General features: G+C 44.9%; 1 pseudogene; it reads right to left on the reverse strand.

The window, feature by feature from the left end:
• Window positions 1–229: 229 nt before the first annotated feature.
• Window positions 230–55,306, reverse strand: LOC106839001 (heparan sulfate glucosamine 3-O-sulfotransferase 4-like; annotated as a pseudogene).
• Between the last annotated feature and the right edge of the window lie 88,873 nt (window positions 55,307–144,179).

Below are 144,179 nucleotides of genomic sequence, written 5' to 3' on the forward strand. Positions count from 1 at the left end.
TAAACATATAACAAGCCCTGGTGTTTTCTAATGACAGAATCCGCGACCCTTCAGCCATGGAACATTCTGCAGACATGTGCCACCTTCCTTTATGGGAGGGCAAGAGGCAGGCAACAGTTGCTCACCCTGCAGACACAGGCCAGCAACACTTATTGTCCAGATTCATTCTCTAGAACCCTCAGTACTGATGTCCCTCCCGCTGCAGGCCCTTAGGAAACCAACCTCCGGCACATCACACAGACAGTGTGGCAGGGGACCTCCCAGAAAAACAGAATGAGGTGCGCTTCTGCTCCTGGAACTCTTGATGGATCAACCTGCCAGTTCGCAAACTACACATAAACGTGGTGGGTTCCACAGCAGCTCAGTCACCAAGGCCCCTGCAGAAATAGCATCCTGTTTAGTCAGTGCTACAAGAGAAATCCCTGCGATGCACAATCGTGCAGAAGAAAAATAATAACATCACCAGATTTTAAGCTACGAGCTGGGGCAAGATGCGTCAAAGGTCCCCATATCCCTGGAAATTCAGTGCTGTCCGAGAAAGGGACAGTGGGTGAAGAGTATGCTGCGCTATGCCCACCAAGATTCATGCAAAACGATGCAACAGACCAAGTAGGCGCCTTGTATGGAAGAGGTGGTCCTACGTAATAATGACAAACACTTGTGCAGTGCCTGCTATATGTCAGACACCGTTTTGGGCATGTTATACATAGGACATCATTTGATCATCACAGTGAGGTAGGAACTATTATTATCCGCACTTGATTTTCCCAGCTGCGAAATGGAAACATTGCTAGTGCCTCTCTCAGAAGGTCTTGAACTCACTGAGCGCCCAGCACATGGCGGGCAGCCAGCAGACGTTTGCTAAATCCCAGGTTGAGAAGCCACCCGAAGGGCTCTCGCCGTGGCTGCTTACTCTTATTCAAGTGCTCACACTTCCTAAACATTAACCACTTCCCACAAAATGCCTGGTTTGACCCATTTGCCCTGCCCTCCAGTCACCGTGGACTGAACCTCCGCCTGACCCACCTGCGTGGACGGTTCTCAGGGTCAATGCTGCAGATCCTGGAGTGTTTCTTGAGCGGTGGCTCCGCTCCCTGCTGCTCCCGCAGGAAAACCCCGCAGGACCGACATCTGGAACGACAGTGCGCCCCATGATGCAGCCAATCACCGCAGGCCTCTGGGCGATGTCGTTCTGTCACCAAGATGCGCTGAGACTCGCCGAGGGCCTAGCGGGGCTGGTTTAAAAGGACGGGCCACTCAACTTCAAAGTCAACACAAAACCATTTTTTCTGGACAGCCAGCGTTTCAAGACATTTTCAGTTTGTCAGCTTGAAAATATCTCCAAATTTAAAAATAGTTTCCTGTTTTCAAAGTCAGCAATATTTATCAAGCCTCTAATAAGTACCTGCCACCATGCCAGGTACTGGAGCTAAAAGGATCAATAAGATGTGACCTCTGTCCTCAAGGAGCTTTTAATCTATTAGAGAGAGAGGCACGACGAAGGTCCATTCCGTGTTATAAGTGGTCTGAGGGCTTATGAACAGAATGCCTTGGGACTGGACAGGAAGGAGCGTTTTGGTCTGCCTGAGGAGGAGTCCAGTCATGGTAGGCCCCACGTGCAGGCAATAGGACAGAAACATCGCCAAAGCTCAATGGTAAAAACACGAAGACACTGGCTGTAAGGAGCACAGAAGTCAGCCTGGACCAAGGAGAGGCATTTCTGAACGCTTGCGGAGATCCCGTCTGGGAACAGAATGCGAAGTGTGGGCAGACGCGGAGCCAGACAGTTCTCTGTGACATTTAGGTGCCCTACACCATACGCAAGGAGCTGTGGGACATAGATACTTATGATGTGTGGCACGTACAGATAGATACAGGGGTCTCATCCAACTTCTTTTTCCCAATAGAGCATCCCAAGATTTACTCCTCCTGGTCCCAGAATGTTCGTAAGAGTCCCTTTGATAACCTTGTAGGCATCCAATCAACCTCCTTGCAGAGCTGAACAGGCCATCTCTGCCTTTGGTCTGCAACCTCCGTTCCCCGTCCCCTGACGTCACAGCCACCTCTGATTCCCAAGCTTGCATTAGACTTGTAACATTCAGGTGTGAAAATGAAATGTCAAATTCTTCTCACTCCGTCTCAAAGAGAATGGTGAGACAGTTAGAAAGGACAAATTCCTCAGACTTAAATGTCTCTCACTTTTCAAAGACTCTTTCTAGAATTTCAAATACACTGGGCCTCCCTGGGCTCTAGTGGCTTTTACAGTTTACATTTCCATGTTGCAGCTGAAAGGTTGGGATTTGCGGTAAAAGCCTGCAAGAAGACAAAGTAACTAATATTTGCTCAATCCCTATTATGTGCCTGAAACAGGCTAAATATTTGCAGCCCATTAAAATGCTGCAAGGTAAGGATGGTGATCTAAGTATCACAGATGGGAAAAGTGAGGATCAGAGGGGTTCAGTAACTTACCCAGGATCACACAGCTTAAATGCAGAATTCAAACCAGAATAGTTGACTCCAAAGCATAGGTCCTTTCCACGACAACCTACGAGACCCCTTTAATGATACCTAAATGGGCCAACAGTGAGGCACTCGGAGTGATGCTATGCATGACACTGAACACACAATCCTTTCTTCAAGGCCCAGTTTAAGACTATGGCTTGGGCAACTAAGCTAATCTTGACTGTGATAAGAGCAGCCCAATTATCATCTTCCAGTATTTGTCACGACAAGAATCTCCTAGAACACAGGTCAGCAAGCGACAGCCGGTGTGCCACATCTGCCGGCTGCCATGTTTGCAAACAAAGTTTGATTTCACACCACAATGGCAGAAGTGAGTAGTTGACAGAGCCCACACAGCTTGAAAAACCTAAAATACTTGCTCTCTGTCCCTTTACAGGAAGAGGTCAGCCAACCTCTGGGCGAGAAAAATGATTCCATCGTCTACTAAACGCTGTTTGAAGCCAGAAGGTAACAAAGAGGTGGGGAGGGGAGTCAGAATGATACAAAACCATCAATAAAACCATACTGAGAACGGTGATGGGTAATCTTGTCCACTGGACAGGGCTGGGGAAGGGATGCCCAGATACCTGTAGAACACTATTTTGGGTGTGTCCGCGAGGTGTTTCTGGAAGGGACTAAAGCAGCCGACGGAGTAAAGAAGATCCGCTGTCAGCACAGCGGCTGGGCAACTCCACTCGGTCAAGGGCCCAAACAGGAAAAAGGGGAGGGAGGGTGAATTCCGTCTGTCTCTCAGAGCTGGCACGTCCATCGTCCCCTGCCCTCGGACATCCGAACTCCTGGTTCTTGGGCCTTCAGACTCAGACTGAATTCCACCACCTGGTTTCTGGGTCTCCAGCTCGCAGGTGGCAGAGCACGGGACTTCTCAGCCTCCATGGCCACGTGAGCCAATTCCCATGACAAATGTCCCCTTAAATATGTCTCTATATATCCTCTTGGCTCTGTTTCTCCGGAGAGCCCTGACTAATACAAGCACTGTCATATGCACTCAGTATGTCTGTTCCTGTGCTCCAGGCTAGGCACCAGCGAGACAGGGACTCATCATTGGTGCCTGGGCACCTATGACTACCCGCCACTGGAGTAAGTTCTGGGAGAGTGACAAACCACACAGTCGGGTGAGATGCATCCTTCATAATCTCCACTTCAAAGGATTTACAACTCCATGGGGTATACAAATTATGACAACACAGTGTAAGGAGGGCAGTAAGAGAGTCTAAAGACAGCAGGGTTCCAGGGGAGGAGGCAGAGAGAAGCCACTAGCTCTTTCCATGGAAGATGCCGAAAGTTTCCCAGGGTGACACCTGAACGGGGTGCTAAAGCATGGTTTGCTGAGGGGAGAAGAGGAGAAAAGGTGTGCCAAGCAGAGAGCTGAGGTTGTGCAAAGGTCCTGAGGTAGGAAATCATTTAGCATGTTAAACCAACAGCACTGAGCCATCCTGTGGCTGGAGCAAACCAGACACTGAAGAGAGAACAGCAGAGGATGAAATTGCAACATGGTAAATTAAAGGGTGGGTTCACTTCTAACTGCATCAATCCTGGTTCAAATCCTGGAGGTAGGATCGTGGTCAGTGACTTCCATACCCACGTTTCAGAGTCAGTATGAGAGCCCCAAGTGAAAATGCATTTAAAGCACTTAGCACAGTCCCTGCCATGTCATAAACACTGACTATTCACTTTTATGATGAGTAATGTCCTGCACACTAACCGCTCTTCACGAATTGCAACATTCGGCCTCCACAGACTCTGTAAATGGCAGAGAGAAAAGTATCAGGAAACACGCAGCCGGATGAAATGTATCAACATAGGCTGCAGTGCAGAGTGTGTTCCACTTAAAAGAATGGGCTGAGCTCAAACCCAGGTACCACCCCTCCCCCGCTGTGTGGCCTGAGAGAGGTTACCTAACCTCTCTGTGCCTTTGTCTCCTGATCTGTAAACTGGAGATGACAACAAGAGCAGCCTCCTAAGCTGGTTGTGAGGACAAGATGATCATGTGACGCACTCAGCCCAAAGCCTGGTGTCTAAGGAGTGGTCAATAAATGCTGGCTATTCACTTCTCCTCAAGGCCATCATGACTGGAGTGAAAGGAGAATATGTTTTCTTTCTCACACTCTAGGAAGGCCCGATGGAGGAGGAAAGGCTTTTATTCATCTCTTGGCAAAGGCACTTTAGATTCTAGACATCTCTAGTAAAAGCAGAGAAGACTATTCACCCGGAGGGAGGCATCTACGAATCTGGAAACTTCTAAGTTCCAATCCAATTTTAAACACTCTGTCCATCATCTTTCCTGGAAACCACTGGGTTAGCAATGCAACAGTACTTCCTAGTCTGCATTTTGTTCTAGAAATGCAGCAAAAAAACCTTGGCATGACCACCAAAACCACGGCAATCAACTAGAAGGGAGAGGAAGCGGCAGGACAAGAGTCCACGGGGGAAGGACCGAGGAGAGGAGAAAGCACTCGCCTGTGCCCGCGTTCGCTGACCTCTCCCCACTCCCCGCTGTTGTCAACAACCTGTGAATATCAGGTCTGTCCCCAGGCTGGGGGGAGGCCCCTTTCATCAGCTAGGAGAGGCATCAATTAGAATACTGTTTGCTTGTTGGAAGACTATAATCCGGGCTGCTTTTCAAGCACCAACAGCTAAATAGGTGCTTATTTAAAAATCAATCTAAAAGTCAAGGTTTCCTTTTCAAATCCTTTCCATGAAGGAGCAATGGTGGCAGAATAGAGGGATAAAGCTTTGAGTGGTCTCAGCTGCTGAACACGCGTATCTCAAGGAGACTGCCACGGATTTCAGAGCATCGCAGATAGAAACGGGTTGTGAGAGGCGAACAACACATAAAACAGCAAGATCGCCAGCCACTCAGAGGGGCCCACCACGAGAGTGAGGATGCCTGGTCCTCCCGGCACCAATGAGCAAGAGGTTGCTCCCCAAGCCTGAGAGCCAGAGCTGAAGACAGCAGAGATAACTGCTTGGTAAACGGGAAGATGGAGGGAAACGGGAGAAAGATCAAACCTCCATGCCCTGCACGCACAAGTGCACACACAGGATGGATGCAGGTGTGCGCACAGGCACACACACACACAGATCTTCCCCCAGGCACAGATAAAAAGTAAAAGGGTCTATGAAGATCCAGCAGGACTGATTTTGCTCCTGGGAGCGATCTTCTGCTTGGGGAGAACTAGCACGCTGATTTTCACCGTCAACCCACACTGATGTCAGGTGAGTTGGAATGCCCCTTTCACGTTCTGATCAAACACAGATTTGAACCTGTGAGCACAAACTCCAATGCCTACAGGCATCAGGGAGATCACATTAGTAAGTGCAGTGGGCCAGAAGTCAACAATAGATGGGGACTGTGGCAAACTAGGCAGCCCCTGTCTAAAGGAAGTGCCACACTCAGCACCAGGAGTCTGTGACTGGGTAACACTGGACTCAGTGTTGTTCCATCTTTTGATTTTTGTTTTCTAAAGAAGCCAGAAACCTAGATCTTTGGGTGAAATATCCCACTTTTAAAATATTAGCCATTAACTCAAAATGGGTCTCAAAACTCTCCGGGCCAAACAAATCAAATCTGATCTCTGATGTAAACACATCCCTTCTCTCCACTGAGAAGTGTCCCATGACAGCAGGTTGTAACCCAGCCTATGACCCAAAATACTCTGGCCCGCGGGCATGCTTGGTTTGGCCCACACTATGGGTTTTATTTTGTTTTGTTGAAACTGAACTAAAATTTAAATTGAAGATATTGTGCATGAAATCTTAACTTGTGTTTCTCCCAAAGGACGAGCACTGGCAACACGGTGCACCCTCAACACCCGTGGGGACTGGATGGCGTTGAGTCACGGCCACCCCCAGAGGACACACGCTCACTCTCAAGGTCACCAGTATTCCCACCAGGCCCCCTTCACGCACTGTCACACCTGCCCGGCCCCACTGGGCATCTGCCTTGCAGCCCCTGACAAATCCTCAAAGAGAGGAGAGGAACGGTCAAGAATGCTAGCCTAGGGGGCTGGCCCCGTGGCCAAGTGGTTAAGTGTGCGTGCTCCACTTCTGCAGCCCAGGGTTCGCAGGTTCAGATCCCAGGCGCAGACCTAGCACCGCTCATCAAGCCACACTGTGGTGGCGTCCCACCTAAAGTAGAGGAAGATTGGCAACAGATGTTAGCTCAGGGCCAATCTTCCTCACCAAAAAACAAACAAAAACAAGAATGCTGGCCTAGTGTAAAATTCCAGAGGGAGGGAAGACGTTTTAGAATAAGGCCGTGAAGACGACTATGGCATTGCTTTATCCATAAGGATAAATATTTGCCTGGCAATGCGAGAAGCTAAAGTCCCCTGCACCGCTCACAGAAAGTGTGCTATGGGAATTTAAAACCAGAAGGGAAAATAAAGGTAACCGAGTGAGCTATTTTTTACCCCTTGCAACTCATGGAACTTCTTAAGGTTGATTTACAAACTCTTATTTTGAAAACCTTCTCTTTTTTCCCGTCAGTTCATATTTCTTCCTTTTCCAAGGAAGTTACATTATGGGGAAGTCAAAAGAATGCAGGATGCCGAGTCAGGCAGCTCTGCCCCAGGCAGGCTGTGTCCACCTGGTGAAATCGAGGCACCCCCCGCTCCCCGAGTCTGACTTTTTTTGTCTTTAAAATGGGATGATGAGACCCTCTTCCATCACAGAGGTACTGCGAGGATAAGATGAAGCAGTGCACACGGAAGCACATTAGACTGTCACCGTCTGCCATGAGTTAGTTTTCATGTATCATCTTTTGCACCCCACGCCTCAAATGCAGGCTCTATGAAGTCATGGGTTTGTTTTCTTCATCACTGTACCCCCCGTGCCTGGCAGATACTAGGCATTCAAGAAATAATTCTTAATTAAAAAATGAGGTGTGTGTACATAGATGACTGATAGATGGAACAAAAAGTAGATGAGAGAGAGAGAGAAGTGACAGATGAGTGAGTGAGTGAGCAGGAAAGACAGACAGACAAAATTATCACCACTAACACTCTCTATATCTCTCCTCTCCGGACACTGACCTAGAAAGTTTGGCCACCGTCTGCCAAACTCTTCTGGCTGCAATAACTAAAATCTTTATGTAACTTATATCCCACTCTCTTGCCCCTGGGTGGACACACTCCTTCCGCAAGTGACCCTATGCTGAAAGGTCCCTGGTATTTCTCTGAAGGAGACGAAGGCATTACGTGCCTTCCGGGTACCAGATGCTAGGGGAGGTACCTTCCTCACCTCATCCTCACAACCCTGGGAGGGGGCATTGTTGTTGGTCCAGCTCACAGCACGAGAGGTGAGGCTCCGATTGGTTAATCAAGCTTCCGAAGACCAAGCAGCTCTTAAGTGGTGGTGTCTGGTTTTCAACCTCGCCCTCTGACCCAAATCCAGAGAGATTCCCACATCCCTGACAGAATAGACTAGACGAGCCCGGGAAGGTCTTTGCATCATTCTGGGATTTTGGACTTGCTACTCAACACACCTGCTCTTCCTGGGCCCACTCTCTAACACAGCGGCCGATTAACACACCAGCCGTTAACCAGTCTGGTAACTTAGCTTTGAGCCAAGCCCTTGCCCCGACAATAGATACTGGGAGTGTGCAAGTCGGCCACGGTCCAGCCATTTCAAACTCCCCCTCCCAGCACTGCCCACTTGGCAAAGTAACATGGCTTTGTCTGAGTTGGCCACTGACTGGACTGGAACACAGCATCTGACTCAAAGAAGATACCTCCATAGGTTGGCCAACGATTACCATGAGGCTTCGTACAGAGGGCTCTGCCCACTAGGGGGCGATGGTACTTGGTTAAGCCAACAGGATGCTCTCTCTGCACTAGTCCAAGTAAATTCACTGAGAGACGCAGAGAAGACAACGGCCCACGCAGGGCTAAAAGGGACAAGAAGATGGCCACAACCTTGAGCTGAGGATGCGTTCCAGTCCCGAGTCCTACTCACAGAGGGTGGAATTAACACCCAGGGAATCTCTCTGGTCAAAGCACTGACAACCCCTCTTGCTTCGATCTGATTTAGAATCTGGCTCATGTGCTCTCACCCCAGCTCTAAGCCCGGTCTGAGCTGGCCTCTATTTTAGGGACATTCAGGGAATCAGCATTTTCAGCCCCAGTCCAGGTCGAACAATGGCAAGCAGCAATCAGCTGCTCAGAACTGGGTCTTGACAAGCCGGACCCCTTAGGACAGCTTCTCAGCAGCGTCTATGGTTTTTCATAACGTCTTGGCCCACCGAACAGGAACATCTTTCCGAATGAATTCAGTGGAACGGAATCTCATGCCAGGATTTGTTTCCTTTTCACACGCACACACAAACAGGGTCTGCTTCCACGGAGCAAAACAAAACTTTTAATAAGCTTACGGCCTCCGAAGCCCAGGGGCTATGGCCTTGCTCTCTGCTATTTCACAAGACATTTCACGCAGACTCCACTCTGCCATGCTCCAACAGCCCAGAGTGTTCACAAGTATGGCTGTGCTGCCCATCTCGGCTATTTATTTCTTCCCCTCTCTTCCATCCTTCCCCTTAAGCTATTTCTCTTCTTTTACGGCTAAGCTTTTTTCCAGGTAAAGGAGACAGCTGGCAGGATCAGAAGGTGGCCTCTCACAAGGTTACTCTGACCTCAAATAATACCGCGGCGAGTTCATGCACACGCAGCACTGAGCAGAACTATCTTCTGATCTCTCGTTCTTCAGCAGAGAAGCGATTTCACCAAGATCTACGCTCATGGCCACGGAAACTGCCCATATGGCAGGGTGCAAAAGAGGAACCCTCTGAATCTAGCATTCACCACGCATGGCTACATTATGCTCCCTCCATTTGCCTGTCCACCAAGCTAATGCCAATTTGAATCCCCAGCTCCAGTATCAATGTGCCGTCCCTATTCTAGGGGCATTCAATGCTAGATGTCCCACAGAATTAAGCCAATGCTATGCACCAAGTTGGCAAAGGCAACTGTGATATTTTCAAACACTGGCTGGCACAGGCATGAGTAATGACAGGACTGCCTACTGGGGAAAACACACACGTGCACGTGTGCACACACGCACACACACACAAACACACAAAGGGTGTGGTTCAAATCTCAGCTTGGGTACGAAGCCCTGAATGGTCCTCAGCCTCTCTGCGCCTCCGCCTCCTCGTCCGTGGAGGCACTCCCGTTCTGCAGCAGGCACTGATAAGCCCTTCGCACCCTCGCTGCCTTGCAGCTCTGCAAATCACCTCCAGCCCAGGTCGACTGCTGAGCTCCAGGCCGCCGAGTCCAGCTGCCAGTGGGCACCTCCCTTTCATGTCCCAACATGTCCTCAACAGAATTCACCATCTTCCCCCACAGACCTGCTCATCCTTCTGTGTCTCCTGCATCACTAACTGGGACCTCCTTCTACCCAGTCGCCTGAGCCAGAAGTCAGCCTGGAAGCTGCGCTCTCCTTCACCGAGTGCTTAGAATCATCCTCATTTCTTGACCCCTCCCCTTCTTTCCATCCCGGCTTCTGCGTCTCTAATTCAATCCAGGCCATCACCTGTGCTAGTTTTCAAACTGTTCTTCCTGAATCTTTTCTTGCCCCCAACTAATCCATTCTCCAGCCCCACACAGCTAGAGTAATTTTTATAAACATTCCAATCTGAGCAAGTCGCACCCCTGCTTAGAATCTTCAGCGGCTCAGTACTGCCGTCAACCTAAGAGACCATCTGTTTATGTACTGCGGCTTAGGAAACCCTTCATCGTCTGATCTTCCTCATCCCCCTGCAGCCTCACTTCTTACTCCTCCTCCTTGCTTTTAAGATCCAGGCACAATGAATGTCTTTCTGTCTCCTGAATGCACCCTTCAGAGCCCACATTCCTTCTCTCTGCCTGCATACTCCATGTCTCTCCCCCAGCCACATGCCCTCATCTGGCTAACTTCTCTGCGTCCTTCTGGTAATTGCCTCGGACAGTGCTGTCCTGTCCATGCCCGTACCCCAGGACCCACCACAGTGCCCGGCGCTCAAGAAATATTTGGTAAATGCATGAATAACTCGGCACTCAAAGGTCTGACCAGAGGTGGCAGGAAAATGTCTGCTCTGGACCCCGAGGGCCTTGGTTGGGTTTAAACTTCCCAAGATTATCCTCACAATCCGCTTGAAGCATGCTGGGAGGAGACTGGAGAGCTGGCCATCAGGTGGCATTTCCTATTGCCTGGGCTGTCTTCCATCCTGGAGAAGCAGCTGAGCAGAAAGCAAAACAGCTGTAGAAATCACAAGTTGTTGCAACTTCCCCAAAGGCCAGTTTTTCCTCTAAACCTGCTGTTTCCTCTCCTAACTTCCAGGTCTCAGATGACCTTGCCGGAGGTCAAGGTCGGAGCAGCCTTCTTATCAGGCAGCTGCTACCCCGAGCGTGCTGCTGCTCTCAGATGCATGTGATGCAGAGGCCAGAGGGGCAGCGTGCAGGAAGTGGGCACAGCAGGTGGAGGAGATAAGCCCTTCCACTCCCACGCTCCCTCCTGGGCACCCAGCTGCCTGTCCCTGTCCCAATATGCATTTCACGACCCAACAGACTAGCCCTTCCCTGTGTCCAGACGACCTGCCCCTTTGGTTCACCATTTTTCACAGTCAGCTTCCTCCCTGGCTTTTGCTTGAGTTAAGTCTCTCAGCAGATGCCTGTGGATGCCTCGCCCTCAGCGTCCTCCTCACACAAGCTGGCCTTGCAAGTGACAGCATCTCCAAAAGTCAACAAGATGTGCTCCCTGGCCCACTCCCCTCACCTGCACCCCTCTCCAATGAGATCTTCCAAAAGAGAACAGACACTACCAGTGTGGACTCTGGAGTCAGAGGGACCTGGCTTCAAATCCGGCCTCTTCCAATTGCTGAAGCGGTCACTCAAAATCTCTGAATCCCACTTTCCTCTGTTGTGAAGTGGGAAAGATAGTATCTACCACAGAGGATGGCTCTGAGGATTAAATTAATAACAGAAAGAGTGTGTGGCTGGCACATGGCAACCACGCACTAAACAGTATACTTGGGGACTGACTACTGCCCCAGTGGAGCCCCGCAGTGACGTGAGGTCAGAGGCACAGAGGAGGCGCTTCAGAAACATTTGCTGAACGAGTGAGCCCTGCCTTCTCTTTAGAATGAGAAATGGGAGGGCAGCTCACAAGAGCTGGCTCCCTCCCACCCCTAGCTGGGTCTCCGCGTCCAGCAGACGTGGACAAACTGCTCTAGCTGACAAGTGCACCTCTCAGAGGGGCTCCCCATCCCCGCACCCTGCTCCTGGAGATCCCAAACCCCTCCTGGCTGATCTAGCAATCAGTATGATTGCAGCTGCACTGTCAAGGATGAGGCTATCCAATGTGGTGGCCACGTGTGACATTTTAAATTTAAAAGTAAACTTTCTAAAATTAAATAAAAGTAAAAGCTCTCAGCCACATGCACTAGACACACTGCAAGCGCTCAACAGTCGCCTGTGACTAGCGGCCATCATCTTGGAGGGCACAGAGAACATCTCCATCATCACAGACAGTTGTATTGAGTGGGGGGTGCGGGGCATCTGAGTTGATGGTAGCTACAGAATGACGCACAATGATTACCTGCTTGTAATTAAGAGCAAGATGTGGCTGCAGGAAATCCACCCAAGCGGGTTCTGACCAGACTCTGGTTTCCCCAGGATCTGTGCCTCGCCCCAGGCTGGCCCCGGCTCTGACCTGGCTCTTTCCGACTCTGGTGTCTGACGGGGAGATCAGTGCACATGCATTCACTCCACTGGCAAGGCGCGGTCACCCTCCCCGGCCTGGCTCAGCCTCTGCGTTTTGTGCACTCCTGCTCGGAGCCCCGCCTCAGGGCGGCGCTGCAATTCTTCCCCCTCGTCTCCGACTCAGCACCCCCGGGCTGCCCCCACCCGCCTCCTCAGACTCTACCAAGCCCTCTTTTTGGGAAGGTCAGTGCCGGGGGCTGAATGTGTCCCCTAAATTCATATGCTGGAGCCCTAGCACCCTGTAATCAGAATGTGACTGTCTTAGGACACAGAGCTTCTAAAGAAGTAATTCAGCTTATGGGGTCCTTAGGGTGGGTTCTAATCCAATACGACTGGTGTCCTTATAGGAGGAGATTAAGACACAGAGAGACACACCCCAGAGACGCACAAGCACAGAGGAAAGGCCACGGTGAGGACACAGCAAGAAGATGGCCGGTCGCAAGCCAATGGAGAAAGCAGCCCTGCCGGCACCTTGATGTCAGGCTTCCAGCCTCCAGAGCCGTGAGACAAGGAGTTCCCGCTGTTTCCGCCCCTAGTCTGTGGTACTTTGTTACGGCAGCTGGAGCAAACTCATACAGTCTGCCATCTACTGCGTCGCCTCAGGCAGATTTCTGAATCTGGATTAGCCTCAGTTTTCCTATTTACAAACAATGGAAACACCTACTTCCTATCTCCCAGGGCTTCGGACGTGCATACTCTCCACTCCTGCTCTTGCTCCATGGCTGGCCCTTCGCTAGGAGGTCCTTCCCTCCACTCTCCAGCCACCAAAGCCTGCTGTCCCTCGGACCTCCACCTGCCCAGCCTGTCCAGCCTCCAGAAAGGGCCTGTTGCAAGCATGCGGCCCCTCTACCCGCACAGGCGGCCCCACAGCCTCTCTTCCCAACACCTGTCACCGCATGTGGTTATTTCACTGCTACCGGTTTGCACCACGGGACTGTGAGCTCCACAGGGCAGGGCTGTGCTCTCTTTTGTTCATCTCAGCATCCTCAGTGACCAGCACTGTGCCTACAACACAACAGAAGCTGCAAAGAGAGAAAGGAAAGGGCTGCAGGGAAGATTCCATCAGACAGTCCCTAAAAGCACGAACACACTGGCCGGGGCAGAGGGAGCTCTTGCCGAACACCAGCTGTTGGGGTCTTTAGTGAGGCGCCTTAATCAATGGTGCTCTGATCATGTACTGGGCACCTGAGTGACTGCGGTTAGCCTCTCACTTCCTGTTCCCAAGGAGGCTGTCTCTGAGCCATGGTGACCCTTTTCAGTACCTTTCTTTACACCAAAGTCCCCTCTTCCTCTCTGGCTACGACCATCTGGAGCCTGCAGGCAACTGTGAGCGCCCAATCGCCATTCTTCCACCTGCCTTCACAGGGCAAAGAAGGAGCTGCCCAGGTGGCTGAGTGCTCAGAGCCGAGGTGGTCGTTATGCCCTTGGAGGGGACGGGGGATCAGCAAACGGATTATCCATTCTGAAGTTCGGAGAAGTGAGAAAGCCCAGGCCCCTGGATGGTCTCAACCCTCCTGAGGACTCTGGCAGTGACAGCCACATGGAAAGAAGGACTCAAAGAGAAGCAGTCTTGGCCCAATGGCAACATAAGAGACAATGAGTTTGGGTGCCCTCAAAGAATCCTGACAGTGGGTTAAATCTACAAGGCAACGGCTATCTGAGCACAGGTATTGACAGCAGATACAATCTGTTATGCAGAGACCGTGATTAATGTCTGTAACCAATTAGAAATAACTGAAAAGAGGATCAATGATATAATCACTACTGGTATCGGATTGGAATGATACAGTGACTAGAGCAAAGACATTGTTCAAATAAGTAAGAAAGAAGCAGGAAGTACCTGCTCTATTCAGAACTCCATCTTCCTCCCTCACATTTAGGTTGGGGAGAACTGGAGGAAATGGGTAAAGGGGGTACCCAAGGAGGAAGGCGTCTCCACTATCCCACCTTGGGTACCAGAAGAATCTTTTTGTAACATACTGGAAAGCCTTCAATTACTCTAGGGGCTCAGGTCAGAGGCAGGGGAGAGAAAGTATGCAGGAACTCCATGCCCCTTGGAAGATAACATTGCCCTACAGGACAAAAGTTATCTTCCATTCAATGACCCAACCCGGGGGCATATATGTTAAACATTTATTGGGATCCTTCAACATTCCAGACACCAGAGGGGCTGGGAACTCAACAGTCAACAAGACAGGCTCAGTCCTTGACCTCCAGAGGTTTTGCTTCTCTAGCAGCTCCCAGCTGAGCAGACGCCTGCACCAGACAGGCTCTACTGTAGTGTCCAGGAAGAAAGGCTGTGGAGTCTGAGAGTCCCTTACATTTGGCACCTGAGGAGAAGAAAAGGAAGGGACACAGGAATTCCACAACATGTGACCAGGATGTAATGGGTGGACATATTTTTTACTTTTATAGAGAGTATAAAAATAAATTATAAAGATGTTCCACATAATGTGTCATCAGAAAAATGCAAAGTAAAACAGCAGTAAGATAGCACTATGCAACTTCTAGAACGGCCAAAATCTGGAACACTGACAACACCAAATGTTGGCCATGGTGTGGAGCAACAGGAGCTCTCATTCATTGCTGGCGGGAATGCAAAATGCTACAGCTACTCTGGAAGGCAGTTTGGCAGTTTCTTACAAAACTAAATATACTCTTATCTGATCCAGCAACCATGCTTCTTGGCATCTACCCAAAGGAGTTGAAACTCACGTCCACATGAGAGCCTGCAGACGGATGTTTACGGCAGCTTTATTCACAATTGCCACAACTTGGAAGCAACCAAGATGTCATTCAGTAGGTGAAGGGTAAATGAACTGTGTTTATTTCAGATGATGGAACGTCATTCAGGGCCGAAAAGAAATGAGCTACCAAGCCATGAGAAGACGTGGGGGAACTTTAAACACACATTATCTGAGTGAGAGGAGGCATTCTGAAAAGGCTACATGCTATGCAATTCCAACTACGTCACATTCTTGAAGAGACAAAACTATGCAAACAGTAAACAGATCCGCGGTTTCCAGGGATGGGGAGTCGGGCGAGGATGAAGGGGGAGAGAACAGAGGGTTTTCAGAGCAGTGAAATCACTCTGCGTGGGACCATAACGGTGGATAGAAGTCATTATAAATTGTCCAAAACCACAGAACGGATGGTCCAAGACTGAACCCTAACATAAACCAGGGACTCTGGGTGATAATGACGTGTCGATGTAGATTCATCGATTGTAACAAAGGCACCGCTCTGGCGGGGGAGGTTGAAAATGGGGGAGGCTGTGCATGCGTCGGGGCAGAGGGTATACAGGTAATCTCTGTGCCTTCTGCTCAATTTTGCTGTGAAACTAATCTGGCTCTAAAAAAATAGTCTATTAAAAAGGGAGGCATAAAAATGGTAATAAACTATAAAGTGTAAAAAGGTGACAGAATAAACACGAATTAAAACAAAATTTAAAAGTACAAAAATAAACTTATTTTTATATAGTACCCACCTAACAAAGAAAAACCTTCCACTCTCCTCTTCAATTGCTTGATCTGCTGTTCCCTCATTCTAGTCTGTTCAAAACCAAACCAGCAAGGCTCATGTAGCAGTCATTCAACTAACAGACGACCTACTGTGTGCTCAGGCCCTGGGACTGTTCCTGGTCCGTGCAGATTTAAAATAATAATCTTTACGGAGCAGTTATTGTACACCAGACACTGCACCAAGTGCACATCATAGTAGGAGTTGGCATTTATCGAAGACCTACTGTGTGCAGTGTTCTGTTCTAAGCACTTTGCACATGTTAACTCATTTAATCCTCACAGCAATTCCATGGGATGTGTGCTATTATTATCCCCAGTTTATGGATTATAAAGGAAGGCAGAGACAGTTTAAGTGAATTTTCTGAAAGTCGCTCAGCCAGGAGGTGGCAGAAAGAGATGCTCAAGCCTTGGTGGTCTGGCTCCAGAGCCTAGGATGTAACTGGACCTGGCTTAAAGCTAAGGAACAGGGGCCGGCTCTGTGGCTGAGTCGTTAAGTTCATGTGCTGCGCTGCGGCGGCCTAAGGTTCGGATCTTGGGCGCGGACATGGCACCACTCGTCAGGCTACGTTGAGGTGGCATCCCACACCCCACAACTAGAAGGACCTGCAACTAACATATACAACTGTGTACAGGGGGGGTTTGGGGAGATAAAGCAGAGAAAAACAAAAAAAAACAAAAGAAACAAAAATCACTGGCAACGGTTGTTAGCCCAGGCGCCAATCCTAAAAAAAAAGGTAAGGAACATAAGGCTCGAGGGAGTTGAATAACTGGCCTGAGGTCACATAGCCTATAAGTGTTAGAGCTGAGATCTGAACCCAAGTTTTAAAAAGTCATACTAGAATAAGCTAGATGACTCACATTCCCCGATTTCAGATGTACTGCAAAGCTACAGTAATCAAAATAGTGTGATAACTGGAGTTAATTCAGTCTAATAGGGCCAGTAAGTACAGCTGCACAGGTTGAACAGTGCATAAATCTAGAGAGCACCATCCATATTGAGATCTATGTGAATAGTGTCCTGCTAGACTTGTGCAGTGCACAACCTGCTCAATCTTATATGACAGTCTTGAATCTATGGGAAACTGATTTTATTAAACTAAAAACACAAGTAACAGGTAATTAAAATAATACAGGAAACATGGCTAGATCCCTGCCTTCAGCGTGTTCTTGATCTTACTAAATATATAAGACATACTCACAGGATGAGAGCTGAAGGGAGCTACTGTAACACATTTTGCTTGGATGCTTTCAATGAAGTAGAAAGTTTCACAGGCTTTTACCATCAGGTGCAGGAAAGATTTGCAGCTTCAAAACAGTTTTGCTCCTTTGCCATGCTATGCTGTTAGGTTTTTTTGTTTTTTTTTTAACAGTGTTTTCAACTCCATTGTAATTCGTTATCTTTCCTCATCTTTCTGCACCAGCACCAGTGACATCTGTTTCACACCGGGAGCATTTTTACCAACAGAGCCGTTTCACCATGAGGATACGCTGTAGGTTTCCAGGGGCTGCAGACGCTCTTCTTCCACGGGAAGGTTTATGGTCAATATTGAATCTGAAGACCTGTCTTCGTCTTTGGGGCGAGATGAGAGCCGAGGAAGGGGTACAAATGGCTGTCGTACGAGTTATCACTTTCACGTCCTGTCTAAACCTCCACTCTTGCCCTTGCTCTCGACTCCTCCTGCCACTGTCCTATTTTCATGCAGACTGACACCCTTCCTCAACTGCATAATGGTCACAGCTTTTCTATTTGTGGGTTTGCCCAGTCCCCTCACCTCCCACTGCAAAACCATCATCATCATCCGCGTTCCCACTGTCACCAGAGTGGTCTTACTCAATCACTGATCAAACACCACCTATGTCACGCCTCTGCTTAAAATCCTTCCAGACTCCCTGAGGCCGGCAGTAAGTCTTATAGGTTCCAAAGTGTTTCAGGGCCAAACAGGCCACATGAAGGAAAGAGGCAGGCGCGTGCGTGTGCATGTGCGTGTGTGTGTTTCTATAATGCCACCTAGGGTTGCTTCCTTCCCACACTGACATACTTTGCATATTAAAGATGAAGGAATAGTCTTCACTTCTACAAAGAAATATGTTTTCTCTCTCACTTTCTTGAAACAGACAGACCTCTCAGTCTACCTTTTGTTTGCCTTCTTTTAATAGAGACGGAAGGAAAAGAAGTATTTTACTTTCCTCTTTACTCTAAGACAAACAACAACGCAAGTGGGATGACAAAGGAAAACTGATACTCAGCTGCAGTGTCAGGGGGAGAAACGGGGAGGGCAGGCCTAGGCCCCCGGGGAACAGACGCCCCAACAGAAGAGGGCAGCCTTGACTGGACGGCCAGCCCACTGTCACCCTGCAGGAAGGTGGGTCCAGTGTTGCCAAATTTTTCCAAGACAAGCTGGAAATCTGGAATTTTGTGTGCGAGCTCTCCAAATTAAAAACTGAGAAATGGATTTACTTTTTAAAACCTTTGTTCAGTCCAGGCTGAACAACACAGACTTGCAAGCCCAATGTAACCTGTGGCTTCCATTTCCTGACCTCTGGCCTAGAATACAGAGGTCATCCTCCCCTCCCAGCACTGCCCGGTCTCACTCCATTCCCCCTTAGATGCCCTGCATGCATGCTTCGGGTTACCCTCCTCTGGGCCTTTGGCCATGCCGTTTCCTCTTCCTCCTTTTCTACCTGGAAAAGCTCCTTCCCAAAACATGCCTCGAATGTCACCTCCTCAGTGAAGCCTTCCCTGACTCCCGACAGAGCTCATCACTGCCTCTCTCAGCAACTTTAGTACTCTCAACATTACATTTGAACCCACGTTTTACATTATTTGTATTAATTTCTGTCTCTCTTAATAGTATTTGAAATTCTTAAAGGCAAGAATCATGTCTTATTCATCTCTGGGGCTCCAATGTCAAGCAATGGGACTTAAGGAGCAGCCTTGCATGAATATTTGTTGGATGGATGGATGGATGGATGGATGGACAGTTTCTATATGGATAACGGAATGTATGAATATATGAATGCTAGGTGGATGGTTGGATGGATGGTTTTGCCATGCATAAATGGATGTATGATGGATGGATTATGGACACTGGATATATGGATGGACAGAAGCAGGGATGGGTGGACTGTGTGACTGGAGGTTCCTCACCAGGGCCTTAGGTATAGTTGCCAAGGATTGGTCCAGACACCCTGGCTTTACTTAAGTTCCTACACACAACAAGCTCATTCCTTTACCAGGGATTTTGAACTTGTTCTCTCCCCAGCTCTTTCTAAGACTAGCTCCTTCTCGTGATTCAGGCTTCAACTCAGGTGAAATATCCTTAGAAAAGCCTTTCTCAACCATCTCAATCATAAGAGTGACAATCAAGTCAGTAATTATTGCATTACTGTGCTTGTTAGTAATTCTCACTGTCTGAAATTGCTTTGTCTAGATTTCTGTTTTCCTGTCGATTTTATGCATCCCACTCACCTCCACCTGAAAGCTTCATGAAGGCATTCCTATACACCCATGCCTACCACTGTGTCTGACACATTGCAGATGCTGAATAAATATGGAAAAATTTAATACATTGATTACTGCAGGAGGAAATATGAATTAAATGAATGAGTGGAATTCACTTGTTTGGTGCTTTTATTGGCCTTTGAGGCATCAAAAAAAAATACTAGGCATAAGAAATCTCTTGTCCTTATTAAGATTTCCTCTAGAAGCCTGGGGTTTAGAGCCAGACAGACCTGGGCTTGAGACTAGGACTTGTCATGCATCATCGCTAAGTGATCTTTGATAAAACACTTAACTTGCTAAGCCACAGTGTCCTCATCTGTCAAACAGAAATAATAAGAAGAGTGTAAACTCATAAAGTGCTTGTGAGGATTAAATAAGATCATCGTGCATGAAAAGCACAAAACACAAAGTCTGCCAGAAACTAAACACCCAAAGGAAATGCACCCTCACTGGGGAGCTGGGAGGCCATTCCGCCCATTGGCCACTTATGTTAGGAGACCTGGTCTGTGAAACAAAGATATCAGCACACCTGCCTCCTTCCCAAAGCACTTTACCTATCCAGGCTTTGCAGACCAGCAGCCCTGTGAAAGCCTGCGGAGCTGGACAGATGTCATGAGTGAAGCGTCATGAGGGAAGCATCACACACTGCACTTTCACTCAGCTCTGAAGAAGGAGTCAGGGTTTTCCCCCAGCAACAGAGCGGGGAGGAACCACTGGTCCACACCCAGTGCCAGTCTGATCAGAGGCAACCCATGCCAGGAGAGCACTGGTTTACAGACCGCCTTACCCTCGGCAGCGTCATTTTCCCCGGGGAACTTCTGCTGAGCACATTTCCCTTGGAGATCAGGCCGCCATATAACTGAATCTTCTGTGTGGGCCTAGCATATGTCAACATGGTATTTTGCTAAGAAAACTCATAAAGGGGATTGCCAGCTGCAATACAACACTCACTTTATAATACTGTCAGTCGAATTGTTTTCAGAAGCAAACAATTAAACAGTTTATGAGAAAAACTCTATCTGTAACTGTGGGGCCCCCGCACAGCTGCTTCCTAAGTCAGGCAGTTGGAGACGAGCTGGTGCAGATATTAAAGCACAGTAAGTATTTAGCGATATGGCACCTAAATGCATCACAGCAGACCTACTGGGGAAATAAACAACATTCAAGTGTATTTCTGGAGGACAAATACTCGGTACTTCATTTAATGTATGGTTTGCAGTTTAGTGGTTAATCTAAGACGATGAAGAGACAGCCCTGTTTCACATGGCTATTGAGGAAATGCAAAATTGATTGTGAGAATGATTGAGGACTTTTAAAGAGCCCAATTCCCAAACCAGCAGTGCCCTTTGTTGCTTTTTGTCCTCCTTCTTTTGAATTTGCCTATAATCCATTCAGACAAACCCTTTCAGCACGGTGATTTCCTCTCCTCATTATGACCTATGTGATTAACGACTAAACTTTCCCCTCATTCTTGCACAACTCTAAGATCTCATTTTTCATGTGCAGGATAGTCTCTCTTATCCGAGCACGCATGTCTGCACCCCCGAAAGCACCTCCATTTTATGTCTCCAGGTTATTAACGATAGCTTTCCATTGGCCCAGTCAGCCAGCATTGGCAGTTGTGAACTTGACTATCTAGAGTGAGCTGGGCAATGCTGGGGAAGAGCCCGACACCTTGATTTGATAATTAGTTGGCAGAATTAGTGACTGCGACCCCAAAAGTCTTCCATGAAATTCCTCTTTTTGCGACATATTTATTCAGAGAGTAAATGGAACTGGCAAGGCTCATCCTATCCAATCTCTACCTGTCTTCCCAAATCTGGTCTGAATCATTCTCTGGTTTGGAAGCTTTCAAACAGGCCCAGATTTAATCTTAGAATGAAAAAAGAAAAGTAAATGGAAGCCGTGGAGTAGATTTAAAACTTCTACTCACAGAAACACAGTGGGAAAGCCATTTTTTTTTTAACCATCTAATGCATAATGACTTTGAGACTTCCTTCCATCCATCTTCGGCTGAGATCACTGCCGACGGCAGCAGAACCAGCCCTTTCTCACTCTGCCTTCCAGCAAACGGTCTAATCCTCATTGCCCACCAATACTACCACTGTGTGTGAGCCAAACAGCAGAGGAAAACAGGAAAGACAATTAGATTGAAATCTAGTCCTGCTTACTCCCCACCAGTCCTTTTTTCTTTTTTTCACCGAGATGCTCTTCAGTCTAGTAACAAACATGATTCCTGTTTAGCACAGTGTGAAGCAGGAATGTAATGCAGGTCTGTTAGCATTATTCAGTTACCTGATGACATTTCAAACTCCTGAAAGGGGACTCTAAACACAGATTACTAACAAAAACCCTGAGTGCTTTGTAATTATTCGTATGTCATTCCTACATAATCAATGTCACTCTGGCACTCACAGAGCTTAATTCCTTGGTTTGTGTAACATTCTCTGACATTCTGTGAGTCAAATTATAAGGATCCTCAGCTCAGTCTCTGCCACCTACTGCATTTTCCCAGTGATGACCACAATGAAAGAGCATTTCCATAATTGGAGAGTATGGAGGAAAACTGAATGAGGCCACACACATATACACGTGAGCACACAGACATGTAGTCGCATCTGCACACACATTTTCAGGGGAAATATCTCTTCTGAAATGGACAAGAGGAGTTGTGCCAATAGGCCATTTCAAACTGGGCTTGGCCAGGACCTACACAGCACCCCCTCCTGTAAGGTCATGAGTCCCAGCATGAGCAGACACTGGGGTTGTGCGGTTTTCAGCATCCCTCATCAATTCTTTACGTATCCATGAGTACATCAAGTGGCAGCTTCTTGGCTCCTCTTGGCAGCACTCCCACCACACAACAGGGACTCCCTGCAAATTAACATTCCTTTCCTCCCGCCTGCCCTGTCCTCAAGTTTTCAAACACCACAACAATCTAAATGAAATAATGAGAGAGACTCATTCTAATGCTGTGGAGGGAACTGTTTTATTGCTAAGGCAGCAAAGAGAAGTAATTGAATCCACTGGAAAGAAGTAGAAGGGAAAAGGAGGGTGAAGTAACATGATGGAATAACGAAAACAGGAGAGGCTGATACTGTACTTGCGTGCACGCGCGCACACACACATCCCACATGGGGGCAGGGCGAGTGAGTGGGAACCTGAATATACACAGGAGAGGAATTGTGTAAGTGTGAATGCAAATAGCTTTCAAGATGGCAGTACCACCAAGGGCTGAGCTCATCAATACTCAGAAAGTTCCTCAAGCAGTTCACACTCTGAGCTTTTCAAGAGCTACAACGTATCGCATGGAGTGAGTAATGGCGGTCCATCCCGAGACACAAAGGTAGCATCAAGTCTCAACAGTAGCGTGGTGGCCATGAAACACAGCTCCAAGTCTCTGACGCTTCTTCCATGGAAAATGGACGTCTGTGTTCCCTTCCCTTGAACCTAGGCAGGCTCACCATGTTTGACCCCTAGTTTAGGAAGTGATGCTATGTGACTCCCAAGGCTAGGCCATTAAAGACCATGTGCCTTCTACCCTTGTCACTAGAACACTCACCCTTGGAGCCCTGAGCCGCAGTGTGACTACCCCGGGTCACCATGCTATGAGGAAGCCCAAGCCATACGGAGGGGCCACATGAGGCATTCTAATCAACCATCCCAGCTGAACCCGGCCTTCACATCATACCGGCCAGGCCCGAGAAACATGAATAAGAAGCAGCCAGAGGATTCCAGCACCCAGCCATTTGGGTTCTCCCACCTGAGGCCCCAGAAGCTGTAGAGCAGAGACAAGCCAACGTTGCTGTGCCCGTCCTATTCCTTCTCGACAGAATACACGAGCCGAAGAAAACAGTGCTTGTTCTATGGTACAAAATTTTTTGAGTTTGTTACACCACAAAGGCAAACCAGAAAAGTATGTGTTTTTCCTGCTTCTTCAGGAAATGATCAATTTCTACATTACTAACCTTAATTTCAGCATCTGGAAAATGGGACTAAGATTAATAATATCTACCTCACAGAGGTCTTTGAAAAGCCACCAAAATATAATGACGATAATAATAATATAATAACAACAACCAACATCTATCTAGAGCTTCTTATGTTTCAGGATCCATTTTGCATCTCTGACATAATTTAATTCTGTTAACAGGCTCATGAGGTAATACAGTTGTTATTATCCCTTTTAAAAGTGGGAAACTGAGGCAAAGAGAGAACAGGAGCTTGCCAAAACTCATGTGAGAGGCAGAAGATGAATTTGAAACCAAGGCAGTCTTGCTCCAGCTTTTTAACAACTCTAAAAATCTGCCTATAAACAGACAAGCATATGAGACAGTGCCTGACACACACTTAAGCTTAAGAATGTTTCATTGTTATTATTGTTGTTGTTGCTTCAGAATCTGACGATTAACAGACATAGACTTTGGGAATACCAAAATGGGTTTTTCCCACTTCTGCAGTTTCAGCATCTACAGGTGAACTTGGGAGTGGTTTTTCCGCTCTTCCTAACCCCCTCAGCTATCAGAAAATGGGAAGAATATTCATATTGTATATTTCATACGCCAAAAAGATTTCAATTTCATGCTGTACTGAATCTCAGAAATGCCCCCTTTTAATCCTGTTTTTATTCTAAACCAGTATAAAAAAACTTTAATATTTCCTAATGGAGTGTACATATATTCATTCCTACCAATCTAGTGGCAATTTATGAGAAGTCAGGCAATAGCCAGTAAGATAAGCTTTGGTTCCAAAAGTTCAATCAGTTAACCTAGGACAGCAATCACTTCTCCAGAATGAATAATGATTTGGAAGAATATTTGGATGGAGATAAACCCTTTTTGCATAGAAAATTGCATTATCATGTGCAGTATCTCAGCTGGCTATGTAAGTTTACCAATAAGAACATTACTTCATGCATTTTTATCATGGAGCTTTTTGATTCTGAGATTTCCAGAAGATTCTGCATTGAGGGAGGAAGCTTTAATGTCTGTATAACGTGTGATGCTCTCTGAGCTGTAGATGTGAAGGTGGGAAGGCAGGAGCTGGGCTCCACAGCTTCCAAACAGCTGCCACCACACTTTCCCAGGGGTTCTTCATTCTGCTTAGCAAGGGGGGAAAGCTAGCAATGCACAGTGAGACTGAGTTCTTTAAAGAAATGGCATTGAAAATAACCATCATGTCAATTTCAGCTAATGGGGCACAGGGTGGGCTCATTTTAAAGTGAGGAGGAGTGGCATGCAACCATTAAGAAAGAAATGCTTATGCCATATGTGAGCATGCTCATCCAAGCACAGCCAGGAACCAGCGACTCTGGGGAGAGCTCAACACATCTCTCCCACAGACTTGGAGATGGAGCTCCCACCGACCAACTCCCAGACAACCATTAGGGAAGTATAATTATAAATTAAATTAGTGAGAAAGTAGCTGAGGGTTTTTTTCTACCGGCGCTTCAAAGACTTTTATTTGTGTGAGAGAGAGAGAGACAATTCCTGGATGCTACTAACTTCCCTTTCACAGGTGCAACTGCTAGAACGTTTCAGATGCACACACCTGCTTGCCAGCTGACATGTTATCTGAGCGTGCCCTTTCAAACTCACGAGGGAGCGAGCTAGGAAAAGCCTCTCTCTTCCCATCATTCCCAGTATTACTGAGCTGGCCCTAGCCAGATTCCAACTATAAATTACCTGTAATGCTGGTTCTCTGCAGAGGACGTATCCGTGCTCGAGCATCTGAAGGAGGCTGAAGGCTTCCACAAGAGTCTGTTAGTGCCCGCTGGAAGACAAGTGTAGCGGCTAAGAGTGCAGATATTGGTGTCAGGAAGACCCAGGCTTGAGTCCTGAATCTGCCACTCATCTCATCTCTCTATACCTCATTTCCCTCCTCTAAAAGAAAAGCCAAAATGACATCTGCCCGAGAAGAGCTGTGAGCATTAGATGAGGAAACGCAAAGGCTATGCCTACCCTTGTGCCAGTAAGAGTATTTGTTATTTTTTGGTTCTGAAGAATTGGTACTCTGCCACCACAGGTTGAGAGGCCTGTCCCGCATGGAGACAAACCAAAAGTCTTGGGCTGTAGAAGGCAGCAACAGCTCAGGGATGCAACAGGTGCTGTCCACAACCCATGGTGCTGAAAATGAACCATGTCTCTGCCTTCGGAAATAGCTCTCTCGGCTACGTGACCGTCATGTCCGCAGCCTCTACTGGCCAGAAATCTATGGAAAGAGGAGTAATGCTAGTATCAAGGCATAATGCAGAGAGTATTTTTCCACACCAGCCATCAATTTCTATCACTGTGTTCTGATTAATGGTGATGGTTAACATGAACTTTTGACTGACAGCTTGATCCCCTCCTTGCTTGCTACACGACACATGCTCTGATCACTGGCAACTCTTCCTTCCTCCTCACCTAACTTCTATGCACTCATATCTCCACGTTTTTGTGCACAATGATTGCTTTATTCAAGATGCTCTAATCCCATTCTTTGCCTAGCAAATTTCCTTCAAGGTCCAGAAGACAACCTCCACAAGTCCTTCTCTGAATTTCCTCAGCCGCATTCTTTTGCTGCCCTATAGCACTTTTACATCATATTATAACAATTGTAACAACATTCTGTGTTCAAGTCACTTGAAAATACTTTTTCTCTGACCAAACCAGATATTGTCAGAGGCACTGGGGATTCGATAAGGAGCAAAGAATAGGCAGTGGCCTTACGAAGCACACAGACTAATGGAATAGACATGGAGTAAGCTTAGAGTCAAAAGGTAGGTCCATTGAACAATGTAGCCTATGTAATAAGCAACTCATGCATGATAAGAGGAACGAAGAAATGACTTAATCAGAGGAAAATGCAGGGGAAAGGCTGTATGCAGTGGATAATTTATATTTCAATATTTGCCAAATACAACATCTGACAAATTGTCCCATGATATTACAGAAACCAGATGAAGAAATTAAAACCAAACGAAACAATGGTTAAGAGAAGTCAGAGCTTATTTTTATCAAAAACATGTAGATTAAGGGCTGCCCTGGTGGCATAGCAGTTAAGTTCATGTGCTCTGCTTCCGGTGACCCAGGGTTTGCTGGTTCAGATCCCAGGCGTGGACATATGCACTGCTTATCAAGCCATGGTGTGGCAGGGGTCCCACATAAAAGATAGGAAGATGGGCACAGATGTTAGCTCAGGAGCAACGTTTCTCAGCAAAAAGAGGAGCGTTGGTGGTGGATGTTAGCTCAGGGCTAATAGTCCTCAAAAAAAATGCAGATCAGTGAATCTCAAGTTTTAATGGCATACAAAAGACTACATATTATATGACTCTTTTTATATAAAATTCTACACAAGGCAAAAATAAACTGACATAAAGTGTATTTCTTGGGGCCACAGTGACGGAGGGGACTGTAAGGGGCACAAAAGAACCTTCTTGGATGATGGACATGTGCTGGACATCTGGATGGTGCACTTGACTATACATTCATCTAAACTCATCAATGTCACACTTAAATTTTGTGCATTTTATTGAATGTAAATTATGCTTCGATAAAATCCATTTTAAAGGGAGTAATCAAATATTTAATGTGTATAAAAATATAGGACATGGCCCAGGATTCTGCATCCTCAAGAAGCATCTCTAGCAAATCGGATACAGATGGTCTGAGGACAAACATTTCAGAAATGCTGATGGACTGATCATCTACTCAGAGCCATACTCAGGAAGACCTCTAGCTGTGCAATGCATGAGCCAATGCCTGATCCTGTTCAAAATGTTATCACCAACACATGTGTGGCCAAGACTGACAATGCCCAACTCACCTTCGTCTTTAGTAACAGAACCCTTATTTTTATCTGGGTGCATAGTTCCTCAGCCAAAAGACTGTATTTCCCAGCCTCTTTTGCAACTAGACATGGCCATGTGATTAAATCCTGGTCAATGAGAAGCATTTTTCAAGATTTCAAGGAAAACTCCTTTAAAAGGAAGGAATGTGCCTTTCTTTGGCTCTTCTCTATTCCTTCAATTAGAATATGGATGCAATGGCTGGAATACCAGAAGCCATCTTGAACCCTGAGGCAACATATTAAAGAGGGAAAAACACCTGCTAAAAGGAGCCTGAGTCCCTAATGGCATGGAGAAATTACGGACTACGTTAGACCAAGCCTAACTCTGGATTTCTTTTATTGAAAAGAAAAATAAACTTCTGTCCTATTTTAAGTCACTGTTCTTTGGAACGTTTCTGTTATATATACAGCAGCTGAACTTAATCCTAACTCATATCTGCAGCTTATCAATCGTGCACTTCACATCAAGCTGGTTGCTTATCCAGTGTGCTGGGTGGCAGAACCAAACTTCAGGCAAATGTCTAGACCCACTGAAAAATGCAACCATAAAAGACATTTGGTCAAAATCTCAACAAATGAAAAAGTATGTCTCCTAGGGGTCTTAACTCACCACAGAACTCAATATCGGTCAACTGTGTGATGTAGCTGACTTAAGAAAGGCAATTCAAAGTCAGATTACATTAATGGAGGTAGATTATAAACAACAGAGAAGATGAGCCTTCTAATAGGCTTTGCAGACAATAGATAGAATATTGAATTCATTTCTGCACACTTCATTTGAAGAAGAATGCTGGCAAAATTGAAGGGATCCAGGATGGAACAGAGAGAGTGGGCAAGTGCCTAGAAAACGTCAACCAAAGAATTTAGACTACCTAACCTGAAGAAGGGAACACTGAGATGGGATGATACAGGTGACGGGAAATATTCGCAAAGCCATCACGTTCTAGAACAATAAGACATTCTGCATAGCTACAGAAGAAGAAAGTGGAGCAGGATGTGAGAGTCAGAGGGAGTCAGTAGTACAAGAAGACCCATCAAACCAAAGAATGAGCTGTCTTACAGGATATCAACTTCCCTGATACACTGATTGATTAATTGATTTACACCTCATCTTGCTCCCAAAATAAATATCTAACATTTTTAAAGGGATTATGTGATAACACTATTCTGAGTGCTTTAGATGTATAATTCATTTGATTCACACAACACTCTTAAGTAGTTACTAATATTACCCCTATTTTTATGGATGAGCTAATTGAGACAGAAAGGTTAAATAACTTGCCTGAGGTCACACAGATGAGAGGATGAGTGCAAAGCCAAGATTCAAAGACAAGAGTTCTGGTGCTCGGAGCCCATGCATTCACCACCAGAAAGCTACACTGTCTCTTTCACGCTGAAACATGCAAGCTTCCCATGATTGCCCCGTTATTGGAGCAGATCTTAAGAGTTAACTGTCTAGAATGTTGAGCTGGCAACTGGGAACTGTGGACCTCTCTGGTACCTTCAATGACCTGGGGCTTTGGGGAAGCTCACTGGGATTCCAGTTTTGTGGAACAGCTGATATCCTGGGTTTGTGACATGTAAACTTTGATGTGAATGTAGCACAACTGGAAGGTGGTTCAAGAGAAGCGTTAGATTTCAGAGGCACATCTTTGTCAGGAAGGTCAAGGCTAGAGATGAAGAATTCGAAACCACCCTTCGCATATGTGACAACTGAAGCCATGAAGCATTCCCATTTGAGAAGGTAGAAGCAGAGACAAAGGAAGGCAGATGCTAAGGCTCAAACCATGAACCACACACTGTACACAGAGAGCAGAAAGAGAACCCAGTGGCTGATAAACATGGAAACAGCATAATGCTACAGAAGATAGTACATGAGCCTTTCAAAAGGCTGAATGACTTAGAAGCATGACAGACCTCTGTTCCTTTTACTTGCCCAGGTTCCATTCCCCCTTATTCTTCTAACAGCACCCTACTTTCCTCTGGGAGCCACCCTGCTCTGTCATGTTTTCCTGGTGTGGTTGACCCTATTCCCCAGAACCCAAGGTTACCCACGTTTCAGACCTGGCCAATAAGCATAGCCTATTCTCCTGATCACCATGGTTGGCTTAGGGTGAACATAAGACCCAACTGGGTCCAATCCAAATCAACGCTGAAACTTTTTGTAGAATTATTAGGAAAGATGCTTCCTCTTCACCACCCAGGGTCCCTAAGCCAGTAAGATGAATGCATAGAGCTGCTGGAAACATCTTTGCCACTATGAGAGAACTTGTCCACAAATGAAGCAACATGAAGGAAAGAAGAGCCAAGGGACTGACTGGGGGGCAGGGGGAGCATCTGAACACTCAGACGCAGCTATTTGAATATTTACACAAACCTCCTGATTTTCCAGTTATGTAGGCAAATAAATTCTCCTTTTAGTTGGTTTCTGTCACTTGCCACTGAGAGTGATGGCCAATATATCACCACCATGCTTCAGAGACACCTCTATCAGAACACGCACTTCTTTATGTATCCACGCCTCTCTAGAACAACACAAATTCCTTGAGAGCAAGAAACGTGCTTCCCCCACATGGCAATACCTAGTACAGGGCCAGACACATTCACAGTAGAAACGAACCTCACTGAACGAAGCTGAATCAACGAAATGAAATAATACAGGCAAGAGGACGTTAGAAGCTGCAGAGCATATTTTACTATGATTTCACACAAAGATGATATAATAGCCTCTTTTATTTTTAAAACTTGATTGAGTCTGAAGTTCACTCAAGTTCACTGAGAAGAGCTCTTTATGACTGAGGACTTTATTTGGCTACATAGAGTCCTACCAATCTGGACCCATTGCTTTTTTTTTCCTCTTCTTTCTTGAATGCATCCTTTAAGGAAATGCAGTGCTGGTACTTAAAATCAAATCTCGGCAAGGTAAATGCTTTCCTTAACATAGAAATAAAACAAAACAAAACAAAAAAGACTGAGGAGTACATCATTTAAAGTAATGGGAAAAAAACCAATTTATGATAGATCTCTGATGTTCAAATGCAAAATGGAACGGAAAAATGTCTGTGTACAATGAATTTTGCAACATTTGCTAAAGTCCTGCATGGGAAGGAAAGAAGACAAATGATTCAAAAATAGAAATCTCTTCAATTCAAACACCTTTTGCAAAAGTAAAGTGTGTACACACACAAACCGTATAGTATAATCAAAAATGCAATAGTGACAGATTCGAGACAGAAACTAAAAATCTAGTAATAAGAAACTCTCACCATATCTTTCAACTATATTTACTCATACATTCTTTCTTTCCATGGATCTTGGTAAACAGAGAGATTAAAAAGTAAATAATGTTGGGAGGGGGAACCCCACCCACTATAGCAATTAAGAATGTAGGTTTGGAAGGGCAGGGAATATGTGAGTCCCTGGTTCTGCCACTGTGTGACCTTGGGCAAGTCATTCCCCCTCTCTGAGCCTCAGTTTCCTCATCTACATAAGGGGTAACATAGTAGTGTCCTCATAGGTTGCTACGATGGAGGGAGAAAACGGCATGGAAAGTGCTTACCACAAAGGAGTGATCATTGTTTTAACCATCCTTTCATTTTGCATGGTTTGAATCAGCCACCACAAAATCAACAAGACTCTTCTACATGAAAGGAGCCACAACCAGAATACCTGGTTGCTAATCGTGGCTCTGCTTCTAACTACTTGTCCCACCTTGACCAAGTTCATTCACCATCCGTCAAAGGAGTCACCTGGAACCTAAGGCTCATTCCATCTTTGAGGCTCATTCCATCTAAGAGACTGGACCTGTTCAGAGCAGGCAAATATTTATATTAAGGGAACAGACAGAAACATGTCCTATGCTTAGAGGGAGCCCTGAGCACTGGCTAAACAGCCTCTCCTGAGTCTTATCTCTATCTTTTCAGAGGAAGCTTTGAAGAGATACCATTACTTTAATCACTTCAACTACAGAAAGATGCCAAAGCTGGAATACATTGTTCCCCTGTAATCTAAAGGTCTGTGAACCTGCACTGGCATTCTCAGAGAAAGCTTAAGTGGAAAGGACATCTCTCAATAACCAACATCATAATCTCCCCCATGTATTGCCATCCCAAAGAGACAGACATGTCCAGGGAGTCTTGCTTCTTTTCAGGAAACAATCAGCTTAAGACATCACCCAGCCAATTCACTTTGACAATGATGAGCAATGTCAACAGTTCCTTGGAAAACAAGAACAGGAATCGCAGTCACTATGACAGCCAACTATTGGTGAGTCTTTTGAGTTGCTTGCTCCGTATTTTTTTTAAGCATGTCACTCACTAAAGAGGAGACAGGGAAAGTGGGCAGATGCAAATAGCTGCTGTCTAATTGGAGGCTTCAGATAACTAGCAGACAATTCTAAGTCTTCATTTGTTCATTCATTTATTCAATAAATATTTATCAAGTGCAAGGTTCTTTCCTGGATGCTGAGGATACAGCAGTAGACAAAACAGGCAAGATCCTTGCTCTCTGGTAGTATATGCACTAGTGGAAGGACACAAACAAACGATAATGAAGTAAGCAGATAAACAAGGTGACTTCAGGCAGTGGCAAGTGTACAACAGTAATAAACGAAGTGGCATGATAGAAAGTGACCAGGGCTGCAGCCTGTGGATGCAGGCTGTGCTCTGAACACTTCCAGAGGAGACCATTCATGCTGTGAGTGAGTGAGAAGAGGGAGACAGCCAGGCAAAGCTAAGGGCAAGAGCCACGGAGGTGCAGGTTTTCTTGAAGGGGGTCTATTGGCGTATGGAGTGGGGTTTTTTTCTTATGTGGGTCTGTGCTGAGCGTTGCAGGACATTCGGTATCTCTTGACCCCACCCACCTATCTCTATGGAAGCTCCCCTCTGTAGTCACTGGGGCAGCTGAAAATGCTCCCACTCACTTCCCAAGAGGAAGGGCCATAACTGTCCCTGTTGAGAACCACTGATGAAGGAGAGAACAAAGACAATGACCCTGAGTTAGAACGGAGCGTGGGCTTTTCAATTAACAGAGAGAGACAGCCAGTGTGTCTGGCACACAATGAGTGATGGGGAAAGAGGGAGAGCTGAGTTGACAGTCATAAAGGCTTAGCTGTTGTACACTGACTTTGCTTGCTGCCCGCCGGGAAGACTTTCTGGAGGAGACACAATGCGCAGAGGACAGAAGCACAGTTACCCACACACTTTCTGCACATATCAGGAAAGGGCATACAATTCAGTGAGCAATATAAGGTGTGCTGCCCTGGTGCTGCTATTAGTAAAGATGGGAGAGCAGAGAAAAGTGAGCAAGATACCATATTTCATCAATCTCAAATGAATATTTTTATTCACATTTCAACCTGTCTGAAATAAAAATGTGTCTCATAGTCGTCATGACATATTGTTACTGCCTGGGCCTGTGCACCAAGACCAGTAACAGCCTGGAAGAAAATCCCGGGGACCATAATGAGCACTCTGCAAAAAATGCTGCAAGAGCAATGGCCTTGATGGAACTATGAACAGTACTATGAAGAGCATGCCAGGGAAGGACACTGCAACCTGGGGGTGACTTAGAGAGTCGAACGCCGAAAAGGAAATTTGAGGAATACATGAACCAACTAATTGCATTTACTTTTTCCAATACATGAATCACAAGAGTGATAGAAGATAATGTCCAAGCATAGGAAGGCTCTTTCAGTAAATGCAAAATGTGAAAATTCTAAATGCAAAAGGATTGTTATGGTTTAATTGGCAATGCTTTATTCCTAGGGATCACACAAACAAGAGTGCACTGTCTAGATTCGAGGCAATCTGAGAACACTTACTGAGTATCCAGTGAGTGCTAGGAATCTCATATGTGCAGTACAGCAAGTAATCTCACAGCAACATCCTCAAAATTCATATGATGAATTCTACCTCATACATGTTAATAGGCGACTTCATATAGCGCAGTTTCTTTTCTCCCTTCAAATGAATCATACGCAACATTTAAAGAGCCAAGGTCATTCTGTAAGGACATTATGACCAAGAGTGGTCACATCCTCAACGACATGCTCTTCTAACACTGTTCTGGACCACCGCTCCAGTTAGCTCCCTTACTATGCCTTTGCGATGGTTAATTTTAGGGGTCAACTCGACTGGGCTAAGGGATGCCCAGATAGCTGGTACAACAGTGCTGGGTGAGTCTGTGATGGTGTTTCCAGAAGAGAAGAGCATTTGAATCAGTAGAGTGAGTAGAGAAGATCTGCCCTCACCAGTGTGGGTGGGCGTCATCCAATCTGTTGAAGGCTTGAATAGAACAAAAAGATGGAGGAAGGGCAAATTTACTCTCTCTGCTTGAGCTGGGACATCCATCTTCTCCTGCCCTCGGACCGCAGCACTCCCGGTTCTTGGGCCTTCAAGCTCAGAATGAACTACACCATCAGCTTTCCTGGTTCTTCAGCTTGCAGATGGCAGCCTGTGGGACTTCCTGGCCTCCATAATCACATGAGCCAATTCTTTATAATCAGTCATTAGCTTTCTCTCTCTGTCTCCTATTGTTTCTGTTTCTCTGGAGAACTGTGACCATGACAGCCTTGGAAAATATCTTGTGACTTCTGCTCAGACACCATGAGGAGGCCTATTTGGAGACAACTCTGAGGCACGAAGGGATGAAAGCCTAGACTAGGAGAGACGGAGGGGCCTTTGTGAGAAGCACTGCGAAGTTGAACTTAGTGACTAAGGAAATTAAACTGGTCCAAGATCTTAGGCAGAGACTTTGACCCATCAGAGCCTCTCTGCCTAACTTTTATTCTTCCATGTTGTAGTAATCAGTACCCCAGTTTTCCTTTGGGGACATCCCTCCCTCTTCTTAGTCTGTGTTGTTTGGGGCAGTCCACCTTCACGCTAGCTCCAGGGGCGGCAGGAGACCCAGGTCTGTGGGATGCAGCCCAACTGGGGCCGATGAGAATCAGTCTTGGAACGTCCACTGAGTCTACTGAGAAAGAAGCATTCCCTTTCCTCTGCTGTGAGCAGGCCATTTCGAAGTAAGCCTGGAACTATTGGCAGCCACACGTAAGGGACACCTGCCTGTGAATGAAGCCAACAGAGAGCACAGCAAAGAACTGGAGAGAGACGGAACACTGATGGTTTTGAGGCTCTGGGTGCAGCTTGGCGTGAAACCTCTGGACAATGTTGGTTTTTCACTTAGTTGAGGAAATAAATTCCTTTCTGGGTAAAGGGGATGTCACTTGCAACAGACAGAGTCCTGACTTAATCTAAACACTATAGACTACTATGCCCTATAATGCTGATGGCCTAAATGTTGGGGCAGGTGGAGCATGCTGGCTTCTTATCTAGGCTTGGAATGAGACTTCTTCTGCAAGAGCTCAAGGGGCTGGTGGCCAAGTTCTTCAGTGCACGGACATCGGGAGTGCACTCATTGCAATACTCTGCTGAGGGTTTTCTAAACCAACGGCTCGTTCAGAATCCGCAAAGCACACTGCATTGTAGACAGGCTCTTGGTAGGGTCAGCCCTCCATAGCCTGGCGTGGGTGTCCCAGGGGCAATGATGTAAGATGCACAAGAAAATTCCACTGGGCCAAAGTAGCCATTGGCCCCCTCACCCGCCCATAACAAAGCCTGAAATCCCCACCATCAGGTGACCCCTTCAGCTTCTAGCACTCTCTCTCTCTCTCTCAAAGACTTCTGTTGGTATACATCTGTGTCACACGGGAAAGGCCACCTCAACTCACTACCTCACCTGTCCTGATCACGCAGGTCTGCTCGTGACACTCGCTGCGGCCTCCTAGGGAAACCAGAAAGGCCTGGGATGGTTCACTTGCTTCTGGCTGAGTGCTCCACCATACTGTAAATTCCTTCAGAGGGCAGAGTTGTGTCTTTCCTGGGCCCCGCTGTACCCTGGTACCTCATACAGTGCCGGGAACAGAAGCACACAATCCGCATGTGTTGAGTAAATGGTTGTATGGCAAGCAGCCCTGGGGTTGGGAGTTAGGGGCCTGGTTTCCAGTCCTCGCTCTCCCCCAAGCCAACACACTCACAGTCATGCTGTGCCCCTCTGAGGGCCTGGGTCCTCATTCAAACAAACGAGGAGGAAGGCCTCTGAGACCTGGCTGGGAATCCTGCACAGATGGGTTTCTTTGGCCTATCCTCTGATTTTATACATTTGTAACAATCTAAAAAACGGGGAGGGGACCACTTCCGGGGCACAGTGATTAAAGTTCCACACACTCCACTTCAGTGGCCCAGGTTCACAGGTTTGGATCCTGGGCACGGACCTACACCAATCATCAGCCATGCTGAGGCAGCGAATCACATACAAAATAGAGGAGGACTGGCACAGCTGGTAGCTCAGGGCTAATCTTCTGCACCAAAAAAAAAAAAAAAAGACCTGGGAGATTTCATAGAAAAATTCCTATCTCTGGTTTTTCTTGCAAGACATAAGCTCTGACAACACTGAGCCCACAGTGCAAAGGGCAGCAACGGGCTAGAAAGGAATCAGGGCTGTAGCTTTGGGTGAGGCCCCAAATCTCCCAGCAGCCACAGTCCCATCACAGTCCTGCACCAGCACCATATGTCGGCTGCCATTTATGATTACATGGCCCTATGTCTTTTCTTTTAGTAAATAAACATCTATAAAGACATACCAAGAGAGTCACGGTTTAAAAAATTTTGAGAGAGAGCACATTTTTTTGTAGGAGTGAACTTAATCTTCACACAATTAATAATACCATCTATCATCCATGCAGCATCTATTATACATGCCAGCTATCATTCTAAGCACAGTACATTTGTTTAACACATTCAATCTTCAGAGTAACCCTATGAGATAGGTACTATGAGTATCTAGATTTCAAAAAAGAGGAAACTGAGGCAGAGAAAGGTTAAGTAATTTGTCCAAGGTCACACAGCCAGTAAGCAGCCAAGCTAGGATTAGAACTTAGGCAACCTGCAAGAACCCATTACACACCACTGCCCAGTGCTTCTGAGCTCAAAGAGCCCAGCCTAACTCACACGCAGACTGCTGCCCTCACCTGTTCACTACACAGGTGACTCCCCTGTCACCCTGCACCAAGATGCTTGATGAGGAGACTATCCAACAAGTCCAGTTATCTGAACCCAGGTTCAGGATGGAGAGAGTCAAGATTACTCAGTTAAATAATAACCAAAGAGGGGCCAGCCCAGTGGCACAGAGGTTAAGTTCGCACATTCTGCTTCGGCAGCCTGGGGCTCACCAGCTCGGATCCCAGGCACAGACCTACACACCGTTTGCCAGGCCCTGCGGCGGCAGGCATGCCACGTATAAAGTAGAGGAAGGCGGACACGGATGTTAGCTCAGGGCCAATCTTCCTCAAAAATAATAAGAAGAATAACCAAAGATAAAAAAAGTGTATCTCACATCACCATTTTTTTTAATAATAAGATGCAGTGCTTCCATCTTGATAAACTCTAAAAAACGTCATCCACTGTCTCCATTTCCCCATATCCTAGAGGAAGAGGAAGCCGAGGTAGAAGGTTCTAGAAATTCCCTACATGGGATGGAGCTCAGAGACCATCTATTGGGAAGGCACCTTTCACCCATAAATTTACAAGGTAGGTGTGGTGATCCATGGCTGCATCAGAATGTATTACTTTTATTATTACTATGAATGTTGCCAACAATAACGCTGCCATTGTATGGCTGTTTACCGTGTGCTAACCACCTTGCTAAAAGCCTTACGTGCTCTATCCTCCTAATCAGCATCACTATGCCAGGAAGTAGGTACTATTGCTACCCTCGTGTCACTGATGAGAAAACGGAAAGCCTGAGAGGGTAGATGACAGGCCCAAGGTCTCACAGCTAGAAAGGAGCAGGAGCAAGACCACCAATTAAAACACACGGCTTCTGATAACCCAGCTACACTGCCTCTCTCCAGAAATCTAACTGATCCCACTCAAGCAGGGGGGTGCCTTTGAGGTTTTGTTGTTGTTATTGTTAGATCGGTTGAGACTGCACAAGACTATTGGCAAAGCCATTTCTTGAGGCTTCTTCAGGGTGTCAAGAGATCCATGGGATCACCCAGGTTCTGACCATCCTTTGTGACACCCAGAATGTCAGCTGAAGGTCAATGGGTGCCACTGTGAAAAGCTAGAAAAGGAAACACCTGTTGCTCTCCGGGGCTTGTTAGCATGAAAATAATCATGCATTTCCTATGGTTTGGTGGCAGAGTTACAAGGGTCAGCCTAAGAGATGGCATATCAGTGTGGCTCATCAAATGAGTCGGTCGGGATGAGAATATCAATTGATTTGAGCAGACATGTGTCGAAAGGACTCATACAATGTAAAAAGGTAGCCGAAGTAAAGCGCCTCCAAAAAGCGCGGCCCACTTGGCAATTTTTCCTGATGCTCACCTGGTCCCCAGGGTTTGGGAGGGCAGGGAGAGGAGTGAGAGGAAGACCAAAGGAGGGGGGAAACTACAATATTTGTTTGAAAGACATAAGTTTGAAAAACAGAAAGCCTGATCCAGTTGCTGTGACTGAAATGTTCCCTGGATTCCGAGAGAAGGCAGGCCATCTCCAGTCACATCGCTTAAGGATTCTGTGACGTTTCTCTATCCCAATCTTGGATCAGGAGAGGCCAATTGGAAGTGCAGCAAAATGATTACACTCCCTGCTCCTTTGAAACATTATGAAAAGGTTTCTCCCTCCAAAGTAGGTCCTAAAAACATTGTTTACTCACTGTGGGACGGCCAAGAGAGAAGAGTAAATCTTCTATTAGTCCCAAGGAAGTTCTCAGATTTGCATATAATACAAGGAAGCATCTTTACGTTCCCAGCAGCTTGGACTTGCCTGACCTTGAGTCGTGTTGGGATGGCAGCACACGTTAAAGGGTCTGCTCAGCAGGCGTGGGGTGCCCAAACCCTGCACATTCCAAAGAAAGGACTGGCCCTTGACCATGTGCTGGAAGATAACCTCTGAGCCCTTGGAATATGCTGCCTGATAAGAGTGTCTCTGTATACTGGGACACTGGACCGCACCAAATAGTTTATGCAAACAATGTGTTTGACAATGAGAAGCTGTTTCTGTTTTCCTGGGACCCTGGGCCAGCCCATATCAGCTTGACCTCTGGAGGGTGGAGGACCTGGAGTCCGAGTGCCTAAGGTCAGTCATGTGGGCACTCCAGGCCTACACAAGTGACCTTCAACACAATTCCTGGACTCCAAGCCTCAGAGAGCTTCCCTGATTGGCAACACTCAGCACGTTTGTCACACACCACTGCTGGGAGAATTAGCACTGTCTGTGCCAGTCCACTGGGATGGCACAACTGGAAGCTCGGGTCTGGTTTCTCCTGGCCTCTGGCCAGCGTGTCCTCTTCCTTTGCTGATTTTAGTGTGTATCCTTTCACTGTAATAAACCATAACTATAACAGCCTTTCTGAGTTCTGTGAGTCCTTCTAGTGAATTACTGAACCTGAAGCTGGTTTTGGAGGCCCCATCCTGAGAGGAATGGAGGAGGGGAAAGGGAGGGAGGGAGGGAGGGATGAAGGGGGGACAGGAAGAAGGAAAGAGGAAGAGAGGGAAAGAAAAGAATAGGAATAAAATGAAACAAGAAGCAAAGAACCCAAGAAAGTGTTCTAGTGTCAAATTTCTCACTGTTTGAGCTCAAAGTAACAAGAGGAAAGAAAACACCATGTATGCAAGAGCCTTGAAAAATACTGAAAATAGATAACTATTAGAGGCTGCCTGTGCAACACACAGGGCATAATTTTAGACTCCACCACGCTGTCCTCGAGATTGCTTTGTCTAACCGTTTCCCCAGTGCAACAACTAACCTCCACCTTGGAGAAATAATAGCTATTCCCTTCTGATGAAAACATCCCAACATTCCATTTCAGAAATAAAATAAAACATTCAAAAGTGATCTGGAAGAGACTTAAACAGATTATAGCATTACATAATGTTTTCTTTCATGGTCAAACAAGAGAATAAAATGGATAGCTGTCTATTTCTGTGCCATCAGTGCAACTGAACAGCCCACATTTAACACTCTGGCAAGGCTGAGGGGAGATGCTCCATGCCTGGACCCGAGGCTCGAAAGTCGGTCCTCCATTCATTCTCTGACTCTTCTGAATTCATTGAAAACCACTTCAAGCAAAGATCATTTGAAAGAAATTACCTCTGTGTATTACACCACGAGCGGTGAAAAACGTCCCACGTGAGACTCGATGGTCCCGAAGCAATACACAAAGTGCAAGATGTAATCACTCAGGGAAAAGAAGTCCCCATGACAACAGGAAGGGAAAGGAGATGAGTGAGAATCTGAAGCCTCAAGTCTCTTACAATACGAGATATCCCTAATTTGTACTTGGAAATCTGTCTTTGGGTTTGAAATCCCAGAAAGGAACTTCCTCTCTATCGCTTCCCTGTATGCCCGGGTGGCGTTGTTAAACCGAACTACACCTCATCAAACGAGGATGGGCTGGGACTCCTGGCCCCATGAGGGAAGCTGAATGTGTTCCATGCCTTCTGCATCTCCTGGATCAGAATGAGGCAGGTGTGCTATGAAGTGTATAGGAAGCCTGGGATTTGGGAGGGCTGATATGCATACGTACAGAAGTTGTGCCCAATAAAAGAAACCACAGGATTTTCACACCATTAGATGTATGGGTTCATTTTCCAAGTACTGTGTCCCGATACTTTTTCAGGGAGATCCCAGAAAGGAACTCCTATTGTCGCCACTGAATTCCTTGATTTGCTGCTCCCAGCCTGGCTCCTCAGTGGGGCCCCATCTCTCCAGATTCTTCCTTGATGCCCTCCCAAACTCCATAGGACATTTCAAGGATTTTAAATTTAATTATCATTACTGAGAAACAGATGTGAGAAATTCTTCTGGAATCTTGGTTTGTACAGCTGCTTCCCCCACTGGGTCTCTGATTCCTTGTTCCTGAAAGTGTTGTTGCTCTGGCCCTCTCAGCCTTGCAGAGATCTTCTTTAATTCCCACTAACACCTTCCTAACAGAAGGCCTCTCTTCCCAGAACATCATCATAACGAGACACACTTATCAATTAATCAGTATCTACCAGGGGCTGCCATGAGGCTAGGCACTTTGTATAATTCATCTCCCTTAACCCAATCAACAGCCTTATAGCAAAGGTATTACACTGTCTACTTTGCAAGATCACAAAATAAAGTTCAGAGAAGCCAAGCAATTAGCCCAAGGTCACAGAGTTAGGATTTAGCAGATCTGAGATTTGAGCCTGGGTCAGAATGATGCTAAAACCTGAACATAAACCTACTGAAAATCCAATCAGAATAGAAGAGTAGGATTAAATACAGGTGACAAGTGCTGTGAAGTGTCTAATACACATTTCCAGGGTCTCCACGCTGAGCCAAACCCCCTCTCTTTAAGCCCACCCCGGCTCTTCCACGAGGTCCATAATGTTGAAGTCATAAATACTGACTTTATCATTTTAAAGTGTGTGCACGGGTGTGTGAGAGTGTGCATGTGTTTCTCCCCAGTTTTAGTCTTCCATAAAACACTTGAATGATCAGCAACCCTAGAAGCCGATCATAATTCTAGTCATGAGATGTACCGACTGGCATAACTCAGCTTTAAAGAGGCTGCCTCTAAATGGGTTAAGTATGACTGAATGACGCAGGTCCTCCCTAGGTGTAGACAGGGCGGAAGTGGACATTCTCAGAGGTGAACTCTTTCCAAGTGCCTATTTGATCCCCAAGGGTTCCCTCCACCCTGGGAGAGCTCAGCACGCAATTCTCAAGCAAAACCAACACAGTATCAACATTAGACAACCGAGTTTTCCTGGTGGACGTTTTTGCTAAAATATCTTAGACGCTTACAAATCTTCACTCTTTTCCATTACCTATTTTTATTTTTTTACTTTTTTTCCCTAAAGCTTGGCACCTGAGCTAACATCTGTTGCCAATCTTGTTTTTTCTCTTCTTCCTCTCCCCAAAGACCCCCAGTACATAGTTGTATATTCTAGCTGTAGGTCCCTCTAGTCCTGCTACGTGCGACACCGTCTCAGCACGGCTTGATCAACGGTGCCGTGTCTGCGCCCGGGATCCACACTGGCGAAAACCCGGGCTGCTGAAGCGGAGCACAGGAATTTAACCAGTCGGCCACGGAGCCGGCCCCTCCATTACCTATTTTCAATTGAAGAAATACACTCATATGATTTTTTAAAAAGAGAAGTTCACGGTGTAAAGGATTTACACCACTCTCTGCTCTGCGCCCTGGTTTTGTCATCCACAATGGACCCCGGAGATGGCTTCATGTCTATCAGCACAGTGCTGTCCCATTCTTTGGAACAGTGCATTGCAACCCTTCTGTGGACATGCCATAATTTATTTAACCAGTCTCATACTGATATATACTGAGTTGGTTTCCAATCTTTAGCCATTGAAAATAAAACACAATTTGCATATGCCTTTTTGCTAGACAGCTGAGATTTCTGCAAACTGAAGGGAAGGTAGGATTGCTCTAACCGTGGTATGTACGTGTTCTTACATAGATGGTACCCTCCAACTCAAAAGTAAAGGTACCAAGAAGAAATCTAAGTGAGCCTACGGCGAACGTGAGCATTGGAAATGAAATCTGTCCTGAAAATTGTGCAATGCACGGTTCCTGCATCCGTCCTCCTTCTGAGAGAATCAGAGGACCCACGGCCACAGACAATGGAAAGATAGACAGGATCTAAAATACATCTTGCACTGTTTAAAATAAGAATTTCTTTTTGGAGGCATACATGAGAAACCCCACCGCTCTGTACGTTTTCAGTACAAAAGAATGATGCATCAGTGGTCCTGAGCTGGGTGAAAGAGTGATGCAGACAGAGGTTCTCCAGAATTCCGGGATCTTTATGCAGTCTGCCCTCACGATGTTTGATATCCATGGTGTGTAATAGTTTCTGTAAATTAAATTTCTTAATCTAACTTTATGATAAGAATGCTCGTCCTGTATTTCAGGTACTCCCTGGAGGGCAATATTCCAGAAAACCAGTTACCTGGGGGAATTCACGAAAACGTGCATGGATTAATAACAACTAACAGACGTAGACAAAGCAGATCCCAGCACAGCATCATCATTCTATCCTTGCAAAAGCACCACGGAATTATTAGAGACTGGTACTCCCGTTTGAGAGATAAGAAAACAGAAGCTCAAAGGCTGAACACTTACCTATGTGCACAAGGCAAGGTAGACACAGAACTCAGACTCAAAGCCTTAATTCTGACTTCAGGTTCAGCTTTTTCTTTCAAAACACAACATGGCTCCAAACAGTCCAACTGCCCTGTGACACAGGCGCTCAGGCAGTTAGGCTCAAATACTTCCTCAGCTCTAGCGACACCCAACCCTCCAGCCCCCTGCAGAAGGCTCAGCCAGGAGGCACCGGGAAGGGTGCCCCTGTACCTACAGTGAGTGACATATCGAACACGGGCCTCAGCGTAATGTTTTGATTGTTAAATGCCAACTATGTAATTTCGATAACGCATTTAGAGAAACATAATCCACTCTTAGAGCATAATGGTCTATCGGGAGTAATTGAACTCTTCTAAAACTTCGGCAGCATCAGCAACAAAGGCCAGGAACCAAAAGCCACGTTACAGTGAAGACACCTGGCTTGTGCCAGCCTGCTGTGTGACCCTGGGACTCCTGCCCTCCCTTCCAGGTCACATTCACTTTCTGTGTAACACTGGGATAAGAAAGTCTCGACTTCATGAGGCTGCAGTGAGGAATAAAGGAGGTGATGTCCTGTGCGGTAGGCAGCTTGTGGGAGACTGTTGAGCCCACATGGTTTGTTTGAGTGGGTTTCTCTTTCTTTTTTTTTTTTTTTTTAAAGATTTTATTTTTTCCTTTTTCTCCCCAAAGCCCCCCGGTACATAGTTGTGTATTCTTCGTTGTGGGCTCTTCTAGTTGTGGCATGTGGGACGCCGCCTCAGCGTGGTCCGATGAGCAGTGCCATGTCCGCGCCCAGGATTCGAACTAACGAAACACTGGGCCGCCTGCTGCGGAGTGCGCGAACTCAACCACTCGGCCACGGGGCCAGCCCCTGGGTTTCTCTTTCTTGTACCCAAAATAGTCTTGCAAAAATAGTACGTGAAAGAGCTGACAACAATTCTTAGCCAGAGTTCCCAAGAAACGTGAGTGTCATTTCTTTTCAGAAGCCTGGAGTTTTGCAAGAAAAGTTAGCACACAGCAGGCCCTCCTTCCATTCATTAATTCATTGATTCAGAATTAGTGATTAATAAACTACCATGACGGAGTGCCTGCTGGGTGCTAAGCACTGTTCTGGGCACCGGCAAGGAACGAGATGGACAAGACCCCCACTCTCATGTAATCTGCCTTCTGGTGAGGAAGAAGTAACTAAGTAGCATGATTTTGGAAAGTAGTAAATGCTCTGAAGAAAATAAAACAGCGTCACAAGCTCAGACGTGGAAAAGGGTCTTTAAATTAGGTAACTGGGAGAGGTATTTTCCAGGAGCTGAAATTTGAGCCGACACCTGAAGGACAGATAAGGACCCGATGGTAGTTTAAGGATCTGGGGCCGAGTATTTCAGGAGAAGGGAACAGTGGGAATGAGCCTGGTCCCAGAATGGAAGCCACTGCCACAGTTTGCTGCTGGGCCGAGACCACCTCAATTAGCCCATCTGGTAGGCAAGCAGTCCATCTGCATGCAGAAAATCACAAGCTCCTAGAAGGGAACGCCAGCAGTGATTATTCACTCCCGTGATGCTGAAAGACACCACCTCCAGTGGGAAAGAGATTTGTAACAAATAAAAGGAAATGCTGCATGTTTGTGGCCAAACACCTGGGTCTGAATCCCAACTCCACATTTCGAGCAAGTTACTTGACCTCTCTGTGCCTCCGCTCCCTCGCCTGTAAAATCACAGCGCCTATCTTGCCAGGTCCTCTGAAGACTCAATGACTCCACTGCTTGGAGCAGAGCCTGGCACACGCACAGGAATACAATATGTGTCTATCACCACTGCTGTCACTACCACCGCCACCATTATTCTTTCCCATCCACACCGTCATCTCCCTGTCCCATTGAGAATAACCATCATTTGTCCCTGACTGGACTTTTGCTTTGCAACAACAGGAGTGCATGTAAATTTACTGATTTACACCAATTCAACTATTAATCCACACCTTGGCACAGTCCTACCACCCCTGAATTGGGATAGAAAACAATCAGCACCCACCCCACTGTTTATGAATCTAAACAGTAACAGCTGTCTTACCATCTTCTCTGTAATGTGGAAAGTAAGGGAATTCTATACATGAAGTACAACATTTTCGCCACGTTCATATAACCAATACTTTCAGACCACTCTCAAACACACCCTCAACTTAGCAGCAAAGAACTCTAATCAAAGGAGGAGGGAGGGGGGAGGGAGGAGGGAAGAGCCAGGGACAAGATGGGGGGGGAGGGATGGAAAAAAGACATGCCAGCCAAGAGAAAGAGGTCACTTTCCATTTACTCCTCTTTCTTTGATGCCCCTCCATAAAGTACTAAAATTTGGTTCTTACAAGTCCCTTGCAACTTTTGCTAAATATATTTCAAGTTATTCTGTTTGGTTGGCTGGTTCTATAAATAGAATATTTTCTCTCATTATATTTTCAAAACGGTTGGGGTAGGCATGTAGGAAAACTACAGATTTTGCATAGTAATTTCCTCATCAGTGTCCTTAATGAACCCTATTATTGTTTCTAATAGATTCATGGGGGGATTGGTTATCTTAGATTTTCCAAAAGAAATGAAATTACTGGCAAATGGTGATAATTCTACCTCCCCCTTTCTTATTCTTTTTTGTATCTAACTGCATCATCTATTAATTACTGAGCAATGGTAAATAATAGTGATGATAATGGGCATTCTAGTCTTGCTCTGGATTTAATGGGAATGTTTCTAGTATTACACCATTAAAGATGATGCTGGCTTAGATGAACTCTATATGAATCCACTCATAGGTGGAAGTTAACATATTGACAAGGAGATGTGATCGGTGGTTACCAGGGAAAAGGGGGGGGTGGGGGGAGGGCACAAAGGGGGAAGAGGTGTACCCACAACATGACTAACAATAACGTACAACTGAAATCTCACAAGGTTGTAATCTACCATAACATTAATAAAAAAAAAAAGATGATGCTGGCTTTGGGTAAGATCCCACTTTATTAGGAGTTGTTCTAAAAATTAGAAATAGATGCTAATTTAATCACTTGCCTTTTAGCATCCATCAAATAATTCACAGAATTTTTCTCATTTACCCGTATTAAGAATAAGTCAAATTATAAGTCAAATTATTAGATTTCCTAAGATTGAACCATTCTTCCATTCCTGGAATAAACCCCACTGTGTCAGGACTTTTATTACTTTGTGAGCTAACCATTCACTTGTCCGTTTCTCCACTCTGCAGGCTCTTTCAGATCACTGGCCATGACTGATTCATGTCTGCCCCAGCACAAAGTTGGAAGTCAATACATGTTTAATGAATAAATAAATGAATGAATAACTAAAATAACAAGTGCATGGAACCTCCCAAAATTAACCCTTTGTCCCTCTTTCCGGGTTAAAATACTCAGAGAGATCATACACCTGTCCCAAGTAGATCTTTATAGGTTTAATAAACATGTGGCTAGACTGGTCCCCACTTCTTCTAGCAACAGAACCCTCGAACACCTCATCTTCATGGGGAAACTATTCCCTATGGTCTCAATGGGACTAGCCCTGGTTGCTTACTCCCCCCACCACTCCAGGCCAAAGGGGTGGCTACATCAGCCAGGCCCGATCAGGGTACTACACAACGACAGCTTTAGGAAGGAGCACATGACCCAACCTGGACCACAGGCATCTCCAGGAATTTCTTGCAGAAACTCTTAAGAAAAATTTTTTCCAAATCACTTATCTACCCTAAGTTTCATGTAGCCTCATTATTAATTATCTCAGTGATCAGACATCACAAATGTGAACTTACATTTATAAGTAAAGTACTTTGTTCAGTGTGCCCAGACATCTTTAGATCAGCAAAACTGTACTCATGAAAATATGGGTCTACGCTTCTCCTTTAGAGGCAATCCATCACGGAATCTTCTTGGCCTTCGGGAACTCAGCTTTGCTTGAATGTGTGGTCATTTCATATGGGCCTTTGTGGTGGAGCCGTCTGTCTTTTAATGGAGAAGTTATTTCCTTCTCTATGGTTTACTACTGCTTTTGGTTGAGGGTATTTTTATGTGAATAGAGCTAGCTGAAAATTTTCAAGAGACCAAGAAAAGAGACTATAAAATTTAGAAAATTTTATATTTCTGGAATTTTCAATAGCATTTACAATTCAACACAATGCAGAAGAAAACAATACACTAGAGACTTCCATAATGAGGTTTAACAATTCTGTAATTTGGGGGAAAGTATAAACCTCTCAATTTAAAAAATATATATTACTTCCAAAAGAATTAAATAAACATATAATGTTTGTATGGGTTCCTGCTTACCATCTTGCCTAAAATGTAGTGAGATAACCTATCTGAGAATGAGGCAAGGTAGAGACAAACCTGGCAAAGAATGGAAAGAGACAGAGACCTTGTCAAATCATTCAAGCCCCTGGATTCAGCTTTTCCTGAAGCCACTTACCCCACAGACTTCCTAATTACCTAAGCCAATAAAGCATCTTTTTTCGTTTATAATAATTTAAGCTCAATTTCTATCATTCACAACCAAAAAAGTATTGCCTAATTGATGTGTTGCTTTGTTTCCCTGTAAATATGCTTTACACATTCTTAAATAAAGATTAAAAAAAAAAAAAGTAAAGGCAGGCAAGCCTAACTAGTGAGTGTTAAGAAAAAAATCATCAACCGCTTGCTTTTAATTAATGGCAAGATGGGCTGAAAAGCTCCCTTAGTGAATTATAATTTCAGACTGAAATTCCCAAAACAGTTATAGAGGAGCTTGTCAAGCCGCAGAAACCAATGGAATCAAGAGATGACTTGAAAGATCAGTGTTTCAATCAGTTTCAGAAATAGCATCCATTATGCAAACCCAAAACCTTTAAAACTTTCTAACGCACAACCCTAGCAATCTCTCATTCACCTAAAGTCTCAAGGCCCCTCTCCTGACTCAATTTAAAACTAAAAATGCCTGGTATGATTTACAAAAGTTAAAATAATTAAATCATGTTGTGATGGCCAGAGAACTCCAGGGAAAGTGGCCAAATCGCAACGTAGGGAGTTTGGCGGGGTCTGCCAGAACAGTCCTGCCTTCTCCAGTGCCTTCAGCTCTGCAGAAAAATGGAAGGCAAAGCATTCCCTCGGCATTCTAAATGCCTCAGTCCCTCTCCACTGCAAGCGGCCTCCTTCCTACAGTGGGCTCAAGAACATGTGAGCAGGAAAGCCCCGAGAGCCTGCCCCCTTCCATACGGCGTCCGCTTAGTGGAGAAGGCTGGCTGCAGGTACCCCAGGAAATCAGACTCTTCTCCTCCTTCGGCTCATGTCACGGTAGACCAAATTCTGGAATTGGTTTGGATTATTCTCTGGAGAGCTACTTAAGAGCCGCTTCAGGGTTTGAAATCCCTCATTCAGACATAATCTTGAAATGAAAGACGATTTGTTAATGAAAAATGCATTACAGCTTTCCTTGTAGGGCCCTCCATACTGATAGGCAGGATAAAAGGAAGGAATTGAAGGAAAATGAAGGAGAAAAGCAAAGGAAAAGGATAATTAGGAGAGAGAGGAGAGAAGGAGAAGAAGAAATTCATCATGTCACACACTCTGCGTGGGGGCACTTTTTAAGGGCCGCTTCATTTCACCCTCACATAATCACTTGCAAGTAAGTAAGATTGAGCCCATTCTGCAGACAAAAAACTGGAGGCTTGGTGATATTAAGTAACTTGTCTAAGGTCACACAAGGAGGATGCAGTAGATTCTGACTCAGAGATACAAAAACAGGCTCCAAATAATGTTCCTCCTACAGTGCTCTCGTGCTTCCTCTGAAGGGTCTAACACAGACGTCTGCTCCAGAACCAAAGCATTCTAGTGGGCCAATGGGCCCTACGGAGACAATAGAACCTCATCAGAAAAGAAACAGGAATTTAGAAAAAAAGAAAAGAAAAGAAAAGGAGAGAAAGAAACAATTTAATATAAGTAACCCGATGCCCAACAGAACTAGGATGGGGCAAGGCAAAGCCAGAATCCAATTTTTCTCACTCTCCACCTGACCAGAACCTATTATATAAGTATAGTTTATCAATATGGATCAAATAGGGGACTGCCTCATTAATGAGTGAAAAGCTGAGAATTTTCTCAACTTCTGGAAAATGTTCATTGGGAACAAATGGGAAATTTTGGGGGGAATTGTCCTTTTCTGCCTCAATGTTCCTCTTTCTACCCAGCTCCTTTTGCTGTTGTTGCAATGTATCGGGCAGGTATTTGCCCCACGCTCTTGCAAAATCTGCAAAGGAGGAAAACTCTAACCTAAAATAGCACACAGAAGCCACAATTCTGACAACCACAAAGGGTACGGGTGTGCCAGTTACTTTCCGAAATGAGTTTAAGCCAGAGTCACAGACTGGTAGCCGGCTGGCTGTACCCAGCCCACAGGTGGGTTTTGTTTGTCCGCAGTGCTAGCCCACACTGCGCTCGGAAGAAATTTCCATCTGTTGCCAACATTAAACACCAGATAATTTCACATCAAAAACTGGATTTCCAGTTTCTCTCACCAAGTGGAAGATCTGATAACCCTGATGCCACATTTGCACGTGGAAAAGAGTAGCTGCCCCTTTAGACAGAGCATGTGCGTCCCAGTTTCTCCCCACCTGGTCTATTTCACTCATTTATACAATCGCTGTGGGCCCAGAAGGCATGTGAGTTGGTGACCCTTGGTTTAAGAGGTTAAGCAGATGTAGACTGCAAAGCCAATCATTATTAGACTTTTCCTAAAAACACCCCCAATAACAGACTCTTCTCTCAGTATTAAGACAGCTGTGACAGAAGGTAAGGCATATGAGACCAAAAGGATTTGAGAAATGGAAAAACCTAGCAGTTGAGTCCATTCGGATTTTTGGTCTAGGATAGTCACTTTTTGCTTAGAAAATACATTCACTTTTATTATTTCATTTATTCCTCTCAACAGTCCTGCAAGGAAGGAATTATTCTCAGATAAACAAACTGAAATGAGTGATGTTAAATCAGTTATCCAACCAGGATCATCTAACTAGTAAGTTGCAAAACCCAATTTTGTCCAGCTACAAACACCTTGCTTTTGAAATAATGAAAGAACACTCTCTAAGGCCATAAGGCCTGTTTCCACCTCAGGGCCTTTGTACCTGCTGTTCCCTCTATTGGAAACCTCTCCACCTAGATCTCCACATGGAAGGATCTTACTCTTTCACTTCATTTACATCCCCTCCCCAGAGAGGTTTCCCTTAACCATTTGACTCAAAATAATATCTGTGCATGCACACATACACCCCCCAATTACTCTCTAGACTCCTGCTTCTCAAAGTGAGGTTCAGGGATCAGCAGCATCAGCATCAACTGGGAAGTTAGAAATGCAGAGTCTGAGGTCCCTCCCCAGACCTGCTGAATCAGAATCTGCATGTTAACATGTGCATTTCAAGTTTAAAAAGCACTGCTCTACAGGAGCCCTGCCCAGTGGAAATGCAATGGGAGTCACAAGTGTCATTTTAAGTTTTCCACAGCCACATTAAAAAGGTTAAAAGAACGACTCGTTTGTTTGCTGTCTCCCCTAACGCCCTACTAAAAGATGCCATTTCCACAAGAACAGGTCCTCCCTCTGTCTTCTTCTCCACTTTATCCCCAGTACCTAAAACAGTACTGGGCACATGGTAAACGTTATTAAGTGTTTGTTGAATGAAAGAAGGAAAACACATTCTAGTACTTTCTGTGCGGCAGCGTGGCACAGGGAAAGAAACCAGCACTCTGAAATTGGACAGATGTGGTCAACTCAACCACTGACCAGCTGAGCAACCTTCAGCCAGTGGTTCACCCTCTGGGAGCCACCTGGAGTGTTAACCAGGAATGTTGCTGTTTAACTCACAGCCTCATCATGACACCCCGATGTGATAACATGTCTGTGAAGCACCAACCACCACAATCACAGGCATTCAATCAATGCCAGTGCCTTTCCATTGTCCTCTTTCATTCTCTCCAAATACCACATGCGAATAACGCTGCTGACCACTTTCCTCTGTGTGGCATGAGCATGACTGAAGCTGTTTTCCTGAGTTATTTTCCCCCAGCCAATGGGACCTGCCTATTAACTGCTACCACTGCAGACAACTGGAAACCGTGGAGGGTCCCTTCTCAGCACCCTGGAGCTGAGTGGCTCCCAGAGCAAAGTGGTCACGGTTACTGTTCAGTCTGTAAACCACGAGGGAGGCCACAGCTCGAGTCGTCTCTGTCACTTTGATGAGTTCTGCTGTGGCAGCCAGTTGGCCTGCCACAAGGTCCCATCCCTTAGGAGAGTTCAGGTCTCTGCCCAGCCAGAGTGTATCAGCTCATACTGAAAGGTGTGTTCTGGCTTTACCCTTTTATTTGGGGGGTGGACAGAGGAAGGAGTGGAGGGTTTAATCTACTCCCACTTATTAATCACTGGCCTCTGTCCATCCACCAAGTGAGGCTTGCTTCTCCATAGCTTTAACACACACATCCTAATCCATCAGTCCACCCTGCCCTGAAAATCCAATGCACATGTTCTCATCTCAGATGTGTCTTTGACTCACGTTAGATCAACAGCACAGGAGAAAGCAAAACCCAGATTTAGATACAGCCTGAGGAACACCAGAAATAAAACTGCTAGGGCTGCCTAGTTGGATATGAGGAAACCCCAAGCCAGCTGTGCCGAGAGCAGCCCCAATTTCTTCTCGCTCTCCCTCTTGCTGAAAACACAACCAGAACAGAAACACTAGCAGAATTAGTAGGCTATTGGGAAACACGCTGAAAAGAAAAACAAAAACAAAATAAATATATGGGGGGAAATCAAAGCCTTTAATTAACCTGTGGATCTCTAACCAGTTAAACAGTAGAGTAAGATTTCAGGCAGAATACGTGGTATAACCATTTAAGTAGCGATGCCACCACTGAAAAGACGCAGTTGCACCAGGGAACCAAGAGGAAGGGTTTCTGTTACTGGTTTCAATCAATGCCACTGTTTCCTTTTCTACAATAGAGTGAGGTTGTCATCCCCTCTTCCTACATGGGAGAGAGAGGAGCCTGAAGAGGTGCAGCAAGTAAAATTCCCACAAATGTCCTCAAAGCACTGCTGTCCCTCATAAGGCTGGAGAGCGGTCCAAGGCCAGTGCCAGCCCACTCGGCTCCTGCAGGTCCAACGGGTTTCTGGGAGTCTTCTCAACAGCCAGGTTTGGGTGGCTAATGATTACCTCTATGTTAGACAGATTCTCCTCCCGCACTTCCAATCGGCACCACTGAGCATAAGGGTCTCCCACAGGCAAGTCACTGGCGTAGCAGATCGAGGACACAGAGACACCGCATGGTCCTCTGAAGTGAGGATCAAGAGGATCCAGTTCTGTCCACACCTCTCCAGTGGAACAGTTCTACAGGTGGCTACCAAATACTGACACGCAATACCACAAGGTCCAAATACCACAAGTGATGGCTGAGAGTACCACCGAGCTGGAATGACATCGTCAGTAGCCATGTCATGACAGCGAGGCCGGTTCATACCTTCCTTTCCCAGCCACAGTGTAAAACAACATGAGAAAATCTGGCATCTTCTATCCTTTCATTCAGAAAATTCTCCAGACCCTACGATGGGACTTCCTGACACGCACTCCACCACGCACACGTCATCAACGTTATTTTAAGTCACCTGAGTCAAACACCCCCATCTCTATTTCCAGCTGCCACAAAGCAACACAACACACGTTGGAAAGGTCTGATCTTCAGGCCTTCCTTTCCCCCAAATGGCATCTGACACTTCTCACAAGATACACAGCTTTAAAGGTAGAACTGGAAAAGACCACAGTGACCCTCATAGGGCTGAAGCTGCCCCACAGCAGAAATCAGAACATTCCTACAACCAACAATTAAACAACCGAAACCTTCCCAAACATCCCCTTCCTTCTCTGGTTTGCTGTTGTTGCATTAATCATCCTGACACCTTTTTAATTATAATCGCAAACTCGAAGCCATGACTTGCAATGTTATAAATACTGATTTTCCAGTTCAAGCAGGCATTGACTGGTTTCTGTTTTGATAGGAAGGGGCTGTTTGAAGCCTCCTAAAATGTTGCAACTCGTCTGTTGAAACAGACGAGACATTAACAGACACGTTTGCTGTTTCCATTTAACCTGCTGGAATGTTTATGCCTAAGTGTACTTTTTCTCAAGCTTTGAAAGCATAAGGCGTATTTTCTAAAGCGGAAGAAATCAATCAATACATATTATATATTCATATATAATAGATGTTATATAATACACACATACAGCAATATGTATTATTATATAATACACATTTACTATATATTTCTGAAGTCAGGTTATTTCTAAAACTGTCGCAGGCTGCAATTTAAACTTAGAAAGCACATCTCTTCAACAGCAAGGCAACTCGTCAGGAAACAATCCTTATTTTACCTATTGGCCTTGTGAAGATGATAATACCACTTTAGCTGACAAAGCCTGTGTTTGTCTGACAATTCCAATTAATTACTGAGACGCAACAGAGATGGGACCAGCCATCCAGATGTTTTTCAGAAAGAGCTAAAAAGGGGTGGGGAGTAAAGGAGGTTTGCCTTTTGGGCATCTGCTCCAGTGTTTTTTAAATGTTATGGCGGGCAAGAAAGCCGGATCACTAAGTTATTTTACCTGCACTTAACTTTCTACTCTCCTCTCCTTTCCCTCACCGCTGGGAGACGGTGGAAGACAAGGGAGATGAACATCTCACAAGACAGAAGCTCTAATCTGTTGCCAAGGAGGCGACGGTAAGAAAGGGCAGGGGTGCAGGATGTAAAAACTCTTAGGGCACCGACTGTCGTGCAGACCTTGATGCTCCTGATGCCAAAGCAACCCAGGGTTGCTGGAGATGGGGAACATCCTCAGTCTTTTCTAGCAAGCCAAAACTCGCCAGCATCATCTTTTTAACTGTTCCCTGTTCATTTTGCTCTAACCTGAAAATACTAAAGTCGGATTCCAGACACGCAAATACGTTTGAGGGCGATTTTGAGAGATTCCAGGAGATCTCAAAGCCCTTCAGTCAATCTAGCTATCCTGCTTCATGCCTTAGCGTCCCCAACGCAGCAGCGCAGAGCCCCACAAGAGCCCAGGCTGGGAAACACCCCGCGGGCACCTGGGCTGGGGATTCCCAGGCGTGGAGCTAGGCAGCTTCAGAAAGCACCTCCCTGGGTGAGGAGCCTGAGGCAGGCAGGGCAGTGTGACACCAGCTCCCCTAACCCTGAAATACAGCAATCCCTGGCCAGCCTCCAGTCCTCTCCGCGCTCCCCCGAGCAGGCCCGCCAGGGTCCGCAGAGCCCTCGTGGGGCGAAGGGTTCTCGGGGAGGTGCCTGGATATCCAAGGGCGTGGGAAGCCGCAGCTTTCCCTCTGGGTCTTCCCCACCCATCTATCCCCTGCGCCAAGCCCAGAGTCCTACCTGTACCACTCCAGCCCCTTTTCGTAGTTCCTGTCGAAGAAGTGTGGCTCTATGCCCACGGTCCGCAGGCCCGCACGTCCGGGTGGACTCGGATCGCCTCCAGCAGCTCGCGGGTGCCTCCTTTCTTGACCCCGATGACGAGCGCGTGTGGCAGCTTCTTCTCCCCATAGTCGGGGGTGCTGAGGGCGCCGCGCCTCTCGATGCTCCCGTTGGCCGCTCTCAGGCCTGCGAGCTCCTCGTCGGTGGTGCTGGTCTCCTGCGCTTCACACTCCAGCAGCGCGCTCGGCGCAGTCATCATCTCGCCAGGGGCCAGCGGGGTCCGGAGCCAGGTGTCCCGAGCGCCCCCGCCGCCGATTGCCAACACCCAGCCGTCGGCCCCGGGGGCAGCGGGCTGCTCGGAGGGCTCCGGGGGCTCCCCGCGGCTCGCGTTGACCGGCGTCGGCGCGGGCGGCTGCGAGGGGGTGCCGAGGTGCACGGGGGGCGGCAGCAGAGAGGGTGGCGGCGGGCTCGGCGGGGGCTCGGCGGCGGCGCGCGGCGGCTCGCGGCGGCTCCTGCAGCGCCAGGGTGAACTGCAGGGAGCGCGAGCCGCCCAGGAGGCTGTAGCACAGGTAGGTGACGGACAGGGACAAGGTGCACAGAAAAAGCAACTTGCTCGCCGGCGGCCACTTAGCAGAGGCGCCGGGCGGCAGCGGCGCGGTGAGAGTTGGAGGCGGAGGCGGAGGAGGTGCGGGCCACGGGGCCACCGCGGCTCCCGGCTCGCGGCAGCAGCCCCCGGCGCTGCCCGGACATGGTTTCAGCCGCCGCCGCCGCCCAGGCGCCCCGGCTGCATGAAGCGACGCCAATGCACCCCCGGCCCTGGCCGCTGTCCCGCTGCTGCGCCAGGGGAGAGCCCGGCTGCATGGCCCCACTCCCCACTCTTCCCGCGGAGTCCGGGTGGCCCTACACCACCCCCGAGGGGGGCGCACTGACCCGTCGGCTGCACCTGTTCCGTCTGCAGCGCCCCCGCTTCCCGGCTCCGCCGCGGCTCCTGCTTCAGCCTCTGCAGCCGCGCGCTGTTGCAGCCCCGAGTTCCTTCCCCACTGCTAACTTCCTGCCGGAAGAGAGGAGAGGCGCGGAGGGGAGGCGGAGGGGCCCGTGCGCGCGCCGCGCGCCGCGCCCCGCGCGTCGCCCAGAGAAGGGTGAGTGCGCCTCGCGCGCGCCTGCGGATTGGGACGCGGAACGGAGGCGTGCGCTAGGGCTGGGGCACCTGGCAAAGCGGAGATCGTGCCCCCCCTCCCGCCCCCCGCCCCGCAACGCATTCACGCTGGAGGGGTTTGCCGCCCAACCCCGCGTGCTTCCCCTCCCCTGGGAGCCTGGGACGCCAGTTTCTCCTTCCCTCTCCCAATACTTTCAGAGACTAGAGCCCCACACCTGCCGCCAGAGCCGCACACCAGGAAGCTGGGGGCCACAAGGTGGTGAGCTCTCGCTTCCCCTTTTCTCATGGGACTCCAAGCAAACTCGGTCCATCCATGACCCGCCCTTCTCCCTTCCTGGACATCCTCCTGCCTTTGACCCAGGAGGAATTTCTTGTCCATACCAGGATTCCCATGCCAACTTCCATCTTTCCAGCCTCCCCATCTTAGCTTGAAGCTCCTGATTGGTGGAGCTTTGACACAAACCCCCAGATTTCCTTGCCCTAGAGCTTTTGCCTCTGTCCCGCCACCGGTTGACTATGCTTTTTGCTCCAAAAGGAGAGGCTGTCTCCTCCTGGACACCCTGAACCACAGATGCACATGCGCCCCTTGGGGGCCATTGCGGCTAAAGGAGTTCGGATTTCCCTGGACTAAAATAGACTGAGACTATCATCACTCTTAACAACTTATAAGCAGAGAGAAGTTGTGTTGCTGTGTCTGTGCGTCACTTCATTGAATTAAAAAAAAAAAAGTATCTTCTTTGCAGAGAGATTTCCGGCCCTCACCTTCCTCTCCTGGGGGGAATGGTAAACATCATAAGGCTTTGGAACATTCAAGACTAGACTTTGCTTCCTGTTTCCTTTTGCTCAGGGAGGTAGAGGAAACGCGAGGCTGGAATGGCAGGAAGAGGCAGAGCGGTCAACTGAGGCACTCCAGCGAACTCTGCTTCCTGGGGGCAGGGGCTGGCCCTGCACGCACATGGCGCCAGTCTTTCCCAGAGGCTGGCTCCAGTGAGTCCTGTTTACCCTGCTAGCCACAGCTGGGTGCCTGGAGGGTCTGCTTTCACCTACAGGGCTGATGTGGTTGGCATCTCCAGTTTTGTTTGATCACATAACAGGGACTGCTGGGAGCCGTGGCTACATCATTTGATCGGCTGTTTGACAGGGTCCAGCCGATTAACGCCGAGGGGTGCAGGGTCGCCCCTTGGTGAAGAATAACCGGCCAGCCCCTCACATAGTTCTGAAACCTGTGCTGCTTCTAATTGCCCTTCATTCCTTTTCCTTTCTTAACCTCCAGTTTTCACTCCTTTGGGTGGCTGCTTGGGAGGCACTACCTCCTGGGAAAATTAGATATAGTAAGAGAATGTGACCACCTGCAGGTAACTTTCAAGATATTTTTCAGTTAATTAATGGAGGAGCACACAGTCCCATTTGAGACAATCAGAAAGGAATCCTGCCCAGATAAGATGTCGAATTAGGTTTATGGCCTCCATCTGGTTAATGTTTCCTTCTCCCTCCAGTTCTTTCTCTAAATATACATATGCATCGTCCTTCTAAGTTTGTTGGTTAATTGGTTGATCAAGAAGTATCTATATATTATTCTTGACCTTCTGCTTTCTGTTAAAATGTTATAGAGGTTTTCTCCTAAAAGCAATAAATAATAAATAATTGGTGAGTAGAAGGGCCGAGGGGTGCAAGAATGCCCCTCGGTGAAGGATGGCCGGCCAACACCCCCGATATTTTCTGAATTATATGCATGCTTTCTATCAAGGTTATGTGTATACTTATTTCTCTTTTTTATTCTTGAAGATATATAGTTTAGTTTAGCTTTTCAGCCCTTTATTTTACTAACAATATGATACTTTCTCCGGCAGTGTACTTAAGGGACCATTAGCTCTACAATCTAAAAGACAAAGGAATGCTTCCACCCCCTAAAGGGCGCGAAAAAGTAAAGATGTTTAACTGCCCGCTGAGAATGCAGATAGCCCTGGGGATAAGACACCCTGGAGTCGCCTTTTGTTCCCATTAACCATCTACACTAATGGCATAAATGATTGAGGGAGGCAGGGATGGCTCCACCAGGATGTAACCAGACGGACTGCTGTCCTGTCCGGAGGCCTGGACCGTCTCTCTTTGATTTAACTTTACCATGAATTACAACAGATGCCTAGGTACCTATCTCCTTTAGCTTAGAGACAACAAACACTAGTTAATTGCAGAGAAGACGATCATTAACCTTATGCTCTATAGAATGGAATGCTAATAAATATTCTTGTGCTCGTTTCTTACTTCCTTATCTCTCTGAGAATATTTGTAAAACTATTTCTGTACTAATCCTGAAAAATATATAAACGACACTTGTGCACAGTAAAGTCGGACTTGCTAACACCAACCCAAGTCTCACGTCCCCTTTATTTGCCCCCTCCCTCATCGTGCCGACGCCGTCCATCCCTCAGGAACCTGGACTCCGCCGGGGCAGGACCCTGGCAAGGGACAACAGTTGAAAGAAAATGTATATAGTGTCTAAATATTAACTAGATACCTAGTGCCAAAGAGAGAAAAAACTGTTGCTCCAATAACATGAACACAGACTTTTCCCTGAGTGAACAGAAGCTCACGGCTGCTCTCAGCTGGACGTGAGCTTCCTTCACTGCAGCTTCAGCTCAGATAAAGATTATTCCTTTAGAATATATTTTTTATGGTACACCGGAGACCTCTGAAATGCAGAGTCTGGTGTCCTGTAAATCGTTTCGTGGAACTAGGGATGCTTTTTCAAACACCACGCAACTGCACTCCTGTAATGTTAATGGGAAGGGGCCAACTGGAGCTGGGAGCAGCACAGCTTGCCCATCCCTCCTTCGGCTCCAAGCCCAGCTCTGGGTGGTCGCCCAGGAGGGCCCGGTTGCAGCAAATATTGTCACTGCTGTCTTCCATCTCCCTTTCAAAGCTAAGGCACCAGGATGCCCAGCACGTGGTCCAGGGGCCTCCCGACAGTCCCTGCCCAGCTCCCGGACTTCTCTATCCCCGCTCTGGGCAATCCAAATGAACTTGCTCTGTAGCTAGTTTTACTAAAGATGTGCTTTCAAATTTGGAAAGGTTTTGATGAAATGGTACTAACATTTAACCTAGAGGTGGCAAACTGCTAACAAATTAAGAGCTGAATGTGGCCAGCGCAGTGATATTAAAAAGTTGAAACTGGTTGCAGTGGTGTAAAATTGAGGACTTTCCCAAAAAATTTGGCTATGAGGTTTCTGCTGAAATAGTAGATCCAGCAACTTTGGGCCCCTCAGCCAGAACCGAGAGGCCCCCCTGACATGGAGCATGTGCCCTGTTCGTCACGGTGCCCCCCCAGAGTGCCCTCATACATTTATGTTACTTGCCTGGATGCTGCTAATGAGGACACTTCCCAGTGTCCCTTCTCCCTCTCGTCCACAGATAGTCCTACTTAAATAAGAGACTCTTGAAAGAACGGAACCCCGTTGGTGAAATGATAGGTCCCACAACTGATGGGGAAGAGGTGATTTTTGGGGAGAGGAGCTTTGTAGATTTCTCACTTGGGCACTTACCTGTTTTGTTCTCCATCCAGGTTTTTTCTGGGAGCAAGTTCTTGAGAAACCTATAATGAAAAGTACGAGCTATCTACATAGGGAGAACTCAGACTTCGTTCAGCAATTCCCTGGGCGTCTGGAGACTCGATAGAATACTTTTTTCTTTTTCCACTGCCAACAGCCATGCCCATTCAGGCCTACGAGAGTTTTTACAATGCTCCTCCAACTGGTCTCCAGGCCTCCAGCGTGCCTCATTTCTCTTCATCGTAGAGGACAATAGCAGATCAATGTTTCTGAGGCATGGCTCCACCAGTGCCCTCTCTGATGCAGAAACCTTCCTCTCACTGCCTACCTGATAGACTCCAACTCTCTGCCTTAGCACTCAAGGGCCCCTCCGCCTTGCATGTATCCCACAGTCCTGCCAAACCGAACAGTACCCACTACCCAAAAGCACACATTGCATTCTTCTCTTTCACCTCTGCCTGATCAGATGATGGAGTTGAAACAAAGCCATCATTTGCTAGTTAAGTGACTTTCGGACAGGTAATTTCACCTCCCTGACCCTCAGTTTCTGCATATGTAAGTGATGAATAGTAAGACTCACCTCATATTGTTTTTATAAAGAATTAAATTGACTTAGAGAGCATATGCAAAAACAGCTGGCTCCCTGCCTGACATGCTGCAGCCACCAATAATTATTCGGACCTAAATATTGGCTCATGCCATGCCCTGCTTCTTTTCCTATTAAAACCTTATCCTTGAAAAATCGGTGTGTACCCTTTCTTCAAAACCAGCCCAAGGTGTAAAAACTGAAGTTCACTTTCCTAAGCCGCTCAGTGACATTTATAACGCCAAATATAATGCCTTAGATAGTTTTTTTTTTTTTTTAAGCGAAAGAAGCTAACTCTGGCTAACTTCAGTTTTCTTATTAAAGAAATTGACTAGAAGGATTTATGGTAACTCACATAACTGAAGGGAATTTTTGAAAAATCAACAAACAAAAAGCAAAAATAAGCTTTGGAAGGCACAATAGAGCACAGTGTATAGTTATTATTACTGCTGTTCACCAGACATTGTCGGCTCTTCTCTGGCCCACAGAAGGGATGTATCTTCTTGGCCCCTTAAAGTCAGAGGTGACTCTGTGAGCCTTTGGCGAATGAAACTTGAGCAAAAGTGAGGTTGTCTCTTCCAGACAGAACCTTTGGCAAACAGTGGGAGTGTGTTTTTCCTGCCTGGCAGTTGTGCAAGAAGTTGGATCGAGCATCTTTTAGCTGCCATCTACTCAATCCTCCAGACTGAGCAAGGATAATACAGAGCCAGCCCCTGATGACATGGAGCATGTTCGAGAAATAAACCTTGGTTATTTTTAGCTGAGACTTAGGAGTTTGTTGTGAATACAGCACAACGTGGACTATCTGACTGATGAAAACATATATATTATCAATTTCCTCTGCTGTTGACCAAAATGACTTCAGTGAGCCAATATTAGAATTCCTTTTCACAAAGGTGGATAAGTGACAGATTAGAAGTCTACACTGTCCCAGGAGTGTAGACTGATACCACGCTTATATATAGCAAAGATATTTCCTCATTTTGTCCTTTACTTGTCAATAAACAAGTATATCTATAGAAATCTGGAGGTAAGGCTCCAGACAAAACCAACATGGTGACAAGGAGGAACATTACATACTTGTAAAAGGAGCGACAGATGAGAAAATAATAATAATGGCCGGGAACTTACAGAACCTTGCGTTGAAAGGCATCTCATATGGAACTTAGGAAATATTATAGCTGTAAGCACTACGTGACAAAATCTGGTGGATGGAATTAAACAATACTTCGAAGAAAGATACCTTCAATATACTTATCTAAAAAGAAAAATTAGAAACCAACGAGCTGCTTGCTCAAGAAGCTAGACAAAGAGCGAGACAGTAAAGTCAGGAAGAAAGGAAATGATAAAGAGAAATGCCAAACCTTTGTTTCTATTTATTTGCTCTCTATTTATTGCTATGGACTGAATTCTGTCTCCCCACAGTTCATATAATGGAAGCCCTGACCCCCATTGTGACCATGTCCAGACACAAGGTCTTTAGGAAGTAATTATGGTGAAAATGAAGTCATAATGGTGGAACCTAAATCAGATAGGACTGTGGCCTCATCAGAAGTTGAAGAGATCTCTCTTTCTGTTTCTTCACACGCATACACACACCCCACCATCTGAGGACTCAGTGAGAAGGGGACCTTATGCAAGCTGAGGAGAGAGCCCTCGCCAGAACCTGACCATGCTGGCATCCTGCTCTCAGGCTTCCAGCCCCCAGAATGGTGAGAAAATAAATTTCTGTTGTTTAAGTCACCCACGCTATGGCATTTTGTTATGGGAACCCAAGCTAAGACGCTTATCTTTCACAGTTTGTTCCTAGGTTCTGGTACCAATTCCAATGTGTGTGGGGTTGGGGGTCGGGGGAGTCCCCCACACCAACAAGCAATTCTTGGGACACCAGCTGGGTGTCCTACAATTCGACTCGATTCTGACACTATGTACCCAGAGACAGCATCACACCCCACAGGTTAAGGGTTCAGCCCCACAAGACTGCCCCCACTGCAGGTGCCAACAGCAAGTCTGGGTTGTCGCCTATGCTTCTGAGCAACTGGCTGTCAGAAGGAGGTTCCCAAGACTCTCTACTCCGGTTCGACGAATTTGCTAGGGCGGCTCACAGAACTCAGAGAAACCTCTTACTTACTAGATTACCTGTTTATTAGAAAAGGATATGACTCGGGAATAGCTCGATGGAACAGACGCATAGGGCAAGACATGGGGAAAGGGCACTGAGCTTCCACGCCCTCTCCAGGTAACCACTCTCCCAGAACCACCTCTCTCCCAGAACCTCCACATGGTCACCAACTGGGACGCTCTTGGAAATCTGTCCTTTTGGGTTTTTATGCATAAGCCATTTATTTATTCTCTTACCCTCGGCTGCTGTTTTTCCTTCCCCATTTATAGCCCAAAGCCAATCAAAGAAGGACATGTGCAGTGTGATGCTGTTCCCGTACATTTTATAAGTGCATAACAATGTAAGAATTTGTTAACGGAGACATACACATGTATGTCTTGACTCTGCATAAAAATGTAATCTTTTGTTAATGGAGCCATGCACATGGATATTCTTGGAATCATAAAGAATGTAATTAATTTTAGGATATTGATACCTATGATGAGGGAGAGAGGAGAACGGGATGGAAATGTGAATTTTAGGTGTGACGGCAACATTTTGCTTCTTAAAAACACAGATATCGTTGTGGGCTGAATCATGTCCCTGAAAATTCATATGTTGAAGTCCTAACTCCAGGACCTCAAAATAGGGCTGTATTTGGAGAGAGGGCCTCTAAAGAGGTAATTAAGGTCAAGTGAGGTCACATGGGTAGGCTCCAATCCAATGTGACTGATAGTCACGTAAGAAGAGAAGATTAGAACTCAGACACACACAGAGGGAAGACCGTGTGAGGACACAGGGAGAAGCGGCCGGGGAGAGAGGCCTCAGAGGAGACTAAACCGGCCAACGCCTTGATCTTGAACTTCGGCCTCCAGAACCGTGAGAAAATAAATTTCTATTGTTTAAGCCACCCTACGTGTGGCATTTTGTCATGGCAGCCCCAGCAAATGAATGCAACATCGGAAGCAAATAGGGCAGAATTGAACGTCTGTTCTTTCTGGATATTGGGGCCGGAGATAGAGGTCATACTATGTACTCTTCTGCATATTTGAAATATTTCCATAATAGTTAAGAAAATAACAAGCACATCCCTAAAAAGAATAACCAGAGAGTAGAAATTTATGTCTGATTACCTTACAGGCCAAGGTGGGTTTCGTGTTGGGCAGGTGGTTCTCTTCCACAGGGTGTGTCAGTCACCCATGACTTCCCGTCTCTTGGCTCCGCCATTCCTGATGCCTGTAGCATTGTCTGCAACCAATCTGCACAAGGAGAAAGAAGGAACACGGAGAAGACACACCTGCTTTCAAAAGTTCCAACCTGGAAATGGCACACACCACTTCCACTCCCATTGCATTGGCTGAAACATAGTCACACGCCACACCTCACTGCAAGTTGCTGGGTGACTGCCTTCCTGGGCACCCAGGACAAGGATGTGGAGGACAAACAGCCAGTAGTCCCACCCACAATGTCATCAGGTTGACCCTGGTCTTCATGCTGCTGCTCAGTCCACAGCGTGTCTGCCAGGCCTATGGTTAGGGTTTAGATATTTTACAAAGGCGCGGGGTTGGGGGTCATGGTTTGGGACTTCAAAGAGGAGGAAGCCAATTCACAAGGAGACAGAAAACCAAATGTTTGCTGGGCCATCTCTAAACAAATGAGAGAGAACTTGTGTAAAATGGGCCCGGCTAGGTACCTTCTTCTCTACCACATCTAGAGTTCCCTACGTTGACAGCTCCTTCCTGGAACAGGCCTTCTGTCTTAAATTCTTTTAGGCAGTTAGGGGTGAGGCCAAAGTTTCTTTCATATATAAATTTTGTGTGTATATATGTAATTTATAGAACTAAATAAGTGAATTTAAATATAGATACAATGGATTATATATTCTATTATATAGCAATATTAATATATATATATATATATATTATATAATCTCCTTGGTTCTCCAGAGAACCCTGACGAATACAGCAGGAGTTAATATTCTTTTATTGATGGCATTTACATTTAATCATTTGAAATTCTTAGTTATGACATTGTTATGGCTTGCAAGGAAGTGTCCTTTTCAGTGTTTCATTTAGAGGCCTCAAGATACCAATTTTAAAAAGTTTCCCATTTTATTTGTTTGGTTTGATAGGCTTTTTCCAATTGAGTGCACAGATAAACCAATTTAGGAATTTCAAAGGAGCCCCATTTAGGCCAGTGAAGCCTTAAATCACCCTGAGTAATCTGAGCCCAGTGGGACAGAAATCTACATGTAGAAGGTCTGTATTCTTTAAAGACAAAACCAGCAGGAGTCCCAGAGTGGGGCTGTTCTTTGGTGGTCCTCTGAGAAAATGGATTTCTCATTTGTATGAACTTACCAAAGGATCAAAGGCCCCAAAAAGGAGTGAAAGAAACAGAAGTTTCTAACAAAGAAACTTCTCATTCCAAGAAGGGACAGTCTGCCTAGGACCAACTATGTTCTGGCAAGTCAGCTCACCCCATGCCAGAACCAGTCAGTAACTGTTCACTGTAGACCTTTGTAAGCCTGTGTCCTTTCTAACAAAGCTGACAACGGAAGGATGGCCAGAACCAGTATCAAAGGACGCCTACAGAAAGAGTCTGGACCTCTACCAAAAATGGGAGGTCCAGGCCAAGGAGGACTTACCACCAGGAACCAGAGCCACCAGGAGGAGACGACAGAGCACAAAAGATTCTTTGCAGGCACCTTGCTTGTGTCTGTGAAGTGGCACCAGAATTGAAGGTCAGTAGCTAGGGATCCCACTTCTGTCACCATGTAAAGTCAGCAAATAAGAGGCATAAACTGCAAAAGAACCAAAAAGTTTATTTGGGGGTCTCAAGAATTGCAATTCAGGAGATGTAGATTCGAGTAGAAGCTCAAATGTGCTCCTAGGAAGACAAAGGAGGCAGGGGTAGATAAAAGGAAAGGACACAGGCTTACAAAGGTCTACAGTGAACAGTTACTGACTGGTTCTGGCATGGGGTGAGCTGACTTGCCAGAACCTAGTTGGTCCTAGGCAGACTGTCCCTTCTTGGAATGAGGAAACACTTCAAGATGTGACCTCTGCTGTCAGGTAAAGCTCAAAAGTTCAGTTAACATCTGGTGGTGGATGTGGTGTACAAGCATAAGCCCCACTTCCTTAATGGCCTCCCAGCTCCATTTTAGAAGCCTTGAAAATGGTACTCCATTTTGTCATTGTCATCCACCACAGTCACGCACCACGTAACAATATTAACGATGTTTCGGTCACTGATGGACCACATATATGACAGTGGTCCCATACGGGTAGCACCACATAGCCTAGGTGTGTAGTAGGCTCTCCCACTTAGGTTTGTGTAAGTACACTGTGTGATGTTCACACAACAGTGAAAGTGCCTAATGATGCATTTCTCTAAACATTTCCCTTTCATTAAGTGAGGTACGCCTGCACTGATTTTAGTCTTGTGAGTGTTGAATAATGAATTACTCATTTCAATTATTTGAGTCAGCCCCACTGGCTGAAGATGGTAAAGGCTGACTGAAGCAAAAAACTAAAATTTGTTATTCAACATTCACAAAACCAAATGAGTACAGAAGAACTTTAAGTTCCATATCAGGGTTCATGTAAGGCAAAAACTTTCTAAAGGAAAGATGGATTTGAGGACATATATGATTCTGAGTGTAAATGTCTGGGTACAAGCAAAAATTCCAGGGAGCATTTCAGACTTTCGAGGCAGTGGAATTGGTGAAACCAAAGTCAAGCTCTCCAAACAGTAAAGGGGGCCCAGGTAATATCTGGAGTACAGGTGGAACAGGCAGAAAATTTCATTAATGTAATTGTATGATTTCATGAACGGACAGAGTTGGAAAATAGGATGGCAGGGTAGGGCAGAGGGACCTGGAGGGCCCAGGATGCATGGAGAGATCAGCTGGGCTGGTGGGGGGAAGGGGCCATGGGCACACCCTCTTCATGTCCCCTCCCCCACCCTCTGAAACCCTTTGTGACTCTTCAGTGCTCTGTGATGCAGGCCTGGGATTATAGGCAAGTGCGGACACTCTCAGAGCTCAGTTGCCTCAGGCAGGCTTGCGATTCAGAAAATGGAGTTCAGTCAATGGAATGTTCTCTCATTTCTGAATAGCCATATTGAGTTGTTTTTGAGCATCTGCTCAACATTCTTAGATAGTGACTATAACCTCACCATCGTGTGTGGGTTGTGGTTGCTTCTTCTGTTCCTGTGCTTCCTGGTGGGGATTCCATCTTTACCAACCTTCTGGAAAACCAAAATCTACCAAAAGGTAAGGATCCCTGGGCAAGCCACCAACAGGCATTTTTTATTGTTGTTTCCATTTCTAGTCCCACATTTTTAAATGAGTTGGTCCAGAGAGACTCCTAAGATGGCAAGTCTGAATAGAGGATAGAACATCATCCTTCTAAGGGAATAGGCCAGGCAGGACTAGGGGTTCAGCTGGGACTGTTTCCCATTTAAAACTCACAGACCATCTGGGTGTGGTGGAGGATTCCCGGATAAAATCCCATCAGTGATTTCACGGCCCTGCATTAGGTTATTTAGAGAGTTTGGGATCTGTGTAGGAGAACACTGTTCCCAGCACTGGATCATGAGTCACATTTCCATGACGGGCGTCATTCGACCAAACCGTCCTTTGTATTGGGCAGATCAGGAGAGCAGGGCTGAGCCTCTGAGCAGACACTGGAGTGTGAGCTCTGTTCCAGGATACAGGGTCCCATCTGAGGAAGCACAGATGTGACTGTGGGCCTCAGAGTCTATGCCCTCCTTGAGCAGAGGACTTCTGACTGAGAATATCAAGTGTGGACTCTAGCCAAAAATCCTCCTTCGAGTTTTTCAAAGAAGGAAAAATTGAAAGTATCTTATCACCTTTAGAAATTCAGAAAGGGAAAGAACACAAAGTGCTAGTAATAAAAATAGAGAGTGACATTAATCTTGGATGAATATCTGAGTTTCCTAGAGAGAGGAGCAAGCCAACTAAGTCCTCGCTCCTCATTCTTTTCTTTTTGTTCTCAGCGTCAGGGCAGAGCCAAGAGGAGAAGAAAAGGTGGAACATCAAGTGGTAAGGTTCCACCTATCCCACCTGAGCTCTCCAAGGGTGACCCATCCTGTCCTCTCCATGAGGTCCCAGGTCCATGGTCTCTGAGGATGTCAGCCGCTAGATAGAGTCCCTCTCAGAAAATAGAGGCCTCAGAGGAAAGGTTCATGGGAAGGTAGTCAGAACCCGAGACATTTCTCAGATTCCTGCTCTGCCCAGCTCTGGGCATGAAGCAGTGATGGGCCTGGACAATGGGTGTTGCCCAGTGGGTTGCCGTGGGAGACGCCAAGAGTCAGAACTTCTGTCTTCTGACCTTGTGAAACTACGTTGACTTCCTGGATGATCAGACTCCTCTTTGAGGTAACCATTGACCTATGTTCCTCACATGGTGGTTTTGAACATCCCATGGGATAATGTATGTGACAGTACTTTATAAATGAAGCAACAAACACATGTGAACCTTATTAATATTATCATTGACCGTTTGACCACATCTACTGATTCTTGGGGCTTTCAGAGTTAATATCCCGTTAATATCCCAAGGGTCTCCCATAAAGGGACTCCTGTGTAACACCTATGCTTCTACCTTTATTACATGTAATTCGCTCTTCTGGTTTCCCAGGTTGGAGAAACTACCAGAGGGAAACAGAGGAGAAAAGGAGGCTAATTTCTATTCTGAAAAGGTGACTAGTCTTTTCTTTCCTGATCCCTCTTTGACATGTTCTCTGCAATTCCAGGGATTCAGTACAGCCTGCAGTAGTCATGGGAGGGGTTTGCCATAGGAACGGGTATGTGAATGAAGGCCTTGGGGTGAGGGCTGCTGGGTGTATGGTGAAGTCATAGATGTGGGGCATTGTGAAGGGGCAGCAGGCTTCAGGTGGCCCCTCCCCTGACAGGCCAGCAGGTCCTCCTTTCCTTGTTCTGCTCCTGGCTACAGTTTTCTAATTTCTGTCTCCCGCAGGCCCCTAGGCCGGCCTCTCGATCCCACCCGCATTCGTCAACTATTATGCCCAGACCCCTCCTGTGAGGTGTGTAATAGCACAACTGCTGAGATCAATCGGCTGCTGTTCCTGGAGGACCTGGAAGATGATACTGCCTCTGTGTCCTCTATGGCTTCCATAGCTTCTGGGACTGAGTCATCATTCACTCTGTCCTCTGCCTTCTCAGAAGTCCCTCCAGGAGACCTAACACCATCCCCACCACCTGACCCTTCCCCACCGCTCCCCTCCGTTCTCTCACCTAACCCAATGACACCCTTAGCTGACTTTCTTTCACCCTCACCACCGGGTCACTCTATGCCACCAGAGCCTATTCCTCCCTTGGAGTCCAAATTCCCAGCAGACCATTCCCCACCCCAACCCATTGCCCTTCCCCCTCTCCCACCACATGACACCCAGGCAATGGATCCTATTCTCCAACCAGAGGCCACTCTGTCTCTGAATACGATCTTCTCTCTTGACCGCACCCTTTCCCAAGATATTAACCCCTTACCAAATTTGTCCCAGATAATGAATCCCAATGACTCACTGGCTTGTCATCACGGACCACCAAGCCTGTCTGTCTCACCACCGACAGACCACCCTTTAACTGTGACTCAATCTAAATCGGTTTCCATCTTATTGAAGTCTGTTCCAGAGAACTCATCTCCAGATAGCCCTGGTGGGTTGTCCACTTATGTCCCAACAATCAGAGGCACTGACCATTCAAGCCTGTCAATTTCAGACTTATCCTGGTGGCAAGCTTGTGCCAAAGACTTGTTCTTAGCACCTTCCACCTTGGCACCACGTGATTTTAATCGAGAGTTTCTTGCCCTCCATTCTCCAGAGTCCTCTCTGGAGAGACACCCTACAGCTAACCTTATAGAGCCTGGTAACCTCTCATTTCTCAGCCCTCATGTCCTGGCACTCCTGGAGAGACAAGTCCAAAAGAGGAGTGATTTCCTGATGTGGAAGGAAAAGGAGAAGGAGAAGGGTTCTTTTCCAAAAAAACTTAGGCCAGGCCACCAACTAAATCCTTCGGGGAAAATGTCAGAGTCAAATGCTGATGAGTGTGACTCAGCATTCTCCCTTCCTTTCTGGAGCAGTGCAGGCAAACCAAAGGAGCTGCACATGCATGAGCAGCCCCCATATCCTAAAATCTTGGAGGACCATTTACAGGAAAAATGTATGCAGCTCTTCTGGGGTCTCCCATCTCTGCACAGCGAGTCCTTGCCCTCTGCTATCCGTGACTCAAGTGACTGCACCACAATCTTCCTTTTCAATACCATCTCAAATGCCTCCATGGGCCAAGAATCCCCAGTACCTCTCCATCGCCCACCTCCATCCTTGCCTGAGATCCAGCCCCAACCCTTGCCTCAAACCCTGCCCCAATCCCAGCCCCTACCTCTCACTCAGGTCAAGTCCCAGGCCCACCTTAAATCCCCACTCCCAATCCTACCATCTGGTCCTCTACCCCAGATAAGGATCTGTGGAGTGTGTTACCATAGACCCCAGGATGAATCAGAGTCTCTCACCTCATCTGAAATTCAACAACTGGAATGGAAAGTGTTGCAGAAGCAACAGGAAAGTTTGTGGGGTTCCCCCTCTGTAGTCCAAAGATCTCAGGAAGAATTTTGTTCTTCAGCTCCCAACTTTCCTTACCATCAGGCCTCCCAGGCCCATGCCTCCATCTCTACCCTTCCCGTAGAGTTTCCTCTCAGTGATGAGCTGAGGAAGAAACTGGAACATCACCTTCGAAAGAGGCTCATCCAACACCGGTGGGGCCTGCCCCGCAGGATCTGTGAGTGTCTGTCACTGATGATGCCTCCAAGAGATTTCTCAGAGATAGCTAAGTCAGAGAGCAATCGTGGACTCTCATGGATCTCGGTGAACAAAGATCTAAATTTTGGATTGAGCCAATCCAAAAGCTTCCATGAGAGGGGTTCAGAACTGCTTCAGGTAGAGAAGGAGATGGGGAAGGATCAGGGGCACAGCCCAGAGAACGGCCCAAAAGCTCATCTGTTGAGTGACCCAGAGAGCTCTTCAGATAAAGATCCGGCAGATGACTCTGAGAAGGACCTAAATAGTCACAAGGCAAGTCTGTCAGGGAAAACTTCAAGGGCCTTGGAGGAAAGTCTAGATCAGAAACAACTTGAAAATGTCCTGAAAGCACATTTGAGCAAGAAGTTTGAGGAAATCAGTGAGGCTCGGCTCCCTGGGACGGTGCGCAGTTCATGGCATGCTAGCAAGCAGACATTGCTGCTTTCTGACAAATCCCGCACCCAAATAATACAGAGGAGTTTGCCACCTTCAGTGGGTGGGGACTCCTCCCTGAATACCTTCCAGGAGCTTTGCTTCATTGATTCCAGTGCACAACAGATGATGGAAACCCATATTAAAAGTTTCCGTATGAGGATGGAGTGGGGCCTTCCCTGCAGGGTCCTTGAATCCATACAGGCGTTTAAATTGGAAGATGCTGCATCCCAGTCCTTGCCCTATTTCTAATGTCCCCCCTCAAATAACCCAACTTTGGAAGTCGACTCCAAATCCGAGGGCTTCGAGCCCCATAGAGGAAGCTCTAAATCTGTTCTTCAAGAAAAAGCGGAAACAACAAATTCAGCCCTGGTCCTGGATCGTCTTTGCCCTGCTACTTCACCTATGGGCAGGGAAGGACAAGGGGTGCCGAGACAATCACCCTCTGGTATCAAGCAAGAGATTGCAGAGGTTGTTCAGAGGAGTAAGGGTGCCAGGCAGACTCATCTGCCTGTCACATGTGGCATCACAGGCAAAGCGAGTCAGAAATTTACTCAGCTAGGCAACAGATGCCCCCCAGAGCTGCCTGCAAGGCAAGCTGGTGCCAAACATGAGACAAAAGATGAGAGAGTGAGTTCCAGTGATAGAAGAGAAGGGCGACAGGACAAAAAGATGAAGTCGGAACCCATTTCCGGGCACAACACGACCAGGGACATATTCAGGGCCAAGGAGCTCAACGCTGTGCAGTCAAAAACTGGTAATGTGTTGACAACCAGCAAGCCAGGAAGCTCCCAAATGATATGTGAGAATCACAGTAAAATAGAAATTACTGGGACCATTGAAAGCCCTGCACCAAAAAGACAAGTTCCCCAAGACCCAAAGTCATCGGATCTTAAGGAACATCTGTTTGGGGAATTAAAGTCGAAACTAGAGAAGAGGAATCAGAGCCAGGTCCAAGGCCAACACACTGACAGGGCCCCTGCCTCAGAGAGCTTGACTTACAAGGCCTCACTGACTCATGCCCACGGTGTCTCCAGTGGGGACATGGGAGCTTCCCAGGTGCTGCATGTCCATCTGGAGGACAGTGGGATCAGCAGGCAGCAGCGGAAGGAGCCTTGGGTCCCTAAGAAAGACCTAAAGAGGTCCGAGGATAAGAAATTCCCACCAGCTACAATGAGACTGAGCCCTCCGGGCCCCAACAAAGAAGAGCTTGGTGGAGGGGATGCAGGGTTGGGGACATCCCAGCCTACAAGAAAGAGTTTCCCTACTCAGATCACAGCATCAGAGGAGACGCTTGGGAGCAAGTCTTCCCAGACCTCATCACAGAAGGCACAGCCTCCTCCTGAAAGTCTGTTCAGAAAAAAGATGAACCACATTTTTCAATGGCTTCGTCCTGGGACAAAAGGCAAAAAGCAAGAACATCCCCAGGAAAAGGGCCGCCCCATATCATCTGCACAGAGCAGAGGCCTGGTTAAAGGGAGAGCTGCCGTTACTGGGACCACCACGGCTCAGAAGACCAGGACGGTCCCTGGGAAGTTCCCAGTGGAGAAACTGGGGCAGCGGTGTGCAACAGAGGTCACTCGCCCTCAAGAGCCCCTTCCTTCCCTGAGGAAGTTTGTGAAAACTGAGCAGAAGGCAGAAGAGCAGGCCCAGGCAGAGCCCCTCCAGGGGCATCCTTCCAACTACAGGGCTCCCTCCTGTAAAGTGCCAAAGGCCAAGTCCTGCCACCAAGAAGTTGTCTTTGCTGGCCAGAATTATCCTACATGTTCTAGACGGATCAGAGACCAGAACAGACACCCTCAGAAAGTCGTGGCGCTTAAAGATCAGCTATTGGATCAGAAGCGTCCCTTATCTGTGCCCCGCAGGGAGCATGTGCCCCATCCAAGCTCCAGCTGCAGGCGTCAAGCCGGCCCAGGGGCCTCCAGCTGTTCTCACCACTGCTAAAGGCACTATGTTTAGGGATCCGTCTCTATGTCAACAGAAAACGCTTTTCCAGCGTTTCGAGAGCAGAAAATTTCCCACCGCAAAATAATTCCTTCTCGTGGAGAATATTAATTCTCCCCAATAAATGATTCTCTAATAATAGTGATGTCTTTTCTGCGTCCTGTGTTGGGGGCATGGGTTTCAGGTAACTCAGGGCTTGTGCTTAGGGAAAAGGAGGAGTGAGTTCAGCTCTTACTGATTGCTTCCTCTGGCTTCTGAAAGGTCACCAGTGCTCTGGAGCTCTTGTTGACAAAGAGATATCACGTGCCCCCAAAAGCCCATTTCCTCCCTGATGAAGTTTGAGGAGGTGGGTTCTGCCTCCTGCCTCTTCGCTTAGCCTTAACGAAAGTGTAGAGCAGCCCACACCTTCCGCTCACTGAATGTTTTACATCCTTCAGAGAGTAGGGAAGACAGGTCTTCTCTATCCGAAGAGGGTCAAGAATAGGTATGCAGTTCATAAAACAACAATGAAGATAAAACAGTGGCTTCATCATGATTTAGAGGTCAGTGACCAGAGGACCCCACAGGTGGGTGAACCCTGAATGGGATTTGGGGGGTGGGGGAGGGTATTGCTGCAGTGCATCCTGGGCTGGTGGGGGAGGGGCTAGGAACAGCACAGACACTCCTTAAGAATCTGTCATGTGAGTCATATTAAAGTGTTAGGGAAGAATACTTTAAACTTTACATTGAGGTTTCCCTACTGGAAAGGCACCTGGGGGAAGTGGTTCCCCTCTGTAGGTATTTCTTCAGACTGCCCAATGACATTTTGTTGCAGAGCAAAAGCATCACTCAGCTGCCAGTAGTAACAATGTTGACCAGGTAGCCACCTACCTCCCAGGATAAAATAAAGCTGAGAGTAAGGAAAAGATGACTTGGAGTAAGCGAGGAGGGAAGAAAAAATGAAGAGGGGAAAGAAGGACCTTGCTGGTAGAACAAAGCTTTATGCCTCATCATCCATATGGTGACCCTGTCCTGTTTCCTGTTCCCCCCGCCCCCTCCTCAATCTGATCCAGGCATCACCACCTTGAGGCTGATCCAGGCACTGCACAGCACACTGATGCCTTATTCCAAAAAGGCACTGGGCTGTTCTTTGAATACTAAACAATATCTGCAGGGAGGTCATGAGGCATGGCATCCCCCTCTTTGGGGAAGGTGATCTTGCTGCCTTCCTTCCATCTATGCTTAATAAGAATATACAAGATCTTGCCCTTAGTGTGTACAGTTCACCTGTCGGGATGGAAGTGCTGCCTCTGATATTCACGGCCTTGAATTGGTCTCCCCCAGAACACCTGCAGCTCATGAACCAGAGATGAGTCCCAGACTATGCACCAGGTTACAGATATATGGGGGTCTCACCATGGACTGCACACATACCCACCCTTACAATAGGGGTTGGGAGGAAAGGCCACTCCACTTAGACAGACTGGGACTCAAAAATTGGCTGAGTGTCAACTGGGGCAAAATTCAAAAAGCATTATGATGGTGAGCGTTAAATACATTAAGTTGTAGATGTCTAAGTAAAATAAAGATGGTTACAAGGGTGGAAAAATAAAATACCAATTTTGTTTTCTAAAAACAACATGATTTTAAAAATGGAAGGGAGGAGAAAAAGGGAAAAATAGAATAAAATGATTGTTCTGTAAGTAAAAAGAGGGGGTCAAGATATAGGTGACAAACGAAATAAGACTCCAAGTAAGGGAAAGGAATTTGAGGGCATTAGAAAAGATACAAGTATAATGGTAACTATTGTAACAAAACCGCACACGCACGCAGGCACACTCTACACAAATGGGGTGAGTATCCCAGAGGGCACTGGAGGTAGTTTTCCCAGAAAGACTTGTGAACGCTAGGTGTTAAAACAAAAACCAAAAACAAAACCTGTGTCCACTACAGCCTCTCTCACTCCACACTTGTATCTTCTTGTCCAGAGTTATGCCATTGACCCCACAATGTCTGAAACTTGAGGTCAAAGAAAGAATGCAGATTCTGTGGAGGTCCTGGGAAGGGGATGGGGCCCAGGGCAGGAGACTTGAAGAGGTGAGGAGGCCACGGAGGGCTCTACCATCGATGTGGATAGACCAGCCAAAGACCAGCCTCTCAGTTTCTACATCATCTCATCTTAGGGTCCTTTCCTTCCATTCCAGTGTAGTTACTGCCACACTCCAGAGCTTATCACCAGGAACACTTCAGCCATCCAGATTATTACAGTCGGACATTCCACCCTTTGGCCTCGTCTCTCATTCTTCTGATTCACATGCCCCTTGTTAACTTTTCAACTCCAGGCCATTCATTTTTCCACTTACTCCTTGTCTGTCCGTCAAGCTCTTGTTTACATTTCCTCCCTCTCCGGGGTAGACTTGATGGTCTGTCAGGTAACCAACATTTAAAAAGCTCCGCTACTAATGGGCCCCATCCAATCCCTTTTAATCCTTCCTGTCTGGCAAAATCCCATCTCTCTGCCTTTCCCAGAAATGCCTTCCTATATCTAATTGATCACTATTGGATTAAATCTCACAATGGAGTCTACCGATGCCACAGTAAATTCAGCCCCAACACTAGCTGGAAATCACTCACTCATTCCACAAAGAATTATCCCATGCTTACTAACATGAGAACAAAACAAATGGAGCTTAGGTCGCTGTTTCCTTACTCCATTCTCTCTCCAGGGACACTCAAATTTATTTCAAATCTCCTTCACTTTCCTCAAATTTAGGCTGTCTCCATTTGCTCAGTAGATGTGCTGGACCACTGATCACAGAGGAACTAGAAGTCAGGAGACAGGAACTTTCCGTCAATAAAGCTTCACAAAAACCTTTTCCCGTTCCTCCTTTCCTTCTTTCCTGTTATATGAAAAGAGGTTTCCTTCCTAACCTCAATGATTACACTTCCTGAAATGTCCTTATTGAGAGAGCTGAACCCTCATCTTGACGGACTGAGCCCCCTTGCCAGGTATCCTCTCGTCCCCTCCCTCTCTTTAGGAGGCACCCAGCTTCTTTCATTATTTTAAGCTTCTATTACAGAAATGTTTAAACACGCACAAGAGCAGTGGAACTTCCCATGTACCCCTGACCCCACTTTCACTGTTATCATCTGGCATGTGTGATACGGCCCGTCTCCTACACTACGGTTAAGGGGCAAAAGCCCATGGGAACATCCTGCCGTCCGTCTCTCAGGTGTATGCTTTGTGCCCATGTCACAGCTCTCATGTTTCTTTGACATTTACTACCTGTGGAGCTCACTGACCCAAAACAGATGGACAGAGCCATGGGGAGGAAACGCACTGAGCTTTAGATGCTCTGGCCATCAGTTCTGCTCAGCCCTGTAGTCAAGCCTGAGAAGTCACTGAGTTAACTCCTCCCTCCACCCCACGCAGAAAGGAATCTTCCTAAGCAAATGCAGTGCACGGTGTTGCAGTCCCTCAGTCACACAGTGACTGCAGCACGTAGAGAGCACAGAAGGAGAAAACGGTACATGTGATAAGGACTTCACATCACCATGCAAGTGTTTTCAAAGATTTAGAAGAAAGTTTTTTCCTGTAATACATTTAAAACAAGCTACTGTATGATGAGTTAAACACAGGAGATCAAACACTTTTTTATCTCCTCTCCTTCCCCAAAAGTAAAATATTACATGAAAAGATGCTCCACATCATTAGTCACCAGGGAAATGCAAATCAAAACCACTGTGAGATAGCACTTCACACACAGGATGGCTAGAATCAAAAAGTTAGATAATAGCAAGTGTTAGAAGGCCGAGAAACTGAAACCCTTCTACGCTGCTGGTGGGTATGAAAAATGGTGCAGCTGTTTTGGAAAACCGTCTGGCAGTTCCTCAAAAGTTAAACACAGAATTACCATATTACCTAGAAATTCCACTTCTAGCTATACACTCAAGAGAAATGAAAACATACGTCCACACAAAAACTTGTACACAAATGTCCATAGCAGTATTATTCATAACGGTCAAAAGACAGAAACAACCTAAACGTCCATCAACTGACGAATGGGTAAATAAATTACGGTATATCCACACAATGTAATATTTTTTGGCAATAAAAAGTACTGATACATGCTACAATATGCACAAACCCTGACAACATTACGCAGAAGTGAAAGAGGCCAGTCACAAATAACCTCATATGATTCCATTCATACGAAATTGTCCAGAACAGGGAAATCTAGAGAGAGAGGAAGTAGACTAGTGGTCGCTTAGGGCTGGGGGGATGAGAGGACAGGGGCATGACAGCTAAAGGTTATGAAGTTTCTTTTTGAAGTCATGAAAATGCTTTAAAATTGACTGTGGTGATGGTTACCCATCTGTGAATATACTAAAAATCATGGAATTATACACTTTAAATGGGTAAGTTGTATAGTATGTGAACTCTATTTCAATAAAGCTGCTAAAACAAGTAAAGGATTTAAAAAGAATAAGGCCCTTGAGGATGACAAGAAGGGGAGAAGATATGACAAAAGATGTCAACACATTTTTTGAAGACGGAAATCCGGTGCAGGAGTGGTAACTGACTAGCAGAGCAGAGGAAGTGCCGGCAAACCAACTCACACCACAAAACCCCAGAAGACGGACGACCCAGTGGCACCAGATAAGGAAGAAATTAAGGGTTTCATGCTGTACACATGTTGAATATTTTGTTCTTTGCTTTGGTTTTTGTTTTATATTATGCATAATTTTTTTAAAAAAAATTTTGGGGGGGATGCTCTTTTCCAGTATTTTGTGAAACCCTGTTGGAATGTTAGCACACTTTAAATGTGCGAAGAGGATCCAGGGTTTCTTGCCTGGGACAGAACCTGCGACAACTGTTTTAAAGTCACCATTGCACACTTCTGGGGTTTGGGTACGCTAGTGATGGCAGCTGTGGGAATCAAAGCCAGAAATCTCAAAGGTTAGGCAAAATTTGGGACAACAGCCAACGGTCCATTTTTAAAATGTATTTATTTAAAGATAAACTTGTGGAAAAGTTGCATGGATGGTAAACAACCATATACCCTTTATCCAGGTGTACCCATTAGTATTTTGACCCATTTTCGATATCTCTCCACTTTGTCTCTGTCTCCGCTCCCTCCCTCCTCTTTCTCTATCAGCACACACACACACACACACACACACACACACACACACACGAATGTCCATGAATGTGCCATGTCCGCGCCCAGGATCCAAACCGGCGAAACGCTGGGCCACCAAAGCAGAGTGTGCAAACTTAACCACTCGACCATGGGGCCGGCCCGACCTGAAACTATTGTTGGTGGAGCTTATCTTGCTCAGACTTTAAAGGATGATTTTACAATCATCAGTCCTGGGGACCTTAGGGGCAGTCAGGACCAGACTTGCTATAAAAAAGCAATGCCAGAGAAGAAAAGATACATAGAGGGATTTGTCTGAACAGAGACCTTCTGCAGTCGAGGGAGGGTACATGAGAGGGGTGGGCTTGAAGTGTACCTTCCTTTTGGGTAGAGACGATGGTGAAGCTGTGGATGAGGGAGAAGACAGGGAAAGAAAGGAGCTGTCATTACTGGTAAACCCTCTCACATGGGAGGGAAAGGATTGGGTGTCTGCGGCCAAGATAGGTTCATCAGACTCAGCGAGGGAATGTGGGCACGCAAAGGGAGGACATGACACAGGGCTTCATTCCAGCAGTTTAGCACTAAACAATGAAGCTGTAAAAGTTATAACTATTAAATGACTAGCTAGCGTGGGGGGAGATGAAATAAATATATATACACCATCAACAATAATGACATTATTGTTTAAAAAGGTACAGAGATGTCAATGGGAATTTTGGGGAAAAGATAGAAAGTAGATGGGGAAAAAATCATAAAACCTTTCATGGAAGAATTAACCATAGGTGTGATTCAAACAAAATCTAAAGGTACTGTCAAATATGATTACAACTGTGCTCACTAGAAGTTATGCTAAAGAGAAGCCTAGTCCCTAAATCAAGATGAGTTTGACTCTGCAGGTCATGGTCCAGCACAATTGCTCTGTAAAATAATGGAAAAGTTTAAAATTTTGCTGGGAGGAGGGGATTTGGCAGAGAAAAAGAGGGAGCAGCAGGGTGAGACACCGTATGGGTGGAGGAGGCCAGATTTGAGAACCTTTAGAGGCTGACTAGCCTAAGAGGGATTCGGGGAAAAGAAGAACTACCAAACATTTTCAAGTTGTTTGCCCTGGGTCCACGGATGCGCCACGCCCTTGTGGCCCTCTTTCTCATGCTTTCTGTTGGTTGATACAGGCTACTCTGTTCTCTCATGCTTTTTGGTGATAGTGGATTCTTTTGAGGAGATAATGGGAGGTGGGGCTGCTGCTGAGTGTATTTCTGGTTTCATACAGGTAAAAACACATTATGTATGAGGGGAAGTTTTAGTTGAAGGCCGAGTAGATCTTGGGGATGTAAATCCCTGGGCACAGGACCGACTTTCAAAGATGACGTGGGGGTCCAAAAGGAGATCGCCAAGCAATAAAAGGCTCTTAGGTAATAGCTGGGTAACAGAATAAATAGAAAATTTCACCAAGGTGAAATATATGCTATGGTGAATATGTGGAGTTGGAAGGTAAGTTGGAAGTATCTAAAGGGCCTCAGAGGGGTGGACTGATTTGCTGGCCTGGATGGTGGGGGAAGGGTTGTGGGTTCATCACTTCTGTGTTTTCCCCTCCCCGACCTTCAAGGACCTTTGGTGTCTATGCTAAAGCTCTGTGATGCGGGCCTGGAACTCTAGTCTAGAATGTGCACTCTTAATGCCCAGCTGCCTGAGGTGGCAGTGCACTTCTGGTGATGCAGATCACCCTCTTTGTCTGAGGAATGTTAATGCACCATGGCTGAGCTCCAGCTTGAGTTCCTAGGTATTCCCATCCCTGCCTTCCTGTGTGGGGTGGGGCTCCTTCTTCTGTCACTCTGCTACCTAAAGAGGAGTCCATGTTTCCCAATATTTCGGACAGAGAGAGACATCAATCAGGTAAGTAAATCAGGTCCCTCAGAAATATCAAATCTTTCTTTTCAAATAGATGCATTCAATGCTATCAATTTCCCACTAAGTACTGCTTTTGCTATACCTTATAAATTTTACTAAGTTCTATTTTAATTTTCATTTTGTTTAAAATACTTTGAGACTTCTTCCTTGACCAATGTGTTTAGTAGCGTGTTGTTTAATCTCCAAACATTTTAGGATTTCCAGCTATCCTTCTGTAATTGATTCCTAGTTTAATTCCATTATGGTCTGAAAACATACTTTGTACAATCTCTATTTATTTTTGTTAAAGTGTGTTTTGTGGCCAAGAACGTGGTCTATCTTGGTGAATGTTCCATGAGAGTTTGAGAAGAATGTGTATTATCGGATGAAGTACTCTGAAAAATGTCAATTAGATCACGTTGACTGATGGTGCTGTTCAGGTCAACTGCATCTATACTGATTTTCTGCCTGCTGAATCTGTCCATTTCTGAGGGAGAGGGTGAAATCTCCAAACATAACAATGGATTCAACTATTTCTCTTTGCAGTTCTACCAGTTTTTGCCTCATATTTTGACACTATGTTGTTAGATGTATACATGTTGAGGACTGTGTGTCTCGTTGGAGCATGGACCCTTTATGGTTATGTAATACCCCTCTTTATCCCTGATAGTTTTCCTTGTTCTGAAGTCTGCTTTGTCTGAAATTAATATAGCTACTCCTGTTTTCTTTTGGTTAGTGTTAGCATGGTACATTTTTCTCTGTCTTTATTTGTAATCTATCTGTATCTTTATTTTTAAAGCGGGCATTTTGTATACAATATTTAATTGGGTCTTGTTTTCTTATGCACTGACAGTCTCTGTTTTTTAACTGGTGAATTTACACGATTTATATTTAGTGATTTTTTAAAAATACGGTAGGACTCATATCTACAATGTCTATAACTGTTTACTATTCATTATATCTATTCTTTTTTCTTCTCTTTTTCTGCGTTTTCTGGTTTTACATAAGCATTTTATATGATTCCATTTTCTCTCATCTCTTACTATATCAATTGTTCTTTAAAAAAAATTTCAGTGGTTGCTGTAGAGTTTGTAATATACATTTATAACTAATGTAAGTCCTCTGTATCAGTGTTTTCATTCCTTTCACTTATCCATATACTATAATCACCCAATACATTGTCACTATTATTATTAGCTCAATTGAGAATAAGAAAAAAAAAAGTTTCATTTTACCTTAATTTATTCCTTCTCTTCCTCTTTTTAATGAGGATCCAAGTTATCATTTTCCTTCTCCCTGAGGAACTTTTAAAAAATATTTATTGCAGAGCAGGTCTGCTGCTGATGAATTCCCTCAGTTTTTGTTTGTCTGAGAAAGGTTTTATTTCTCCTTCACTTTTGAATGATAATCTCACTAGATAGAAAATTCTAGGTGGGTGGTGTTTTTTCTTCTTTCAACACTTTAAATATTTCACTTCACTCTCTTCTTGCTTGCGTGGTTTATGATGAGAATCCCACAATTCTCATCCTTGTTCCTCTAGATGTAGGGTGTTTATTTTCCTCTGGATTCTTTCAAGATTTATCTTTTGGTTTCCTACAGTTTGAAGACGATATGTCCAAGTATAGACTTTTTTAGTATTTATCTTGTTGGGGTCTTTTCTGAGCTTCTACAATCTATGGTTAACCTGTCATTAATTTTGGAAAATCCTTGGCCATCATTACTTCAAATATTTTTCTACTCTGTTCTTTCTCTTTTCTCCTTCTGGTATGCCAATTACACATGCTACATATTTTGAAACTGTCTCACAGTTCTTGGATATTCTGGGCTTTAAAACTTTTTTTCTTTCTCTCTGTGCATTTCAGTTTGCAAAGTTTCTATTGACATATATTCAAACTCACATATTCCTTCCTTGGCCGTATGCAATCTACAGATGAGCCAATCACAGGCCTTCTCCATTTCTTGTAGTGTTTTTGGTTTCTAACATTCCCTTTTGATTCTTTCTTAGAATTTCCCTCTGTCTGTTGACATTCCTCATCTGTTCTTGTGTGCCATCTATTTTTTCCATCAGAGCCCTTAACATACTAATCATGGTTATTTTGGATTCTATGTGTGATAATTCCAAAACCTGTGTCAATGTGAATGTGGATCTGATGCTTGCTTTGTCTGTTTAGACTGTTTTTTCTTGCCTTTTAGGATGCCTTGTAATTTTTGGTTGAAAGCCAGACACGCTGTATTAGGAAATAGGAACTGAAATAAATAAACCTTTAGTGTGAAGTTTTATGCTCATCTGGCTAGGTGTTGGGCTGTGTTTAATATTTACCGTAGCTGTGCGTATCAGAGGCTTCCATTTCCTCTAGTGTCCTTGTTTTTGTGTTTCTTGTGTCTTTAGGTTCCCCTAAATCTCCTCCTTAAACAGAGCCCATGCCTTGCAACTCTTTCAGCTATGATCCCATCACTATACTGCAGCCCTGGGGACGCGGTGGGAAGGTGTTAAGGGAGGGGATATAATTAAATCTTTTAGTGGGCCTGTGTCCCTGGGTTGTGACGTTCACAAGTGTTTCTAAGCTTTTTTTTTCTTTTCTTTCAACTCTTTAGATGAGACGGGAAGGCTACAGGGGGCTGCAGTTGGGTAACTGCCCTTCACCCACGTGGGATAAGGCTTGGTAGTCTTTTCCCCTGTTGAGGAGGCTTCTATTATGGAGCACATTCGGGATATTTCAAAATCCTTTCAAAATGGTAACCTTTCTCCCCCACCCTCCCGTGCCAGAAACATCAGAGTTTCTTCATGGTTCTTCACTGTGAGAACTTAGTAGGGTTCCTGGAAGTAAAACTCACGAGTAGGTGGGGCCTCCCCTTAAACGGTCCTCCAGGAGTTTCTCACTTTCATGCTAGCCCACATGCATCCTCAGCAGTTTGTCAGTGTCTTTTACGTGTTTCTACCAGTTTATGGCTCTAGTGGCTTCTGCTCCAGGTAAGCTGATCTTAACTGTGATTCTCTGCATTCACCCTCTCTGAAGATTTTGGGTAGTAGTTTGCCCTGCAACCTCAATTCTCTGGTGACTTCAAGAAAAGCCACTGATTTTCAGTTTGCTCAGCTTTTGCTTCTCCTAAGGACCGTAGTAAAGACTCCCAAGCTCTTTAAGTGTTGGAGCTGGAACCAAAAGTCACTCCTCAAAGAATAATTCTTTATTTTCCTGTTCCCTTTCTCACATTTTTAAATGAGTTTGGCTGGGCCAGAGAGACACCTAAAATGGGAAGTCTGAGGAGAGGACAGACCATTGCTCTCTTAGGGGAAGAGAACAGGCAGAACTAGGGCTTCAGGGAGGACTAAGGATTCCATTTAAAGCTCAAAGACTGTCTGGGTGTGCTGGTAGGTTCCCAAATAAAATCCCAAACAGTGATTCTGTAGTCCTTGATTCAGTTATTTAGCATTTCAGATCTGTGTAGGAGAACACCGTTCCCAGCACTTGATCATGAGTCATCTTGCCATGTCAGGCGCCACTTGCCAAGCCTTCCTTCGTGTTGGGCAGATCAGGAGAACAGAGCTGAGTCTCTGAGCAGATGCTGGAGCAAGAGCTCTGTCCCAGGATACAGGGGCCTATCTGAGGAAGCACAGATGTGACTGTGGGCCTCAGAGTCTATGCCCTCCTTGAGCAGAGGACTTCTGACTGAGAATATCAAGTGTGGACCTCATAGCCAAAAATCCTCCTTCGAGGTTTTCAAAGAAGGAAAAACTGAAAGAATTTTATCACCTTTAAAAATTAATAAAAGGAAGGAACGCAAAATTATAGGAATTAAAATAGAGAGTCATATTATTCTTGGATAACAAATATCTGACTTTCCTAAACAGAGAAGTGAGACCAATGAGTCCCAGCCCCTCATTCTTTTCTCATTGTTCTCAGTGTCAGGACAGAGCCAAGAGGAGAAGAAAAGGTGGAACACCAAGTGGTAAGGTTCTACCTATCCCACCTGAGCTCTCCAAGGGTGACCCTTCCTGTCTTTTCCATGAGGTCCCAGGTCCATGGTCTCTGAGGATGTCAGTCACTAGATACAGTCCCTCTCAGAAAACAGAGCCCTCAGAGGAGAGGCTCATGGGAAAGCAGTCAGAACCTGAAACATTTCTCAGATTCCTGCTCTGCCCAGCTCTGGGCATGAAGCAGTGATGGACCTGGGCAATGGGCTTTGCCCAATAAGTGGCCATATGAGATGTCAAGAGTCAGAACTTCTGTCTCCTGACCTTGTGAAAGTACTTTGACTTCCTGGATGATCAGATTCTTCCTTGGAGTAACCAGTGACCTATGTTCCTCACATGGTGTTTTTGAGCCTCACATGGGATGACATACATATATGAATGAAAGCCCTTTGTGAATGATAAAGCAACATACATACGTGAGCTTTATTATTATCATTAACCGTGCGATCTTGAATCCTAATTCTTGGAGCTCTCCAAGTCCAATCTACCAAGGGTACCATAAAGGACATTCTACTCTGCCTCCTAAAAGATCTCTTTGCTTCTGTCTTCATCACTTTTCTGGTTTCCCAGGTGGGAGAGCTTGCCAGCGCGAAGCAGAGGAGGCAAGGAAGGTGCTTTCTCTGCTGCAAAGGTGACTAAACACAATCCTTCTTTCCTGTATCCTGCTTCTTAGTAGGGTCTCAGAATTTCTAGGGCCTCAGTGAAACGTGAGATTGCTAAGGGAGGGAAAATCCTCAGATTTTGAAATCCAGATTGTGAAAGTCTTGGGGAGAAGGAAACAACATAGATTGTGAGCTCAAGGAAGTGGGGGGATGTGAAAGGACAGTATGCAATGGGTGCCCCTACCTCTGTCAGACCTGCCAGGGCCCCATATATTTGTTCTGGTCCTGGCTGCAGCTGTGTATGTCCTGTCTCCTTCAGTCCCCGGGGCCAGCATCGCGATACCATCTGCTTTCGTCAACTGCTATGTCCAGACCCCTCCTGGGAGGTGTGTAATAGCACAACCGTGGAGGTCAATTGGCTGCTGTTCCTGGAGGACCTGGAAGATGATACTGCCTCTGTGTCCTCTCTGGCTTCCATAGCTTCTGGGACTGAGTCATCATTTACTCTGTCCTCCGCCTTCTCAGAAGTCCCTCCAGGAGACCTAACACCATCCCCACCACCTGACCCATCCCCACCGCCCCCCTCTGTTCTCTCACCTAACCCAATGACACCCTTAGCTGACTTTCTTTCACCCTCACCACCGGGTCACTCTATGCCACCAGAGCCTTTTCCTCCCTTGGAGTCCAAATTCCCAGCAGACCATTCCCCACCCCAACCCCTTGCCCTTCCCCCTCTCCCACCACATGACACCCAGGCAATGGATCCTATTCTCCAACCAGAGGCCACTCTGTCTCTGAATACGATCTTCTCTCTTGACCGCACCCTTTCCCAAGATATTAACGCCTTACCAAATTTGTCCCAGATAATGAATCCACTAGCTTGATTCACTAGCTTGTCATCACGGACCACCAAGCCTGTCTGTCTCACCACCGACAGACCACCCTTTAACTGTGACTCAGTCTAAATCGGTTTCCATCTTATTGAAGTCTCTTCCAGAGAACTCATCTCCAGATAGCCCTGGTGGGTTGTCCACTTATGTCCCAACAGTCAGAGGCACTGACCATTCAAGTCTGTCAATTTCAGAATTCTCTTGTTGTCAGGCTCCTGCCAGGAACATGTTCCTCCCCACATTATCACACTCTGATTTTCAACGAGAGCAAGTTTCCCTCTGTCTACTAGAGACCTGTCTCTGGGGAGACTCTGCTACCAATCACATGGAGGCCAGCAGCCATTCTTTCCTTGGCCTTAACGGTCAGGCATTCTTGGCAAGACAAATAAAAAAGAGAATGGATTTCCAGATTTTAGAGAAGAAAGAAAAGGAGGAAGGACTATTTTCAAAACAAATGTGCTCAGAAAACCAACGGATGTCTTCAGGGAATTCATTGCAGCCACTTGACGTACAAGACACCACAGCCCCCAAAACTGGCTGGGACATCACAGGCAAACCAGAGCAGCTGAGCATTCGTCAACAGCTACTGTATGTCAAGACTTTGGGAGAAAACTTGCAGCAGAAATATACCCAGCTCTTTTGGGGTCTTCCCTCTCTGCACAGTGAGTCCCTCGTGGCCACTCTCCTGGTTTCTAGTAGTAGTGCCCCACTAGGGTCTCATTTTGTCTTATTCAATGGAATCTGTAATGCTTCTGCAGTCAAGATGTGGGATCCAGAATCTCCACCACTTCCCCATTCTCACCCTCCTCCCCTCTCCGATGTACATCCGCAACCCTTCTCTCAGACCAACCCCCAATCCCAGCCCCCACCCTTCACTCAGGTCCAGCCCCATGCCCACCTTCAATCCCCACTCTCAATCCTACCATCTTCTTCTCCATCCCAGATTAGGGACCATGGAGTGTCTTTCCATAGATCCCAGATTGAGTCAGACTCTCATATCTCAACTGAAAATCAACACCTGAAATGGCATATGTTGCAGAAGCAACAAGAAAGTCTGTGGGGTTTAGTCCCTGCATTCCAAAAATCTCAAGAAGCCACTTGTCCTCAAGCTCTCACCCCTCCTTTGGTCAGCCAGTCCTCCCATGCCTATGTACCAGTCTCTGTCCTTCCTGGCCATTTTCATATCACCAGTGAACCCCAGGATAAAATGGAGCTCCACATTCCAAGGAGGCTATTCTCACACTGCTGCCTCCATGCCAGTAGGAATCTAGAGTCTCTGTGTAAATGTACAGAAACATCTCAGCAAAAAGGCAGACACACTCACTCACAGCTCCGTCAGCTTCAGGGCCAGAGTAGCAAGGATCTAGCAGAGACTGAATTGAGTTTCCCAGGAAGCTTCCATGAGACGATCTCAACAAAGTTTCAACTAAGGCAGGACATGAAGAGGAATCTTGGACATATCCTAGAGAAGAGCCCAGAAGATAGTCCTCCAAGGGTCTCAGAATGCTACCTACTAAAGAGTCTGAGGGCTGCCTCAGAGACAAAAAGTAGCTGTGTGTGTCACTCAAGGAATTACTCAGGGAATCAACTCTTAAATGTCTCAAGGAAGGACACAGACCAGAATGAAATGAAAACCATTCTTAGATTACATGTAAGCCAGTAGTTTTGGCAGATCACTGTGGGGAGGATCCCCCTTGGGGTGTGTCATTCATGGCTGGCTGAGGACAACCCATCCCCTCCTTCTGGGAGTTCCCAGAACAATATGGAAAACAGAAATTTGAAAAACATAACAGTAGGTGGGGTCCACCCCCAGATGACCACTCCAGAGCTTTCTTTTCTGGATCCCAACACCCGACGGGTGCTAGAAGCCCATATTATAAGGTTTCACGTGAGTCAGAGGTGGGGCCTACCCCTCAAAGTTCTTGAATCCATAAAATCCTATAAGTTGAGAGAAGCCAAAACATGGCCTCTTCCCCAATTTGACTTTCTCTCCTCAGCCACCTATATTTCTGGGGTGGATTCCAAAAGCTGAGGTTTCCAAGCCCCTTGAGGGAAGCTCTAAAAGTTTTCAGGGAAATAAGGTGAAAACAACGAATTCAGTCCCCATCCTGGATCTTCCACTCCCTGCTACCTCATCTGTGGGCAACGAAGGACAGGGGGCCCTAAAACCATCCCACTCTGATATCGACCAGGAGCTTGCCAAGGACATCCAGGCAATCCAGCATGGCAGACAGACTTCAGAGATCCTCACACACAGCTTTATAGACAAAGTGAGTCAGAGTAAGACTGCACTAGACAATAACAGATGCAGCCGAGAGGTGCCCACAAGGCAAGCTGGGGCTGGACATGTGCCAAGGGATGAGAATGTAAGTTCCAGTGATAGAGATGACATGATTCAGGGCCAAAAGATGGTGGAGGAGAATTGAAAACATTTTTCCACGTCCACCATGAACTTCAGGGAGATATTCAAGGCTGAGGAGCTGTGCGTTCTTACATCACAATCTTGTGACATCTTGACAACCAACAACTTGGGAAGCTCCCAAACGGTAAATATCAATGTGAGCAAAGTAGAAACTACCCTGACCAGTGAATGTCCCTCACCAAAAATACCAGTTCCCCAAGATTCCAAGCCATCAGACATTAAAAAACAGCTCCTTACCGAGTTGAAGTTGCAATTGAAGAGCAAGGAACATAGCCAGCCTAAAGGCTCTCCCGCTGACATATCCCTTACTTCAGATAGCTTGCCTTCCGACTCCTCACTGACTCAGTCCCAGAGCGTCTCCAGTGGGGACATGGGAGTTTCCCAGGTACTGCAAGTCCACTTGGAGGACAATGGGGATTGGCGGGAACCCTGGGCCTCTAAGCATGTCTCATGGAAATGCCAGGATAGGAATTTCCCACCAGCTGCAAAGACAGTGAGACCTCTGGACTCCAGAGCAGGAGAATGTGGAAGCGAGGATTCAGGAGTTGGGACGTCTAAAGCCAGAAAGAAGAGCCACTCTATTGAGGACAGAGAATTAGAGGGCACTTCCCCGTATCTGTCACAGAATGAACAGTTTCCTCCTGAAAGTTACTTCAGAAAAAAAATGAGGCAGTTTTTTCAGTGGATTAATTCCAAGAAAAAATCACAGGGCAGGAAAGTCCCCAGCAAAAAGCCAAGTTCACGTCAACCTTTGCACCGCTCCGAGACCCAGCTCAAAGTGCAGCTCTCGTGAGCTGTGGGCCTCCTGAAGCTCATGAGCTCATGGCAGCCATCGGGAAGATCCTAGAGGAGAAACTGGCATGGAGATACGAACCTGAGGCTGCAGAGTTAAGTCAGCAGAAGGGGGAACTGCAGGCCCAGGTAGAGCCTGACGAGGGACATCCCTCCAACTACGGGGCTCTCTCTGACCCACAGCCAGGGGAATGGGCAAGGACCACATCCTGCAGCCAAGATGCTGTCCCTCCTGACAAGAGTTTTTGTACAAGGGTTAGACAGAAAAGAGACAGGATCAGACAGCCCTGGAAAGTTGTGGCCTTCAAGGACCAGCATTTATGCCAGAGTCAACCCCCTTCCCCACCCTACAGGGAGTCTGTGCCCCATCCAAGACCCACCTGCATGCATGATGTATCCCACGTCCCTCCGGCCACCCTCACCTCTAATGAAAGCACTGTGTTCAGAGATCTGACTCTTCTATTCAAACAGGAAATGCTTCTCCAACACTTCCAGGGAGGAAAAATGTCCCCAAAGAAATCATTCAGTCCTTGTGGAGAAAGCATTGCCGTTTTCACGAGAACACATCCTCTGATGAGAACCATAGTTAGCACAACCAAGGATACTGATCATCCTCAATAAATGTTTCTGCCAAGAGAGAGTAGTGTTCTCTGTGTGGTGCTTTGGGGGAGTGGGTTTGGGGTTCCCAGCACTTATGCTCAGGGAAAGGAAGGAGGGAAGTCAGCTCTGACTGATCTCCTCTTTTGGTTTCTGCAAGATGACTAGTCCCTTGTAGAGGGCCTGACAGTGGCTTTCTCAGTTTTATCTTGGGTCCTGTATTTGACCTTACTCAGATGTCCTGTACTTAAAACACTTTACTTATTCATAAAAAGTACAAAAAGTTTACTCTAAAAACTTCCGGGCCTTTTCAAAATGAGAAAAACCCTTCAAGTTCAGAATTTGGCTCAACTTGTCTTTCCATCTGCTCCCTCACTATCCTGAACTATACACAGCTGCAGGGTGGGATGCGTTCCTCTAGAAGGATACAGCCAGAATTTCCCCTTGTTGCCTCAGAAAGTTTTGGAATTGGAAGTGTGGGGGTGTTTAGGCCCTGAGGTGAGTGGCAGGGGGAAATGTTGCTCTTGGATCTCTTGGTGAGAAATGAATGTCACCTGCTCCTAAGAGCCTTTCTCTCCCTCAGGAGGTCTGGGTGGTGGGCCGCGTCCCCACGCCTCAGCTGACCCTAACGAAAATGGGGGGCACTTCACCCTTGCCCTTCCTCTACCCTTCCTGGAGCAGACGGGAGGAGAGACCTTGCAGCTCTGAAAAGGACCAGAGATATGAATCTTTTCCTGAAAACGGTAACTTACCTTCATTTAGAAAAAGTTGCTGATTCCTGAGTATCTCACAGGTGAGCAGTCAGTTCAGGTGTGTGTATGGATGGGTTTTGCGATTGTGGACACTAGAGTGGCCAGGGCAGGGTCCAGGAACTGGGTGGGTCCTGCCGAAGAATCTGTTATATGTGGGGTGGTAATCTGTCTGGAAGGCACATTCTGAGCTCAACAATGAGGTCTCCCTGCATGTGAGGACACCTCAAGGAATGGGAAGAGCCGCTCCCGAGGGAAACTTCCTCAGGATGCCCAGCTTGGTAGAATTATTGCAAGACCAAGAGATCACCTGGCTATCATTTGTAGGAATGGTCGTCGGGCAGCCACCCAGAACTTGGGGCAAAAGGAGACAACAAGTAGGGAAAAAGGAATGGTGGAGTGAGTGAAAAAGCAAGGAAAAGATGAGGAAAGGAAGAATGACCTCATCATCACTCCTCATGGTCCCTGAGGGTCACTTTGAGCTCAAAATGTCCCTTCCAGACAGATTAACACCCCACATCCTGGCCATCCACTCCACCCAGCACTACCTTACCTAGGCCTCACCTCCTGGAGACTAATCAGGGCTGGGGGGAGCACAATGATACCACTGCAGCTAAGAGAACTTGGGATAGTCTTCGAGATTAAAGACAGTATCTCCAGGAATGTTGTCAAGGAGGTTGTCCTCTCATTTGGTGCCTGCCTTCCCATCCATGCTACATCTTACACCAAGGTTACAGTAATTTAGGGGTGTGTTAGTTACTATATAACAAATACCCCAAAAGTTAGTGGCTTAAAAAAACAAGTATTTATTAATTCATAGTTTCTGTTGGTGAGGAATCTAGGCAAGGCCTACCTGGGTTCTCTGCTCCAAGGTCTCTCACAAGGCTGCAATTAAGGTGGCAGCTGGGGCTGGGGTCTCAGCTGAAGGCTTGACTGGGGAAATACACACTTCTTTGCTCACTTCTATAGTTGCTGGCTGGATGCAGTTCCTCAAGGCCTGTTGGACTGAGAGCCTCAATACCTGGATGGCTGTTGGCTGGAGTTGGCTGGAGGCAACCTTCAGTTCCTTGTCATGTAGGCCTCTCCAACATGGCAGCTTGCTTCATCAAAGCCAGGAGAGAGTCTGCTAGCAAGACAGAAGTCACAATCTTGGAAACTAATGAGGGAAATGATATCCCATCACCTTTCCCTTATTCTATTAGTCAGAAGCAAATCACGAGGTCCAGCTTACACTCAAGGGGAGCAGTTTATACAAGGGTGTGACTAGCAAAAGAAGGGATCTTTGGAACCTTCTTAGAACTCTTCCTAACACAAGGGTTTCTTCTTGGACATCCCACTGAGTTCACTGAAGCAAAAGTGACCAAAGGGACCAAGTGGATCCTTGTGCTCATCCATATCCACGTCATCAAAGTTAAAGCTGTTTAATGGCTAAGCGGAGTAACGTCTGGTAAGAAAAACATCAAAGAGATTGAAGCATCCAAAGAAGGAGGGAAAGGTGGCATGGAGGTAAAGGCGGTGTGGGGTCATCATGAACGGTAAAGTGAAAGGAGCCCTTAGAACCACCTGCCTCACCACTGCCAGTATTCAGACTTAGAGGGGAGGAAAAATTAGGTGCAAGAAGGCTCATCCTCGCTCCGCCACCGTATCTCCACTCTGCTCTAGCTCCCCGACTATAGGCCTAAAGAAGCAACCTTCAGTTCCCATAGAGATAGCCAGGCTTATAGAGGAAGCAAACCCTACAGCTTGCAAGGTTTAACTTCTGCTCTTATTGATATAGTTAATATAGCACATCCATCATTTCAAATTTGCTTCTCACAGCTTGAACATCAGAGAATGAATCACACAATCGATGGCAAAGCCAGTACTAGGGAATTCAGCATGTAGCTCCCATTCTGGGATGTTTTCCATGAACCCATTGCCAAAGAGCTTCTAACCAAGGGAGAGGTGGTGGCTCAAAAGGGCTGACTTACTGGCTGGGGTCACAAAACAAGTCATACCTGGTGCCCAGATATTTGCTTCTATTCAGAGAAACACTGGATGAGGCAACGAGACAGAATTTGCACACTCAGCACATCTAGGCAGTCAACTGTCCAAATGAGGTGACAGTACCACCCAGGAGTGATCCCACACTCTTGTTCTGCTTCTAGTACTGTTTTCCTTTTTCCCAGATTCCAGTTCCTATGGGAAAGCAGGACTCTTACCAAAAGAAGGAAAACGTATTAGCTGAACAGTGACTGGAGAGATGAGGAGGAATTTCTCCAGAAACAGATTTCATGGGCTTGCTGCTTATACCCAGAGATCAGTGCTGTGCAGCTTGGGGGGCATGGGGGTGGGGGTGGGGGTCTCATTTACATGGTACTCTGTGGCACCCGAAGAATTTTCAGTGACATAGAATGTGATGGGAATGGGTTACCTGAATTTTTATACCCTCAAGCCCACACTCCAAACCTAATGTCAGGGCGAATAAAATGCATGAATTGACTGGTACCTTGATGTGGCTTGGGTATGGGAACCCCAGATCTCAGCTTCAGGCACTGTGAATTTCTCTGGTACCAGGTGCTGCCTAAGGGAATCAGCTTTCTTGAGGCAGCCTTCACATGGATTAACACTCAGAACTGTGCCGTAATCTGCAGCCACAATGAAGGGGCCCAGGCTATGAGAAGGGGCTCTTCTCTCTTTTTTTTTTTTTTTTTAAAGATTGGCACCTGAGCTAACAACTGTTGCCAATCTTCTCCTTCTTTTTTTCTCTTTTTTCTCCCCAAATCCCCTCAGTACATAGTTGTATATTTCAGTTGTGGGTCCCTCTAGTTGTGGCATGTGGGACGCCGCCTCAATGTGGCCTGAGGAGCAGTGCCACGTCCACACCCAGGATCCGAACCAGTGAAACCCTGGGCAGCCAATGCGGAGCGTGCGAACTTAACCACTTGGCCACGGGGCTGGCCCCGGGGCTCCTCTTGAGGCCTTTCCTCTGGAACTTCCATTGGCCCTGGATCAGAGCCTAATTTAGGCTATTTTCCTGGGGTCACAAGGACACGTTTGGTCTTCCTTAGGGAGGCCAAGTGGAAGCTCAGAGATTGGTGGAGGCTGCCTCCCTATCTCTCCCAGGAGACTCGGGGTCTGTTCCTTCCTTCTATGGGGGCCAGGAGGTAGAGAAGGAACTGAGTATTATGCAAGTTTAGCAATGCTTCACTGTGGGAGGAGGTTGGGCTGACAAGAGTAGGTAATTTTCCTTTGCAGGGATTCTTGCCCAGCTTGAGGCAAGCTTCATTTGAAGCAGGATAATGCTGTTTCTGCCCTCCACCTGAGGGGACTCCAGAAGGAATAAAAGTTACCTTTCCTCATTTGTCTTACAGGAAGTTCTGGGCTTCTGGGTTCAGGAGTTATTAATGGCTTTCATGTTTGCCGAACCCAAACAGAAGTTGTGAGATACCTGTTGTACAGTCCTGTCCAGACCCTCATGTGGGAGGAGACTTTAGCTGGCTGCTCCAAGGAGAGATGAGATAGGGGTTGACACAAGTGCTGGGGTGAGAGAAGGAGAGTTGCCTAAAGGTAGCAGTGGCTCCAAGACCCTGAGAATCAGGATGTAGAGACGAGTCCCTTAGGTGGACGGGTTCTGTGTGGAAGTCCTCTAGGAGACAGCACAATGTTTTAAGGGATGAAGTGATGATGCTGAGATGACTAATCATCAAGCCCCATCATCTTGAGAGCTGTCGCAAGACACGGCATTGCTCACACTTAGCACAGAGGCTGTGCAGCCACTGGCCTTTCAATGGGCCTGAAGGGCTTGGGCAATGAAAATCCCAGGGGCAACCAAGATGGACTCAAGATCACAGGCTCTTACCTACATATTTCATGGTGAATACTTAACTAAATAGGCAAAAAGTTCCCATTAATGACTACTATTGTATATCTTCCTACCCTTGAAAATGGGGTCTTTGAGCCAGATTTAATTTAGAAAAATTAAGTACTGCTTATTGTACTTCAATGTTGTGAAACAAATTTATGCTTTTTATGTATATTATCCCATTTAAACTTTACAATGCTTTGAAGTAGGTTTCTTTACCCTCTTTTATAGAAGGGCACGACCTGAAGGACAGAGAAGGTAATATATATTCAGAGTGCTAGCACAGAAGAGGGAGCCAGGGATGGAGAGCCCCCTTACGCTGTGAGGGATTCTTTGGATGTAAATGATGGCAAGTACAATTCAACTGACTTTAAAAACAGGATCTGTTGACTCAGGCACCTGAAAAAGCTCTGGGAGTAAGGCTGCCCTCACGCAGGAGGATTCATATTGGGGCTCAGCTGATGTCATCAAGTTTCAGTTTCTATCCATTTCTCTGCTCTAGATTCTGGACTGGCTACCTTGTAAGTCTGTCTGGCAAGTTCGTAGCTACATCTTGCAAACTAAAAGCGCAGCTAAAAATGGGTTGTTTCTCCCACTAGTCCCTTCAAAAGTCCCACTGTGCCTTATTGTTTCCTGTTGGGTCACATGCCCATCCCTGACTAATCACTGTTGCCAAAAGCATGGACCAATCTTTTTGGCCAAGCCTGACTTCAATGCCCTCCTTTAAAGTAAGAGCGTTAGTGATAAACAACTCCACCTGACATGGACTGAAACTGACAACGGGGTTAGATCCCCAGAGGGCAAAAGAAGGACTATTTTTGGAAGGTGAGTGAATGCTGAGTGTCAAAATAAAAACAAAAACAAAACGGATGTCTACTTCAGCCCTCTCTCTCACCACCCCATTTCTGCCTTCTGGTCCAGAGTCATGCCATGGACTGAAGGTTAGAGGTAGAGGAAATGCCAATTCTGTGGACAGGAAAGGAACTCAAAGTGGAAGGAATCAATCAGAGGCCCCAACATCCATGCAGATAGACCATCCAATGATCTGATCTCTCACTGTCTGCTCCTTCTCATCTTAGAGTCCCTTACCTTCATTCCAGTTCAGTTATGGCCATATCCTAGAACTTATCACCAGCAACACTTGTGTGTTCTGAAAAAATACAGTCTGACATTCCTCCCTTTATCCTCTCAGCTTATGCCCTCAACATGCTAATGCCTCAACCTATTCAGGAACTACAAGCCACTCTATACTTTCCCCTGCTCACCTGACAACCTTTGTCTTCATTTCCTCCCTCTCCAAGGAAAACTTCATGGGGCATCACCTAATCCTAAACCTAAATATACTGCTCTGCTCTAAACAGCCTACCCCCTTCTTTCATTCGTCCTGTCTAGCAAAATCCAACTCTGCCTGTTTTAGAACTGCCTTCAAATAAGGGCCTGCTTCCTCTTGGATAAAATCACACAAGTGTGTTTGTGCCCCATAAACTTCTGTTCTACATCTGTTGCTCAGCTCCACCACTGCCTCCGAATCCAGTCATTCCTCCTGTGTTACCATGTGCCAGACGCTCTTCCAAGCACTTGGGACACCCAGTGGAGGCAACAAACAGAGGCCCTGTCTCGGGGGAGCTTCTGTGATTGTTTTCTCAGTCAACTCGCTTGCCTAAGTTCTCAAAACAATTCCACTTTCCTACACCTTGTCCACACTCCTCGCTCATTGATCATATGTGCTGGACCACCAGAGGGAAACAGAGAAGTCATCAGATGGGAACTTTTCTTCATAAACACTTCAACACAAAACAAAACCAAAACCAAAACGAGATCCTCCATCTCTTCTTTCCTCCTTCCTTCCCACCATCCTGAAAGGTTTCCCTCAATGCTTTCCTTAATCCTCCCAACCTGGGATCTGCCCGCCCTTTCCAAGTCCCAACACTTTCACATGTGTGGACTATCTGCCTTAATTATCTACTTTTCCAGAGGACCAAGACTACATTTACCTCATCACAGCTGGAAACACCAAGCAGAGCTCAGAATCCTCTGGAGGAATACATTGGCAATGGGAGGGATCTATGGGGAGGTCCTGCCCAGCATGCTCTGGGGCGGGGCCACGTCCGGGGGCAGGGCCTGAGAGACTGAGAGCCTGTTTGGCTTCTTGAGGGCGACGGCACTAGCAACACGGCCAGACATCTCACCTCAGGCTTCTGGAAGATATGAGTTGAGATTTAATTCAAAGACAGGTTCTGAGGAAGGTTTCTGGATGCCTGAGTGACCTTCCCCACTGCCCAGCCTGAAGGATCCTTTCCTCCATCTGCCATTTCCATTACGGTGGGCAGGCCCTCACAGCCCCTGGGCCCCCAAACTCTCACTCCAGGCCCAGCCTTAGCAGGCGCTCAGAGGCCTGGGGGCAGGGCTGTGCCTGCCCAACACCACCCCCTTTGACGATGGCACTCTTAGGAACTCCACCAAGGTGAGAATAGTAATAAATAGAGTAACAACATTGACAACTGTTAAGGCTTCACCTTACACTGGCTGCCTGGCCTTGCACAAGTAGCCTGAGTCTCAGATCTCATCTATTATGTGCAGATACTGACGTGTACTGATAGGGTTGGTCCTCGGAACTGGAATGAATGAGTAAAGAGTTTTGAACAGTGTTTACCTAACACTAGAAGTTTAATATGTGCTACCCATTATTATCACTCATTTAAAATGCTAGGCCTCCTCTTTATTATTGTAGAAGTATCAATTTACCACTCATTCATTCTTCCTTCCTTCAGAATGAATTTATTTAGTACCTAACATGTGCCAGACACTATGCCAGGCTCTGGAATACAATGGTAAGCAAAAAGGTAGAGTCTCTGCCTTCATGGATCTTACAGTCTAGAGGGGAGATCAGGCAGAAATTAATCATACAAGATTGTGTAAATGTCCCATGTTACATTCTATGAAGGGTTCATGAGCTGGTTGTCGGTGCCAAGGGAGTTCAAAACATGGGGATTTGGCCTAACCAAGGAGAAGAGGGTCTTCCTCACCCACCCCTCAGGAGCTGATAAGGCTTAAGAGGTAAAAGGTGAGTAGGAGACAACTTGGCAAAGCAGGGAGGGAGAAGTGTTCCAGGCAGAGGAATCTGGGTGATGAGAGCAGAGAGAGTGAGGAGGGAGGAACGTGATGCAGCAAGAAGAGGGAAAAGCGTGGGAGGCACAGATTAAGCAGAGTTCTCTGGGCCAAATCAACTAGTTAAGTCTTTGGAGCAATGGGGAGCCAGGGGAAATTTTTAAGTTAGGATTTCTTTATATGTGTAGGGTATTCAGAGTTTAGTTGTATTATTTGAGTTTCCAAAAGATTACTGTGAATTAATACTGTGAATTAATGAATTACAGTGATTTAATGTGAAGAATGCTTTGGATGGGGTAAACAGGATGTGAGAGACCAGTGAGAAGGCCACTGCAGTAATCTACGAGAGAAATGATGTCAGCATGGACCACAATGGTGGTGACCAAAGTGGAGTAACGTGGACAGATGTGAGTGGCATGACTTCATTAATTCTAATAAGACGGAACATTTTTCCTTTTGTTTCGCTCCAGTGCCCAAGAGGTGCAGGTCGGTGCAAGATGTGGGGTCTTTTATAGAGTTGGACAAGTCAGCAGACACGAAACATTTGAAAAGGCTGCTTGAACTGCTGACTAGCCAAAATCAAAGAGGAAGTTGACCTTCAACCCTTTGTTTGATTCCAGCTGCAGAAGTCATTTTCAGTTACTCTCTGACTCAAGTAAACACCACTCCCTGTCACCTTATCCCTTTCAGGGTTGGTTCACTTCTACATTTTCACTGGGACATGATTCTCACCAACAGTAGAAAGTTCGGCACCCAGACCTGCAGCTGTGAAGACACTTGCTCCTCTCTCGAGCTATTAGTACTTCTGGGAAACACGTCCCAGTGCCAAACTGTCCTGGTCCTGAAATGACCCCGTTATTTGGGGAGGTAGTAAAGGAAATTACATGTGTTAAACCCCGAGCGGCACTCTCTTTGGACATCGAAAGGTGTAAATGATAAAATACTTACTAGACTTAAAGACCAGGGAGTAAACGGGGGGCTGGATGCTGCCCAGACTCTGTGTGTCAGCAAAACATATCTGAGCTCAGCGAAGTAACCCAGGACCAAGTGTTTTCCTCAGTGGAATAATTAGACAACAGAGGTGGGCAATTTAGAAAAGATAACTTCTTCTGTCCCTGCTTTAGAATTTCTATTACAAACAAAACCCAATCCTTAGCAAGATTTAAGAGCATGGGACAAAGACTGCTAGATGTTGAACTGCTGGGAGTGGAGCCCACGTTTTATTTATCTTTGTATCCAAGCACATCCGCAGTGCTTGCCACGAGGCAGATACTCAGTGAATGTTGGGTGGATCAAGGATTCCTCTGTGTTTTCATGGGGTATTTATATGGTATGGGAATTCAGTCATTTTTTGCCCCACTAGGTAGAGATGGATGCTTTCTGTTCTCCATGTTTACTTTGAACACCATTTAGCTACAGGGATGTTCTAAAATGGAATAATAAGGAAACCAGCTTTAATACGATTTTATATATACAGACAGATACACTTTCTGACCACGTGCAGATATGAATGATCTCCCTGGAAGATGCTGTTGTAACCTAAATTGCACTAGAATGAGGTTAGAGATGGGGAAGAAAGGGAAAGTAAGGTAAAACTGACAGCTTAATTTCTAGACAGGATTGCTGCTTTAAAAATGAATTTCAGGTGCTTCTTGGCATACTTGGCCCAAGCACTGGAGATTTCACAGTGATTTGTGATTTGGTGTGACCCAGAACATGGCCCAATGGTCCTCTATCCTTTGAAGCAGTCAGTCTGTTCTCTTGATTGCTGTTCTGGACTGTCTCACCGTCACTCCCCATCAGGGCCCCCTTCCTTCTGCTCTGTCCTAGTGGAACAGTCCCTTGACCTTCATTCTCCCACTACTCTAGTCTCGACTTCTCCTTGTTGCCAGATTACTCTATTATTGCTTCTCAAATTGTGGTTCCCAGACCAGCAGCATTAGCATTGCCTGGGAACTTATTAGAAATGCAGATTCTCGGGCCTCACTCTGGACCTACTCAAGAAGAAACTTTGATGTGGGGCCCAGCAATTTTAACAAGCAAGGTAATCTCCAAGGTGAGAACCACTGCTGTACGTAAAGCTCAGTTCTGAGCATATCACCCCTTTGCCCAATACCCTTTATTGCTTTCCTGCCGACAACCACATGAGTGTGTGTGTGTGTGTGTGTTTGTGTGTGTCTGTGCGCGCCCTTCTATCCAAGGCCTTGTGCAATCAAGCACCAGCTCATGTGTCACCACGCAGGGAGGTGTGTTCCACAGTCATCCTAATGGGTTACCTGCTCTTCCCTCTGCTCTCCTGAAGCCTCTCTCTGTTAATGTTGGGTCTTCTGCTATAAATACCCACCCTCCTCCCTCTCCTTGGAGAAACCTTACTCATTCTTTAAGGCTCACTTAAAAATTAATATTTACCTAAGGAATCCATACCTGTGCCTTTAAAACCAAATAGTACTGAAGGCTTTATAAAGAACCATGGCAGGCCCTCCCCCACCTCACAACCCCAATCCTTCCTATCCCCCCAGTTCCATTCCCCATGGAAACCACTTGAGCCGTTTCTATCATAGTTGTTCTGGTGTTTACCTCTATTTATATAACTAATACGCAAATACTTGTATTTAAAAGTAATTTTAAAATATTAGACACTAACTTCTTGCCGTGGTAGATAAAATTTGAGTAGGTAAAATTGCAGGTGGATGAAATTTGGTCGATACCCCATTCCCCTCTTCACTCTTCTCAATCTGTCCTCACTTAAATCTTTATTCATGCAAAGTTCATCTTGGCATGGAAGGTGACCCCTTTCCTGGAACGTGTTCAGAGACTGCTCCTCCCCTGCTCCCACAGAGCTGTGTATCTCTCTTAGTGCACTGTCCCCCTTGCCCTTCCACGTTTGTATGTATGTGTCTCCCATTCCCACCAGCTTGTAAGAGCCAGGAAAGTCTAATCCGTCTTTTACTTTCTCTGAATCCTCCCAGGGCAAAGCACAGGGCCTGTGATATAGTACACACTGAGCAAACGTGGCCAATTTAACCGTAAAGTAAAATATCTGCCTGACCTTTGAAGCTTGCTGGTGTGACAGCAGTACTTGGAATGAGTCTTCCCCTTCCAATGTGGTTTTCCAACATTATTGTGGGGAATAGTAAACTGGAGTCAGGAGACTTGAGCCACACCACCTTCTTGGTGACTTCTTTTATGACCTTGGGGAAGGCACTTAATGGTTTTGCTTCCATTTTTTCATCTATAAAGTGGCAACAATAATATCTATGGACAGAGTTGTAGGGAGGACCAAATACAACAGCACAGGTTATCAGGTATAAGGCGTTATATTGATTCCTTATGTTTAAAACAAAAAGGCAAACCATTTTCTGGTAGCACATAGGGCTATAATGAACATTAAAACCAACCTTTAAATAGAAAACTTTATTTTTAGATGATCCAGGGGCCTTTCTTCCAAGATCAGCCTAAGATTTTTTCGGAGGAAACTGTATTCTCATTGTCCTGAAATTTGAAGCAAGAAAACTCAATCATTTAAGACCATTTGCCTATTCTTACTTGTTGATGAGAAATCACCACTACTGCCACCCTTTTAGCCTCTGAAGGGATTGTAAGCTTTGTCTTGACTTGATGGCTCAAAAATAAAATCTACCAAAGGTACGTTTTCTAAGCCTCGTCTGGCTCTACCCATTAGAAAAGTGTGAGCTACTGTTCTATCAAAACTAATTATATTTTAAATCTACAACCAAGTCTCAATTACCAAGGTTAATGGGACTACATGCATACATAATTCTCTCTTACATTTATCCAGTGCTTTTAACTTCTTCAAAGCACTTTTCACTGTACTGCATATATAAAACAGATGCATTTTTTTAAATCCACAAATAAGGTAAAAAATAAATCTTCAGATGAATAATTTCAACTTTGTACCTGTCAAAAGCTATTAGAACTTGCAAGATTGTCTAATAGGACTTTCATTGCCCTACTCTCCTCTCAACCCCTCTCAACTAAGGCCAGAAAAGACCGAAAGATCTGGAGGAATCTCCAGAGGAGAGGAAGCCAGAGAGGGAAGGAAGCCAAGGACCTGGGCCATCCACAGCCTGGATCATTAGCTCCAGCGTAATTGAGAAGAACTGACTGTATGTGTGACTATGGCCAGAAAATCCAGAAAGAGATGAAAAGGCAAAGGAAATGACGTGTGAGTAACAGTATTTACAGGGTCTGTCTTTGTCATTCTCTCAACAAGCATTACTGAGTGCCTACTGTAATGACAGGTGCTTTCAACAAAGAGGATGGACACAGCATGAACAACCCAGGCAAGACTGCTATTTTCATAGTGATGAACTTCCTGAATGGTGCAGACAGACAACAAACACAAAGACACACAACTTCACATAAACGAGAACTTCAGGTGGCACTAAGCTCTGTGGAGTCCATAAACACAGGAATGTGATAGAGCCTTGGGGAAGGGATGCTGTTGTAGATAAGGTTGCCAGGGAAGGCCTCAGGGTATCGGAGCTGCAATCTGTGAGAAGAGCCCACCCTGTGCAGGTCTGCAAACCAGATGATGGAATGAGTGAACTCGCCAAGTATGCTAGAGGGAGAGGGGTCCAGGCCAGTTTCAAGGGGTTCCAGGAAAGTCACTGTTCTGTGGTTATTCACTTTGTGTCCTTTTGGGGATATTACTAAAACCTCTCCAGGACCCCGGATTTATTGCCTCTACAATGCGGGTTGCTAACACTGATCACCTGGACAGGGGAGCGCTGAGAAATAATGGGTAAACACTTGTGAGGAGCCACATAAATGCTAAATAATGCTCATGGTAATAAGCTTTTATTAAAGTCAGCACCTTGATAGGCAGCTCACAATCGGATACCTTGGCAAATGTGTAAATTGACGTGGCTGCTCCCTGTGCACACCAGCACCATCCTTTAAAACAGAAAAAAATAAATGAGCCTATGGTCATGATATTCGAAGTAGTTAGTGATCAAACAACTGTCTGGAGAGAAAGCTGGTGTGTGAAGTGTAAAATGGGAGCAGGAAAATAACGGCACATCACAGCCCAGCTCACGCAGAGGATAACTCATGAATTGACTGGATGCTTGCTGGTGCACACACCATCCGCTCCAGGGTGGTACTCTAACCCCGTCAGGACTAGGTGCTGCCACCAAAAGCCCCAGCAGACAGGAAGGGGAGTGAGAAGGAGCCAGAACAGAAGCATCTCTGGCAGCAGCCCTCTCTGGCCCTCTTGGCCTTGGAAAGCCACCCCTGGGGGAGGAATGAGCAGCCAGCACCAAGGGCCCTACCTTGGAAGGGCACCAAGGAAGTGGTGGGGGGTGTGAGGGAGGAGGGATGAGCATTGCATTTCTCCCTACGAGAATGAAATATCCCAACGCCAGGAGAGACTTCAGTTGTCGTTATAACTGAGCCTCCCCACACAGAGGTATGAGTCCACCCCTTAGAAGCAAATCTTCCTCCCCCAAAACCTCCCCCCAAAATATAACATTAACATCACAAAAAATGAATTCTTTTTTGTGGGTCCTACCATCTCTTTGATATAAATACACAAGTGCCTAAACATTCTTTCCCATCTCCCATCCCACATCGGCAATCAGATTGTGACACACACACACACACACAAGCACATGCTCACACAAATACCACACACACCCAATTCCTTTGTTAAGCCCTGGCTCAGCTATTATAAGGTACCTGTGGAGTGTAGGTCACATAGTAGAAAAGTTTAAATTACTGTTGCTTCTACTCTGAAAAGCAGACAGGAAGAAAAGACAATAAAAAAGAAAACACTTATTTTAAGGCTGATACTAAACACTCTACTCCACGTTGACTGAGGTCACTTTCCCACTGTGGGATGGGGAGAATCGAGATGATCTCTGAGGTGCTATGAACCCACAGTGCAGACTTCACGTTTTGAGGCTTGACTAGAAACGACGGGGACGTGAAAAAGAACATGGCGAGATAATCCTGGTTTAAACTGGGCTGGAGAAAGACCAAGATCCTCAAAAAAATCTGATTGATTTTAACCAAATGGAGTAATTTTAAAATGTTAAATACACTGGGATATCATATTAAAAGTATTCTGGGAGACCATGCCGCATGGGACATGCTAAGTGCTGAATTTCCTGCTGCTAAGGGAGGCATTCCTATCTGCCAGTGTCTCATGCTGCTCAGACCTGAACCATTCATTTAGGTAGACCATTTGTCCAAGTGCGTCATTTCCCAAAATAGCCAATGGAGGAATCCAGGGAGAACTGTCCTGAGGAGATGTGGTCATCCTCAAGGCCAAATCAGTCTAGACTAAGCTGGTTCTTAGCAAGACTGCCCAAAGGGCTTCTAGACTTTGTTTGGTAAGTGTTGTTAATGCCTTGGTAACAATGGACTGTTGACAAGGTGGGAGATAATGTCAGAAGGAAGGAAGGTACCCGCTCACATCTTTTGCTTTTAACTTAAGCTAACCCATAAAATCCATTATCAAACCCCAAGGAATGCTCCCAATTATTGTCTTGGACCCTTCATTTCGCTTTGCTTTGGTTTTTTTTTTTTTTTTTCAACTCTCTATTTCTGTTTTTACCTGGCACTGACTTGCTTGACTCCTCTTCTCCTCTCAGCTTCTGGCTCTGTGCTCCCCCTTTAGACTTGATGAGTAATTTTGGTTTTCCTGCTTTTCACCTTTGGCACCCCTTCAAAAATGGGTTAGGTTTATCTTCTGGCTCTTTCTACTTCTGACTGCTTGGAAGTTTGGATCATACTTAGCCAAGTTTTGATCCCAGGACCTTTCCCTGGCTTTGACCTGTCTCAGTGGCATCTGTGCTGGGCTTGACTCCTCCAGGTGAGGGCGTCGGCAAGAGGGTGGATCAAGCAAAGATCAAGCAAGGAAACAGGAAGAATACCTGGCTCAGCTTAAACTGTGCAGGGCACTGAGGCCTTGCTGGCCATCCAGTCTCTGCCTCCTCCTTCCTCTGCTGCTTTCATTCCCTCCCATCTCTGACTTTCAATTTTTATTAAGTTTCCACCTTCTGACTGCTCAATCCTCTTCTTTGTAAGATTGAAATGGCAGTGGGAGTGATACCCATTAGCCAAAATAAGTTCGATAGCTGGGAGAAACTGCTGAATCTCTGGTGTCTTTATAGCACTTATCAAATCCCAATTAACCATATTAGTTGGCAAACTGCTCTGGCTTCCCAGGGAGTCAGCTGGTAGGTGAGTCAATAAATATCTGTCAGATGGATGGATGCACACACACTAGTTGTGTAGCATGGCATCAGGTACTTTAAATAATACAAAGTACAAGGCTTCATCCTTGGCTGAAGAAGGACATCTTCTCACGGCCATTCACAAAAGGACTGTTTGGAAATATCACCAAGCGCTAGACCAGCTTCGCTATTTCTTCTAGAAAACAAGAAGAAATCTCTTGTTTCAAGAGATGTTTGTGTCATCTCTTAATGCACAACTGGCTTCATGTGGGCAAAAGGGAACGTGAGCAAAGCCCTGGTTAAAGCATAACAGACACCCTTGGGCTAATGAACTGTCGAAGGTATTAGTGTCAGCGGATTCTCTACATAACTGCGTTGTAAACAGCAACACGCATAAACCATAAACAAGGAGAATGAAGTGAGCACCCACAGACCCACCACTCATGTCAAATCATACAATGCTGATATCACCCCAGAAGCCTCCACTCTCCTGTCTGATAATCTTTCACTTACTTTTCTTTATAATTTCATCACCTTTATAGACTCCCATAAAACATTTAGTTATATCCAGTTTGGGGATCAAAATAGATTAAAAAACAACAATTGCAGGTGCATTCAACATTGGACATGAAAAAGAAAACTGGTTTTTTAATAAGATACTTGAAGTGTACACTTTCCGTAGGTGATCAAGACATTTACTCTTTCGTCCATTTTTATGTTTGCTGACTGCCAATCACTCTACTCCTTAATACTTCAAAGGTATTTTTCCCAAAGCTGCCTTTTGTCTTACACTAATGCTTTCCCGGACTCAAGTGAATTTTGAAGGAGACTGAGCTCATCATGATGAAATGGATGTTGACATTCCATAACCATCACTGTAATTATTCCTAATTTGTACTTTGCTTCAAAAACTCTCTTCCCTTGCCCCCTAAAGTCTGTACTTTCAGAATAGCATCTACAGCTTTAATTATACCTGACAATAAACTACTCTCACCACAAAATCTTGTTAATCACGGTGTACGTTACTATCTTCAAATATCCTGTTTTTTTAAAACTGCATTTATATCAGGTTCCCAAAGAGTTACAATATTAGCAATGAATGTTTTAACTGTTTCTGTAATTACTGTTTGTAATTACTACAAATCAAAGTTGTACAAACTTTGGATTGGAGGCTGGTTGAATTATCTACCAAACTGGGGTGAATGGTCTTTTAATCAACCGTATACTGAACAAATCTACAGAGTAAAAACTGAGATGGAATTTGAGTGACTTGGTGTCCATCGAGAATCAAATCTGATGCTGTAGTGTTAACAAGGGACTTCAGGTCCAGAATGATTCTGTTAATCACACGTCTTCCAAATTAGTCAGTTAATGTTGTGGGTCCTGATGAGACAGGATTTAGGAAGGCAGAGAGCGGTGGGGAATGCTCCTGGTGATAGGATCCTTAGAGCAAAGGACAGAAGACAAAAGGAGAAGGCTGTATTCGTGAGAAGTGAGCTGGACCATAAGCGCTATAATTAGAAGCTTATAATGTCACCACACTGCTTTCTGTAATGTAATATTTTTGTTGTCTGTTATTTTCCTTGATTCAGGTTTTGTATTTTTCATGATGTAATAGTGACATCTAGTCTCATTTTTCTGTGTATTTGGATACATTGAGTAGAGTGCTCTGGCTGAGTAAAGAGTTTCACATATGGGAGACTGGAGAAACAAGAGAGGCAAGGAAAGTTAGGTCAGATTATGAAAATTCTTAAAATGTTTATATTGGACTTAATCCTTCAGAAGTCATTTAGTGTTCTCTTTTCTTTTTTTGTAATTGAGAGCACCATGAGGAAAGGAGTGTTTTTGATGATCTATTTTATTTCTTTCTCTTTTCTTGGAGGAAGATTGGCCCTGAGCTAACATCCGTGCCCATCTTCCTCCATTTCATCCGGGGCTCGCCTGCCACAGCATGGCCTGATTAGCAGTGTGTAGGTCTGTGCCAGAATGGGAACCTACAAACCCCAGGCCGCCAAAGAGGAGCACACAAACTTAACCACTACACCACCGGGCTGGCCCCATTTTTGATGATTTCTAAGGGGTAAAAACTAGGCAGGGAGATTAGGTAAGATGATATAGCAAAAATTCAGGCATTAAGAAATAAGGTTAGACTAGGCTGGCGATGGCGGCCATGGGTTGGAAAGGAAGGAAGGATGGCTGCAGCATCATAAGGGAAAAATTTGCTTCTTTCCCTTTGTCTTTTCAGCCATTTGGGCTTAACGGTGTTCAGTGCTCCCGATTTATTTCCCTTCCCATTTATATTTTCCTTCTTCCCTTGATAATCTACTTTCGCTTTCCCATTTTTCCCTCTCTTCTCTCCTCTGCTTGCATTCTTATCACCTTCCCTTATAGGACGATGACCGAATCAGGCAGGTAGAGATCAAATGGGAGATATGAGTAGAAACTAACTATAAGATTTACTAATTAGAGTATGTTACTGCTTAAAACATTTTTTTTAACCTTTCATCTGCAGTTAAAAAGAAGAAAAGAAAGGTGAGGAGGCAAAAAAGGAGTAGAGAGGAAAAGGGAGAGACTCATTTATCCATTCATTCAAGAAGTGCTGTGTTTCCAGAGAAAGAGAGAGTGCCAAAGAGATAGAGAAAACACCACACAATAATTTGTGTTATTGTAGTTGTATCATCTATTTCCCCTTCTAACTCAGTTGGGTAAAGTAGAGATGCCAGATGGGAGGCTAAAGACTAAGGTGAGATGGGCAGTCTCCCTCCCTCCCTTATTGCCTGCTGCTTCTCATATCAAAAGATGGAGTCTACATCCCTCCCCCTAGGCCTCAGTGACTGGCTCAACCAATAGGATGCTGTGGAGGTGACTTTCTGGGACTTCTGAGGCTAGGCTGTAAGAAGCCTGGTCTTTTGGAATATTTCCTCTTGGGATGCTTTCTTTTGGAACCCAGCCACCACTTTGAGAGATGCCCAAGTCACATGAAGAGGCCACATGCAGGCCCTCCAGTTGGCAGCCGCGAATAAGATAATAGCCAGCATCCTCAGCAAACACAGAAATGAACCATCTTGACATCCAGCACAATAGAGGCAAAGAGGATTTCAGCCCAAGCTGACATCTGACTGTACTTCCTAGGAGACCCCAAGCAAGAACTGCCCAGCGAATCCCAGCCAATCCACAGAACAATAAGAGACAAGAACAAGTTACTGTTTCAAGCTACTCCACTTTGTTGTGGTTTGTTATACAGCAATAGATAACTTTTTTCATCCTTACACGAGACACAAAGAATATCGAAAGTTTGAAGATTCATAATGCCACCCGGAATGCATGTATATTTTTTACGTATTTTTTTCCTTTTAAAGGTCACTTTCTTATTCATTAGCCTTGAAATTGGAATTTGAATTGACCTTGATCAGAAATCCTAAGAAATGCTTAAGCAAATATTTTAAGCACTATCATATTTTGAGTACTAGTTCAGGATAAAGTGGTATTGATGTGACAAGAATAATGGATGTGTAATTAGAAGATGGAGTTTAAGTCCTAGTTCTGTCATTTATTACTGTGTGGCCTACAACAAGTTATTTAACATTTCTGCTTCCTAGTTTCCAATGCTATAATGTAATCGAAGGTATTTAGTGATGCATGACAAAACACAGACATTCAGTGAATTTCCATTTCTTTCCTTCCTATGAAAGTCCTGTACTCATAAGTGCAACCATATCAGAGCCTATCATACTGCTTCCTAAAACTAAATATTTTTATTATGTATCAAAGGTTTCCCTTGATAACTATTTCATAAGCTTCCATAGTGTTGCCTTTACTAGTGTGATCTGCCTCACTTTTCCTGTGGGATAGTTTACTTAATAGATTTTGGGGACTCATCCTGTTGCTGGATTCTTACAAAGACTCTTTTGTGATAACCTTCTTTGGTTTTCAAGGACATGACCCTGTTTCTCGAGTGTGGTTCCCTACTGTAGCATAAATGTTAACAAGTTAAATGCATATCACATAAGAATTTTAATTGTTCATCATATGTTTATGTATTGAAATATAGAGTCGAATTGATATAATTGGTAACATTACCCATTTGCTTTGATTTGAGATGTCAAGTGATTGAAAAAATTTTTAATTCAGAATTGAATTACCTTGCTTATTTGAATTTATCATTTTTGCGTAATTAGGATGAACTAATTTAATTTGCAGTTATCCTTAAATGACTTAACTGATGTCTGCTGAGGTTCTCAAGGCCACAGGATTATGGAGTCATGCTGAACATCACTCTGTCTCTTGGGGTTGAAAAAACCAGTGCACCTTGTGAAGCCTGGAGACAGAAGTTACAAGCTTGATTTTTTCTCCATTAATGTTTTTTTTCTGTTTTGTCCCCCTCACCTCACTCTAGGCTGCTTCATGTTTCCCAGAAGGACCACATATTGCATTTGGAGGTGGTCCTCCTTCTCCAACTTTGTTCTGATTTTATGTCATTTTTACTTGGTGTTGAGCTCATATCTCAGTTCTGCAAAGGAAAGCTGGTTATTTATCTGGTAACTTGTGGTTGGAATCCCCAAGAGAGTGCTCTTTATAGAGACTGAGGGTCCTTTAGCAAATATTGCTTTTTGATCACGCATTTTAATAAGCCTTTTAAAAATCTGGATACCAGACTACCGGCTAGGGTACCTGGAAGCAATAATTTTAAAATAATGCTTTTCAAACTGCAGGTCCTGACCCACTAGTGGATTATAAAATAATTCTAGAGGGTGTGACAAGCACTTAAAAAACAATGAAACAAAATGGAATAGATAATATTAGAGTGTATTACACGTAAAAAGGTAAGAACAGTTTCATAAAATTTTTATATTCTTTTGGTGTGTGTGCGTATATACTGATTTACGATAAAAAATAATTTATAGATTTATTTTGTGAGTTGCCATCGAAAGAATTTGAAAGTCACTGCCATGGATTTAAAGTTATCCGAAACAGTTTTGTAATATAGCAGTTTGAAATGAAGCCCCAACAATATATGTAACAAATAAAAGTGTAGATAGGTTTTAGCTGCAAATTTTAAAGTGATTGGCAAGTTACTTTTCCTGAGAAGTCTAGCCCTGGGATGACTGGGTATTTTCCAAAGGACCAGGAACCAGTTATCCCAATAAACGGTAGGGGCCTAAATGCTCTCTCCCTGGGAGGCTCTGAGGTAACGTTCCTCATCTCACTTGTAATGCTGCTGTTGCCCTGCTGCAGTGGCTGTTGGAAGTACTGCATCTTCCCTAACCAGATCAGAAGGACCCAGTTTTCCCAAAGTCTTGGTCTGCCAGAAAGATGGCATTGCACTTCTCCCCGATTTGTGGGACCTGCACCCAGCTTGGAGAGCTGGGAAACTCCAGCCCTTAACTCCCCTCTTTGCTAGGGAACCACGTTTTCCTTCCCACTGGGTCCTTGGAAGATGGGAAGCAGCAGTAAGGTTACTTGTGTTTTATCCACACCATGTGAGTCTGTGTTTTTGTGTGAAGGCTGACTCATGTGGAGGAAAGTTCTATGCCTAGAATTATAAAATTAATGCTAATCAGAGTAATGCAGCATCCCACTTCCAATCTGCTAATGAGCTTTGGGGAGAGATGGCACATCTTCCTGCAGCTGATGGATGCCCCTTTTAGAGGACCTACAACATCCTCCCCAGGTCTTCACTCAGCTGGGCTAACACACTTCAGAACAAAAGAATCCTCAGGGCAGGATGGGACCCCTTGCTTTTCTCGCTCTTGTCCCTTGAATTTTCCAAACTTCTCCTCACTTTTCAGTCTACTCTCTCTGCCACTAAAATGGCTGCCTATTAAACTCATCAGTGGAATCTACCATACTGTGTCGCTTAAACTTTTTCCATCTGCTTAGGGTTTTTACTTTTTTTTCATAGAAAGCCCTGACCTAAATCTCTACTCTTCTTTTATAATGCTTTCATTTTGACCTTACTACTGCTGAAAGTCAACCCAACTCATTCATCACTGTCCCTCCCCCCAATCTCCATTAACATTATCCTGTTATCCAGGTTTTTAACATACACTCAAGAGATTGTCAACAAAAATGGACTAAACCTTTACATGGAACTTCTTTACCCCCACATGGGACATTTTCAAGAATAGGAGCTTTCAGATGAATTAACAATGTAGAAAAATTTGTTACCAACACTAGAATCTCATTCTAAAATATTTTCTACAGCTCAAAACATGGCATAAGGCAGATTCCTATTTAAGAGAAAGGGCCTTCTTTTAAGTTGTCTTGAAGATTCTGAGACTGTCCTTAAGAGCAGTGCTATGAGAGGATATGAGGCACAATCTCAGTCACCCCAAGAGTTAATTTAAATGGAGAAAGTGAGATGGTTTCCCAAAGCACTGGAATTGATTTTCCCTGAGTCTCTCCATAGTTGTAGATTCTGATAATCACAGAATATAGAGAAGGAAGAAACTTGGTGTTCCTTCTAACTGCCTCATTTCACAAACCAAGAAATTGAGGATCAGAGACATGAGGTCATTAAAGTCATCCAGTTACTTAGTTGCTTACTTCGACTAGGGTGGTTTCAGAAAGGATGCAGAAAAGTGCAAGTACTTGAGAGCTACTTAGGGACTGTATTAATCAACACTGTAATAATCAGCTCTGTGTCCTTGGGTGCTGTGACAGCTGGGGGTCCACTGCTGCAACTGAGAAATAAAGTGTGAGGAAGAAACAAAAGATGAGGGAGTCCATCGCCACTAGACCTGCCTTATAAGAAATGTCAAAAAGAGCTCTCCTGTCTGAAATGAAAAGGCAAAGGATACAAAGCTTTAAACAAGTTGATAAATAGATAAAATCAGAAAACTGCAACTCTGTATCAGAACATGTTAGTAAAAATTATGATGCAAAGGTTAAAGGGAAAGAAAGCATTAAACATAACATTAACCATTCCAATTTGGTAACAAATTCACAATACAGAAAGAAATAATTTTGACAACAAAAATAGCAAGGGAAGAAGAAAAGGACAGAACTTGCCTAGTCAAATGAAGCAAAAATGCTATCAGCAGAAAAAGAACTATCTCATCTGTGAGACCTTTTATACAAACCTCATGGTAACCACAAAACAAAAATTAAGGCAGAGTCACGAAACATAAAAAAAGAGGAAACTGAAAAACACATCACCAAAAACCGTCAAGCTGAAATTGTAGTGAGAAACACAAGGAAAAAGAAACAAAGGAAATATAGAGCAACCATAAAACAAAAGATAAAATGGCAATAGTAAGTCCCTATATATCCATAATCATCCTAAACGTAAATGGATTGAATGCACCAATGAAAAGACAGAGAGGCTGGAAAGGTTAAGAAAAAGACCCAAAAATGTGCTGCCTCCAGGAGACCCATCTCAGCTCTAAAGGAAAACACAGGCTCAGAGTGAAGGGGTGGAAGATGATACTCCAACCAAATGACAACCAAAGAAAGTGAGTGTAGCCATAATTCTATCAGACAAAATAGACTTCAAGCCAAAAAAGACAAGAGACAAAGATGGGCATTATATAATGATAAAGGGGATAATCCATCAAGAACACATAGCATTTATTAATATATATGCACCTAACGTAGAAGCACCAAAGTCTATAAAACAACTCTTAACAGATCTAAAGGGAGAAACTGACAGCAACACCATAAGAGTAGGGAACTTTAATACCCCACTTACATCAATGGATATGTCTTCTAGAGAGAAAAATCAACAAAGAAACGTTGATCTTAAATGAAACACTAGACCAGATGAATTGAACAGATACATATATAATATTCAATCCAAAAGCAGCAGGATATACATTTTCTCTCCAGTACACATGAAACATCCTCAAAGATACACTGTTTGTTTGGAAACAAAACAACTCCCAATAAACTTAAGAAGACTGAAAAGATATCAAGCATCTTTTCCAACCACAACGGTATGAAACTAGAAATCAACCACAAGGAGAAAGCTGGAAAAGTCACAAATAGGTGGAGCCTAAACAACGTGCTATTCATTAACTATTGGAACAACAACAAAATTAAAGGAGAAATGGAAAAATATCTGGAGACAAATGAAAAGGAAAATACAGTGTACCAAAATCTATTGGATACAGCAAAAGCAGTACTAAGAGGGAAGTTCCTAGCAACACAGGCCTACCTTGAGAAACAGGAAAAATCTCAAATAAACAATCTAACAATACATCCAAAAGAATCATAAAAGAAGAAAAATGAAGGGCCCAAAGTCAGGAGAACAAAGGAACTACTAGAAATCAGAGCTGAAATAAATGACATGGAGAGTAAAAAGAAAATAGAAAAGATCAGCAAAACTAAGAGCTAGTTCTTTGAAAATATAAACAAAATTGACAAACCTTTAGGTAGAATAAGACAAAAAGAGAGAAGCCTCAAATAAATAAAATCAGAAAGAGAAGAAATCACAAGCAATATAACAGAAATACAAAGGATTACAACAGTATTCTTTATCAATGTTATAAACTACATTAACAAAATGAAGAATAAAAATCACATGATCATCTCAACAGATGCAGAGAAAGCATTTGACAAGATTCACCACATATTTATGATAATAACTCTCAATAAAATAATTATAGAAGGAAAGTACCTCAACATAATAAAGGCCATATATGACAAACCAACAGCTAACATTATACTCAATGGTGTAAACTGATAGCTATCCCTCTAAGAGCAGGAACAAGACAAGGATGCCCACGCTCACTCTTCTTAGTCCTAGCCAGAGCAATCAAGTAAGAAAAATAAATAAAACATATTCAAACTGGAAAGGAAGAAGTAAAACTGTCACTACTTGTGGATGATGAGATTTTACATACAGAAAACGCTAAAGAATCCATCAAAAAACTAAAAACAAACTAGCAGAAATAAAAAATCAAGAATACAATCCTATTTACAATCACAACAAAAAGAATTAAGTGGGTAGGACTAAATTTAACCAATGAGGTGAAAGACCTATACACTGAAGACTATAAGACATTGTTGAAAGAAATTAAAGAAGACATAAAGAAATAGAAGGATATTCTGTGCTCATGGATTAGAAGAATTAACATAGTGAAAAAGTCCATATTACCGAAAGCAATCAACAGATTCAATGTAATCCCTATCAAAACCCCAATGACATTTTTCACAGAAATAGAAGGAAGAATTCTAAAATTTATTGGAAACAACGAAAGTCCCCAAAGAGCCACAGCACTCCAGAGAAAAAAGAACAAAGCTGGAGGCATCACATTCCCTAATTTCAAAGTATACTACAAAGCTGTATTGATCAAAACAGCACGATACTGGCAGAAAAGCAGACACAGATCAATGGAACAGAATTGATAGCCAAGAAATAAACCCATACATTTAGGAACAGCCAATTTTCAACAAAGGAGCTAAGAACATACAATGGAGAAGGGAAAGTCTCTTCAATAAACACTGTTGGGAAAACGGACAGCCGCACACAGAAGAATGAAAGCAGACCATTATCTTATACCATGCACAAAAATTAACTCAAAATGGATTAAAGACTTGAATGTAAGACCTGAAACCATAAAACTCCAAAGAAGAAAACGTAGGCAGTAAGCTCTTTGCTATCATTCTTAGCAGTATCTTTTTGAATATGTCTCCTCAGGAAAGGGAAACAAAAGAAAAAATAAGCTAATGGGACTACATCAAACTAAAAAGCGTCTGTATGGCAAAGGAAACATCAATAAAATGAAAAGACAACCTAGCAATTGGAAGAAGATATCTGCAAACCATTTATCCAATAAGGGGTTGCTATCCAAAATATATGAAGAACTCAACAACAAAAGAACAAACTTAGTCAAGAAATGGGCAGAGGATTTGAACTGACATTTTCCCAAAGATATACAGATGGCCAACAGGCACATGAAAAGATGTTCAACATCACTAATTATTAGAGAAATACAAATCAAAACCATAATGAGATATCACCTCATGCCCATCAGAATGGCTATTATTAAAAAGACAAGAAATAAGAAGTGTTGGAGAGGGGCCAGTGCCATGGCCGAGTGGTTAAGTCCGTGTGCGCTACTCAATTCAGCAGCCCAGGGTTTTGCCGGTTTGGATCCTGGGCCTGGACTCGGCACCACTCATCAAGCCATGCTGAGGTGGCATCCCACACAGCACAGCCAGAAGGACATACAACTAGAATATGCAACTATGTACTGGGAGGGTTTGGGGAGAACAAGAAGGAAAATAAGATAGACAACAGATGTTAGCTCAGGTGCCAATCTTTACAAAGAAAACAGAAGTGTTGGAGAGGATGTGGAGAAAAGGGAGCCCTCATACACTGCTGGTGGGAATGTAAATTGGTGCAGCCACTGTGGAAAATAGTACAGAGATTCCTCAAAAACTTAAAAATAGAATGACCAGGCATGACATCAGCATCACAGCGGAGTGAGCTCTTCCCTTAGACTCTCCTCCCTAAGAAACAATGAAAAGGACATTCATAAACCAACAGAGGACAGGCACACAACACAAAAGACATCTGAGAGAACCATGCAGCCATATGTCTGAAGGTGGACGTGCTGGACCCCCCAGGAGGAAGGAGGAGGAAGTAAGGGGATCTCCTCTCCCTCCCAGCAATGACCTAGGGCACAGGACCATGCACAGCTCTGAGAAAAGAGGGGCCTGGGGGGAGACTCTGTGGGAATGCCTTCGCTCTCCAAGTTCCCTCACATCCCATAGGAAAGCTCCACAGAGGAGGCTAAGCTATTGTGGGGTTGTCTTCATGAAGGCAGCACGCCAGGAGGACAGACAGCGAGGGCAAACAGAGAACACCCACGGGATGGCACATGCAAAAGAAGTGCCCCTCCCCCTGCTGGGCTCACAAGCTCAGCCAGTCAGCCAGAGCAAGGGACCCCGTGTAGAGTGCCCGTGCGTACATTAGAAAAGCAGCAGCTACAAGCAGGCAATCGCAGATGGGTCCTGTCAGCATAGATTCCAAAGGACAAGCACAGACACCAGGGATCACAGCAGGCTCAGAATACACAGCTCCTGAACCTCCTCCAGTGGTGGCAGGTGGAATCTGCAACCAGATACTATCTATGTGAAGGCACAAACCAACCCCATCAAATAGTATGAAGAAATATATTAATAGTCCAGACCAGAAGGAAAATGAAAAGCACCTAGAAATCAATCCTGAAGGCACACAAATTTACAATGTAAACGACAGAGAATTCAAAATAGCTAACATTAAAAAACTCAACAAGTTACAAGGAAATTCAGACAGTTCAATTAAATCAGGAATAAAATTAATAAACAGAGGGAATACTTCACAAAAGAGATTGACCCTATAAAGAGAAACCAATCAGAAATGTTGGAGATGAAAAACAATGAGATAAAGAAAAATCTGGATACCCTGAATTACAGAGCTGACGTTATGGAAGACGGAATTAGCAATCTGGAGGACCGAAATATAGAAACGCTTCAGATGGAGGAGGAGAGAGAATTAAGACTAAAAAGAAATGAAGAAATTCTCTGAGAAATATCTGATTCAATTAGGAAATGCAACATAGAAACTATGGGTATTATAGAGGGAGAAAGGAGGGAGAAAGGAGCAGAAAGTCTGTTCAAACCTGGGAAAGGAGCTGGAGTTACAAGTAAAAGACGCTAACAGAACTTCTGATTACATCAATGTAAAAAGACCTACTCCAAGGCATAGAGTAGTAAAACTGGCAAAAGTCAGTGACAAAGAAGAAATATTTTTAAAGGCAGCAAGGCAGAAGAAAATAACTTACAAAGACCATATCAAACTTTCAGGAGATTTCTCAGCAGAATCTTTACAGGCTACGAGAAGGGAGAATGAGATATTCAAAATTCTGAAAGACAAAAACCTTCAGCTGAGAATACTCTATCCAGGGAAAAATATCCTACAGATATGATGGAGAAATAAAAACTTTCCCACATAAACAAAAGCTGAGGTAGTTCATCGCCACAAGACACCCCAAACAGGAAATGTTCAAGAAGACCTTCATACCTGAAAAAGAAAAAAGAGAGTTCACAAAGCCTTGAGCAAGGAGATAAATAGGCAGCCAAAGTCAGAAAATTGCAGCTCTCTACCAGAAGAGGTTAGCAAAAACTTAATTATGACATGAAAGATAAAGGGAAGGAAAACATCAAAAATATCTATAATCTTGTGATTTTAACCACAAAATCACAACACAAAACAGAATATGTTATGACCAACAAATCAGAGGAAGAGGAAAGGGATGAAACTGGCTTAGACCAAGGAAATAAGAGGCTATCAGAAAATGGTATATCTCATCTATGAGATTTTTTATACAAACCTGATGGTAACCACTAAACAAATAATCAGAACAGAGACACAAATGATACAAAAAAAAAAGAAAACTGAGGGGCTGTCCCAGTGGCATAATGGTTAAGTTCGCATGCTGTGCTTCAGCCACCCAGGGTTTGCAGCTTCAGGTCCCAGGCACAGACCTATGCATCTCTCATCAAGCCCTGCTGTGCTGGCATCCCACATACAAAAAACAGAGGAAGACTGCCACGGATGTTAGCTCAGCAACAATCTTCCTCAAGCTAAAAGAGAGGAAGATTGCTTACAGATGTTAGCTCAGGGCCAGTCTTCCTCACACACAAAAGAGAGAAAACTGAGAAAACCATCATAGAGAACTACCAAACTGAAATGGCAGTCCAAAATACACAAGACGAGAAACAAGGGAAATACAGAGCTGGAAAACAAGTGATAAAATGGCAGCATTAAGCCCTTATATTTAAATAATCACTCTAAATGTAAATGGATTGGATTCTCCAATCAAAAGACAGAGTGGTGGGATGGATTGAAAAACAAGACTCATCAATATGCTGACTCCAGGAAACACCCTTAGCTCTAAAGACAAACACAGGCTCAGAGTGAAGGGATGGAAGATGATACTCTGAGCTAATGGCAAACAAAAGAAAGCAGTTATTGCAATACTTATATCAGACACAGTAGACCTCAAGATAAAAAAGGCAACGAGAGACAAAGAGGGGCAGTATATAATGGTAAAAGGGACACTCCAACAAGAAGACATAACACTTCTAAATATACGTGTATCCAACAAAGGAGTACCAAAGTACATAAAGCAACTATTAACAGACCTAAAAAGAGATATTAACAACAACATAATAATAGCAGGGGGCCCCAACAGTCTACTTACATCGATGGATAGATCACCCAGACAGAAAGTTAACAAGGAAATAGTGGAATTAAATGAAAAACTAGACGAGATGGACTTAATAGATATATATGGAACATTCTATCCAAAAATAGCAGAATACACATTCTTCTCAAGTGCACATGGAGCATTCAAAGGACAGACTTTATGTTTCGAAACAAGATAGGCCTCAATAAATTTAAGAAGATTGAAATCACATCAAGCATCTTTTCTGACCAAAATGCTATGAGACTAGAAATCAGCTACAGGAAAAAAGCTGGGAAAGTGACAAATATGTGGAGACTAAACAACATGCTACTGAACAACCAATGGATCATTGAAGAAATTAAAAGAGAAATCAAAAAATATCTGGAGACAAATGAAAATGAAAATACACCACACCAATTCATATGGGATGCAGAAAAAGTGGTCCTATGAGGGAAATTCATAGCAATACAGGCCCAGCTTAAAAAACAAGAAAGATCTCAAATAAGCAATCTTAAAATACAGTTAGAAAATGAAGAACCAACAAAGCCCAAAGTCAGCCGAAGGAGGGAAATAATAAAAATCAGAGCAGAAATAAATGAAATCGAAACCAAAAAAGAAAAAAGAACAGTAGAAAAGATTAGTGAAACAACGAGCTGGTTCTTTGAGAAGATATGCAAAATTGACAAACCCTTAGCCTGACTCTCTAAGAAAAAAAGAGAGAAGGCTCAAATAAATAAAATTAGAAATGAAAGAGGAGAAATTACAACAGATACCACAGAAATATAAAGGATTATAAGAGAATACTATGAAAAACTATATAGCAACAAACTGGACAATCTAGAAGAAACAGATAAATTCTAAGACTCATACAACTTCCCAAAACTGAATCAAGAAGAAACAGAGAATCTGAATAGCCCAATCACAAGTAAAGAAATTGAAACAGGTAGCTTAGAGGGAAACTACTTACCCTGACAAGGTTACCCACTCAAAGCTAACAGCCAACATCACAATTAATAGTAAAACACGGTATATTTTTCCTCAAGACTGACTTGATTTCTACTATTTCTACTTCTCCTTTTCCTTTAATGCATGGATCCTGCTAAACCTTATAAATCCATTACAATATAAAGTGGGGAATGAATAAAGAGCTCACCTGAGGGATGTTCACTTTCTGTGGCTCCTGGGCGAGTACAGAGGACTGTGGTTCAGCTGAGGGGACAGAAAGAAGACAGGGGTCCTGAGATTCAGCTGTCTTACAGCTCTTAGATTCACCTCCTCAAATCTCAGCACCCCAGTTGGGGATCATCCTCCCCATAGGCACAGGGCCCTCTGGGCCTTGAAAAGAGACAAGAAGGATCATGGACAGGCAGCAACACCTGTCTTTGTGTGATTCTGAAATGACCACGGAGCTGAAATCTGCAGTTTTTTACTGAGTGAACATAAACTTTACTCGATTGATTTAACAATAACGCATGCGTCCTTCTGAATAACAGAAAGAAATAAAAACAACCGATCCGTTGAATTAAAGTACGCCAAACGACAAGACACTATTCCTTCATTAAAGTTAACTTAGCAGAAAAATACTCAGTATGCATCATTTATCTATTTTTCTCAGTAATATTATTTAACCCCTGGTATACACAATCCACGGAAAGCCTAGTAAAAGAGATGGGAGGATTTAAGGCAGGAATTTTTAATTGTTCATTTCAGCTGGGAAGTATTTCTCAAAAGGCCCTTTTGATAGATGCTTTTGGTAACTTACCTGTGAGAGAGTGAACTGTCACAAACTGCGTTTCCCTGGACAAGTCACTGAAATTTTCAGGCCCAATGTCTTTAAATCTTTCAAAAGAGTTAGAAGTAGGTGACCTTGGAAAACTCTTCACAGATCATCATTCTTGGATCCTGTGACATCAGGATAACGTCACTAATGTCACATGTGGTGGTGGACATGTGTGACAGCAGCGCATCTGTAAATAGCGGGGGCCATTTAAGGGGACTGGAGACAGAACTTCCTCCCTCTGCCTGGTTGTCCCTTACCCCCAGACCTTGCCCTCACGGCTCTCCAACAAAGCAGCCTTTCCTGAGCAGCCTGCCCCTGGGCCACCCCAGCTCACCTGTACTTCCCAGGGACGGCCCAAATGCCCCACTGTCACACAGTGTGGTGGCTCCTGAAGGTGGCATCATCATCAAGTCTGGTTCATTCTGGGCAGGAGGATCAAGACCTGCTTCTGATCTTGCAAATCTAGCATCTTCTCCTTTCTGGGCTCTGGTCTCTGCTCTGAAGCTCTGGAGAGAGGTCTAAGGTCAGAGGGGCGCTCTCTTCCAGGTACGACTCCCTCACAGAGGCCCCCTGCTTCCTGCCTCACAAGGGCTGGTTTGTTTCAAGGCAACTGGGACATGGATCTGAGAAATAAATTCATCTTGGGGGCAAAAAGCCTGACTCTTGGAATTCATGATAACATTAGACTTCAAGGACAGAAAGCCTGACAATGCAGAGGGGGCCAGGCACCTCTGTCTGACCCAAGGGACCTGAAGAGACACTAGAAATCCCAGGATACATGTGACACACGGTGGGATTCCATCCACATCCTTTCCTTTACATCCCTGGGGACGCAGGGACAGGCCATGTTCCTAAGTGCTGTGAAGGCTGTAATGCCAGTCTTGGGCAGGTGTGACATCAGACAAAGCCTGAGACTGAAGCGAAGCACACCTGCCCTCGAATCCAAATTCCCTGGCTGGGAGCTCCTGACTCGAGCACATTGGGCCACCGACCCGAGCCTCGGTTTCTGGTGAAGTGGTTGTCAGGGTCCATTAAACTATCCAGTAAAAAAACAAAGCGTCCTCTAACTATAACAGCAGTTGTCACTTACTTAAGGCTTCCTACCTGGCACTTGTCTAAAATAGTGATCTATGTTTCCAAACGTCGCCGTGAAACAATCATTATTAATATTTATAGATGAGAACCCTGACTCTCGCCCAGGTTCCTTCTGTCGCCCCTGCTTACAGGTGACAGAGCTGGCACTGACCGGGCCTGTAGTGCTCCAGAGCTCGGCTCCACCGCAGACCCACGGTCACCGTCCGCCTGATAAACGCACTCCTCCCTCCCGCACCCACCGCCGCCGACACGGGCTTCTCTCCGGGCGGGCTGCAGGCAGGCTGGTCACACGATCCTCGGGCATCCCGGACCGCCCCGAACACCTGCGCCCCCCGGCAGCCCGAGGGCCGGGGTCTCCCCCATCGGCCTTACCCGCTCTGACGGCCCGCCCGGGTTTATACACCGCCGCGGGGGGCGACGAGGTCCCAGACACTTCCTGCTCCCATCCCCAAGCACAGGCACACCCTTCCCAGCTAGTCCCTCGCCCTCGGTGCGCACCCTGCATTTTCCGAGCACACCCCAAAGTTCCCCAACGGTTCTCCGGAGTCCTGAGAAGACAAACGAGGAGGCTACGGCTGCACATGCGCAGAAGGAGCGTGGCGTGCCCTTCCCAGAGTCCAGGCGGTGAACCTCACCTATTTAAAACTACATTTCCCATAGGCCTCTGCGTCTACATTTCAAGTCACTCTTGGACTTTCCGCGAAAGCGGGATCACGATGTCCTTAAACCTTTTCTGCCCAGGGTCCTCTGAGCCCAAAGAGGTTAAGGGTTAAGCCTGAACTCTGCTGTCAAATGCAAAGGGTAGTCCGCTATTGGCTCCCGATTAAAATAGCATTTTTTTTCATAAGTCACTTGGAGGTAAGTGGGGAAATTTGAATACGGATTGGATACGGAAAATATTAAAATATCGTTACTTAAATGGTGTGAAAAAAATTTGGAGTTATGTAGGAAAATTGACTTTGTAAAAAGAAAAAGACATGACGACTGAAGTAGTTAAATTACATAGCTGTAAAATTATAATTTTACAATTTTTCAACCTGGGACCTCCACCCTGTTCCTTTACAGCCGCCGGACCCACCAACCCCTGAGCCCCATCCTGGCGCGCCTGGGGCCCAGTGTGCAGATTCTACTGAGGGTCTGCACAGGTGCTCCAGGGGTGGATGTTTATAGGAAATCTGTTGGGTCTTATACATTAACAGTGCTTCTTGCTGAATTCTCTTATTGTTTCATAAATACTTGTGTTAAATATCTTGGATTTCCATGCACATAACGACAAGTTTGCTTGCTTTTTGCTGACGTTTATAATTCTTTGTCATTCTTTAGCAAATTACACATAAAAGCACAAGAATGCTGGTTAAACTATATTAAATCAATCATAATAGACTTTAACATAAATATCACAAAGGAGAGAAAGTGGTCACAACATATGTCATTTAACAAACATTTATTGAAAACTGACTGTACAATCGACATCATTCTAGGTGCTGGGATAGCAACATCAAATAAAAGAGAGTAAATTCCCTACCCCCATGGAGTTTATGATCAGGGTTGTTGTGGGGCCTATTAGTCAGGGTCCCCTCAAGAAACAGGTGTGAGTTGTCAAGAAACCATGGGACACTTGAGGAGAGTCTAATAAATAGGGCTCTAAAAATGTGAGTAGGGTTAGGGAAGCATCCTGTAACTAGTGTTGGTAGAGAGTTATTATCACCCCCAGGGCTGTAGTGAGAGTAGGTAACATTATCAGAACTTAGCACAAAAGGCCACCCTTATGAGAGCTGTGGCCTTAGGAAGAGAAACATTGTGAATGCCCATTACATGGCTCAGCATGGAGAGCCAAAGGAATAAATACCCAACACCTCACTTGTTCTCTTCCCTCTGATATCCTATCCTCTGTTAAGCATTTATAAACCCCATTCAATACCTATTCTTAGAATTCCATCCACATATGTCTCTTCTAGACCTTGTTGTCACCAATTTTCCAGTCTTATTCTTGTTTAGCCCCCTACTACCTGTCAACTCACTGAGCTACTGGACATAAATCAGTATAAATCGAAACTCAAGTACATGTCAGTTCTTCACAAAGTGAACTAAATATACCTCCTTAAACTCTACCCACTGGGAAGATTTTTTTCACCACACGTTTCAGAACCACCCCTATGTGAGACTGTAATTGTAGCAGCCATAATTTCCAATGATGCCACCATACACTGTAAACCCAGTTTGAAGGAGAGTTGATGGGTATGTGGCCACAGGTCTCCCTTGGGGACTTTTGGGAAATGTTTAATTGTATATTCTTGTGACCAAGTTATGAGGAATTTTGTCAAAGGGACCCAGCCTTCCCTTTAGTCAAAGCCTCCTGTCTATAAAGTAGGATATATCAATGATTTAGAAAGAGAATCTGAATCCCTGTTGTGGTGATTTGTGTTCGTTTTCTGCCCACAAGATCCAGAATTTCACATGTATCTAGATACATATCTCAAGAAGCATCAAGGTAGAATACCCATCTATTTCATTTCAATGAACTTCATGATCAAAGAGCCACCACCACCGATCCCTTCGTGTCACCACAAAAGATGGCTGCACATGAGAAACACTCTAAGAGTTTTAAAAAACATTTGTCAGTATCCCATTAGAGAAAATACATATTTCATTGCTTTGAAATGCAACATGGGCTGCTCCTGAGTCCACAGGGAGTATACTCATATTGATTAATTTGAGCCTATCCAAACATAATTCATCCTTCCTAATCTAATATGGTAAGGATCCACGCCCTTATGTGCTACCTAGTTTCTGCTTTATTGGGCAGGATCTTGAGTTCCTTTTGTGTTTTTGGTTTTTTAATTTCTGGATTTCTTGCAATTTTACTCTGAACATAGCTAGTTTTTTATTCCCATTATGGGCCTGGAGCCAGTAAGGAAGTTCGGACAGGGCCTGAGGATAGTGTGTATCTCCTTCAGGGGTAACTTATACTAGGATCACCCCTTAGGATTTGGAGAGAGAGAGAGAAGTGAGAGAGACACTGTCAGAATTCAGTTACTCTTCACTTTTTTTGCTAAGCTCCTCAAAGCAGTGACTTTTAGTATACCTTAAAGGCCTTAAAATTGCAGAGAGTGTGGCAGGTACAACAAACTTGAACTGTCTAATAAGCCTCAAAGCTGTGCAGAGGCAAGTGTGCACCTGCCAGGCAAAGTGCACAGAGTTTAGAATATCTGTTCCGACCAAGTAGTAGTATATGTTTGACCATATCCTTCTCCTCTGATAATAACTTTGGGCTTCCTAGATGCTCGGTAAATCCATGTAAGTGAAGGAATACAATTTCTTCACCTTAATCTTGACCTCACACTGAGTCCATCCTAGCAGTAACTGGGGGAGGTGTACTTACCTGGCATTCACCCTCATATGGGTAGTGATCATTTTATAAAATATTGAGGAACATAATGCCCCTCTTGAAGATATTCTTGTATTCAAACCTTATCTGAGTGAGTAATTGAGGCAATCTATTGAGAGCCCCAGTATATTGGCTCACTCTTCAAACTGTTCAGACACCTCCATCTGGGAACTGTTTCTCTCTATGCCTGTCAATATTAGATTAGTTTTATCTTTTTAGGGTTTCATGCAAAAGGAATCATACAGTGTATTTTTGTCTGGCTTTTTTTTCACTCAGGATAATGATTTTGAGATTCATCCTATAGTTGAATACCAGCAATGAAGGAACAGCCTCACACAGGGAGAAACAACTGCTTATGAAATCAAGGGAGACTCATTGTGCCCAATGAGTTCAGCTATATCTGAATCCAAATACAGGTAATCATTCCAATTTCCAGGTTCCTAGACTTTCCCAGTAAATGTCCAAATCTCATCTAATACACCTCCTCAAATTGTGGATCGAATAGTTATTGTAATTGTTTGAAGAAATAATGTCCAAAACTTCCCAAAGTTGATGAAACAATGTTAATTTACACATCCAAGAAGCTTACTGAACTCCAAGTAGGATAAATACAAAGATATAGTTTTACCTAGACACATCGTAGTCAAACTGTTGGAAGCCACACACAAAGAGAAAATCTTAAAAGAAGAAAGAGAAAAACAACTGAATATGTACAGGTGAGCATCAACATAAATAATATCTAACTGCTTATCAGAGAAAATAGACCCTAGAAGGCAGACAAATGGCATATTCAAAATACTGAAAGAAAAAATGGTAACGAAGAATATTTTTATCCAGCAAGACTATCCACTAATTATAAAGGTAAAATAAGGACATTCTTAAATTTAAAAAGACTGGAAGAATTTCTTGATATCAGAACTGAATTGTGAGAAATACTAAAGGAAATTCTTTGGGCTGGAAGAAAATGACATCAGACAGTACCTCGAATCAGCTGGAAGAAATTAAGAGTGCCAGAAGTAATAAATTTCTGGGTTTTAAAAAAAAGAATCTATAAATATATTTTCTCATTTCTTCTGTTAAATTCTTTAAAAGACATGAGATTGTAAAAAGAAATAATTGTAACATTCTAGTATTGGTTTTGTAACATATATAGATATAATATATATAAAAATAATAGCACAACAGGGGAAAGTAATAGAGTTACATTGGAGGAAACATTCTATATTTCATAGGAATTAAGTTAATATTCGTTTGAAATAGACCACAGTCAGTTAAAATGCATATTGGAATCCCTAGCACAGACACTGGGAAAATAGCTCAAAAACAGTAAAAAATATTCAATAGAGGAATTAAAATGATATACTGAAAGATTTATTTAGCACAAAAGAAGTTAATAAAGGAAGGACAGAGAACAAAAAAGCCTGAAGACATAGAAGACAAATAGCAAAATGGCAAATGTAACTCTGATCCTATCAATAACTGCACTAAATGTGAATGGTCTAAAAAAAACAATTAGAAGACAGAGATTGGGAAAATGAATAATAAAGCAAGATCCAACTATATGTGATCTACAAAAGACACATCTTAGATTCAAAGACAAACAGAAGTTGAAACTAGTGGGATGGGAAAGACATATCACACAAATAGTTACCAAAAGATTGCTAGAGGGTTGTATTAATACTGGACAATGCAGATTTTAAAACAAGAAATATTATTAGAAGCAAAGAGGGACATATCCAAATGACAAAATGTCAATACATCAGAAAGATATAAAAATTATCAATGCTTACAAATGTAACAACAGAGCTTCAAGATACGTGAAGTAAAATTTGACAGAAATGAAAGGAGAAAGAGACAATTCAACAACAATACTTGGAAATTTCAACTGCCTCCTGTCAATAATGGATTAAAAAGAGGAAAGACAATCAGCAAGGTTATAAAAGACTTGAACAGCACTATCAACCAAATTAAATTAAGTGACGTGTATAGATCACTGCACTCAATGACTACAAAATACACATTCTTTTCAATAGCACATGGAACATGCTCCAGGATAGACCGTGTACTCAGCCATAAAATAAATTCAACAGATTTAGCAAGAATGAAATTATATAAAATATGTTCTCCAACCACAATGGAATGTGAGCTATCAAGAATGGAATATATTTGGGATATCCACAAACATTTGGAACTTGACACCCATCTTAATAACGCATGAGTCAAAGAATAAATTGGGAACAAAATTTGAAAGTACTTTGAAGTGAATTAAAATTTAAAAAATAGAATATCAAAGTCTATGGGATGTGCCTAAAGCAGTACTTAGAGAGAAATTTATAGTATTAAACACCTATAGTGGAAGAGAGGAAAGTCTCAAATCAATAATTTAAGTTCCTACCCTAAGAAAGGAAAGAAAGGAAAATAAACCAAACTGAAAACAAGCAAAAGAAAGGAAATACAAAAGATTAGAACACATGTCTGTGAAATACAAAACACAAAGATCAATAAAACCAGAAATTGGCTGTTTACCAGATAAAGTTGACAATCCCTTAGCTAGCATCCCCAAGGAAGAGAGAAGATAGAATTTACCAAAATCAGAAATTAGAAAGGGCCACCCACAGAGAAATTAAAGGATTATAAGAGAATATTATGAACAACTTTATGCCACAAATTAGACAATTTATAAGATATTGGCAAATTCTTAGATCCAAATTTCCAAAACTGACTCAAAGAGAAATAGAAAATCTCCATAGATCTGTAACAAACAAGAAAATTAAATTACTAATTAAAACCCTTTCAGGGAAGAAAAGCCAAGATTCGGATGACTCAACTGGTGAATTCCATTGACTATTAAAGGAGAAAATAATCCCAATCTCCCACCATCTATGTCAGAAAATATAGAAGGAGAGAGCTGGTCTCACATCATTCTATTAGGCCAGAGTTACCTTGATTTCAATGGCAAGTGAAGACATCACATGCAAAGACCACTATCCCTCATGAATATAAATGAAAAATCCTTAACGATGTGTTAGTGAGTGATGTCACCAAGATGGGGGAGTAGGAGATCTTAGCCTCTGTCCTCCCAGAAGGATCGACAATTAGACTGCTACCTACCCATGATCAAAAAAGAGTTCTGGGAGAGCTCTCAAGCCCTCTTAAGAAACTTTAGCAATGTAGCAGAACAAAAAATGTGAGAATAACCACACATAAAGAGAAAGAAGAACAGCTTCATTTTGCCTGCATCACCCCGTCCTTTAAGCTGGCATTACTCAGTGCTAAGAGGGAACTCCTCAGCTAGAAAGAGCTCTCCTTTCAGGGAAAGAGAGAGCAGAGTGAACGACCAGCGTCCCAGCCTTTCAGGGCACACAGGAAGTACCCACTTTGGTTTCCCCCCACCCAGAGACTGGCAAAGCAGAGAGATATAGAGATGGCTAGGGACAGGGAAGAAGAGCAGGGTTTACCAATATCGGGCACACAGCAGTAAAGACCACAGTTGTGTGACCTGTTCTATAGATAACCCCAACGTGGAAGGGCAAGGGGAACAGTGCACTAAGAGAGATACACAGCTCTGTGGGAGCAGGGGAGGACCAGTCTCTGAACACGTTCCAGGAAAGGGGTCACCTTCCATGCCAAGATGAACTTTGCATGAATAAAGATTTAAGTGAGGACAGACTGAGAAGAGTGAAGAGGGGAATGGGGTGTCGACCAAATTTCATCCACCTGCAATTTTACCTACTCAAATTTTATCTACCACGGCAAGAAGTTAGTATCTAATATTTTAAAATTACTTTAAAATACAAGTATTCATACTAGTTATATAAAAGGAGGTAAACAGAAGAACAGCTATGATAGAAATGGCTCAAGTGGTTTCCATGGGGAATGGAACTGGGGGGATAGTAAGGATTGGGGTTGTGAGGTTGGGGAGGGCCTGTCACGGTTCTTATAAAGCCTTCAGTACTATTTGATTTTAAAGGCACAAGTATGGATTCCTTAGATAAATATTAATTTTTAAGTGAGCTTTAAAGAATGAGTAAGGTTTCTACAAGGAGAAACTTGTAGTTTCTCAGTTTACTTTTCCTGCCACTCTAGTGCCTATGACCACAGGGCGTGGGAAAGCCCTGGCCCCGCCTTCAGAGTGGCTGTGGCTTCACGGGAACATGGATGATCTGTCCCTGTGGTACCACAGCATCACGTCTGCCTGCGATCCTGCTCTAAACCAGCAGCCTCTGTTACTGCCAGAATCCCAGCATCATCCCCCCTGGCAGTTCTTCATGCCAGGCCCCACCCACTGGACCAGACTCCTGAAATGCTGAAATGGACCTGAATCCCTACTTTCTCCATCCCTAGTTCAGCCTCCTCTTTTTATACGTGGCCCACGTCAGCCTCTGGACAGCATCCACGATGCACTGATGGTCTCCCACCAGAACTCATTTGTACATTTCTGCCTGTTCCTCCTTCACCCGCTCTCTTCCTGCAGAATGGCTTGGCTGCTCCTTGGAGCTCCTGCAGGATCGATGTATCAGTTAGAGCAGCTCTAAGGAAACATCTGGTGAGGGGGAAACAGGACTCACTCGAGGCAATTACCAGACGTAGGAGGTACTGCCGATTTCCACAACCAAATAATGCACTGCACCAAGCTCCAAGGTAGGAAACGGCAGAGATCCTAGAGCCAGGATGCTGAGGTTGGAATCCCTATAACACCACTTACTAGCTGTGTGATTTGGGGCTCTTGATTGAACCTCTCTCTGTCTCAATTTTCTAATCTGTAAAATGGGGCTACTAATGGATCATGGAGGATCCAAGCCGAAGATACTGAAATTGGTTAAGAGGTTCTTGCATTAATCCAGACAAAAGACAATAAGGGTCTGAACTCAGGCAGTGACAGGGAGGATGAAGCTGAGGAGACCGAATTAGAAAGTTATTTCGGAGGCTGAATGGCACAATTTGGTACCAAGTGACCGTGGGGGATCAGGCATGAGAAGAAGAGGACAGGTAGGAAGAGAGAGAAACCATTTAAGTGTAGCTCCTAATTTTTTTATGAGGGTAGCTGAGTAAATGTGGATGCTATTAACATTGACAGTTCACAAAAGAGACTCATATTTGCTGTGTGTGTGGCAGGGAGGGGCATATTCCAGAGAGTTCTGTTGTAATGATGACATATCTCCTTTCATTTTCATCACCACACTGTGGTTCCGATCCTCAGATGATGAAAGTGTGTCTGCAGCCTGACATTTGCTACCTCACTTAATCCTCACACGAGCCCCATGAGGTAAACGTGCTGCTATTATCTCTGTGACGTAACAGGGTACTTGAGTCTCAGAGAGGTAAAGCAACTTGCCCAAGATCACACAGCACCTTGGCTGGGATTTAAATCCAAGAGGATTGGACTCCTTGAGCTATCAGCCTTCCAGTATTGCACACTGCCTCTCAAATACACTCTTCCAGAGAGGCGTCCTAGATATTTTCATCTGTGCAGTCCTCCTGCATGAAATAGTTCAGATTCTTCTACCTAATTTTCATTTGAAACTCTCCTTGTATACTCTAGAATTTGTCCCAGCTGGTGAAAAGGTGTTTTACCATATTATATACTTGTCACAGCTGCTCTATAAACCTGCATGTGTGCACTTAGTTGGCACGGTGTGGTTTCCGTGTCTAATTACAGTATTGAAAGCTACTACATGCACAGATAGATATGTATATAGAGATTAGGAACACAGAGCGGTTCCCCTTTCACATAAAAGTGCATATGCTGTAGTGGAAGAATAGCATATTTTTAACTCTTCAGCACTATTTGCTTAGCTGATAGCTAAGTGAAATGAGGGGGTGTTAGAAAGCTGTGAATAATGTTCAATATGAATATTATAGGTTACCTGGGAAAAAGGGGTTTTACAGTATAAAATGATACTGCCAAAATCCAGCAAAAGGCTTAAAAGTCCAAGCCACTCTGAACATTGATTTGACTCAATCGTGCAATTTAGAACATTCCATTTACCCAGAAAGAAGTCATTCCTGAGAAAAACTGTGCAAATGGAATGTAAGAAGGAGAGAGAAGAAAAAGTAAGATTGCAGATCCACAATGAACAGCGTCCACTTTCACCTTTTGGGAAATTTATTTCTACCCCTCAAAAAAAGAGAGCCGCAAATAATGGTTTTCCCGATGAAACCACCCCAGCTGGATCATGCTAAAAAGCTTTCAGGAGGGAAGCAGTAAGTAAATTCAACTGTTCAGATGCATTTGGAAGTCATCCTAAAGCAGGAGCCCCAGTAATCGCTGCGCCATCAACAACTAAAAGGATCCAGACTATTAGATGTGGACAACAGAGAAATATTGGATGCTAAAGAGGTCGGAAACAGAAATGATGGCATTCACCCACTACATAGCTTCAAAGCGGATGACGGGAAAATGGAGGCTCCATTTTCTAACTATTGAACTATTAACACACACACACACACACACACACACACAGACTGATAAATGCCAGTATCAGTTTTATCACGTAGGTGGTTAAACAGTCACTTTCTTCTTCAATATTTTGAAATATACAAGGACTTTGGTCTTCTACTAATTTCAGAGTTGAAGAGGCAGGACGGCTTCCTTCTCTGCCAACGTGCAGACTGGGAAGATTTGATGCTGGGGCACCAAGGGTTCCAGAACCTTGGAGGCAGGATGCTGGAACATAAGGCAGGCAGGGACGCACATAATGTCTATCCGTGAGCTTAAAGAATTTTTGGATAAGAACCAGTTCTGCTTCTCCAGCCAAGCTTTCGCTACTTGCCAAGAACATTATGCTTCGGTAGCCCAGTGATTCTTGCAGTAAGGACCCACGAAGTCTGCTTACATCAGAATCAGCTGCATCCCTTGTTGAAATGCAGACAGACGCCCAGGCCCCAACCTACTGAAGCAGAATCTCTTGAGGTGGGGCAAGGATTCTCATGCCACTGTCCTTGAGACTTAGCAAGGTAATTAATGTGACCAGATGTCATGGTTTGACTGGGACAATCAGAAATTCCAAGATCTTCGAAGTATTGTGATATAGACTAGGGGTCCACAAACTACAGCCTATGGACCAAATTTGGCTGCTGTTTGTTTTTGTAAATGGGTTTTAATTGGAACACAGTCATGTTCGTTCATTTTTGTCTTTGGCTGTTTTGACCCTACAACAGCAAAGGTGGATAGTTGCCACAGAGACTGTATGGCAGGCAAAGTCTAAAATATTTACTATCTGGCACTTTACAAAAAAAGCTCGTTCACTCCCAATGTAGACCAAAGGTTTTCAACCATTTCTGCACATCAAAATCATGTAGGGATTTTTCTAACATCACTTCCCCAGACCTATTCCCAGAGTTTCTGAATCAATTAGCCTGGGGTAGGACTGGATATAGCTATCATTTAAAAGCCTGTTCAGGTGATTCTAATGCGTGGCCAGGAAGAGGCCAATTGCTCTAAGGGAGACTGCACATACTTTGGAACCAGTCTGAAAAGACTCTGCTCCATAATGCCTCCCTTCATAATCCGGCTGAGTGTCCTTGGGCAGCCCGTGTAACTTGCGTGAGTCTCAACTGCTTTATCTGTAAAACAGAGCTACCAATAGTCACTTTGTTGGGCAAGGTATTAGGAAGATGAGAGACAATATACGCACACCTCCCGAGACAGGGCTTAGCATCCTGTGAGACTAAATAAATGGTACTGGCGGTGATGAGGAGGATGATAATGATGATAACCATGATGGAGGGTAATGCCTATGGCTTCAATAATGCAATTGGATATACATTCATTAAGCACTGTCTGTGTGATCTGGAAGGGAAAACCTTGATAAATAAGATGTGATGACCACCTGAAGGAGCTCACAGTCAAGTAAAATAAACAGGCACGTAAGATAGTGACAGCAAGAGAAAAGAAAAACGGGCCAAGAAGATGGAAAAACGAGTCACAAAAGAGAAACTAAATTCTAATAAATATAGACAAACATGTAAACTTCAGCAATAATCAGGGAAATGAAAAACAAAACTCGAATGAGACATTTTCTCCCAGCAAATAGGCAAATATTAAAAATATCCCACCTTCACAGAAGCATAATTTTTACAGGCTTTTTAAAGGGTGAATTGGCAGGTTAAAATCTGCACACTTTTCAAATCCTCTATTTCCCTTCTAGGTATGTAGGCTGGAGAAACACATTTGCTCTAACAGACCTGTGTAGGAACTTTCACTGTGGCATGGCTGCAGCAATGTGAACCATCTAAATACCCATAAGACGGGGATTGGCCAACTAAATCTTCATGCCTCCATTCTATCTAATTCAATGCTAAAGTATTTTTTAAAGTGATTTAAATGCATACAGGTACAAAATGGACAATCACACAAAGTACTCTGTGTCAAAGATGCAAATCATAGAAAATGCCAGAACATAGGGATAATAAAGCACACACATGCACACTCAAAACAAAACTTTACTTTTTTATCCATGTATGTGTATGTAAATTCCCAGACAAGATTACTTCTGGAAAGGAAAGGTAGATTCTGAGAGTAGCCTAGAGGAGATCTTTCACTTACTATATTGTTTGAATATTTAATAAAGTGAATGTATTCATGTACTGCTTATGTACATCTTTTAAAAGAAAAAAAACCACCAGACAATAATTGAATGTAGTGAGTATTGTTAGAGAAGTATGTGTAAAGTATGATGGGGGAGCCAAAAACAATGCTCCTGGGGTGGGATGGAGAGGAGGAGGTGCCGCAGAGATAGGGTAATGCTGAGCTAGGCCTTGAAGGAGAAGATGATGGTGGCATCCCAGAAAGAGAGGGGACCATATGCAGGGGCTCAGAGGCATGGCATGTATGCTTTCATTCATTCATCCCATTATTCACTCAACAAACATTTGTGGAGTGTCACCTCTGAGCTCAGGAGTGTTTCAGGTGCTGGAGAGACAGCAGGGAACAGACAGACAAAGGTCCCTGCCCGCACGTTGCTTCTCTTCTAGTCTGTCTAGATAGATAACATGCAAGAAACAATCAAGACGCATAGTGTGACGGGGAGTGCTGTGCAGAGAATAAGGCAGGGAAAGGAGGTGGGAGACGCTGCGGTGGGAACGGGGTCCCCTACTTTAGTTGGGGTCACCAGAGAAGATTGTGCTAGGAAGTAGCATAAACAGAGAGCTGAAGGAGCTGAAAGAGCTAGCCATGGGGACAACCAAGGGAAGAATGTTCCAGCCACAAGGACAGCAGGTGCAGAGGACCCCATGCAGGGCTGAGCTTGACGTGTCCCAGCGACCACCAGAAGGACAGCACGGCTGGAGTGGGTCAGCAAGAGGACAGAGAGACGGTGGAGGGAGGCTGGAAGGTGTCGTGCAAAGCTTTGTGAAATGTGGAAAAGATTTTGACTTTTCCTCTGGGCGGGGTAGGTGGGGGTGGGGAGCGGTCACCGGAGGCTGGGAAGTGGCTTGATTCGTTATATGTTTCAAAGATACCTTTGGATGCTCGACTGAGAAGACTCCAGGGGGCGAACGTGGAGGCAGGAAGACAGTTGGGAGCCTCCGGCATTTGCAGGGTCTGCTCAGGGCCAGGGCAGCTGAGTCACGGGGCGCTGGGTCACTACACACAGGGGTGGGAACACGGAATCTCAACAGCATGTGGACATCACTGGCCTCTTCCTCGGGTAGCAGCATCCTGATGCTCTTTGACCGACCTGCCTATACCCTTGCAGGACCCAGAGGAAGAGTACAAATGAAGGGCCATATACCACATGCCCAGGGATTTGAAAGTGATAAAGCAATCTATTAAAGTGTCATTTAAAATATGTACTATCCTCCTATCTTCATAATGACCCGGAAGGCCAAGTTCAAATTTGGAATCCTCTGACTTCTCAGATTTTCTTGCCAGAATATAGCAGCATGGGGAGAGCTGGCTCCTGGCTTATGGCTCCCGGATCCCTACCCTCAGCCTGTTCCCCACTTCTCTTCCTACTCCCAGCTCTGCCCATCACTGTAGTGGCTTTTTGTACGTGTGTGAGTACATCATAACCTGCACAGTGAAAATGGGTGGACAGCAGTCTTTACATCCCCTCTGGCTTTCATGTGCCATGTGCCCTCGGGAGGACAGATCCAGGGAAGAGCCAACTTGGGCAGGGAAGTCCAGGGTCTCCGTGACCAAGAGAATGGTCCACAAGGGAGGGTGCAGGTTGAGGTAGGCAAGTGCCATTGGCCTGTGGCCTCCTTATCCCCTGGGAAGACATGATGGGAGAAGGACTAGAGTGGAGACTTCTAGGGCGGATGACTCAGTGCAGGGATGTTTTCTGCATGGGCTTAAGAATGGCGCTGCCCTCCGCAATCAAGCCGGCTGAGCTTAGGTCACTGCTCCTTACCCAAGGGACGTGGGACACCTTGGTTGGTATTTCCTCTAAGAAGCCACACAATGGTGGTGGGAGGTGGTTCTTAGGAATTTAAATCATGAACGGAGGGGCTGAGGGAAATGTCTTGGAGCTGGTTTGTACCAGCCACAGCGTCTTGAAGAGATTGTCGCTTAAGTCCTATTCTCTGGATTATTGGAGGTCTCCTGGTTCCAGTCCTTTCTTAGGCTTCTTTGATCAGCTATGCCTTCCATTCCGTGAGCTTTCTAAGGCTTGCACCATTCAGAGATAGTTACTGTGCCTGTAACCAAGAAACCCTACAAGATGCAGGCCGTGTTACAAAGAATTCCATGTGCCACATTAGAGCGGCTGAACTTTAGTCTGCAGAAAATTGGAGGCTTTTAAACAGAGAGCTGGCTTTTTTTTTTTAATGTCTCTAGAGAGACACAGAAGATGGGCTGAAAGGGAAGAAACTCGTCTGGCCTTCCTTGCTCCTCCAGCACTTCAAACGGTGGATTAAACAGAGGCACCTATTATGAAATATAAGTTCAACTTCAAGAAAGAAAGAAGAAATCTTCAGGGTAGGTAGGTGAGAGAGACACCAGGAGACTGGCGATGAGCAATTGAGCTCATTTTCAGGCAAGAACAAAGATTCAAGGCCGACTCCCAGGAATTAGAGATCGGGCAGTACAACATCAAATCCCAGTTCAATTCTAGAAGACATTATAGAACAGATGGTTTCTGAGCAGGGAGAAGCCAACGGAGGTTCAGTATGACCAAGTCATGCCAGACTCCTGTCAGCCCCAGCCTGCTCCTGTATAGCTCCATGAACTGGAAGTCTTCAGTAGTCAGATGCATATTGGAGCCTTGGCCTCACCACTAGTGCGGTCTTACTAACGCTGCCCTAAACTTGATATATGTGCCCTGATTCCACTCAGTCAGCTTTTCCCTAAGCCTATAAGGTCTCTTAGTCTCTTGCTGAAACCATTATCTCAGCCCACCTGTACAGGGTCTTGAAATCCTGTTAATCCCTTGCAAAGTTCTTCCTGGAGAAAACTCTCCCTTGAGAGCCTGTCCTTGTGGTGGATGTCTGCTGTCTCTCCATGACCAGAATCCACTTCCCCTTGTGCTATAGCAGCTTCGTACCTGGCCTTGATAAAGGACCCTTCCTCCACTCCCACTTCCGTGCTCAGCTGGGGAGAGCTCACTTTGCCTCCAGCTCTAGAGCATATCTTTATCATATGAGCAAGGAGCCACCACTGAAGAGTTTTAGTATGTCCCTATGAGGACAGAGTCAATGGCAGGATGATGTGATCAGAGATGCATCTGGGTAGAATCCCTCTGGGTGCAGGGTGAGGAAGAAACTGCATGCAAGAAGACCAGCTGGAAGACTGCGGGCAGTTTTGAGGAAAGAAATGGCAGTTTGGACTAGCATATTGGCAGGAGGTGGAAGAGAAGTAGATCGACTCGAGTGACTTTTAGGAATTAAAGTCAACAGGCTGGTGATGAATTGGATATGGGGGATGGAGGGAGAAAGAGATGTCACAAATGATTCCTAAGTTTGCGCTTTGTGCAAGTGAATGGATCACGGTGACTTCACCGATAGAGGGAAATCAGAAAGAGAAGCAGACTTGAGGAAGGGAGTCATGAAGAGCATGGCTTCAGTTCGGAGTATTTTGAAACACCTAAGAGAAAGTGTTAAGAGGCAATTGGATATACAAATATGGAACACTGAGGATGTATCTGAGTTGGAGATATTAACTTGCCAGTCCACGTAGAAAGCCAAAGACGTGCATTATATCAGTGAGAGGAGAAGAGCGACCAGAGACCAACCTCATAACTGCCCCCTCTGTGTTCCCTCCGACAACTCTCTCTTTCCATCTTACATTTATGCTCTTGGTTTTTCTACCTCTCAAAATGCACGCACACATGACTTGTTCCTACTTAAACCCAATATTCCCCCCCTGCTAATTTCTGCAGATGGTATTTTGACTTTGTTAAATATTTTTCATGGCAGAATCATAGCAATGCCTTGCACAGAGATGGCAAAAGAGATGTGGGCAGACGATGAGGCTAATTCTACTTTGTCTTTTATTGGTTCTTGAAATGGAGACAGCAGGCATCTGGAATCTGAAACCCTGTACTCTATGCGTCCAGACCTGCTATTCCATACTTCATGAAGCATCTCCAGTTTGGGAGATTACACATTAGGACAGGAATGGATGAACTAGTTTATGTCCTGTGGACAAGGGTCCAGCACAGAGAGCAGGCTGGAAGCCATGCAGGATGGGGAGCAAGGTAACTTGGGGATATTATCTGACTTATTCCATGTGGTCCCAAGAATAAGGGCAGGATCCATGACTTACACCTCTTGTGTTCTTGGGCCAGGACAGGCCTGTTACAAAGCGGGCTTCAATAAATGTGTGTTAATAACTCTGCAGATGATGAATATACGGAGCAGTGATGAGGCCTGGCTGAGGATGCTGAAGATGTCATTCAGACATCCTGGCACATATTACCCTTAAGTGCTGCCTCGGTGGTTGGGCATCTGCACTTAGAACCCAGCAGAGTCTTGCCCCTGATATCAAGATATCCATGGGCCTGCCTCCCGCCGTCCCTCCCTCACCCTACCCTCCGCCCAAGAACCTGTGGAATTCAGTCAGACACCAGAGACTCCAGGAAGGTCCTAGAGAAGAGGCGATCAGGGGTGAGACTCTCTCAATCATTTATTGCAGCTCTCATTGGCTTTCCTAGAATCAGCCAGAGCTGAAATCTGATTGTGGAACCTTGGATTCTGGATTGCGGGGGTATGGACCCAGGGAACATTTATTAAGCAAGACTATATGTAATGTCCACTTAATTCTCACTGCACACTGGCGTTCTTATTACTTTTGCTTAGGGAACTGAGGCTCAGAGAGGCTGAGATTGTCCAGCCTGCAAGCAGTGGAGCATGCATCAAATCGAGACCAGCCCAATTCCACAGCCTGTGTTCATTCCACTCAACTTCACAGCCTCTCTTCAAGGTTTTGATGAGGGGCTCTCACCTCATACACACTCTCCAGTGAGTGTAAAGAGAACACCTAAGCTAGAGCCACTTTCTCCTAACGTATTATGAGGATACTCTGGCTTAGAGTCGAAATCAGAACTCAAACCACACCTTACTCTCCGCTGGGCCATGCTGCCAGTGAATCAGGCCAGCGCCCCTTGTTGACACGCTTTCTAAATGATCATTCTTCTCTTTCATTTTTTAAATTTGGAACCAATTTGCTCCTCTCTGCTTGATTAGGATCTAACACTTGCCTAGTCAAAACAAATGGAGTGATAATCAGAGCTTGCTTTTGTGCAGCGTGTTGCAGTGGGTGCCAGCCTTCCCCAGCCCCTCCCTGGCTGGAATACAAACACCTTCCTCAGGTAAGCTAAGCTCTACCACGATTCTAAGCTTACTCTGATAGAAAAGAGTGAGATGAGAGCCTCATCTCTGCCTGAGGGAGTCGGGGGGCATTCTTCCTGCTGCTGCGTAAGTGGAAACTGCCACGTGACCTACAGCCATCTCCTTCCCCTCGTTCTGCTGGAGAGATCCACGCACCTGGTTTTCACTTCAGCAACTCTGCTCATCCTTGCTGTGGCAGATCCCTCTTCTCAATCCCAGCAGCACGCCTGGGCAGGAGCGGGGACAGGCAGTCCTGCTCCGAATGGAGCCCTTGGCTAGACCCACAGTGTTCCCACCCACCTGACTTGAAAATATCCACACCCATTGCTTTCCTGAGCGTCTGCTATGTAGGGCCTGTCTTCATGCTAGGTACTTTACATAAATCATGCTATTTAATTCTCTCAACAATCCCTTCCTTCAAATATTTATTTTGCATTTCCTGAGTGCTAGGCACTGTCCGAGGGATGCAGCAAAGAACAAAGCAAGCAAACCCCTCTCCTTGTGGAACTCGTGTTCTTTTGTGGAGGAGCACCTCTCTAAATGATACTGCTACCCCCAATTTTAAAGAGAAAAATAAGGTTCTGGGAGTTTTCATAACTTGGAATTTCACACAGCTGGTAAAGAGAAGAGATGAAATGTAAGCGCTGGCTTCTAAGACCCGAACCTATGCTCCTTCCCTCACATCCTACCTCTTGCAGCTGATCGCAGGTCTTACTCCCAGAATTCCTATGATTGAAGGGGTAAGATCAAGATATAACAGCTTGTGCCTGGGTTCGCACAGCTAGCAAGTTCCCAGGGGCAGTTGCAAACTGGTTCTTACTGATTCTAAAGGTCTTTCAGTTCATCAGGTCACAGAGCGTGGAAAAGCATCATAATTCTAGCTTATGGACAAGAGTACCCACTCTGCAAAGGCATGGCTCCAGCTGCTGTGTCTGCATGGGTTCATCTGCTCCTCCTAGCTGACCTGTGAATGTAGGTAATTTTAGTATTATTTCCTTCTTACAGATGAGGAGACTGAAGGATTGAGTGTTTATGAAACTCCCCCAAAGTCATGGAGCTAGCAAGGGGCAGAGCTGGGATGTGAACCCAGGCTGGCTGGTGCCGGGTCCAATTCCTCCCCACTATGTCTACTCACTCCTCAAAGATGAGATACAAATTGATCTTGCATTAAAGGAAGCCTAGATTCCCAAACGTCCCCAGGGCTATACTATCATGCCACTTGCTCGCAAGTTTGAAAGGTCTTTTCTCATAAAGAGCAAAAGATGTGGAGGACTAGGAGTCCAGTCTTGACAGGCATGCAGGGGAAAAGTGTTACTGGCAAGAGGACAGGGTGTGCAAAGGTCCAGGGGTAAGGAAGAGCACATCCTGGTTCCCCAAAAAATGGGCCAGATGATCACTCACTCCTTTTGACACCAGATGTGGAAACGGTGCTCTCCCAACCAGGAAGAGCCCCTCCCTGGCCAGCTCCTTCTGGGGAGCATCTTTCTCCTCCTGGGACTGGTGCTGTAACATGTCCAGGGGATCTCCAGGCAGAGCAGCTACAGACTTCGTGGGGCCCAGTGCAAAATGAAAACGTGAGGACCCCTGTTCAGAAATCATTAAGAATTTAAAGATGGCGACAGTAGATCATTAAACCAAGCGTGGAGCTCTCCTAAGCACTGGGCCCTGTGCAACTGCACAGGCCACATGCCCACAAAGCCAGGCCTGCCCCTGGTCTCCCTGAGCTACAACGTCACCTCCCTTATCTCATTTTTTCTTCATGACAATTCTGGGAACTGAGTATTGTTACGCCCAAGTTCCAGCTGAGGAAACTAAATCTGTAAGGCCAAGAATGACTTGATCAAGTTCTCGGAATTAGTAACCATGTCAAGATCAGAATAATAATGAAATGACAACTAATGCATAACATTTGTGGAGTCCTGGGGCTCAAAGCTGAGATCCTCTGACGCCAAAGCCCATGTTCTTACACAGTCTGCTACTGTGCCTCCTGCCCACAGCTCAGGGCTTCTGTGTCTAATCCCGACTTCAGACGGTTTTGTGCCTGAATTGTAAAAAGGGCCTGGACCAGTTAGGCTTTGCCAAGAGATGGAATCAACACATGTCAACAACCATCCAGTGCCATGAACATCTTCCCAAAGCCTAGAGAGGAAACCCAAGTGGAGACGCCGGGTAGCCTGAACTTCTTAACAAACTGTTGTTGCTGCCGAGGCCACCTCATCCCTGGGCTATCCCAGGGACCAGGCCTCCACGCTGCACTCAACAAGCAGATCGAGAAGCTTCTCTCCTTGATAACCAAACACATCCATTCAAGGCATCAGAGTTTTCTATTCAATTATCACAATTTTTAAGGCGGTTTAAAAACAGAACCCCAAGTTCACACCCACTCACTCTTTTACCCTATTTAGTCCATTTAGACCAAAATTAAGAAGACTCTGTTATCCAGGTCGTTTCTTTCCCGTGTGATGGAACATAATCCAACCACATCCTGAGATGTGCAAAGTGCTTAAGACCCTGGAGTCGGGCATAACTGAGTTTAGGCCCAGCCCCTCGTGGTACCAGATGTGTCAACTCGAGCGAGTATCAAACCTCTCCTAAGCCTCAGTTTCTTCATCGTGTAATAAAGGAATGCCCAGTTCATAAGGTTGCGACTCTTAAGCGCCCAGCACATTGGTAACGTGCTTCATGGGTGTTGACCATTAGTAGCGGCGTGATTGGCAGTAATGTTATTAAGTTGTTCTCAGCTAACTCCTCTGCTGGTTCAGTCACGTATTCATTCATTTATCAACATATAGAAATATTGCTGCATACGTCCTATGTCCAGCTCTGCACCACAGTTTGGAGAAACAGAATGAGACTGAGGCCCAGATCCAGAGGAGCTCACAGACTAGTCAGCAAGGAGGAGGTAAATGTGGACCTAAATAACTAGACTACAGAGAAGACAATGTTCACGGAGAACTGGAAACAGGACCTCAGACTGGGTGAACTAAGGAAGTCTTCTTGGAAGAGGAAATATTAAGCTGGGCTGTTAGACTGAACAGTAAGCACTCAGTAGGCAGTGTTTCAATTACCGGCCAATGAAAGCCACACTACCTCTTAAGAATGGACCTCTCTATAGTTCCCCGACGGCATGGCTGCATGCAGATATTCTCCAGCTCAGAGTTTGACTTTCACTTTTGAAAAGGTAAAACAGATTTTACTTCTGAAATTAAAAAGGGTATTTTTTCATATTCCAAAGGTCTATAGTTGGGACTCAGGCAGTAGAAATTTATAAACAGGGGCCCTTTGAACGAGGAGGGAAGACAATGACTTAGGAGTAAGGATTCTATCATGTGTCGCAGGATATTTTCTAAATGCTTAGCCCACAGACGTATGCACATAAAAAGGTTTGTCATTTATCATTTAAGTGACCCATAACGACATCTACTCTCCCCTTTGCCCTGTGGCAGCAGGTTCTCGTGGCTCCTTCTTTGATGGCTTGAGCACCAGTGTCCATTTCCCCATCTGCCTTAGAGGACACATCTGATTAATCCAAAACAATTATGATGATCCCATTTCTCTTGCCAGTGATTCATGCAGGGGAGCTATGTGACCCAATTCTGGAGAACAGACTTGAGCAGAAATCAGCTGGGCGGCTTCTGAGAAAGGTTTCCTCTCTGATAAAAAAAAAAAAAATGGCACCAGAAATGTGGTGTCATATCTTGTTTTTCACGTCCTTGTTCTTTTGGATGGTGTTGATTCTGGGTATGATGCCTAATATTGCTGAATCTACTTCACGACCATGAAGAAAAGCTAGCTTGTACAGAAAACTGACCTATCACAACAGGAGAGGAGAAAGCCAAGAATAACCAGATCACCCGTGACATCATTGAGCTGCTGAATTATCCAACCTTGGTGCCACCCTACCTTCCAAACTTCTCCTTATGTGCAGTAACGAACTGTTCTTATTGTGTAACCTGAAAGAATCAAAGCTCTTTGTTACGTGTGGCTAAAAGCATGCTTCCTGATGAAGCTCTAATATAACGGCTTTTGAAATCAAAGAATTGGTCCTGGAAAGGCCTTGTAATTTTCATTATATAGGTCCTTCACTTCCTTAGTTAAATTTACCCCAAGGTATTTTATTCTCTTTGTTGCGATTGTGAATGGTATTGTATTCTTGAGTTCTTTTTCTGTTGGTTCATTACTGGAGTATAGAAATGCTACTGATTTATGCAAGTTGATTTTATACCCTGCAACTTTGCTGTAGTTGTTGATTACTTCTAACAGTTTTCCAATGGATTCTTTGGGGTTTTCTATATATAAGATCACGTCGTCTGCAAACAGCGAGAGTTTCACTTCTTCGCTCCCTATTTGGATTCCTTTTATTCCTTTTTCTTGCCTGATTGCTCTGGCCAGGACCTCCAGTACTACGTTAAATAAGAGTGGTGATAGAGGGCACCCTTGTCTTGTTCCTGTTTTCAGGGGGATGGGGTTCAGTTTTTGCCCATTGAGTATGATGTTGGCTATGGGTTTGTCATATATGGCTTTTATTATGTTGAGGTAGTTTCCTTCTATGCCCATTTTGTTCAGAGTTTTTATCATAAATGGCTGTTGGATCTTGTCAAATGCCTTCTCTGCATCTATTGAGATGATCATGTGGTTTTTATTCCTCAGTTTGTTGATGTGGTTTATCACGTTGATTGATTTGCGGATGTTGAACCATCCCTGTGTCCCTGGTATGAATCCCACCTGATCCTCATGTATGATTCTTTTGATGAATTGCTGAATTCTGGTTGCCAAAATTTTGTTTAGAACTTTTGCATCTATGTTCATCAGTGATATTGGCCTGTAGTTCTCTTTTTTCGTGGCGTCCTTGTCAGGTTTTGGTATCAGTGTGATGTTAGCCTCATAGAATGTGTTAGGAAGTGTTCCATCTTCCCTAATTTTTTGGAATAGCTTGAAAAGGATAGGTATTAAATCCTCTCTGAAAGTTTGGTAGAATTCCCCAGGAAAGCCATCTGGTCCTGGGGTTTTATTCTTTGGGATGTTTTTGATTGCTGTTTCAATCTCTTTCCTTGTGATTGGTCTGTTGAAATTGTCTGCCTCTTCTTGAGTGAGCTTTGGGAGATTGTAGGAGTCCAAGAATTTATCCATTTCCTCTAGGTTATCCATTCTGTTGGCATATAGTTTTTTGTAGTATTCTCTTATAATCTGTTGTATTTCTGCAGAGTCTGTTGTTATTTCTCCTCGCTCATTTCTGATTTTGTTTATTTGAGCTTTCTCCCTTTTTTTCTTTGTAAGTCTGGCTAGTGGTTTGTCAATTTTATTTATCTTCTCAAAAAACCAGCTCTTTGTCTCATTGATCCTTCCTACTGCCTTTGTCGTTTCAATAGTGTTTATTTCTGTTCTGATTTTTATTATTTCTCTCCTTCTGCTGACTTTGGGCTTCATTTGCTCTTTTTTCTCTAATTCAGTTAGGTGTGCTTTAAGGTTGCTTATTTGGGATTTTTCTTGTTTGTTAAGATGTGCCTGTATTGCGATGAATTTTCCTCTTAACACAGCTTTTCCTGTATCCCATATGAGTTGGTATGGCATGCTATCATTTTCACTTGTTTCCAGGTATTTTTTATTTCTTCTTTAATTTCTTCAATGATCCATTGCTTGTTCAGTAGTGTGTTGTTTAGTCTCCAAATCTTTGTGCCTTTCTCAGCTTTCTTCTTGTAATTAATTTCTAGCCTTATAGCACTATGATCTGAGAAGATGCTTGTTATTATTTCAATTTTTTTAAATTTGTAGAGGCTTGCGTTGTTTCCCAACGTATGGTCTATCCTAGAGAATGTTCCATGTGCACTTGAGAAGAATGTGTATTCAGCTCTTTCAGGGTGGAGTGATCTAGATATGTCTATTAAGTCCAATTGTTTTAGTTTTCCATTTAGCTCCACTATTTCCTTGTTGATTTTCTGTCTGGATGATCTGTCCATTGATGTGAGTGGGGTGTTGAGGTCCCCTACTATTATTGTGTTGTTTTTAACATCTTCCTTTAGGTCTGTTAATAGTTGCTATATGAATCTTGGTGCTCCTGTCTTGGGTGCATAGATATTTATAAGCATTATTTCTTCTTGATGAAGTGTCCCTTTGATCATTATATATTGTCCCTCTGTGTCCCTCTCTACCTGTCTTATTTTGAAATCCACTTGGTCTGATATGAGAATTGCAACACCTGCATTTTTTTCCTTGCTATTTGCTTGAAGTATCGTCCTCCACCCCTTCACCCTGAGTCTGGGTTTGTCCTTGGGGCCGAGGTGTGTTTCCTGGAGGCAACAAATTGTTGGATCTTGTTCTTTAATCCATTTTGCCACTCTGTGTCTTTTTATTGGAGAGTTCAATCCGTTTACATTGAGAGTGATTATTGATGCATGTGAACTTAATGCTGTTAATCTGTCGCTCATTATCTTGTTTTCCTGTGTTTCTTTTCCTGTGTGCTTTAGACTACCCATTTAATATTGCAATTTCTTATGCTGGGTTTCTTAGATTTTTCCTTATTTATGATTTGTGACTCTGTTCTGTACTTTATTTTAGTGTCTACCTTGAAGTTTGTATTTAGAATCTCGTGTACAATATAGTCTATTCTCTGGTGGTCTCTTACCTACTTGACCAATACTGATTTAGACCCTTTGCTCTTCCCCTCCTAAATAATTATTTTCATTTTTTATTCCAACTCGTCTTACTAATTTGTAGTTAGAGTGCTAAGATCGTCCTTGCTTTGGTAGTTTCCTTATCTCTACCCTAATGCTATAATTGAATATTTGCTATCCTGTTCTGGTTCTATCCATCGGTCTCCCTAGTCTGTGGATTGTGTCCCCTTTCTCCCTTTTTTCTTTTTTCAGGTATGAGAGCCTTCTTGAGGATTTCTTATAATGGAGGGCTTTTAGTTACAAATTCCCTTAACTTTTGTTTGTCTGGAAAAGATTTAATTTCTCCATCATATCTGAAGGAAATTCTTGCTGGATAGAGTATTCTTGGCTGAAGATTTTTATCCTTTAAAGCTTTGAATATATCACTCCATTCTCTCCTAGCTTGTAGGGTTTCTGTAGAGAAATCTGCTGACAGTCTGACAGGGGCTCCTTTATAGGTTATTCTCTTTTTTCCCCTTACTTCCCTGAGTATTCTCTCCTTGTCTTTCCTATTTGCCAACTTTACTACTATGTGCCTTGCAGTAGGTCTTTTTACATTGACAAATCTAGGAGATCTAAAACCCTCCTCTACACACATTTCTCCATTGATCCCCAGATTTGGGAAGTTCTCTTCAATAATTTCGTTAAGCACACTTTCTGTTCCATTTTCCTTTTCCATATTCTCGGGAATTCCTATGATCCTTATGTTCTTACTCCTCATTGAATCCATGATCTCTCGGATATTTTCCTCATTTTTTAATTCTTAGTTCTCTTTCTTTCTCTGTCTGGTGCCATTCAGCCTGTCTGTCCTCGATTATGCTAATTTTCTCCTCTATGTTGCCTACACGGGCATTCAGGGAATCCGTATTCTGTTTTATCTGGTCCATTGTGTTTTTCATCTCAAGTAATTCTGTTTGATTCTTCTTTATGATTTCATTCTCTTTTGTAAAGTAACTCCAGAACTCAGCTTGTTTCTCTATCTTTCTCTCTACCTCATTGAGTTTTTTGATTATAGCTGCTCTGAATTCATTATCACTTAGTTTACCTAATTCCAAGTCCTCAGGACTTAATTCTGTGTTTTTATTGTTTTCCTTCTGGTCTGGGGCTTTTATAAATTGCTGGATGGTAGAGGAGCGGTTTTTTCGCATGGTGGTAGAATTCAGTTGTAGTTACAGCCTGTCGCCACTAGATGGGGGTCAAGAGCAGCGTGTTATGAGCTCTCAGACTTGGGACAAGATGGCTGCGCCCAGTGGTTTTGCCGGGGGTGGGGGGTGGGGGGTTGGGGGCCGGGGAGGGCGCTCTTACTCACACGCGCCGGTCTGGGTTCAGATCAGTTCTGTTCTCTGGTCTCCCAATGCCCTTGATTTATGGGATCCCCATGGACGGAAGCATTCCCCCCGTCAGCGGGTCTCCACTGAATCAGCGACAGGAGTCCTGGATGATCCCCCGGTCACGCGGCCCCTTCCCCGCTCCTTCCTGACCCGGGCTGCAGCGATCGCAGACTCTAGGGGAGGGAGTGATGTTCTCTCTACCGTTCCAGCGCCTCCGAAGGTGTAAGCAAGGTTTATGATCTCCACCTTCTTGGTATTGTAGGTCTCTAACAAGCTGGCATTATGTTTATTCTCTGAAATTCAGTTCTTCCAATCTTTTGTTGTATTTTGGAGGGGAGAGAATCCCGAGTCAGCTCACCCCGCCATTTTGCTCCTATGCTCGAGTAGAAGTCAGGCTTGAGAGGCAAGATGGAGGGGAGATCGGATGAGAAAGAAAAGTTG

This window comes from Equus asinus, chromosome 14, assembly GCF_041296235.1.
Source record: "Equus asinus isolate D_3611 breed Donkey chromosome 14, EquAss-T2T_v2, whole genome shotgun sequence".
Lineage (NCBI taxonomy): Eukaryota > Metazoa > Chordata > Mammalia > Perissodactyla > Equidae > Equus > Equus asinus.